The 118,481-nt window shown below is 40.1% G+C and overlaps 1 protein-coding gene and 1 long non-coding RNA gene across 4 annotated transcripts; one reads left to right on the top strand and one right to left on the bottom strand.

Annotated features, from left to right (window-relative positions):
* The first annotated feature begins 30,173 nt into the window (after positions 1-30,173).
* On the top strand, positions 30,174-105,424 carry LRRC8C (leucine rich repeat containing 8 VRAC subunit C). 3 transcript variants are annotated; one of them, XM_070592376.1, is made up of 3 exons: positions 30,174-30,443; positions 72,302-72,443; positions 98,780-105,424. In XM_070592376.1, exons 2-3 carry the CDS (start codon positions 72,306-72,308, stop codon positions 101,051-101,053), a joined length of 2,412 nt encoding a protein of 803 aa, XP_070448477.1. In that variant the 5' UTR covers positions 30,174-30,443; positions 72,302-72,305; the 3' UTR covers positions 101,054-105,424. The 3 variants fall into 3 exon arrangements, with proteins under 3 accessions (XP_070448477.1, XP_008514307.1, XP_070448478.1); XM_008516085.2 differs by lacking the exons at positions 30,174-30,443; positions 72,302-72,443 and adding an exon at positions 73,860-73,897; XM_070592377.1 differs by lacking the exons at positions 30,174-30,443; positions 72,302-72,443 and adding an exon at positions 96,113-96,352.
* LOC139079154 (uncharacterized) lies at positions 93,625-94,895 on the bottom strand. The gene is made up of 2 exons (XR_011532503.1): positions 94,539-94,895; positions 93,625-93,820 (listed from the first exon to the last, which is right to left on the bottom strand). It is a non-coding gene; the product is annotated as an uncharacterized lncRNA (long non-coding RNA).
* Positions 105,425-118,481: the final 13,057 nt, after the last annotated feature.

The raw sequence follows: 118,481 nt of genomic DNA, 5'->3' as shown, positions 1-118,481 counted from the left end.
GAGAGAAGCCAGGCCTTATAATTATGCCTAATTGAGTTGTTCTACCTTACCCATCCCTGCAATATGCAGAGCTGATCCAGTGATCCCTCAACCCTACCAAAAGCATGAGACTATAACTGTAAGTCCACTTTGTTTTCAGTAACTGTATATTGTATCAGAATCTATGTTTATTTCTTTCTGGAAACAAGAGGAAGGCTGGTGGGAGAGGGTAGGAGTTATTTTGCATCCTGGTTTGAATTATGAAGACATTATATACATGAAATGATATAAACTAATAACTGTTGCAAAATGCCCTGGATATAATTATTTCTTATCTTCAGTTGGCTATGAATGGCTGAAGCAGTAAAAAACAGTGCAGTCCTCTTTAATTGGTTTCTTCCTGTTTCTAGCCCATCACTTATATATCCCCTGGGAACTGTCTACTAAGTACCTTTGTTAATGGACTACATTCTCTACAACTTTTTTTTTTTATATGAACAGTTTCATCAACACTAAAGCATTAACATAGAATATATGAGCCAAAGCACTGAATTTGAGATGGCTTCCAGTTGAAGTTAATTCATATTTAAGTTTTACATTTGATTTGTATACTACACAACTGTTGAGAAAAACAGTGGTGAATGGCTCCAGCATGTTATATATTATCTCTAACAGAGGTGGTGGCATTTAAAAAATACAAAGGGGCAGAGAATTAGAATGGATGTGTTTGTGCATATATGTGTTGTGTATAAACCTAAACATTTATGTTTAAATACTTTTAAAACTCTTCAGATGTTTCACACTCAGTGAAATAATGGGCCAATCTTGAGTCGAGACATTTTCCTTTGTTTTAGCTTCAGCGAAGCTTACAGCGAAGGCTAGCATTTGTTATTCAATCTTTGTCACATATTTTGAAACATGTACATAATCAATTTTTGCTTCCGGTAAAGAATTATTAGAAAATGTAAGATTTTGTCATGAGTTGAACGTTTTTGGCTCTCAGGTTTACCATGTAAATCTGTATTTTGGTGGTAAATCCCTTTGCCTGAGATTCAGTAGTTTTTGATAAACTTTACTGTTTTTAAAGTAACTTTGGTATAAAATAAAGATTCAGCTTTTATAATAAATGGCAAATCAAAACAGGTAAATGTTGGAAGAAGTTGACTGTACTGTTTGTTATCTGTGTACACCTATCAGTTCCCAACAATGATTCCTCCCTTCGTTGTCCCGCGCTTCCCTGTGCAGGGTACGCTTATATTATTTCCCAAATGATAGAGTTTAGATTTATCCATGAACCTCATAACAGTACTATGAGTGTTCAAAATACGCTGCAATGGTCACAAAATAGCAAGCTCCTGAAAAGAACTGAATTGATCCTAGAATGCACTGGGGCGGAGACTGGGGGGTGAAATCTGTTACCTTCCTAGGGTGTCCATCTTTCTAGTCGTGTTCATCCTCGGGACCAATGTTCACAAACCAACCCATCTCTCTCCCTCTCTTCTTCTTGGCTCCCATTTCCCCATTTACTGTTAGTTTAGCACTAATGCTGAATAGTGGACCAGATAAATAAAATGTAAAGAACTGCAAGACAGGAAATTTTGAGGTTTAATAAAGAGAGAAAAAGTGGAATTATTGGGTAAAATAGGCACATGATAGTTTGTTCTTTCGGACAGAAGACTTTCTCTTGCTCTCTCTCAAACACACACACACAGAGTTTCAGGAACACATCAGAAAGCTGATACCCAGAACTTTCTTCTGCTGAAGGACAGAATTTGATATATACAGAACCAGATTATGGAGGAAAGCTCTGCTGAAACCAGATGGCCGTGTTTTTCCCTGGAAATGTGGTGCTTCAAGAAAGGCTTTCGCCCTCCTCTACGTGCCTTAGGAAGGTGAAGTTTATTGAGGAAAGGAAGCCAGAGCCTGACTTCAGGCCTTAGCAGCCTTTCAGGGTCTGCTAGGTGCTTTGGGATGCTGGTGTCCTGTGCCAGCGGCCTACAGGGTGATGACATGCCCCATGAGCATGGTAATAAGTGTCGCCTCATGTTCCTCAGCACTCACTTGCATGTCACAAAATGGCTTTTCAAACATGCAGTGAAGGGCCCTACTGCAGGAGAGAGGCGGCATGGGGCTGCTGAGGGCACGTTCCATCCTTCCGAGCTGTGGCTTTGGTTTGGGTTTCTGCCCTCTTCTCTGGATTCTCTGAAATCCAGGTTCCTAGCCTGTATTCTCTATCCCTCTCATCACTGGGATCTAGAGAAAAGTAGTTTTTCCAAAGACGCAAAGGCAGGCCTTGAACTCAAGCCCCGTATTTATGGAAGAATGTATATCAATATGCCAAAGAAGGATCAGAAAAGAGTTTTTAACATGCATAGTCTTTTTTAAAAATACAAGTCTCTCTTCAGCCTGTGTTGCCTCATCATCCTCTAGAGTCATAAGTCCTGCCTCCTAAATGCCGATGATTCTATAAAACTGCCTGTGTGTTACTGAGAAGCTTTTCAAATTATTTCTTGCAATAAATACCTTAAATTTTGTGTGCCATTTTACGCATGCCTAATGTGTGTTCCTTTGGGGCTTAGCGCACATTATTTTTTACTCTCTGCCTCCCTCTGCTGCTGAGAAGAGAATAAATCAAATACAAGCTTGCTCAGCCTCTATTTCCTCCCCTTTTATTCAGTTTCTCCTTGTAGGCCCCAAGGTAAGATCTTGAGAATTGTCACCCTCACTCAATCTCAGTGACTCTATCTCAAATGAGATGCATTTGGAAAGCCCTGTGCAGTGCCTGGCACCAGGACCAGCCCAAACATGTGGGTGCCCCGGGCAGGTAAGAATTCGGCACCCCTTTAAAAAAACATGCTTTGACTATTCAATATGCATTTGGTAGAGATGGGAGAACTGGTTTTCTATTAGTAAAAATAGGAACCTTTACATCAGCTGTCTAATTATTTCCTTCTCCAAAAACAAAACTCTCACAAGAGTGAGGTAGAGCTTACAGATGATTGACAGACGGGGGTAGTGGGAGCTGTGGGGCGAATGAGAGTTCTCACAGCTCACAGTGTTTCTGTCAAACATCCCCAGTAGACAACCTCTTTTCCCCAGCCTGTCAGCTGCTGGATCTCCCTTTTTTTTTTTTTTTTTTTAACCCCTTCCAAGTGCCCTACTCTCTTGGCCCACACCCTCTCCCTTCCCAGATCTCACTCCCACCCCCTCCAATCTCTCTCTGGCCGTGCTGTTGAGTGTCCTAACCGCATACTCCAAGCTTACGTATGCTCACCCAGCACTAAATCCCATCTTGGAGAGTATTAAATCCCCAGCATACCAAGGGCGATGTTTTAGTTTGCACTTGCCCAGATAAATATCTTTCAGTTATCAAGATTCTCCCTTCCTAGAAGGTGGTTTCCTATCACAATTTCAAATTCCAAATAAGAGACTTATTAAGTGTGCTGAATGGGAGTAGGACCAATTTGCATTTGTTAGGCTGGTAACCTAAGGAATTGCATGTGGAAAGCTGAGTTAACTGGTCCCCTATTCCCACTTATTCCAGGGACATTTGGTGTTTCTTGTAAATTAGTACCCCAGGCAAATGTTTAAACATAGGGGGAACCAGATGCCACCTGTGTGAAGGGATTTCCTTCTAGTCTTTCCTGAACTGGATTTGGATTCACATGCTTGTCGTATTGCCTCTGTAGTACTTCCTAGAGAAACTACTCAGATCATTATGGGGAGAAAAGAGCAGTTCTGTCACCCTTTTCCTAATAGACTGAGCCAGTCTCAGGGAATTGCTCTGTGAAAAGAGAAAGCCTGAGGAAGTAGGAAAGTGAAGGAGAATTGATTCTGTCTGCCTTTCATTGATTAAGAGGCCTGAGGAAAATTCGCTGGACTTGTAATTCCTAGCCAGAACAATACATCACAAACCTCGTTAATGGCTTCAAATTAATTTCATTTCACCTGTGCTCCTTCAGCTTGGAGTCCGTCACCACAGGGGAAATAACATAGTGGAGTACAGCAGTAATGTTATGTAGCATCTGCTACATGCCAGGTGCTCTGCTAGCTTCTTTCTGTGCTGTCTCAGTCCATCCAACAATCTTATCTGATGTGTTATTCCCATTTTACAGGTGAGAAAACAAACTTAAAATTATAACTTTCCCAGGGTCTCATGGCTGTTCAGAAGAGAAATCATATTCACCCTACAGATTTGCAAAGCCTGTTTCTACAGAGGTTTAGGAAAACAGCACTTAATGTGAGCACTTCCTCCTCTCTCTCACCCACCCTAGTGTTTGAAGACTCACAGATCACGCTGTAGCTTTTAGAACTCGCTGGTCTCTTCCTGTCCGCTTTAAGGCCCGTTCTTCCTCCTGCCCCATATCCGAGTTTGTCTTCTGAGCCAATGAGTCACTTCCTATCCATTGTATTTTCCCTCTCATCCCCTAATGTAATTCTGGAATTGCAGAACTTTCCAACTGGACAGAACCATAGAGACTTCTCTGAAGAGGAAAGTCTAAGTGGCTTGTTCAAGATCACAAACCCTCTGAGGGAGAAGGCACCTCAGTTTGTGCATTCTCCCATTGAGTGTTCTTTTCACTTTTCTGGGCTGGCGCTAGAAGCACATATTCTATTTAACCTAAGCCTAGTGGAAGGGCTAAGACTAGCACCCAGGCCTCCTCCCTGACTCCAGGTCCTGTGCATTCTCTAACAAGCTGCATTCATTTGGGTTACATCCTGCAGCTTAATAACAACCCCTTCCTGTGTGCAGTGCAGTACTGGGCCCAAAGCGCTTCAGGCTCCTGTCCCCATTTCACTGATAAAAAAAACTAGGCTCAGAAAGAGCCATCTTCAATAGTTACCATCACTGAGATTTACTAAAGCATCTGCCATAGACTTTATAAACGTCACAAATGCTTAAAACATGTTAAGGTCGGCATTATCTCCATTTTAGAGAAAAAGAAATAGGTCCAGACAGGTTAAATGACATACTAGGTTATGCATTAGATTATATAGCTAGTGTGTGGTTTTGAATGGGAGACTCTGTAGCACCAAATCTCTGCTTTTTGTATAGTGCACACTGCCAAGATCACATGGCAAGTAAGTGATGGGGTTGTGAGCCCAGCCTAGGATTTCAACATCTAATCCATTATTCTGTCCTTTATAATGTGCAGACTCTGAATATTCTGGAAAGGGGTTGATAGACATGCAGACACACATATACACAAACACACAGTTTTAAACACCCTTTAGTATAAATATAATGTTATCCAAAGGACTAACATATTTTTAAACTTTATGGTTGTTTTTGAAAATGCACAGTTTTTAATGTCCTGACCTAAACTATGAGCCCATTTGCTCTCATTAGAAGAATGGAATGCCATCCTGAATTCCGGACCCTATGGGAGATGTTGGATAAAGACCTCTTCCGATAAAAAAGAGTTGTTACCATTTTGGGTTTTGTTTCAAGGTGCAGACGAGGCTTGCAGCCGGTTTGGGTTTTACTACAGAATTGCAATTGCAGTTTAACTCCCTGAGAGTCCTGATTTATTATAAGGAAATGTTGGCAGATATTTTAGACTTGCAAAATGACTACCAATCACCGTTCAGGCTAAATTTGTGCTAAATTTGTTCTGCTGATTTAGATGTTTGGAGAGTGAGGAGGAGGAACGGGTTATGCTGTCCTTATTGAATTCATGCTGTGCTCCAGATAAGAAGCTATGTTCCTTACCCCAGGCTGATGGGGTGTCCCTCCCTGGCTTTGCCTTTTGGCTGAACACAATAAACTTGGAGAATGCCTTAACCCAAGCTCTAAGAACCCACTCCTGAAGCACTGGTTCACCTGGCATTTCCCCTTGGATTCTTCAAGATGCCTGCCCCTTAAGGCAAGTGGCACGTCAGGCCCACTGTGTGTCACCTAGATCAGCTATCTCTGAGGTCCATTCCCACAGTGGGACTGCAGCTTTCAGATGTCCTCCCACTCCCTCCACGGAGCTCTGCTAAGGAAGGGAAGATGACTTACCAGGTGACTTCGCACAATCATATTGGTGGCTTTTTATATTCTTCTAAAAGATGAAAGAAATTGTCCTTTCTCCCTTTTTCTTTCTTTTTCTTTTAAGGCAGATTAGCCCTGAGCCAACATCCGTGCCCATCTTCCTCTACCTTATATGTGGGATGCCGCCGCATCATGGCTTGATACGCAGTGCATGGGTCAGTGCCTGGGATCCAAACCTGCAAACCCCAGGCCACCAAAGCAGGGCACGTGAACTCAACCACTACACCACTGGGCTGGCCCCTCCCTTTTTCTTGCTGGTAGTCTAATTCCTCCAGTTCAGAAAACCCAGTTCAGTGCCCACAGAGAACTTTTTTCAAGGCTGGAAATGAGCCAAAAGGGTTGGGTGCTGCCTCAGTCAGCAGAGGATCTGGCTGACTCCATGACTAGATGGGCTGCCCAAGTTAACACGCTTCTCCGGGTAAGCTGTGGCTCAGCGAATTTGGTGGTGTTGAGGATGCCGGAGGCCGTGTGACTTCTGGGATTCGGCATCGGCCTTCATGCTGCTGCCATTTCCAGTGTGATCTGCATGTGTCACTGTGCTCAGGGTCCCAGCCTAACTGGGCCTAAGGAGAGAGTAGGCCTAGATGTTCCCTTGGGTGCCTTCCAACTCCGATATTCTGATGCACATAAAATGCTCAGTGAGGGAGAAGTGTTGGTCAGGGTTAATAAGTAATTTTCTTAAGAGCTTGAGCGTGTCATACATTTATTTTTCAGGCTTTGAAATGACTCACTTTTATGTCATATGAACAAGACTTTTATTCACTAAAGAACCTGAAGCGTAATCGCAAGTGAAGGAGGATGGCATTATTTTAAAGGGCCGTTCTGCCGTGCCTCCACATCAGGAGAGCCAGGTGTACAGTGAAGAGCGGCTATCTAGGGCAGGGCAGATAGGAACGCTCCCAGGAAGGCCTCCTTCATGCTCAGGTTGCAGTTTCCAGTAAGGAGAAATGTCCTGAGGTTGCTCAGGTAAAAAGGTGACCTGTGAGATCCTCAGCCCTCTCGGGCTTTAACACCAAAGCTTGAAATCTGAGGCTGATCCTTCACCGCTGATGTCCAGCCCAGAGTCTGACCCAGGGCCAGTGGAGTTGTCCCTCCAAGTTGTCAGTTCTCAGGTTTCTGTTCCATGGGGATCGAGGCCTAAGAGTCCAGTCAGCTAACAGGCTCCCAGTTGGAGAGACACACCTCCAGGCTTGGGTGCACTGAGAGATGTCAACTCCTCCCTGCATTTAGGGTGCAGTCTCAACTGGGTGCCAGCTCCAAGGGCAGACTGTGTGCCCCTCAGGCTCCCCTGACCCATGGAGGGCTGTCCTGGAGGTATGTGCTTTATACCTCTTCTCTACTCTGGTGCCCCGCTCAGGACTGCTGCAGGCCTAGACTTGGGCTCTGCTGTGTCTAGAAGAGAAAGCAAGATGGGTGTCCTAGACAGAGCCAAACTGCCAGCTGGCTGCCGGGAAGACCTCCGCTCCACTGTGGGTTGGAGTCCTAGCTCTACCAGTAACACTTGAGTAACTTCTCTCTGAGCCTCAGTTTCCTTTTCTATAAAATGTAAAGCCTATTCTATAAATATTGAGTGCCTGCTCCTACTCAGGTGCTGCCTTAGGTTTTGAGGATACATTGGGATCTGTGGGAACAAACCAGGCCTCTGCCCTCATGGAGACAAACCTCACACAGTCAGGAGCATTCCATGAGATTCTGTAAAATGCTTAGCATCCTGTCTGATGCTGTTGGGTGCTGGCTACCTGTTAACTGTAATGAGTTTTCCTCTAAAGATGGTAGAAAATCTTAAAACTTACCCTTTCCCACCTTAGTCTTTGCACATGTATTTCTCTCTGCCTAGAAGCCTCTTCCTTGCTCCCTTTGCCCAGTTAACTCCTGATCATCCAGTTCCTAGGTGAATGGTCACTTCCTCAGGGTAGCACCTCCCTGACCAGGTCCACATTTAGGTTCTCCTATTGTGCGTTCTCATGGCAACTGGCACTCTACTTTGAGGTGTCCATTGCTTTGGTAACTATTACTTGTTTAATGTCTGTGCTCCTAACTAGACTGTAAACGTGGTGTGGACAGCATCCATGTCTGCCTGAAGTCTTGGCTCCCGGCTTTGAGATTCTCCATAAATATCTGACCATGCAACTGGCTGACCATGTGAAGGGGATGTTCCCCTCCAAATGAGAAAAGCACAGTGGACCAGAAAAAGGAGAATCTGGCCCATCAGGAGTACATGGGCTCTTTATTTCCTCTCTCCTAACATGTAGAAGAGGGACAGCCAAGAGGTGGTTGAAAACACAGGCCAGGCCCTGGGCAGCACCCACACCTCCGTGGAAGAATCAAGTAGCCAAGTCACAGTGCAAAGGATGACATGTTGGGTTTCCCATTATTAACCAGCCTTTATCCATCACCACCAGGGCACTGCTGAGAACAGGGCAGTCAGTCTTCTTTGAGACCATATACCACAGTGACTCTCTTGTCTGTTCTCCTGCAGCCAGGCAAGTGTGACTTACAGAAAGAGGTCTTGTTTCTTGTAACTGTAGATAGAAGAAGCTTGAAAACATGAAATACAATGCTACATCACTGGTATGATGTCAGTGGCAAAAAGCTAACCATGTTGACTTTTCTCTCTGTCACCTGGTATGAAAGATGCCCCTAGCCTTAGTACCCTAAGAAAGAGACCTCGGCAAATGCAGTCATTTACATGCGACTCACTGGAAAGCTTAATGTTCTTGCCCTTTTGTGCCCTGTGGGATTTCACAAAGCAGCAATGTGACATGACCCCAGTGGTTTACTTTTGGCCAGAATCCAAATCCTCCGGGCAGTGCTGAACTTCCCACGTACATTCCTGCAAGCCCACCATATGGAACTGCATGGCCATCCTCTGTGCCAGACTTTCCAAACCTCCACGCCTTTGCCCATGCTTTTCTCTCAACAGAAGTCCCTTCCTTCCATATAAATAGATATCTATCCATCATCTCTCTAATATCAAACCTCAATTCATTCTTCAAGACTAAGATGAAGTATCATTTGTTTCTAGCACCTTCTCTGACCACCTTCCTTCCCCCAAGTCAGAGTTAGGTGCTTGTATTCCTAACCCTTATAACAATGTAGTGAGGTTATTTATAGATTTCCTCCTCACTAAATTGATGACAGAATCCAAATCTTGTTCATCTTCTTATCCCCTTCAACTGGTATAGTGCCTCTCATATTATAGGTACAGAATAAATCAAAGACAGAAAGCCAGGCATTGGCAAACTGTGTCCTGAAGCCAGTGGGTCAGCCAGAATACCACAGGGCAAGTGTATGTGCCAGAAACTACTAGCGGGTACTTTTGTGGACAGCCTGTTAAAACAATGAGAAGTCATTGAAGTTTTGTGGGCAAGGAAATGGCATGAGGAAGTAGAACTTTGGGTACATTATTCGAGGGTGTAATGGTGCGTATGATAAGGTTAAAAGATGAAACTCTTATGCCCATTCTACAGAAGAGAAAACTGAGGCTAGAGGAAGTTGAATGTTTTAACAAAACTCACAAAGCTAGTAAGCAAAGAACTCTGGTTTAGAATCCGGATCTGATTTCAGAGTTTGTGCTCTTGGATACTAGGCAACAACTCAACCAAATCTGCAAACATCACCTTGAACTAGGGTCCTTTAGGTCTTCAAGAAATGCTCTCCCAGCTGTGTTAAGTTTGACTCCAGAATCTCACTAACCCTCTCTGGGCCCACTTTGGTTTCCTCTTCAATAAAATGAGGAACATTTAGATAGCCAGTTTTAGGTTCTGAGATGCGATGATTCTCTGTAGGATACAAATGGACTTCCTAACCTGGCAATCAGCTCAACCAAAACACCCTAAAAACTTTTTCACAGGTTGCAGTCATGACTCCAAAACTCAACAAAAGCTGTGAAATCCTATCTTAGAGGTCTAATCATTCTTCCCAAATGGGCATTTAAAATATGCTCAGGCATATTTTAAGTATAACTGTTGAACTCACAGAAAATATCTGTTTATCTGGAGAGTCATTCTTAAGTCACAGCAGCTTCCATGGCCTTAGGGCCTTTATTCAACCTGTAATTCTGTATCATAAAGTTGAGCATTGTATTACCCAAACCTGTAGCACCCCACCCCATTGCATAAGTCTCAGTCAGACATACGTGCAATTCTCTGACTTCAGGCTCAATTTTAGGGTAGAACGCATCGGAAAATGTTTGTGTGGTTCAGAATGAACTCTGAAAAGTTCCCACCCAAACCACTGAATAACATCCTGTTGTTTTCATCAAATCTATGCAGTAAGTCCTTTGATTTTGCTTTCATTTGGAGTGCTCTGGCCGATGCCATTTTTCTGAAACATTCAGAACAAGATACAATCTTATTATGGTCAGCTACATAGAGTGGACCTTTCAGAGCATAAAGAAACATCTGTCCTCCATCTGTGGGGCCTAAAAAATAGGACTTTCAATAGAGTACATTGTAGGACACTAGGGCTTTTAGAGGACAAGAAATCCATTTTTGACTAAAATCTCAATAAATGTCTACCAGAATATTTTCATCTTACAAAGCCCACCAGAGCGGAGGGTTTAATAAGAACATAATCTCTAGGTTCAGCCAGACCTGGTTCAAATATTTGTTCTGTCACGTACTAGCTGTGTGATCTTGGAAAGTGACTTAGCCCTGGAAATTGTAGGCTTTCTCAGGGCTGTAAAATAGTGAGAATAATAGTACCTACTCTGGGAGATAATGTTTTCAAAAAGACTGGCACATAGTGGAGCACTAAATAGACATCGATTGTTCCTGCTTTGCTGTTGCTGTTGTTAATACCAGGAGCAGAATGGCCTGATTCCTGATGCAGCTGAAAGAACACAGGATTTGGGATTAGAAGATCTGAATTTGCCCTCCACCGCTGCCACTTGCTAGCTGTGTGACCTTGGGGAAATCGCTGACTCCTTCTCATCTCAGCTTCCTCATCTGTAAAATAGGGAAAATAAAAATAGCTAATGCACCGATAACAACAATGAGGTGCAAATGAGGTGATTCGTGTGAACTTACTTTGCCAACTGGTAAGCTCTGTATGCATGCGTTATTTTGTCATTGTTAGTGTGAAGGGCTGAATGTTTGTGTCCCCCTCGAAATGCATATGTTGAAAACCTAATCCCCAACATGATGGTATTAGGAAGTGAGTCCTTAGGTGAGGTCATGAGGATGGAGCACCCATGAGGGGATCTGTATCCTTATAAGAAGAGAAAGAGTCTACAGCTCTCCCTCTCTCTCTGTCTTGTGATGGCAAGAAGTCAGCCGTCTGTCTACAAGCCAGGAAGAAGGCCCTTACCAAGAATCGAATCAGCCGACACCTTGTTCTTGGACTTCCAGCCTCCAGAACTGTGAGAAATAAATCTCCGTTGTTTAAACCATCCAGTCTGTGGTGCTTTGTTATAGCAGCCCGAGCTGACTAAGACAATTATACCACCAGAACTGAAGAACGTGTCTAATTTTTTTATTCAAGAATTTTCATTTACAAAAATTTTAGTTATATGCTCAAGTGATTATAACTGATTTTCACTTAGCCACAGAGTGAGGATTCTCTGGATGGACTAAGATAGCACTGGGGTTAGACCGTCTGCCTTCCCCAACAAAGCATCGCCATCACTTTGTGCTTGTCTTAGAGCTGACCTCTGTGAACATGTAATGTGTCCTGGTCAAGAGTCCACACGTCTGAAGAGCTGCTGAGACAGAGGAGGGTTGTTGACTATGGTCTTTGCCTATTGGGTTTGTTTTTGATGTTGTCATTGTTAGTTTTTCAGATTTCACCTCCCACTCCTTCCTGGAGTATTTAAAACTACTGGCAATTCAGCCACTTTCCACCTTCCTGGGTACCTGATCCCCTTTGTCCTTCTCCTCTGGTGGAAGCCGTTGGGCTTGGGACTTTGATATCAGCCAGACTTAAGTTCGAATCCTGCCTCTTCAACTTTCTAGCTGTGTTACCTTGGACAAGTCACTTTACCTTTCTATACCTCAGTTTTCTCATTGCAAAATGGGAGAAAATAATAACTATCTCCCAGAGTGGTTGGGAAAATTATATAAGACAATACGTTTAAAATTCTTAGAGTCATTTCTGACACCCAGTAGGTACATAGCCTCACCTTCCTTTCCTTGAGCCCTCTTCTTACCCACTTCTTGCTTCTTGTATCTGACTATTGACACCTCCGTGGAGTCTTTGGTGAGACAATCACTAACAGTCAATAGCTATTGTGAGCCTGTAAGAAAGTGTCCCTGGGGAAACATTAATCAATACTCCTAAACTATTGACGTCTATTAAATATATTTGCTAATTGAGTATTTGCAAGTGTATGTGTGTGTAGGCTTGGATATTCGCAGAATCTCTCTGGTGGATGCACAAATCACTGGTAACGCTGTACACTCTTTTCTCTGTGTATCTTTTTGTATTTTCTTTTAATTTTGCATCATGTGCATGTATTACCTATTCAAAAATTACTTTAAAAATGTTAGTGATATTGAAATAAGTTCTGAATTTAGATATCTAGAAAGAGTTCTTCAATGCCTTGAAGGTTAGTATAGCCTCCAAAACTTTCTAATATATGAAGAAGGGAAATTGTGGCTCTTGAAGTTGAAAACCACTGTCTATTAATAGCCTGTTAATGGCCAGAAGAAGAGATTCTAGTCTTGCCATGGAATAGTCGTGCAATGCTCAACAATGAGGATAGTTCTGTGAAATACCTCCTTAGGCAATTTCATCGTTGTGGGAACATCATAGAGTGTCTTTACACAAACCTAAATGGTATAGCCTACTACACACCTAAGCTATATGGTACTAATCTTATGGGACCACCCCTGTGTACACGCCCATCATCAACTGAAACATTGTTATATGGCGCATGACTGTATTTGTAAACTCTTTCCTCAAGATATGTAACGTAACCATTTGTCACCAGTGTTAGTAGTAATGTTTATGGAGAGCTTACTATGTGTCAAGCACCGTTCTGGTGTATGTTTCACACATTGCCACAAGTTAATTTTCACAACAATCTTATGAGGTGAGTCATTATTATTCATATTAGAATTTTGAGTCTCAGAGAGTTTCCTAACTAGCAAGTGACAGAGCTGAGATTCAAACCAGTTTATTATAAGGGGCATAGGACGGTGGTAAGGATTAAATAAATGAATACATTTAAAGTGCTTAGAGCAGTATTGCTTGCAGTAGCCCTCCCCGTTAAGTGCCAACATTAACATTCTGGAGTCAGGGAGGAATTTTTGAAACATGATTGAGTCAGCAAAAGTATGTGAGGTCATTTTAATAAACTGAAATGGTAGCTAAAGTCCTATTTATTCTGTGACTAAGAGCTCTGTGTTTTTCAGGAGAGTTTTCCCTTTGTTTTTATTTCCTATGTTCGTCATTTCCTACAGGACCACCTGCCACCAATTCCAAGTTATTTGTATCCCACTTCCTGCTATTTTTATGCTTTTTCATCACAGAGATTTCTAACATAAAATATGAGAAAGGTGACATTTTTAAATGTAGCCATTAGGATGACCACCCACATAAGCAGAAGTTTTGTTGTTGGAGCTTTGATCCTTCATGCTTTTTATTGGATTGTGCTTCTACCTGTGGGAGGTGAGAACAGTTGGAGCAGGAGACCCACAGGGCAAGTTGCCTTTCCAGGTGGTTAGTGCACAAAGACAGTTTGAGAGCCTCGGGTTCCAGCATGTACGGGAATAGCATCCACATGACTGCCTGCTACATAAAGCAAAGGAGCGAGTAATGTGTGAGCCGGGCTGACTGAAAACAGACCATGTTTCTGCAGTCGAATGTCAGGCTCACAAAAATATAAAGCAAGAGAGACAAATCCCTCCCTATTGCTGCCAGAACTGCACTGTCCAATCTGATAGCCACCAGCCACGTGTGGCTATTAAGCTTTGGAGATGGAGCTCATTTGAACTGAGATGTTCTCTTAGGTGTAAAATACACACTGGATTTCAGAGAATTTATTAAAAAATAGAATAAAATATATGAATGTTTTTTATTGTTTACATGTTGAAAGGATAATACTTTGGCTATATTGGGTTAAATAATTTAATTAAAATCAATTTCATTGCTTTTTGTTTTTTTTACTTTTTAAAATATGGCTACTAGGGGCCGGCCCGGTGGCCGAGCGGTTAAGTTTGCGCGCTCCGCTTGCGCAGCCCAGGGTTTCACCGGTTCGGATCCTGGGTGCTGAGATGGCACCCCTCATCAGGCCATGCTGAGGCAATGTCCCACATGCCACAACTAGAAGGACCTACAATTAGAATATGCAACTGCGTACTGGGGGGCTTTGGGGATAATAAGGAACAAAAAAAAGAAGAAGATTCGCAACAGATGTTAGCTCAGGTGCCAATCTTTAAAAAAAAAAATTTTTAATAAAAATAAAACCTGTGGATACCAGAAAACTTAAAATTATATCACATATAATAATATGTGAACCACATATGAGTAATTATGTGAGCCACATAAAATTGGTGGCTCACATATTTCTACTTGGGAATGCTGCTCTAGATTAAAGTCTAAACTTTACCTTGACCTGATCGGTAAGTTTCCAGTATCTTAGAAACGTAAATATATAAAGTGACTAAATTCAAGTCTAGAATTAAGTACATTTATTATGTGCCTATTAAGAGTACCAAGACTAATAATGCAGAGTTCTTGTCCTTAAGAAAAAGAAAATCAACTAAGATTCATTGAGTCCTACTATGAGCCAGGCCCTGGGCATCCTTGCAAGCTTGGTGTTATTATTCGCACTACACAACTCGACTCCAGCATTCATAGCCTCCTCCATTCAGAGCCCAGAAAACTTCAGATTGATATGAGCAGAAGCATTCTCTTCCCCATGGTCTTCTCTAAACCCTTAGTCATAAATACACCCTTTCCAACTCCAGCCTATGTGTCTTAGTCCTTTCTGGCTGCCATAACAGAATACTGTAGACTGGGTGGCTTATAAACAACAAACATTTATTCCTCACAGTTCTGGAGGCTGGGAAGTCCAAGCTCGTGGCACCTACAGGGCTGGGTTCTGGTGAAAGCCCTTTTCTGGATTAGAGACTGCCAACTTCTTGCTGTGTCCTCACATGGTGGAAAGCACAAGGAACTCTCTGTGGTCTCTTTTATAAGAGCACTACTCCCGTTTATGAGGACTCCACCCTCATGATCTAATCACCCCAAAGACACACCTCCTAATACTATCAACATATGAATTTGGGGGGACACAAGCATTCAGACGGTAGTACCGTGTAACTTTCCCAAAAGGTCCAGCTAAATGGACCAATGGATGTGTGCTTTCTATATTGTATGCCCCAGTGACAAGACCTTCCTTTACCTTTAAATTTGTGAGCCTTTGAAATCTCATTAGATAATTAACTGCAAGGAGATAATAATGCCCATGCTAAGAAAGCATAGAAACTGAGTTACTTACTTCTCAATCACCTTGGCTTCTCGCCACATAGGATCAGCAGAGATTAGTCTTATTTTTCCTGAAGACAAAGGCAGTAGTTCTCTCAGATTTATTTCATTTGATAAGTTTTGTTGTTTGACAAATAAGATGTTTTTGTTTTACCCATTTGGATTTCTGATTGGCATCTCAAACTGAACATGTTCAAAACTGAATTCCAGATTTGCCATCCCACCCCACCAGTTCCTCTTATACTAGTGCCCATCTCAGAAAATGGACACTCCATTCTTCCTGGTAACCAGCCTAAAAGCCTTGGAGAAATCCTTCACTTCTCTCTCTCACAGCCCACATCCAGTCTGTCAGCAGATCCTGTCAGCTCTACCTTCAAAATAATCTCTTAGCTGGAATTCAACCACTCCTCACCACCAAATGCCAATTCCCCTGGTCCAAACCCCCCCCCCCCCCGGGGCCTCCCTTCGATCACTGCAATGGCATTCTAACTTTGTCCCTGTTCAGTCTACTCTCAGCACAGTTGCCGGAGCAACCCAAACACAACTTCAGTCATATCCTCTCTGCTCAAGACCCTCCAGTAAGAAAGTGACCCCAGCCACTTTGGTCACCCCTAAAGACCCACACTCATGGACGCTGGCCATATTGGACTTCTTGCTGTTCCTCAAAAACAGCAGGTAGTCTCCATCATCAGGGTCTACGCCCCACATGCTCTTCCGCCAATACCCTCAGGCTCACTTGCACACCTCCTTCAGGCCTCTCCCACTGCTGCCTCTTCAGTGAGCACTCCTTGACCAGCCTATTTTAAAGTTGTAATGGCCCTGCTCAAATACCCCCTCCCCTGCTTTATCTTTCTCCATAATCCTTATCACCAGCTAACACATCATGTCTTCTACTTTGTTTTATTAGTTTTATTATTCATTTCTCCCAAATAGAATCTAGACTCCACAAAGGTGAGGATCCTATTTTATTCACTGCTATCTTCCCAGTTCTTGGAACAGTACCTGCTACAAAATAGATGTTCAATAAGTATTTGTTAAATGACTGAAAGTTTCAGATGAGGAAAATGAGGCACAGAGAAGCTCAGTTTTAGCCCAAGGTCACAGGACTAACTAGTAAGTGCAGGAGTCCGGGTTAGAACTCAGCCAGAGCCTGCGGGTCCCACTCTCAGCCTGGTTCTGGAGATGAGAGGCTTCCTGTCCAACCACGAGAGCTGGCCAGCTGTCCTGTGCTGTGGGGGAAGCACACAGCAAGGCTCACATGTAAATCCTGCTAGAAGTCCTGAGCTGAAACAGAAACAACTCTTTTGGCAGCACTGTTGACAGTTTCTGAGATTAAGGAAAGTAATTTGAAGGCACATGCTGAAGCTTTCCAGTTTTAAGACTGGCTTTAACTATTTTTCTTTCAGCTGTAGCTTTCTGGGATAATGAATGTACCATATGTCTGTATCTCCAGGTTCCCATACAAATTAGGAAACTAAAAATGCCAGATGATTAAAACAGTTTTCTGCTTGTTTCCATGGAAAATCAACTGCTGCAAAGCCTTAGGAAACGGGAGGGAGAGTGTGTCGGCTTGAGGGGTTCTCTGGCGAGAGCTGCACTCTGCCTGCAGCCCAGGCTTCAGGCCACAGGCTGTTCAAAATTGTGGACAGGTGGGACGCAGTCCTAGGCTGCCCACTGCACTGGTGGCTAAGTGAGACTGTGAAGGTCAGCACGTCTTGTCCGGTTCCTTTGAGCGTCCACCACCAGGGGTGGGCACCATACTCCAGGGCCCCCAGTGTTAAGTCCCTGGCCAACCATGCTAGGAAGGTCCCCTTCCTAATGACAAATAGACACTTAATAATGCAGGGCTCCCAGCCTCATGTTCCCAGCGTGGTTTCAGCATGTTTTGAGCCTCCTAGAAGATTTTCCAGTGGACAGAGGGATGTACCATAAAGGATTCTCGCTAGAAGAGTCACTGCTGGCTACTTAGAACTAGACAGTTAATTCAGGGGAGTTGGGGCAGCATTCTGTAAACACAGAGGAGTGTGCCCTGGGCAGCTGGGCCAAGGATGTCTATGGAGGCTGTCACGATTTCTTGTTCCCACCTGCCCCAGAATTAGCACCAATTTGCCTAAAAGAGAAAATGCTGAGAGAAAAGGCTGCAAGAAGATTTCAGTGTGGTCTTGCCAGTGGCAATCTCTGACTCATCTGGGGAAAATTGGTTTAGGAGCTTACTCTAGCCTAAGTTGAGGGTTGATAAAACCATCCTTCCCCCAAAAAGATAACCTTTCTCTTCTTTTCTAACCCAGAGCATGACTCAAGCATGCCAGGGTGAGGCCCAAAGCTGGAAACTCGGCAGTCAAGTTGAGTGTAGAGTTTAAATTTGGAACCAGGCAGTCCTGAAAGTTAACACTTGCCCTCTAACGTACGAGCTCTGAGACCTCAGGGAACTCAGGGCCACATTTTGAGTATCTATAAAGTGGGGATGACAATACCTCCTCCTCAGGGAGGTTATGAGGATGAAATAAGCTAACTTAAGTAAAAGCATTCATACCTAGCCTGGTAGGCAACAGGTGCCCAGTGCCTTGTGGCTTCTCTTTTCTTTCCCTCTCTCGCTATGTTTCACTGCCAAAATTGGAAACAGATAGCTTGGTGAGCAATAGATAGACAATCCCCTCCCTCCTCCCATAACCACTATCACAGCAGCAGCAGCTTGATGCTTCTCAGAACTGCTACCGAGGATGCAGACAGTGCAGAGGATTCCAAACCTTCACACTGAAAATACCCATTTACTTGTAACTCATCAGCCAGGCTCGGTTGCCTTGCCTAGGTGGAATGTTTCTCAGAGAAATTAAGTGGAGAAGGACACTTATGTTGTCTTCTGCCAAAATAAAGCATTGCTAGGACCCCGTGGAATTAAGATCATAGATCATGATGCATTCCAAACCCCTTGCCCTAGGCTAGTCAAAATATTTTGGCTCCTCTTGTCTTCAAATGATTTACAGACATGATTCCTTAGTATGAGGCCATCCTAACAGGTTCTATGTAAGACAGATTAGAGAAAGCAGTATTCTCATTTTGTGGTCCTGGGGAGGCTTTTAGTAAATTAATCTTCCCATTACAGCTATGATATACAAAATCATCTCTGGTGACTTGATCTATTTCCGTAGATTCCAGTAATAGCTACTTAATACCGTCTCTGTTCTGTTTCCATCCCAGCCTGCTTCTGACACTGACAACCCAGGGTTAGCACAGACTTCACAGGTTAAGGGCAAAGTCCCCCACAGGACTGCCATCACTTCAGATGCTAGCCACAAGTCTTGAGAGGTACCCAGGCCACCCACACCTTTGCCCAACTGGCTACAAATCTGGGGGCACCATGACTCCCTCACGTTTTATAATTCACTGGAATGACTCACAGAACTCAAGAAAGTGCTGTAATTATGATTATGGCTTTACTATAATGGATACAACTCAAGAGTAGCCAGATGAGATGCCTAGGGTGAGGTCTAGGAGTGAACGCAAAGCTATGCCCTCTCCCCCATGGAGTCAGGGCATATTACTCTGTGGGCACATCTCTCTATGGGCACATCTATGAGTTTGCCAGCTGGAAGCTCCACTGAACCTCAGTGTCCAGAGTTTGTATTCATGTTTCATTATGTAGACATGCTTGATTAAATCAATGGCTGCATGATTGGACTCAATCTCCAGATCTTCCCCACCCTCCCCAGGTCAGGCTAGCCCCAAACTCCAACACTCTAATCATGTGGTTGGTCTTTCTGATGTCCCTCTCCCATCCTGAAGCTGTCTAGAGGCCCATGTGAGTTACCTCACTAACCTAACGAAGACACTCCCATTGCTCAGAAAATTTCAAAGATTCTAAGAACTCTGTACCAGGAACCAGGGACAAAGACGAAATATATTCTTTTCGTTTTTTAATGAGGTAATATTGGTGTATTATATAAATTTCAGGTGTACGTGATTATATTTCAACTTCTCTAGACTACATTGTGTTCCCCACCAAAAGTCTAGTTGCCATTTGTCACCATACAAAGGTGCCCCTTTACCTTTCACCTTCCTCCCACTCCCTTTCCCCTCAGCCCTAGTAACTGCCAATCTATTCTCTGTATCTATGTGTTCGTTCACTGTTGTTGTTTTATGTTCCACATATGAGTGAAATCACACAGTATTTGGCTTTCTCCATCTGACTTATTTCATTCAGCATAATACTGTCAAGGTCCATCCATGTTGTCACAAATGGCAAGATTTCATCTTTTTTTATGGCTCAGTAGTTTGAAAACGAAAACAGTGAATTGCTCATATCTGCAGAAGTTCTGCAATATGACAGATATTTTAGATAGGAATTTTTCAAACAAATAATTTCACGGGTTTAAATTTTGGGGGAGAAAAGAGAAATGATGATTATTTTAATGTCTCATGAGTGATATGTTAAAGTGAAATAGAAATGAAATAGTAGAAGTTATATATAGTTTATTCAGGCAGTAAGCACTCATTATGCGTAGTTTTAAAAATAATTTTATTATCTATCAAACTACAAGATGTTGACTTTTAAGAAAACTAGCAACTGGTGACTCTTCCTATTTGTCAATATACTTAAAAAATCTTGAAAGAAAAACTCCTCCTTTGACATTATGTTAAAATAATTAAGTCAAGAAATAATTTTTGAACCTCAGCAATGTAGGAAACAAGGAAAAAAGTGTTTAAAAAAAGAAAAGATGTAATTAGCTGTTGAATATTAATAAAACTTAACATTTATTGGATGTTACAATGTGTCAGATGCTGTGCTATGACACATGTATTAAATCACCTAGTCCTCACAACCACACTCTAAAGCAGGTACTATAATTATCCCCACTTACCGATGGAGAAACCAAGGCTCAGAGAGGTTAAGCAACTTATCCAAGTTCTCATAGCTTTGGAAGATAAAACATGATTAATTACTGTAAGAGTTTACAGAACAGAAAGTGTTAGAAAAATTTTGTGGAAATAGGATTTGAATAGGACATTTAAAGACTGACGGAATTTGGAGGAGAGTGAAGAGAAAAGGGAAGTGAGAGAAATTAGAGGGTAGTGTAAAGACATGTACAAAATCCAGGAGGTGGTAGAGAGCTATAAAGCCACCAAAGGCACGTGCAGATTTGATTAGAGCGTCCCCTCAGAATAACTGCTGCAACAATTAGGAAGGTAATTTTGCCAGAAAACGTTGGGTACATAGGCATTCAGTTAACACATAAGTTTTAAGAACATGCAATACAAGTTAAAATCCAGATAAATCCAAATCCCTTTAGTCAAGGAATCACCACTTCCATGCTGCTTCTTGAGGTCTCCCAAGGATCAGGAGATGGGTTCACACTTGCTTCTCTCAAACCTGTTGAGAAGCAGAAAGGGAGAAATTTCCGCTCAGTTCTTGGTTCTTCAAGGCCTTCACAGGAGGAAAGATAAATACCCACAACTCTCCACAAAGATTATTCGGCAAAGATCATGATGACTCCCTCATTTTCTTGTGAAAATAGTGGCAGAGGATGCAGATGTGCATGTGGCTCTTACATCTGAAATTTGGACCATACCATTTGTCTCCAGTGGCCAGAAGACAAAACAGGTCTAATGTTGTGCAGAGTTTTACATAAAACCTTCTTATTGATAGTTTTCAGAAATCATTTTGGAGTTTCCGAGGCTGGGCAGCAATCTATAAATGCTGTATATTAAATGATTTCTTCATCATTCTAAGAAATAGTCATCCAAGATTTTTAAAATTCCTTTCCCTTTGAAGCCCTCAAAAATGCCCCCACTATTTCCTGTCTCCATGCTCCTTGCGAGACTGGATGGGATGAGCTGTCAGTCTGACTTGAGGAAAAGCATTGTGATGTGATTTTAGTCTAGACAGGGTCACAATGTGCCCATCTGGGGACTGTGGCAATTGTAGGTGATTTAGGGGCTGGTAGTAACACCACTCCTGATCACGAAAAATTAAAGCTTGCCCAAGTAAAAAATTGATAAATTTAAAATATTGTTGCTTTTTCCTCCTTCTCTGGATACGGACTTAAACACTCAAGTCTATTTTGTATTTGTTTCAAATTATTCCAAGATTTTTCAAATGTATCTTACATTGGGAGCTTGACATGCATCAAAACCTTATGTGGAAGATTTCAAGGTGACTTGACAGGAGTGGCTCTCTACTCAAAGTGGCTGCACAATACCTCTCTTCTCAGTCAATATGGGCTGATGAGATGGACATAACTCACCCTTAATTGTCCTGAAATATATTGCTTATAGTGAAATGAAGAACAAAACATTATATCTGGGAAGATAATGATCTAGAAATAAAACTCCAAGGAAGCAAGAAAATTAATGTTTATTTCTCTTAAGCATTCCAGAAAAAAAATCACATTTTCCAGCTGTTTAAAAAAAAAGTCTGATGTTATAAGGCAGAAAAGAAGTGGTAAGGATGTGGGTTTTTGAGTCAGGTTGCCTGGATTCCATGCCTGGCTCTGCCACTTAATACCAGCATGATCTTGGACAAGTCACATTACCTATCCATGCCTCAGCCTTCCTATCTGTGAAATGGGGACAGTAATAGTAACTACTTCATAGTGTTGTTAGATGGATTAAATGAAATAATACACATAAAATGCTTTAAACCATATCTGGGATAGAGTGCTCAACAAATGTTAATTTACTACCCTATTTGTGACATCCAAATTCACTTGAATTTGAATTCACATCATTTGATGTGAATTCTCATCACTTGAATTCAAACTCAAATCACTTTAGCAAGTTATCAGTCTACCTCTTGAAATTTCCAGACTGGGTTGTTCCTAAACCAATTACTGTGATATTCTGAAGTCTTTGAAAACCTTTCAACCAGAAAATGTTTTTTTCAAAGAAACTGATTAGAAGCATTATTACAGAAAGCATAATTTTGAGTTCTGGTTTAGCCAATGAAATCAAGAGTCAATATGAAATGACATCAGATTAGATGTGAATAGATGGTTGTCAGCAGCATTTTACAAGCTGAAGAATATTGGGGACATTCAAGAAATCTGGATGTTTTCACTCTTAAATGAGACCACAGTTGTTTTCATGTTGTAGAAAAGGGATCCTCCCTTTGGTCACATGAAGGAATTTATCTTATCTGAATTCTAGTCTTTTCCTTTTTCTTCTTTGCTTTTGGAAGCAGTCAGTGTAGTTAACTACTATTGTCCACTCACCCCCAAGGCACACATCCACTCTTCACTGTAAGATGGTATTTCCTTTTCACTGAGGATTAATTTTTAAATTCCTTTTTAAAAACAAGATAGAATATAAAATATTTTCTAATAATTGTAATGAAATGTTATCATGCTGGACAGAAATTCAAAGTGCCTCTCTTTGAAATTCCAAAGTCAGAGTGTATCATAGCTAATAGCCCTCTCCTGAATGTTCCACAGAAACAAGGAGGGATGGCTATAATTGCTCAACAGGGGTAGAAAAGCATGCATGTGAGAGAATATTCACAAGACCGGGGATGATTCAGGAGGGAGAACATCCAAGGACATAAAGTTATTCTACCAATGTCTAATTCCTAGGGAGGAAAAAGTCAGTTATTATCAAGAACTGTGAAAGATCTGAGACTATTCTCCTTGCAAACTAAAAAATTAGCCTGCCTGTTTCTTGGATGCTGGTAGAAGACATGAAACTCCTAGATCAGAGATGAAAGAAAGTTTATTACTCATAGCAATAGCAGTAGCCAGAGTATCAGCATTTTTGTGTCAGTTCTTAGAGCCCCAATTCCCATAGAAAGATGCAAAGAGGGCCAGATAGCAGCTTCACACACAGTAGGTTGTGTTACAGGAGAAGAACCCTAAGCTTAGGGAATGTGAACCTTTTGTATGAGTGTAAGTATGCCTGCCCTTGGCTCTGGAGAGAAACATTATCTTTATGATACCGGACAGTAAATATGCTTACCATTTGCTCTAAAGGGAGATATTATCTCTATCTTCAAAGGCTATTGACTATACAAATATCCTTAAAAATTTAGTCTGGAAGAAAGGGCAGTCAGTGCCTTGCTCACAAGATCTACAGAAATATTAGAGACCATGGAGAATTATCGCCCAAAAGTCATCAACAAATAAACTATTCTATGCCTTCTCTTGAGTGTTCAGAATGTATCTTTGTCATCCACCAGTTTCAGCTATCTCTAAAAGTATGTCAAAGAACCCAGAGGCTAATAAGAAGATGTAAAAACAAGGGAACTATTCCTCAGTATAAAAAGGAATAAGGCTACACTATTACCACTGAGAATGGATGCTCTTTGACCTACTAAAGATGACAGACACTCTATTATGGCTGATGTTTGTAAGGAAAACACTTGCAAAAAACATCTACCGACAGGCTTATCTTGGTAGGCATTCATTAAATGAGTTAATAGGGCCTATAATTCCATTCTCTTTCCAAGGAGAAAAATCTTATAAAGGTTCTGCAGTCTTTAATTCTAGAATAACAATTCATATATTCTATTCTGAGAGATTTTATTCATCTTGGAATGTTGATAGATGTAACAACAGAAATAGTTCCATGGCCAAATGAAGTTAGAGAAATGCTAGATTCAGCAAAGTTAAACAAGTATTTTTAAGGCAGGACTTAGAGCCCTAAGCATGTTAATATGCACTGTGAATCTCCAAGAGAGATATAATATTCCCCAAGTGAATTTGACCTACAGACCCCTATTTCTCAGGATACTCAAAGGATAGAGTTCTACAGAAAGCTGCTTGGAGATGCCTCAGTAGAGGAATGGCTCTATCTCACTGGCAATGGGTGGTGGAAGACAAAGGTGCTTTGGGAAGATGTTGACTGACTGGTCTTCCCTATTCTAGACAGATTTCCCATAGACAGCAGCTGTGGATGCCTCCCTACTTCCTTGATTAAATGTTGGTGATTATATCCAGTACTGACTGAAATCTAGGGAGGATAAATATGTATCATTTTAAGATCTAGGTGAAAGGTTTTTGTTTTGTTTTGTTTTTTTAGGAAGATTAGCCCTGAGCTAACATCTGCTGCCAATCCTCCTCTTTTTGCTGAGGAAGACTGGCCCTGAGCTAACAACCGTGCTCATCTTCCTCTACTTTATATGTCGGACGCCTGCCATAGCATGGCTTGCCAAGCAGTGCCATGTCTGCACCCAGGATCCGAACCAGTGAACCCCGGGCCGGCGAAGCAGAGCATGAGAACTTAATCACTGTGCCACCAGGCCAGCCCCTATGTGAAAGTTTTAACACTGAAAAAATCCTAAGAAATTACCTATTCCAATTCCTTCATTTCAGATAAGGAGACTGAGGATGCAAAGATATTAAGAGACTTGCCCCAAGTCATAAAGTTATTCAATGGCAGAGTCATACCTGGAACCCAGGTCTCATTAGTCCTAGTTTATGCTGTTTTCACTAATAGCAGTGAAAGTGACCATTAATGATCATTTATACTGAGAGGGAAAATCGGGCTTTCTTTTTGTTTTTTTCCTAGAGAGGTAAACAAAGTGAATGAATTCAGGAAATACATAAATGAACTCCAAAAAGCCTCAAGAAAATGTATTGTGTGTCAGTATGGGTGGTGGCTTTAAGAAGAGAGAATCTGGGCAAGGTTATAGGATTTTCTAAGTATACAAAGCACCATCCATGATAATTTTCCAGAGAGTCATGTTTATGTGAGTAACAAGAGCGTCTTCAATTTCACTACCCTGATAAGGTTTCTTGAGTCATCGATCTTCACGCCTCAGAGGGAGCAGCTTCTTCCTCAAAAGAAAGAAGCAATTCCTTAGGCTTGAAATTAGGTGCTTTGTCAGGGCTAATGTCACTGAAATTTGAAGCAAGTCAACATTAAACTGTGATCTGAGATGTTCCATGGTACCTTCTATATGCATAATAAGATACGGTGTTAAGAAAAGATTGACAATTTTGAATCTTGGGAAAAATGAGTTACTTTCCTTAAAAGGTATATCTTAATGTATTTTTTTTAAATAAATAAGGAAGTTCTAAGCCCTTTAAGAAGGTTTCGTTATCTTTAGAATAATTCACTTCATGGATAGAGCCAGTCATTTGTAGGTTAATTAATGTTAATACACGCAAAGTTCTTAGATGAGTGGCTGTATGTGTTAACAAATAGTAGCAAGCAAATATTATTTAGTAATGCAGTTATAGCAGTGATATTTAGGTGCAAAAAAAAAAGTCACTCCTGAGAATGTCAAACTCATTTTTTACTTTAAACTTAGGCTACATATCTATCATGTGAAAGTTCCTTATTTATCATTGGCCCATATGAACAATAATTCTAAGAATGAGGCTGTCTCCCTCGTATATTTCATATTGCGTATACTCAGAGCTACAGACACTTGATGATCTCTCATTAAGAAGTTTGCTTTCAGTCATAAAATGCTTTTTAATTAAAGAGTAAGCTGTAAAATCACCTCATGAAGGCACATTTAGGATGTGAGTATGCTATTGGGAAAAGCACAAATGAGCCCAATTTCAAAAACTACTGCAAAAGTTCATCCTTATCCTTACTGAATATACTTGATGGATTCAGTTTAAAAATAACTATTCCTTTTCCATGTGATTGAGTAATGGTTAGGCATGAGAACTCTGAAATCAGACTTGCCCGAGTCCAAATCCTAATTCTTCCTCTCGTTGGTCATATGACCTTGGCTAGTTAGTTGATTATAATGTGCCTCAGTTTTCTCCTCTGTAGTGGGAGAAAATACCACTGCCTACCTAACAGATCGCTGGGGGGATGAAATGGGGCTGTACATATAAAGCCAGTACTTACTCAGCAACCTAGTATGCACCTAGTAAGTGCTTATTCGTTATTATTATTTCCAAAGAATATCTCACAAGTTGGGCAACCAAGCACTTCTATCTTGTGCATGTGTGTTTGTGTGTGTGTGTGGCGGGGGGGGGGGGGGGGGGGTGGGGGGGGTGGGGGGGGAGGGATGTTAAAATATACTGGGCTGATTTTAGAAGAATTTGACCATAGTTTTGTAGTATCCTATTTTTAGGTCCTCAGCACCACCACTCTCTCCCTTGGCACAAATTCAACTGCCATTTAGGGGTCAAGACCACATTTGACCACGTTACCTCCTGGGCAACTTCCTGCACACAGAACATTCTCTACGAGAGGTTTCATTCTCCCTGTCCTAGCCTTTTTAATGGCACAGAGTCAAGGATTTCAAAACTGTTGCTAAAGGTGGGTTTTATCTTGCAGCTACTAATTCGGAGAGTGCCAATGGTTACAACAATGTTAACAGCTGAAACTTAAAACAATAATGTTTCCTGTTAGCTCAGGACCTTCCTACAGAGCACAGAAATGGTCTGGGGAGCAGATCTGCACAGAGTGGGTAGAGAATGCTGGGTAAAATCCTGCTGGTGGTTTTGGTTTAGAATTTAGATCTTACTTTCGCTATTACTAGGCAGTATCAACTGACATCAAATACAAAACAAAACAAGCATAGCAGGTTGGTCTTAAAGCACAAGCCCAGCACTGAAAAAATCAAGATTTAAGCCGATACATATTCATAATACACAATTTTAGCATAAACTCTTCATGAGCTAAAGGATTCAGGTTCTACAGCCTGTAGTTTAATACAAATTATTCTGAAAGTTAGAACTAGTGCAAGCATTTGAAAGAGTTTAAAATTCCTTCTTTCAGGCTCTATGCTAGGTGTTGACGTAGAGATGAATAAAGATACGGTAGTGGAGCAAAAATGTAAAGAGAGAAATGGCAGAACATCAGAGGAAGTGCTGAAGTAGAAGTTCGAACAGAGTGCAGTGGGAGTGCAAGGAAGGGAGAATTACACTTGTCTGCAGCCTGCAGAGACTTCACAGAGAAGGTGACTTTTGAATTATGCCTTCAAGGAATGATACAGCCCAGCCTGCATTTTCTTGTAGCTAACAATAAAACAACAAGGTAATATAATTACCATTTCCATACAACCCACAAAGGGCTTGCAGATATTGTTTCTAAGTCTTACCAAAAGTCTAAAAAGTAGATATTGATGTTCCAATAGACTGCTGAGGAAACTGAGGTTCAGAGATTAAGAAGCACAGGGTCACATCATTCCATATGCCCCACCATAGTCCTGCACTGCCCAGAAAGATCTACTTCCACTCCCTATTGTCAACCAGTACTTGGTTAACTTGTAACTATGTGGAGTCTAAGAGTGCCAACTGGCTCTGGAAGACCATCAAGAATGTCAAGCTTTGGCCTAAAGAATTGAGTACTAAGTGAAAGGTCAGGATGATGGCTCTGTATACACAGTTCACCTAGTCCACCGTGCCCCCTCCCTTCTCTGAACTTCAACCACATGGAGTTTGAAATGGATTATTCTGATTCATGTGCATGCCTGATTCCCTCTCCCATGAACTGTGATAACCGTGAAGTTGGGGAATAAGCCTTATACTTCTTTGAGATCCTCGGGGTCCAGGATTCACAGAAGGGGCTGATTGATTGCTGATTCGCCTGGCGCTTTACTGAGGGCTTGAGAGGTATATATATTGATTTGAGTTAGGTTGACTGAGGTGAGGTGACTAGACTGAAGGTTTACATGTTATAAAGTAAGAAAAGGAGACCTAAGCAGTATAACACAGTGCCTCTCAGCCTTCAGTGTGCATGTGAATCGCCTGACTCCATGTAGAATTGTCCAATTCACCCCATTAGAGAAAAGGCACAGAGTAGACAAAAGTATTGCAATTAAGCAAGTGGGAGCAGGGGGAGGGGCAGAATTAACATTCAGGGATTCAAATCCCATTTCCAAACCCCATTGCAGTTCCTGGTCCTTTTGCTTTCACAGCATTGAAGAATAATACAACAACAGCTACCATTTGCTAAGTACTTATAAAGTGCATGGCGCTGTTCTTGGTGCTTTCAACATGTTAGTTAATTCTCACAGCACCCTATAGTACTATATGTATATGACTGATAATGGACAAAAAAAATAAAAAGGAGCAGTAATTTCCCTACATTTACACAGGAAGAGCACGGATTTATTCCTGGTTCACTTGAGTCTGAAGTCTAGCCTTGAAAGGTCCCTTGACACTGGGTAGATAGGGAGCATTTCAGGGATGCCTAAGCTGGAGGTCAGGATGCCAGCCATACAAGGAGGATAGAGGTGCACTCAGAAAGCACCTGCAGAATCAAGCCGTCCACAGGAGGTAGCTGTCCTTAGGACTTGCCTCACTGACTGTTTAAATCCAGTTAAGGTATTCAAAACCTGGAGTTACCTCAGACAGTACCCGGTAGCTTGCAAAGGACCCATACTTTTTAGCAAACTGCTAGAGTCAGCCTCTGCCTTTCCCCCAGGAACTCTACAGGAATTTTTCCACCTGCTGTCTAGGAGGAAGACCCCACCCTAGATTTTTGTCTTGATTTAGGGGTTGGTGTTAGGTCATCTTCTAAGGCCTCAAGAGGTTCCAAGGTTGTCTTCTGGGAAGGACCCAACAACAGTACTGGAATTGGCAAAGTGTAGTCATTTGCTGGACAAGCAGGGGAAACAGTTAAAAGCCCAAGAGAACAAATTTTGGACAAATTTTGTTTTCATTTTGGCTTGGAAACAGAAATGGGGTAAAAGGAGGTGGCTGCTTTCTTAAGGCTGGCTGTGTAAGAACCAACCATCCAGTGAAAGATGATTAGTTGTCTCTTAACTGCTCTATTCAGGTACACCTGTCTTTCCCTCACTGCCAGGACAGAGCACTAGTTTAAGTTTTGGTGCTCTTAGAAGAACTAGGATTGTAAGGCATCCCAGAGACTCTATATTACTTAGTAATCTTGTCTGAACATTTTTTCACTGAACAGAAGATTTTCCATACAGATAGCTGTCAGCTTTCAAGAAGGCAGAGTTCGCTTTTTCATCCTAAATTTGCATAGGACAATGTGGAGAAGAAAAGCGGGGTTTAGATCGACAAATGAGAAGCCCTCCCCCATCCTCTTTAAACAACAGGTGGCTTTGACGTGCACCGTCAACTCCTTCATGCATAGCACGAAATTGTAGGTGGAGCATTCAATTTCAGCGTCCCTGGAACCTGCTGCTGACAGATCAGGGAGCCCGGCTGTCAGTACCCAGGAACATGGGGGTTCCTGCGGAGAGCAGACTCGGGTGTCGAGGGGCTCACGGGCTTCACGGTCCAGGGAAATTAGTTTTTGCCTTTCTCCTTCTCGTCTCCCTCAATACATCCCACCACCCCCTTCCACCCTTCTGTTCTTCTGGGGAGAGGGAGATAAGGAGGAGGGACTATCCCTATCCTGACCCCAGGCCTTCAGAGGAGTTCCCAGAAGGGCTATTTTTAGTAGTAGCTGCTCCTCTCTAACTTACCCAGGGGAGGAGCTGCGGTAGTGGAGCGGATGCTGAGCGCAGAGAAGCCTCGGGTTTTCCGCGCATTGTTGGGGATGTGGGGGGGAGGTATTAGACGCAGCCGATTCCCCAGCCCGAGGCCGCCAGGTGGGCATCTCCGAGGCCGGAGCGGCCCCGCCGGACAGCGGCGGGAGGGTTTTTCCCTCGTCCTGAAGGAAGTCCCCGGCGGCCGGCGGCAGACCTCGCCGGCGGTCCCAGGCGCGGGGTGGTCTCTGCAGGGGAGGAAGTTCCCGGGCACGGCGGCCTGCGTCACAGCGGGGCTGGGACCGCCGAGCGGGCTGGCGGGCGGCGGCGGCGACCCCGGGGCCGGGCGCTGGGCGGCGCTGGCTGCCGCTGGCCGGGCGGCGCGCGGGGCGGCGCTGGAGGCGGCTCCGGCGGCGGCCGGGGAGGCGGAGGGGAGGAGGGCTGCGGGGCTGGGGCGTTAGCTGCGTCCCGGCTCGAAGCCCGCGAAGAGGACTAGGAGGAAGGCGCCGCCGTGGCCGCGGCCGCAGTGCTCCGGGCGCGACAAGCCATGAGCAGCGGCCCCGCGGGCGACCCTGCTGTCGCTGGCCGTCGCTGAGCCGGGTCGGGAGACAGCTCGCCGCTCCCCAGCACCCTCCCCAGCCGGCACCCTCGCGCCCAGAGGTAAGGGCGGGGACCGCGGAGGGATGGAGAGCGGCGGCCCGCAGAGGACCGCGGGCTCGGTCCGCTAGGTGCGCTGGAGCCGAGACTCGCCCCGCCTCGCTCGCGACCCTGCCTTCTCCCGGCTCTCGGGCGGGCAGAACGCGGTCGCCTGCCCAGTGTGTGGTCCTTGGAGCCATCCGCTGCTAGGGCTCAGGGACCCGCCAAGCCCTACCCCACCCATCCCATCCCGCCCAGCACCCGGGCGAGAGACCCCAGCCTGGCGCCAAGCACAGCGCGGCAGGTTCTGCGGACTTGGCTGGGGGGGAGGGGGCGAGGGGGACAGCGAGTGGAGGATGAGGAGAAAACGCGGCCACGGCTGGGGGCGATCGTCGTTCTTTCCTACCTTAAAAATCCCTGAGACCCCAGGGCCTGTCCCTTCTGATTTGCTCTCCCTTTGCTTCCCCTGAGCCCCTGAAGTTAGCACTTTGGGGAGGTAGGAAGGAATTGAAGGTCTCCGAAGGGAACGAGAGCACGATGTCAGCTCCTTTGCAGGACCAGAGGGGAGAGAGGGTTTAGTCGGCTCGGGTGGGCCCCAGAAGCCAGGTGTCTAGGCCGGCGGTTGAGGCCAGGACCGCTGCCTTCAACCAAACCCAGGCTGGCCGGTCTTTCCCTTTGCAGCTGGTTTCCAGCAACGAGGTGGTTAGGGATGGAGTTAGCAACTCCGGAACCTTAGGATGTGCTCTCTAGACGCTAATTCCTTTCTTTTCCCCCTCAGCCAATTCTTCCCTCCCCCACCCCGCGCCTGCCGGTGTACATCAGATTACACTTCCTTCAAAACCTTGCCCCGTACCAATCTTTGAACAACCACAGACACCTAGCCCACATCCCAGGACCGATATTTCAGATCGTAAAGCCCAAACTTCGCTTGGTTTCGAATTCTTTTTAAGCATTTTAAACTCCCAACAAACCTGTTAAGGAACACTTTCAAGTCCCCATCCTCCTAAAAGTAAAAAATAAGACCCAGTCAGTCTTTGTGGGAGTGCCGGCCTTGGGGAGAGGGAGGTTTGAATGACCCTATTTAACGCAGCCTTATGGGGGAGGAATAGATAAAGGAAATAGCAGTCCTATTTTAGTCACATACTTCTTACAAGCCCTCAGTAATGTAAGAAATGGAGCCTGAACCAGTGGGCACATTTCCGGACAGGTATGTGGTGGGTTCCGAAGGCATTCATACGCTTCGTCGTGGACACCTCATTAAAATGCCATCTCGATGGAGGAGGAGGAAAAGTGATGGGAACCCTCATGCTTGGCACAACACTGCAAAGTCGCCAGAGCCAATGAGCTTTATACATTCATACATTTCCTTTCTTTGTTTTTCAATGATTTGTGTAAAATATAAGCTTAACCTCGCCAAATTTGCTCAAGTCCATAAACCATATGTTGGATGTGTGGACACAGATAACAGATTAGATGTATACAGCTCTATGATATTTGCATTTCTTCTGACTCAAATAGCGAAGACCAAGGTACACGTGTAACCCTGATTTACTTTACTTTGGAGTGTTTAACTTAAATACTGTCTTGAGATCATTTTGTTTGCTTTTGAAGGAGAGGTAGGGAGCAGCTTTGCAAGGATGAAGAGTTTTCGTGGTTCTCGTAATAGATTGACCACAGATAGGGCCCACCAACCCAACAATGGTATCATAGGGAGCGTGATGTTTGAGAATTTTCTTATTAATAAAATTATCAAAGCCTTTGTTAATGATACCGATCTCTTCTCAGATTGACTAAGCACTTTGTTTAATGAAATTTTTTAGAAGGGAATGCTTTCAGTGAAAAAAATGTATTAAGGATTGTAAGAGAAAAGAACAAATAATTTTACATGTATATGAAGTTTATCTTTTAAAAACAGAACAAAGCAATATTTTTAACTCTTAAGGTGCCCAGTTTTTACCAAATTGTTATGATTTTTCCATTTAAGTTATAATAACCAATAACATTATAATAAAGTCCAAGTTTAAAAAGAAGTGGGTTGGAAACTTATTTTGCCAAGCATTGTGTTAATGGTTTAATATAATACCTTACTATAATATAGTCTGGCTGCTCTAGGTACCTAACATACATTTTCTCAGATTCTTACAAGAGACACTTAAGGGAGATGGTGTCACCCACATTTTACAGAAGAAGAAAGAGGCTCAGAGTTTGTGAATTGCCCAAGACCATACAGCTAGCAATGCCTGAATGAGGCCAAGCCTCTTTAGCCTTGATGATATGCTTTTCCATTATCCAAAGCTTCTTTTTTTCCTACTCAAATTTATTAACTTACCATCACGACTATTTGAGGAAACTGATATTGAGGAAGTAAAGTCACCTGCCCAGGGGTTTCCATGTAACTAGTATATAATGAATTCAAATTTGGAATCAGGGCCATCCGTTTTGAAAACCCATGTTCTTGCCACTGATCTCTATTGAATGACTGATTAAGAGATAACCTAATGGACGTTTCATGCCTACTGATCAGCTATTCTCATCCACATGGCAATGGTGGTCTTATGGGCTGCAACCCACTCCCAAGATTTTATACTCAATCCCTGGAGTGCTGGCTTTATCTCCAGCCCTGGATCACTGATGGAAGCATATTGCAACCAATGAGGGTGACATTACCTTGGAGGTATCCTTGAATCTACTTAATTTCTCTTAAAATATAAATCATCCCAGATTGGCATGGGGAAAAGAGCATGGCCTCAAGATAGGGAACGCTGGTATCAAATTGTGGCTGTACTGCATAGCAGGAGTGCAAACTAATTCCCCTTAACTTCTCTGAGCCCAGTTTCCTCATGTATAATGGGGTTAATAAAGCCAGTCTAGTTGGATTATTATGCAGATGAAATGTAACAATCCATGTGAAGGACAGCTCCTGTCACCTAGTAGGTGCTCAGTAAATGGTAGGGGTTAATACACCGGTATCCTAGCACTGACTGAAGTCTCTGCTGTATTTCACTCTCCATGTGCTTTACATGCATATAGGGATTAGTCATTGCTGTCAGTGATTCACTCTTCAGCTCTACAAAGATCTAATCTGGTTTTTAGCATCTTTAACTTTCGAATCACATCCTTTTTTTGTAGTCCTGACTTACAATCATTTACTCACCTTAGCCTTTGCTCCACTCTGCGTATTTATTATAACTTGATAAGCCATTTTTCAATGGATTGGAATTTGTATTTTTTGGCAAACACACTTTCCTGTTTTCTGCCTCTCTTGATTTCTCGGCCTTGCTTATCACTCAAGGCACCGTGACAATCCCAGTATCCCCACACAGCTCTGTCAGCTAAAATTCTGCATCTTCTTTCAGGCCCAGCTACCTCCTTCCTGAGCCCATATGCCTTCCACTTAAAAATTTAACTTTTTAAGTTATTTCCCCAGGTAATATCCTGAAGCCTATAAACTCTTTGAGGAGAGGGACATTTTTCTATTTCTTTATATTCTTAGCTTAGTATGAAACATAGATGCTTTCTATTTCTTGAATAAAAGATGAGTCAGATATTCTGAGAGAGAGCCTCACCCAAATTATTTGTCTCTGTTACATGATGGTTAGTGGCACCTTCCTCTCTATTTTGAGACTTGTTCAGCCCAGCCTTCTCCACCAATTTAACTGGAATTACATTTACTGGAAGCCCTTGTTCTTAAACAAAGCCTCGGCCATTAGGTACCATGTAAGATAGCCATGTTTCATTAATAAATTGCTCCCATGGTGATATAATAACCTCATTAGGTTGCAAATATATTGAGCATGCACGTCAACAGTATTTGAGTAGTTTGGCATTTTAGATGGGATAATGGTCCAGGTGGATTTCTTTAATTAGGAATAGGATTTACCTGAGGTGTCCCTTACCTTAGAGAGAAGGTTGAGATAATAAGCAAGGAGGATTTCAAACCCCTTTGGTTGGAAATAGGACTAATCGTGGCACAGTGTGGAGACTAACAACTAGAAGTGACCTTCATGAGAGAATTAGCACAGGAAAAAGACCCAGACAGTCTCACCACAAATGTGAGAGGTGGAAAAAGTAAAAAGAAAGAGGTAAAAGAAATAAAGCACGGCTGTAATACTGTATGACCAAGGCCTGCTCCATATTGGTCATTCCTGGACAACAGAAATAAGAAAGAGACTGTGGGGTCAAGGTGGGCAAGGGAGGAGAGAAACTAGTGTGGCCACAATCATCTAGTACATTAATGCACTCCCATTTGCTCCCAGGCTGGCACAGAAAGGCAAGAAGGTAATCTCAGAGCTTTGCTTAAAATAGTTTGGCAAGAATATGTTGAAAATTTCCTAATTATTAAAAGGTAGAGAATGACTAAATTCTTTTCCAATGTCAGGCATGAAACAAAAGAAAAGAACTTGGGCTATCTACTTAGAAGTATAACACGCTGTCACAAGTTCTGGGAGTGAAATTAGGATCATTTTCTGGTGTTAGATGGGTGTCCTTTTAATATGGTTCTGTAGTCCATGGTGTATCTAACTGTGAATGGCAGTTGGTAGAGAAATGGTAATATGGGTTCAGAAAATGAATAGTATTCAGAAAAGAAAAGAATTGGCAAAATTGAAAAATCAGTTTTAAGAAAGATGTTTTAAAGCTTAGGGAAGTAACTGAAAATGTTCCAGATGACTGAAGTATTTTGAGTCAAAGGAATCCAGAAATATATGTTGTTTGAGGAACCCTTCTAAGTACTTGGAAGAACCAAAGGTTTTCCCATGCTGGAAAAGGGTGGGAAGGCAGAGCAAAGAGGAACATTTGGCTAAGCCAAAAAACTGCCCAAGGACTTGAAACACTCGAGAGAACATAATGGAGCTCATAGAGAAGTGTTTCCAAACCTTTTTTTCATTATTCCCCTCCCTCCATAAGCCATTTTTAGATAAATTGTAATATAGTAGTCCTCCTTTTATCCTTGGGGGATGCATTCCAAGACCCCTAGTGGATGCGTGGAATCGAGGATTGCACCAAACCTTGTATCTACTGTGTTTTTTCCTATACATATATACATATGGTAAAGTTTAATTTATAAATTAGGCACAGTAAGAGATTAGCAACAATAACAAATAATAAAACAGAACAATTATAACAAATACTGTAAGAAAAGTTACCATAGATCTTAGCAAATTTTTTCTTTCATTGTCAAGTCATAAACTTTCACCTTTTCACTTAGAGGAGGCACTTTATCTTCTCCTTGGAATATCCAAATTGCCAGCATCACTACTCCTGTGCTTTGGGGCCATTATTAAGTAAAATAAGGGTTACTTGAACACAAACACTGCGATACCGTGACAGTGATCTGATAACATAGATGGCTACAAAGTCACTAAGGGGCAGTAGTGTATACAGCGTGGATATGCTGGACAAAGGGATGATTCATGTCTGGGGACGGGAGGGGGCCTAACAGCTTAAGATTTCATCATGCTACTCAGAACGATGTGCAATTTAAAATTTATGAATTGTTTATTTCTGGAATTTTCCGTTTAATATTTTTGGACCATGGTTGACCATGGGTAACTGAAACTGCGGAAATCAAAACTGCGGATAAGGGGGGACTGCTGTACCACAGATGCGCTATATATCTATTTATGTACTGTGGCCTTTAGCAGGCTAAACACCAATATTTAAGATTTTTTCTACCCCCCAGAACCAATTTTCGACAGGGACAAGATTGCCCGTCGATTGAGACCACATGGTGTAGCATGATTCTATATTATGTTCGAGAATCACAAAAGAGCCATATGGAAATAAAAGACATGAAGAAAAGTCAATACACATATATATTTCTATGAAGGCACATGATATATTAGCAAATTCTCTGGAATTAGCTTGCTTTCTTTTCTTTGCTTTTATAAAAAAGCGTACTTCATTGGCTCTTAAACTGAAATAAATATGTAAAAATATAAGGTTTCTAGTTGTCCCAGTTCCACCTTGGCAAAATTGTTAAATTCATAAAGTCATCTTCCAAAGCCTCCTCTAACTGCATCCTTTGGTTTCCTGGATGGGAAGCCCTGCCCAAACTTTAAATGCTCAGCATCCTTTATTTACTTCTGTTGTGCTGGGAAGGCTCTGCTATTAGCCATTCATTCTTGTGACTGGTCAATTATACGTGAGTATAAATTAGTTTGTCTTTAATAGAGCATTTGTACTTCAAGCCACTTGTTTATAATTATGAAACACTATGTTCCCTATCAATTTCAGTTCACAACAAATAGATATTTGGGGAGAGTGGGGCCTCTGAAGTCATTCTTAACTTTTTCATGCTACACCATCCAGCTTTTATTTTAACCATATTGCTCTTTTCCATTTCCTTTACCCTCAAACCCCCAGTAATGTATTTGTTTTTCAACATCTTTTCTCTTTGATTTTTGGAGCTGCACTGAAACTTCCCTGCGGGCAGAGGCCATAGCTGTGTTGTTCACTTCTGTACCCACAGCACCTGTGTGGTGCCTGGGACACAGCTGCTCAAGACATGGTCGTGGGATAAATATTTACTGATATATTTTACAGTAACGTTTCTAATCTTCCATCTTGGAGTATATGCATTTCCCTTTCTATTATTTTAAATTCTGGTAATGAAATCTGATAGTGTAATTAGAAGCTATCCTTCTTAATAGGGTCATGAAATATGTACACGGAAATATTTCTATATGTGATTGGAAATTAGGAACAAGTATTATATAAAATATGAAGTCAGGACATCAAAATAAATCCTAGGGAAAAGTTGCTAAATAAGCTAAATGTATGAAAACTCTTGGGTCCTGTGAGTTCTCCCTGTGTATTTGAAGAACTTGCTAAATCAATAGAAATTGCCAACTAGTCTTTCTCAAATATCTTTTGAAGTTTATGAAAATTAGAAACAGGCTTAAATAACTTTTTTTTTTTTTTAAGATTTTATTTTTCCTTTTTCTCCCCAAAGCCCCCTGGTACATAGTTGTGTATTTTTAGCTATGAGTTCTTCTAGTTGTGGCATGTGGGATGCCACCTCAGCATGGCCTGATGAGCAGTGCCATGTCCGTGCCCAGGATCCCAACCGGCAAAACCCTGGGCCACTGAAGTGGAGCGCGTGAACACTCGGCCACAGAGCCGGCCCCTAAATATCTTTTTTTTTAATGAGAAAAATATAACCCATAAATCCAACTCTGGGAAAAAATACTATGCAAGATTATTAAGCTAATAACACCTTGATTTTTAAAAATAACTGTGAGAATAGCTTCATTAGGAAAACATTGTTAGGCTAATTTGTATTATCTCCCTTAACATTAGCAAGGTCCGGGATAATGTTCTTATCAGCAAACTTAAGAAATGCTGTCTAGCACACACAACTTTCTACTTAATGCACAGCTCTGTGGGTGCTTGTAACCAGAAAGTAAGTAAAATTGAGGAGCTAGTAGCTGGAGGTGTGTCTAGGGTTTGGATCTGAGTTGAGTGTTTCAGCATTTTATCTAAGGATCTGGATGGCATAATAGAAAACAGGTATCTGATATTTCTATAAGCAGGTCCATGGTGGATAGAGCAACTTGATATTGAATCAAGGATTGGAAATGAGCTTGGCAAAATAAAAGAAAATGAAATAAAAATGAAAAGATGAGATTGAGTGCATTCATGGTGGTATGCATAGACAAAAAATGAAAACAATAGCCAAAACTAAGCAATGAAATTCATTTAAGGATTGTATAGGGCCATACCTTAAAGAAAAAGAAACAAACCAACTACACAAATAAACTAAATTTTTCTGTGGTTATGTTCATTTCTGTATCACCAGTATTTAGGACAGTGCCTAACATGTAACAAAGGATCAATAAATATTTGTTGAGTGAACAAATGAATGAAATGCAAGATGGAGAAAGGCGAACTATATGCCATTAGGGCAAAAGTAAAAGTATTCCCAAGATAACTAGCGGACTGAATAGCTGGTTAGAAAAACTTTTTGGACAAATCCTTTATGAGCATATGTTCAACTTGTATTTCAGTCTTAGATATAAGAGAAAAGTTTTCTGGTAGGTCACTTCAAAAATTCATTCTTACCAGGGACATTTTATAAGAGTAATAGATGGTTAGATATCATTGTTAGACTACATGAAAAATATGGGTTCAATGTCACTAGACTCTTGACTAGCAGTTGACAGTTAACTGGGTGGCTCAGTGGCCGGTTTCCAAGGACAAGTCTTATCCTCATTCAGTATCATACAAGAGGCTAGCCGGTGTCATAAGGAGGAAAAAAATTAAAGACAAAGATTGGAAAGGAAGTGAAAGTATCTCTCCTTACAGACTTTGTGATGAGAAGTTAGGATTCCATATCCTAAGGAATCTACGAAGCAGCCACTAAAACTAAGTGCCACACTCATCTCTAGTCAGTATGCAGGTATTTGAAATTCACAACAAAACCTTAGAAGTAAATCTGTTAACAGCCCCTGTTTCAGTCAGCCCTTGTACATGAATGTGAAGATGAGTTTACTTATCCTGAAAGGGTATCTAATAACAGAATAACTAATAACGTTTTACCTATCAACTTTTTTTTTTTACACTTCACAACTTTCCCCATAATGTGATTCAATAAACAGAACAGCCTACTGTTGACCTAATTGAGGAATTAAGGAGCAAATCAATGAAAACTAATGATTTCTAGCATCTCTTTTACTTGTGAATGCCACATCCTGGATTACAGGAGAGGGAGCAAACCTCTGGTGCTGTGTAGACGTTGTCTAGTGTGTATCAAACATGTTTTGGGGATAAAAAATCTGTTCCTTTTTTTATTGCTCCAAATTTGGAACGTAATCTTAAAGCAACATTATAAAATATTGTCAGGCAAGAATATAGATGCGTAATGCTAAGAGAAAGCCATATTGTTGGTTGGCTTATTAACTAGTAACAACTAAATCAGAAAGTATATAAGAAATGGCAGAATTTTAGTTTCTCTAGAGGCCAGGAATCGCTTATTATTCTGCTTGTTTGACTTCAGTTATTTATAATTTTGAAATACCAAAAAACAGCACAAAAACAAGAGAGCTAATTGCCCCTTCTGAAAGAACACATTTGGGTTGGGTGAGGAAAAAAATAGCTTTTGCCATCCAGGTAAAATGTACAGTAAGTGAATAATTTTACAGCCGCATATAGAGAAAAGATCATCTCAAAAATAATTTTTCTTTCTAGCTACCGGTTATCCTATTAAGCTACTTTAAAAAATAATTTTATTGCAATATGTGTTGTTTATCATATAAACACATAAGCTAAACAATGGTGGATGATGGTATTTAAAGTGTTAAACTTTACTTTTTAAGATAGGATTAATTTTATAAAGCAATCATTATAGTCTTATTATTTGAATATTATGAAGAACAAATTATGTTTTCATATAAATATTATACATAGGTTAAAATTGTCGTATGATAGTATTTTGTCAAAGATTACTCATTCATTACCTAATTTTAATATTAATCCCAGGCCTTAAAATTAATTATCTTGAATTAGAATTTCTACTGCCACTTAAAAATAATATAATTGCTATTCACATTAAAAACTTATCAGAGAAATATGACATTCTGTGGTTTCACATTACTACAGCATTGTCTGAAATTTACAACAACCATTAAAGAAACAGACACTAGTTATAATTCAATGTTGTTAAACATATCTGCAAACACTTAAAAGTTTTAGTGAAAATAATGATCTGACCTTTGAGATAAATATAAGGAATTTATTAACTTCCAATTGAATATGCATCCTATCAGAGAACAGATCAGTCATAGATGAACTAAAATACATTTTAAAAGCTTTATTGAGATATAATTTACCTACTATAGCATTTATTTGTTTAAAGTATACAATTCAGTGGTTTTTAGTATAATTAAAGAATTGTGTAATCATCACCACAACTTTAAAACATTTTCATCACCTGAAAAAGAAACCCATACCCATTTAGCTATCACTTCCCACAATACTCCCCACTTCTCCTCCTCCCAAGTTCTAGGCAGCCCCTAATCTATTTTCTGTGTCTATAGCTTTGTCTATTCTGGACATTTCATGTAAATGGTATCAGACAATCTGTGGTCTTCTGTGACTGGCGTCTTTCATTTAGCATATATTTGAGGTTCATCCATGTTGTAGCATGTATCAGTACTCCATGCCTTTTTATTGCCAAATAATATTCCATTGTGTGGCTATACCGTATTTTCTTTATTCATTCATCAGTTGATGGACATTTAGGTTGTTTCCACTTGGGGGCTATGAGGAAGATGCTCCTGGGAACATTCCTGTACAAGTTTTTATGTGGACGTACGTCCTCATTTCTCTTGGATGGATATGTGTAGCAGTAGAACTGCAGACTAATGCGTAAGTTTGTGTTTAAAATTTTGATGTAAATGAGGTGCAATTTTTGCATCATATCCCAAACTAGACTAAAATCAGGGCTAAGACATTTAACTGTCTTTTTAATGAAAATTAGCAAAATAGTTTAATTTGTCCAAGTATTCATCATCAGGGATATCAATTGAACTCTGAATTTTATATAATTCAATCAAACTTTGCAAAGTACTATTAAAGCACTACTAAATCTCTTTAAATTTTGGATTAAAGATTCTGGTTAGGAAATATAGACAGGCCTGCTAAAGGCTGTCTGGATAGCTCTTTGCGTATTTTTTGGTTCCTTATTCTTAGTAACCTGGACACCACCCATTAACTCCAAACTTCCCTTTTGTACAGGTTTTCCTCTTTTGTGTGGGGCGGTCGGAGGGGGGATATTTTTCACATTCCCTTAGTCTAGATGTCTGTAAGTGTTTATTAGCTTCTGCCTAGAAAACATCAGCTCCGTTCATTTGAAGGTCTGTACAGTCTCGTCAGTTTCCCTCTGGAAAGAGGTAAAGGCACTTTTTAAAGTAAAACGCCTTGCTTTGGTTAACATTTTTGCAGGCACTGTTCTTTCGCCTGGGGTGGTGATGGAGGGATCCTCTCGATAAATTGTAGATTTGATCTGTTTTGTCTATTTAGAACTGTTCTTTTAATTCACCGTCAGACCAAGACCTGGCAGAAATTTCCCTTAACCCTTTCTCTTCACACCCTCATAAACCAACCACGCAGGCAGGTTTTCCCTTTCCCTTCAATAGAGTGAAGGTATTTGATTAAGGAGGTGTTCTCCTGACACAAACGACAGACTCTGTGACCGTTTAACCTCCATTCTTAGCGAGGTCCTGAGCAAGTGGCAAGCAATTGGTCTAGTAGGTGCCCGAAGAACGACTGACCACAAAAACAAAATGCTGTGAGTAACCGCTTCCAGACACAGGCAAACGGACAGAAAACCTTTGAAGGAATTCCTGCATAAAATTCTAACTGCTGGACAAACGCAAATACAGATACAAATATATGCACAGTCCCACTGCAAGCAAAACACAAAATAACTTAAGATGTCTGTGAATGTTGGCAACGGATAATTTTCAAAAAGTTGAACATGACTCTTAAATGAATATAGAATGAACATGTCAAAGATCTAGTCAATTCCTTAAGAGCCAGCTGGTTCAAAGAGCATTCAAGGAACTATTTGAAAAAAGAATGTTAGAATAACATTGCTAGGTTAGATACAAAACTAGGCAATGTCCTTCAGGGCAATAAACAACATACTGTTTGGAGTTCTCTTTTCTACTGGACAAAAATCTACAAATCTGGAATTTAATCTGCCGTAATTAGCAAGTCAAAGAAAGGTGTATTTCCCTAACTAATCCTTGGGTGGGCCAGTTAAACACTTCTTCAATATTACGTTGAAAGGATATACTTCCCTCCCTTTCCATCATTTCCAAGTTTTGGAAACTTTTTTTTTTTTAACAATGCATACTTGCTCATCCTAAACTTTCTTCCTAAGGGCTTCGGTTGTTTCTTAGTAATATAATGGACATTTAGCCATGGTATGTATCAAATACAAAACGTTGGCCTTGGAAATCCTCAAACTTAAAACATGGGACAGAGACTTTGGTTCCTACTCTTGACTCCCCTTCTTGGAGATTCCTTATGTCCCTCACATATCAAAATACCTCTCTAATCTCATCCTGGGGAGGAGTTCTGTTTTAACTCCAACTCCAAGATCAACAAATTCTTAGGGCCCAAACTGCTCTCCAAGCTCTCAACTTAGATGGCAAGTCATCTTAAGCCCAGTAGAATGAGAATGCTTTCAGATGGTCATTAGACTTTGACATTCAAGTGCTGAAATTGCCATATCACAGTAAAAATATACAGAGCTCAGGAAGAGAAACACAAAGGATCTCAATAGCATACGTGCATGAAGTTCCTGATCCAGAGGCTGCCAACTGCTCTGCTTCTTTTGAGATGTGCATTCTGCATGGAACCTTCAAGAACGATTACAATAGGAATTGGTAAACTGTGGCCCAGTAGTTTGGTTCTGCAACTGTTTTTGTATGGCCCACTTGCTGAGGTTGGTTTTTACATTTTTGAAGGGTGGTTTCAAACTTTTTAAAAGAATATACAATGCAGACCATATGTGACCTGCAAGGCCTAAATATTCCCCATCTCTCCCTTTATAGAACAAATTTACTGATACCTGCATTAAAAAAATATATATCAAAGTTTTAAAACAAACTTCCTACAAGGGAAAAGCTCTCTAGTAGGCTAATTCAAAGATTTGCTCTTGGTAGGGACATTCCATAGGAAAAGAGAATGGTTAGAAAAGCATTAGATTTATCATCAGGAGAAAATAATATTTGGTTAAAGGCCACTAAACTTGGTTAACAGCTGGTCAACTGCGTGGGTGGTAACTAATTTCCCAGAGCAAGTCTTAATGTCATTAAAGTTCATGAGAATCAATTACTTAAGCATTGTATCAGGAACACATTTCTTTCTGGCAGGAGGTTAAATTGTATCATACAAACAGATTTGGAACAATTTTGCTTTTACAAGGCAATGTACTGTATATTTTAAAAGCATACACTGGGATGCAGTAAAAGAAAAGTGGACTCTAGGAATCTTCTGATGCCGCACTAACTCTTACAGTTTAATTTAGGACTATACAAATAGGAAGATGAAAAACTTGGAAGAGAGTCAGAAGACCATCACAGAGAGGATTAGAGCATTGAAAAACTGAATCTATGTGGAAAAAATGAAAAGAATTGGGATATTTCAGCCAAGATGAGGCGGACAAAGAGAAGTTTAAAAATTACGTCCAAGGAAATGAAGGGGTCTCCAACTGAATATGAAGAGCGATTGCACATCTCTTCTGAAAAGAGAGAAAAGTTTAACCTGCAGCATAAGGATGACATCAACTCATCAGTCTTTTCACAAATATTTATAGAGGCTGGTCCTTTAGGAGATTTTAAAAAGAGAATAGAATTGGGGCTCTCTGAATATACTCTTACCTGAAGGTTAGCCAGATAGCCCCTTGAGATCAGACATATATTTTTAATCTGAGACTGTACTGTGTGCAAACCACCAGATCTGCTATTCTTTGAGGAGATTAAAAACCAGCCACTGTCCCTGAAGACTTACTCTGTGACGAGAGGCTAGGGTAAACAAATATTCGAGTGGCAAAGATAAGGGGTAGCACTACCACAGGAGAATAGGGAAATATTTGCATGTATTTAGTATCTGGAAAGGGAAACAATTAAAAATATGGCTCAGAAGGCAAAGATCTGGAGGTGGGGAGGGAGCCATCCATATCTGAGGAAAGAGAGATCCAGTCAGAGGGAACAGCAAATATAAAGATGCATCCTGGCATGATGGAGGACCAGCAAGAAGGCCAGTGTGGGTGGAGGGCACTGAGCAAGGGAGAGAGTAGTAGTTATTGAAAGAGGGTGTTGTAGGCTTATGAAGTGTCTTGTCCACCTCTACGCAGAGTGAGATGAGGAGCCATTAGAGAGTTCTGAGCCAATGGGGGTCATAATCGGACTGGACTTTTAAAAGGATCATTCTGGCTACAGTGAAGAGAAGCCCCCAGCCTATGTTTTGGCCTCAGGGCCTTTGCACTCTTAAAATATTATTTAAGATCCCCAAAGAGCTTTATGTGAGTTATATGTGTAGGTATTTACCATATTAGAAATTTAAAACTAAGTATTTATTTTAAAATAATAATAAAGCCACTAAATGTTAACACAGATAACACATTTTTATGAAATTACCTATATTTTGTGAAAACACCTATATTTTCCCCCTAAAAAGAGAAGATAACATTGTTTCAAATTTTTACAAATTTGTTTAATTTCTGGCATTCAGTCTGTTCCCTATCACATGATGTGTTGCTTCTAGAAAACTCCATGGTATACTCACAAGAAAATGAGAATTAAGAAGGCGAATAATGTGTACTATTCTTAGGAAAATAGTTTTGACCTTACCGATTCCCTGAAAAGCACATTTTGAGAAACTGTGGTAGAGAAGAGACTAGACTGTAGGAGACAAAGATGGAAGCATGGGGACTAGGTTAGGAAGTTGTTGCAATAAATCACTTGAGACACGCTGGTGCCTTGGATTGTAGCAATAGGTGTAGTGAAAAATGGTCGGATTCTGGATGTATTTTAAAGGTTGACCCAATAGACTTTGCTGACAGAGTAGACCTGGATGTGAGAGAATGAAGTCAAAATTAACGCTAAGATTTTGAACCAGAGGAACCGAAACCTGGAAGATTGTGGGAATAGCAGATTTGGGAGTGAAATGAAGAGTTCTGTTTTGGATTTAGTCATTTTGAAATGCCTATTAAACATCCAATTGTAATCATCAAGTCAGCAGCTGGATATTTAAGTTTGGAATTTAGGGGAGAGACTTCTTTTTGCCTTTACATCCCTCAGTACTTTTTAAAGAAAGAATGTACAAGTTTTCTGCGTCCTTCAATGGCTGAAATACATCATTCATTCTACTCTCAGATTTGAAAGTTAGTTTGGCTGGGTATTGAACTCTAAATTGACAACTACTTTCACTAAGTATTTTAAAAGCTTTTTTCCCTGTTATCTTCTAGCATCTGGTATTGTCACTGAGAAGTCTAATGCTTTTCTGATTTTTGTTTCTTTGTATGTGTTCTCTTATGTGCTCTATCCCCCGGAAGCTTCTAGGATCTTCTCTTTGTCCCTGATGTTCTGAAACCTCATGATGTTGTGGGTCTTTATGCATTCATTGTGCTAGGCACTTTAGTCAGCTGTTTTAATATTGTCTCATATCCTGCAGTTTTGCAAAATTTTCTTGCAATATTTTTTTGTCTAATTTCTCCACTCATTTTCTGTTTATAATCTTTATGAAATTTCTTTTTTTCAGATGTTGGATATGGAATCTGTATATCTACTTTTTCTTCCTCCTTTGCCTTTTTTGTTCTACTTTATAGAACATTTCCTCAACATTATGATCTAACCCTTATGTTGATTTTTTATCTTATTTTTAATTTCTAAACTTTTTCTGATGAGTTTTTTATGGACCCAATATCTTCTGCTAGCTCTCTGAGAATAGTAATTATAGTTTGGAATTTTTTATTTTTATTTTTTTTTTATTTTAAAGATTTTATTTTTTTTCCTTTTTCTCCCCAAAGCCCTCCAGTACATAGTTGTACATTCTTCGTTGTGGGTCGTTCTAGTTGTGCCATGTGGGATGCTGCCTCAGCGTGGTTTGATGAGCAGTGCCATGTCCGAGCCCAGGATTCGAACCAACGAAACACCGGGCCGCCTGCAGCGGAGCGTGCGGACTTAACCACTCGGCCACGGGGCCAGCCCCTAGTTTGGAATTTTTTAAATGTGATCTGCTGCTCTGTGCTCTGCATGTTTCTCCTGCTTTTGCTTTTTCTGTGTGTTCATTTGCTCCTTTGATTTTGTGTTTGTCTTGTTTATGTCTTTCAGGCTGGAAGCATTCCCCAAATGGCTGATAATCTATAATTGTATCTTCATATTTAATAGTGAAGCATAGAAAGCTGTTTGGGATTTCTGTGTATAATTTTTCCAAGGAAGAGCTTCACAATAGGTTTTTCAGGTGGTGAGCAGCCTTTTTTTGAGAAGACTTCCACTTAGATGTCATTGTTCTAGGATTACGACTTTTAGCATCTCATTGCCTTCCAAGATCATGTGTAAATCATCTTATCCCACATGCAGCTCAAAAGTACACATATTTATGACAATGTATTGACTGGACACATAGAAGTGCGGCTGTTTTACTAATTGAAAAGCACCAGGGGGGCCAGCCCTGCGGCCGAGTTGTTAAGTTCACGCACTCCACTTCAGCAGCCCGGGGTTTCACCAGTTCCAGTCCTGGGCGCGGACATGGCACTGCTCATCAAGCCATGCTGAGGCAGCGTCCCCCATGCCACAACTAGAAGGACTCACAACTAAAAACGCACAACTATGTACCCAGGGGCTTTGGGGAGAAAAAGGAAAAATAAAAATCTTAAAGAAAAAATAGCACCAGGGAAGGAGGACTTGTCTAATATGTGACGTTCAAAAGTAGACGAGGGTCTAGAACCTTGACTTCCAGTCTAATGTTCCTTCTACAATTAAGGTGCCTCATGCTTTCCATCAGAGCCTCCCTCAGCATAGGAGAGATTTTCTACTTATTTCAGAAATCTGGAGTAGAACTAGAAGCAGTCTGTTTGAAGCACCAAATTTCATTTAATATCTTGTATTTTAACATTAAAAAACTCATGAAACTATATCCAAAACCTTTGAATAAAGTCAGTGTGCCTGGAAAATATGCCATGTGTGGCCTATGGCCTCTCATACTCCCCACCCAGCATGCATTCACCTACTCCAGTGTGAGCACTGCCCCATGTGCATGAAGTTATGAGTTGGAATGCTATCAGAGAGTCTCTTTGCCTCCTCCCTCCCTAATAGTGGCTTAAACAAGAAAGAACATTATTTCTTTCTCTCTCATACTAGTAGGAACATAATCATGTGAGTCTATCACGGTTCAGCCTCCTTATGTCTTGATATTCACCACTGCTGTCATGTATCCCTCACTGGTCTGATTGAAGATGATTAACACTAAGCCTACATCCCAGCTCAGAAGTGGGGAGGAGGTATGTTGAGGGCGAGCTCCCTTCCTTTAAGGACACAACTCAGAGCTGAATATATCTTTTCTGTTTATACTTCATTGGCTGGGACTAAGTCGCATGGTCACACCTGCCTGCAAAGGGCCTAAAGCATGTACTTATCTATTATCACATAGAAAGAACAGACTGGATATTGGGAGACAATAAGTGATCTCTCCCACCATGGTGTTGCCATCTTATAGCTCAGGGCACAAAGAGTACAGGGGCGTAGCAGTACCTCGCAAGGAAGAGTCAACATGAGGGCCTTTTCAGTGACTCCTGGAGATCACGACTCATTTTCCAGGAAATCTCTCTTAAGGGAACATGTCCGTCCCATAGATTGCAGCTGGTTTTCACAGCCATAGCTGCTGACCATCCCACAGACCCCAGAAATGCAGCTGTGTTCTTGGATGGCGGCGATCAGAGGAAGAGCCTTTCCATAGTGATGTCATCTTCATGCTAGCAGGTCTAACCACCTAAAGGTGTGGGGTGGGGATGGGCCTTTGCTTTTAAGGAACTGCTGAGTTAATCTTATCATTATTGGTTTTAGCTGTTGAGGTTTCTTTAAAACTTTGGGTCATGCTCCAGAGATGCTAGGTGCTGAGTAAGCTCCAGGAGCCACATAGTGCGTGGGGAGATTGAGCAGATTTGCACATCTTGGACCTCTAGATTTCCAGAAATCTAGTTCAAGAACTGGAGTAGTTTGGCATTTTCATGGGGTTTTGTTTCAACATATCCATGCCACAAGGACAGGTAACACATGGAATTAGAGATAGTTGATTTGAAGAAACTGGCTTATCGTGAGGCAAGGGAAAAATTACCAATGTTTTAAAGAGGACACCACAATTTGGGGGTACTTTTAGGCACTTTCCATAAATAGTAGATATAGAGGGACATACAGTAAATGGGATTTTTCAGAATCCAGAAGCTTCCCAGGAGAGAAGCCTACCTAATATTTTCTTAATTAAATAATGGGGCTGGTAATTGGCATATTTACTGCTAGGCACTCTAAGTGTGCATAATTTAAAGAGCTGGGCACAGAGCTAGATTTCAAACCTAGGTCTTTCTGGCTGTAAAATTTGCATTGTAACCACTGCCTTTTGAACAAAATGGTAAGTAGAGATGACTTAATTTATTTCTGTTTTTTAGATTAATGTGCCTGCTTATGACTAAACTTAGAGTTCTGGGAATGCAGATGTTCAGTGAAGTAATAGATACATATAAGGAATAACAGGAGTATTTTTATTAGTGTTACTGTTGGTGTATACTGTTTGGGACTAAGGACTTCACAACACCCTTAATGTACAAAACAGCTATAATCACCTCATAGAGAAGAGAATTTGCACAAATTACCGTTTATTTTGTATTAAAATGCTGTAACTATTATTATACGCTCTAAGTAGGAGCATATCCCATCTTTATGAAGGTCCTCCTAAGTGTGGTGGTGGGCTCAGTAAGTAGTGGCCATTGTGATTTAGAAGAAAGATGCTTAGTGTGATGACAGTCTGTTTCTGCAAAATTTTCAGCGGACCTATTCTTCAACAGAAGGGAAAAAATATTTAGACCTAAACTGGAGCCGCGCACAAAGGGCCATATCGGGTTAGAATATTTTATACACGAAACCAAAAATGTTTTAGGTCAGGCAATAAGGTGTGTTATTAATGTTAAGCAGCAGACGTGTTTATAGAGAATCTCAGGAATGTAAGTGTGTGACTGAGAGCATCTTTACATTTACTCAGCTGCATTAAGGATTTTTTTAAATCGAAATATACCATGCTTTCAAAAAGCCCACTTGTACCATATCCAAATAAGAGCAGAATAGGTCCCTTATTTGAGGAAACTGCAAATCTTGAAAACAGTGGTGTTCCTTGATTTTCTTTGGCCACACGATTGGTTTAACTAACATTTCTGGTAATGGAATTGCTTGAGTCTCAGAATTAGTTTGCTTAAAATTTTTATGCTTCTGCCAGACCTCTTCCTGTTGACATATTCAAACTGAATCAAAATTACTTGTGTGACATCATAAGCAGTGCAAGTTTAGCATTTGAAAACAGTCTAAGGCTCTGATAAATTAATTAATCTATTTGGGTGTGTTTGCTTAGAAACCTGGAATGAAGCCTGTTTTAAAATATATTTGTTTTTAGAATATAATCTGAAAAAGGGTTAGAGAAATTTTAACCTCTGTAACATTTTTAAATAGTCATTCCCCATCTCTCAACATCTCATACTCCAACTAAGACATTTCTTTAGTTGAAGAAGAGAATGTAGCAGAAACACTATATTTTAAAAATAGACAGGTATGTCCTCATTTTTAGAAAGATTATACCTAAGCACCATCACTATTTTTGTATTAGAATCACCTATGAACAAGATTAAGGAAATCCTCATTATCTTTCTAAAACTAAGATGTTGATATAAAAATTGAACCTGTGTGGCATCCCACATGCCACAACTAGAAGGACCCACAACTAAAATATACAACTATGTACTGGGGGGATGTGGGGAGAAAAAAGCAGGAGAAAAAAAAATTGGCAACAGTTATTAGCTCAGGTGCCAATCTTTAATAAATAAATAAATAAAAATTTTAAAAAATTGAACCTGTGTATCATCTTTCATCATCAAGTGATAAACTATAAAATATTTATTAAAAATATGAATGTACAGTGTGCTGAAAATGGACACTTTTCCAACAGGAAAATGGACTATCTGTATTCTCATTTAACTATTGTATGAAATAGATTCTACCCTTTAAATTCCTTAAAGTTATTAAGTGCTCGATCAAAAGACTGAAGAGCTAAGAGATTTAAAGCCAAAGAGAAGCCACTGCCAATGAAAAGCAAACAGAATTTTAAAAGAAAACATCTCTGAGTATATATTATGCACTGAGTAATAATATAAATTTAAAAGAAAGCATCTCTGATGTTATAATCTAAGTTAATAGGAAATTTTAAGTAGTAGCACTCCCAGTTTTAAAGAAACCCTCTGTAAAGGAAAACACCCTTTCTTGCTAATTCCTAAATTAAATCAAGAAGGAATTCAGTTTTAATTCTGTTTCTGTTGTCCATGGAATGTTAGGTTTAGTGACTTACAGTAATTGACTCTAAAAATAGATTACTTGAGTTGTGTTCGGGCTCCTCTGCTTACCCCTATGTAACCCCAGGCAGGATATTTGACCTTCTGAAGTCTCAGTTTCTTCTGTAATAGTACCTAGAGCCTAGGGATGTTTGGATACTAAACAATATGATACATGTGAAGTGCCTGACACCATCTAGGTACATGGTAAATCTTAGCTCATGTTGTGATGGAGGTGGGGTTTTCCTTTATGCATAAAGAGATCTTTACTAGGTAAGATGAATACTCACTGTTATTCTAAAATAAAATACCTGTCAAATAAAAATGGACTCCATCAGAACTACACATTTCTAATGTTCAAAACATCATCTACATTCAGAAAATGTTCTGGAGGGGTGAATCATTGCTCTACACGTGGAGCTCCGTGTCATGCAAAACCGTTGCTGCTCAGACAACTAGGGCAGAGGCTGGGAGTGCCAAAATGAGCAACTTGCAGTCTCTGCTCTTACAGAATTTACAGTGTGGGAGGGGAGATAAATGAGATTATAAATAACCCAGGGGAGGGAAGGAGTGAAGAGAGCAGGTAGGGAAAGTTGTTCTTGGACTGCATATGAAAATACTCAGCCACAGGCTTCCAAAAAAAGACAGTGCAGTTACGGTCTAAGACCCTTTCAAATGTTATCCTAGCAGCATGCAATTCCCACGGGAGGGTGAACCACATGGGGGATCCCGTCTGTCTGGATGTGGTGATCTGGGGAGAGATGGAGTCTGAGGTACACGTTAACTAAAGATACGATATTAAAATACAAAGTCATAGAGTACTGCCATCATTTTAAATAGGTAACTCTGCTTTGGTAGGCCCAGATAAAGCTCTGATTTTCCCTTAAGACCTCATCTGGTGTGTAGGTTTACTTTTTATCACAAGAAGAGGAAATAAGATGTTTCTAGGGGAATAGGTCTCAACGTCAGCTGTGTGTTAGAATCACCTGGGGGACCTTTAAAAAGGAACCTCATGCCTGGGTCCCAGCCCAGGCATTCTGATTTAACTGGACCCAGGCATTAGTATTTTTAAAGCTTTCCAGCTGATTCCAGTGTGCAGCCAACGTTGAGAGCCCCTACTCCACCTACTCTGGGTTTTATTTCCCCCAAGATAGTCTCATAAATTTCAGGTGAGCAGCTCAGCTCAGATTCTATCAACAGGTTTTCCATGGTGGTTCCTAATTTAATATCAGTTCTTGTTTTTCCCTTTTGGGAACACATGGCACTTTCTGCTGTTTCAGTAGGTGATGTTGCCTCCTAGAGAAATACTCATCTGAGGCTCCGAGTGGAGCAGCAAGGAGCTTTCTCGTCCAGCACGCTGCCTCCAGAGAGCAAGTCTCACTTATTTTTCACATCTCTATGGCATGACCAATCCACAGGTTTTGTTTTAGAACCTTCTAGTCAATCATTTAGCAAGAGATTCTTGCTGTTTACCCTAAATCTCTCATGCAGCATATTAAACCTGTTTTTATACATGAAGGTGAAGTATTTTGTATTTGGTACTTTAGTCTGTTTATACACTTCTAGGTTCTTGACCATCTGTTAGAATTACATATCCCTTTGCTTATCTCAATTTATGTCACATTTCTGTATAGGTTCTGTTTCTACTACTTTAACCTTTCATTCAACAAATATCTGTGGAATGACGAATATGGGTCAGGCACTCTCCTGGACCTTAGGGACAAAACAGTCTCCAAATCAGGCAAAAATTCCTGCCTTCGTGGGACTTATGTTCAAGCGGGAGAGAACAGAAGAGAAATACATAAGTGACTAAAATATGTAGTATGTTCAAAGATGCTAAGTGCTATGGAGAAAAGTAAGGCAGGGCAGGAGGGAAGGGAATGCTGGGGCTGGGCGCAGGGTTGCAATATTAAGTCAGCTTTGCAGTATTATCCAAGCAAGAGCTGGCGGGAAGGCTTGGACCAGAATGGTAGTAATAGAGATGCTGAAAACTGGTTGGAATCTGGATAAATTTCAGCAAACCCTGAAGAAAGAAAGAGATTAAGCCATGCGGATCTCGGGAAGAGGAGAATTCCAGGCAGAGGGGGCTGCCAATGCAAAGGCTCTGAGGCAGGAGTGAACCTGGGATATTCAAGAAACTGCAGGAAGGACCAGTGTGGCTGGATCAAAGAGGAGACGACTATGACCCTGGTGTTGGGGTAGGGGAGTGCAGATTATGTAGGGCCTTGTGGGATTTTTGTAAAGATGTTGACTTTTTCTCTGAGTGACATGGAGAGTTATTGGAGGGTTTTGAGCAGAGGAGAGACCTAATACTTTAATAGGATCATCTGGCGCTCAGTTGAGACTAAATCTGTATGGGTCAATGGTGTAGAAGCAGAGAGACCAGTTACGAGGCTGTTACAATACTCTAGTTGAGAAACGACGATGGCTAAGACCAAGTAATAGCAATAGAGATGAGTCAGAAATGGTTGAAATCTGGATATACAGTTGTCCTCTCCTTTCCAAAAGTAGAACGTACCTATGAAACCTTTCATAAGCCAAAATGGCCTAAAGTGAAGAAGCAATTACCATTAATTTATATGGGAAAAATTGTTGAGCATTCCCAGACCCCAAAAATAACCTACCAAATCATACCAAATAACACATAAACCTAAATAACACTAACATACAGTAAAAGCAGGAATGATACAAATACACAGCCTATATAAAGTAGAAACAATATATGCACAATGTGGTTGCGCTGGCCAGAATCGGGAAGACAGGAGCACACTGGAAGGCTGGGGTGGTGATGGTGGTAGTGGTGATGATGGGGTGTTGGGCTGAGTGGTGGGAGGTTGGGGTGCTGGGAGGTACAGGAGACTAGAGTGTAGGAGAGAGAGGAAGAGGGTCATCTATTAACGTCTCGTCGTTGTCTGAATCCATTAGGGCAGGCAGGTCACTAATGTCTACACCTTCTCTGCCTGCCTGCCTTGTTGTGGAAGATCGAGGTTCGTGGTCTGCTGTGGCTGATGTGGAAGGCTTGAGATACCACAGTATGTCTGACTGCTTAGCCTCTATAACAGCTTACTGCAAAACAAATGCTGAATGCTATTTTCCCTTTTTGCCTTTTTTAAAATAAAAGTGAAAGACCTTCAGATTTCTTTCAGTGAGCAAAAACAGTTACTAATATAGGTCTTTCATAAAAGTAAAAGTTCATAAAGCGAACTTTCAGATAGTGGGGAAAACCTGTGGTTTTGAATATAGAATTTGTTGCTCTTAAATGTGTCCATCTAATATTTTTCCATGTTAGTCATAAAAGATAGAGCCTCAAACTCCAGTAAGGGACCCAAATAATGCTAGTCATAGCAAAAAGTTAACTTTCTGGCTTTCGACCTCCACAAATTCAGTACAACGGCGTTTTTTAAAGAATGACATTACTGATTTGTTCTACTTCTGATCCACCATAACTGCCCACCCTCCTATTTTTCTGCACTTATGCCTTGCTAGTCATTTGCCACTGAGTATTTTGACCCAAACTATCAGCGATCACTATTGCCCCACTGTTCTTGCCGTCTTTGCCTTATTCAGTGGCAGGTCCCTGGAAGGGTGGCTTTTTTTCCCACTCCTCTCCCGTCTTTCTTCTCCCAACTCCCTAAACCAGGCAAAGAAAGATTTTCCTCTTCAACCCCCACATACACCTCCCAGGTGGCCTTTCACGCCATCTTTGCTTCCCCTCTGCCCCTAAGCAGAACACAGGCATCAGGAGAAAATGCAGTGTGTTGCAAAAGAAATCTGGTGGTTCTCTTCCTTAAAACTAGGTGCCCCTAACTCTAAATTCTGGTATTCACAGAAATATTTCTGTTATACATTTTTATCAACTGGGAGAATTTCAGAACAAGTACACACTCATTTTTCATTCATTCAGCAACTATTTATTGAGTACTTTTTATGTGTCAGGCTCTGTTCTGCACTCTGGGAGACAGGAGGGGAAAAAACCAAGTCCCTGTTTCCTGTGGAACTTAGCTTATAACGCAGCTGACAGACAAAAACACAGGTAAACAAGTAAACGCAAACAAAGTACATCTGATAAAGATAATGCTGTTGAGAAAAGTAACTTAGGTGAATGAAAAAGGGAATGCTGGGATGGTGGGGGGATGGCAAGTTAGTATTAATATTTTTAATAGAGTGACCAGGGAGGGCGTCTCTGATAATATGACGATTGCACAGAAACCTAAAGGAAGTGAGAGAGTATATCGATCCCACACGTGGTGGGAAACTGCTTCTTGCTGCAAGAAGTCCTTAGGTAGTTTTCTTCTCTCTGTATACTTCCTAAGTGATTGCGTCCTGTCTCATGGCTTTAACCACTTCCTATTCTCTGACAACTCCCAGATTTATATCTCTAGTCCAAGTCTTTCCTAACTCTAACCTAGGCGATCCAGTGTTTATGGTGCCCCTCTGTTTGGATGCCTAATGGACATCTCAGATTTAAACATGTCTCTAACCAAACTCCTCATCTCCCCTGCCCAAACCTGCTCTTCCCTCTCCCTTTAGTAAAGGGTAACTGCATCCTTTCTGTTTCTCACGTCAAAAATCTTGGTGTCATCTCCCTCTCTCTGAAATCCCACCTCAGATCCATCGGAAAGACCATGAGTTACTTATACTGGGGAAAACTTGAGAAGGAGGAAAGCAGAGCAGTAACAGAAACATCTGTAGAGCGGTATTTGATGATATGAAGAAAATTGCAGCTAAGGAAATGTGAGCCCTGGAAGTCAGGCTGATGTGAAAGCACCTTGTAAGTCAGATTCCCCTAGAAGAGCTGCAACGTCAGAGTGGTCCACTGTGTTTGGATCTATCTTACCACCAAGAAGTAGTTACTTGGCAGAACGAAGGCTGTAGCCCCATGGACTGGAAAGAGACTTTAGGTACCCATGGGAATCTTTTACATAAAGTTCACCTATTTTCTATTCCCTGCCTCTGGAAATACTGTGGGACCTGGATGGGGAAGCCAGAAAGGCAGAGTCCTAATTTTAAAATGACGGTAAACGTTTGAACAATTTTTTAGAAAAACTAATCTTCTTTGTGGGCCTATCTGCAATAAAGCAAAACACTCTGCTGAAACATCAGGGAAAAGAGATTCTGATAATTTTCTAGGGTCAAGAAATGGTTAATAGTTAGTGTCTTGACCAAATTAATTTGAACAAGAACAATAAAAAGGATGTAAGCAGTCACTGTCCTTCTATTTTAACTTGGTATATGTTTCCCGGTATTCAAATTCTCAGCACAGAAGGTTCTTGCTGTTTCACTGCACTGAGTTCCTGGAAATCTAAAGGAAATGGGAACAGTGTAAAACCTGGGATTGCCTTCTCCACTCGAGCGTTTAGCATCACACGGAAAATAGGTATAACCAAGAATATAAATAAAAGACCTTCTGTGGCCCTGGTAAAATTCTGTTTTGCTAGCTATTTACGATAGAAGAGTAAATCCCATACCAATTACTCCTTTATGGAGAGAAGCTGAGTCCTTTATAACCTTTAGAAAGATCTTTCCTCAGACTGGATTTCTCTCTCAGTGCCAGATTTTAGGCAAGAGTATGCAAATCGCAAATATGATTGCCCTGAATTCAGTCCTCAGATAGCCAACTCCCCACGTAGATGTTTTTGCCAATGGATGACAAGGCTGAATTTCCCATGACAGAGTTTGTCAGAGACTAAAAGAATTTCTCTCATGAAGTGGAATGAGCTGGGGCCTTGGAATCTGACAGACTTGAAAGGGAAGTTTTGCTGTGCCATTCACAGGCTTTGTAGCCTTGGAGAAATTATTTAATCTCTCTTCGCACATTTCCTCTTCAGCAGAGCAAAGGTAATACCTGCCTCATGGGTTTAATGTGGAAGCTCAACAGATAACATGTTTAATGCCTGGCATTTCGTAGGCACAATCACATTAAATGTTCATTGTAATATCTTTCCTCTCCCGTTTAACAAAAATGATTCTTTCAAAGTGTGTTTCCTCTGTTTTTATAAAGAATAATTTTTTAGTGTGATGCCTCAAGTTAGAACTGAAGCTCCAAACACCAAGGAATTCTTATTCTTAATGGTAAACTCCCTACCGCGCTTATCAAATGTGATTGCTAGCTCTATTGATAACTTGGTAGCTGCGTATATTGGTGCTAATTTCCTCCCCAGGACTGCAATTAGTGTTTACCACAATCATCTCACACACTTCCCAACAACCTTGTGAAGGAAGATACTATCCTTTTCCCCATTTTAAAGATGAGGAAACAGCAGGATTAAATAACCTGCTTCGGGTCACCCAGCTCAGCAGTGGCAGAGCCAGGATTCAGACTCCGGCACTCCGACTTCACTGCTAACCATTGTTAATACTACGGTAATACTTTCATGTTCTCGTACTACATGAAGAGGAATGTCTGCTCTTGCCTTAATCAGCAGGGACATAGCTCCTCCAAAAAAGTAGAGATTGGGCATAGAAATGGAACGTATTCCTTATGTTTGTTTACTTGTTTCCTTTGCCTTTTCCTATAATAAAACCAGAGCTCTAGAATGAGTGGAAGTTCTATACCATTTGGGGAAAATTGGGTGGAAGTAATATATAAAGCTGAACTTTGAAAATCATTTAAAATCATATCACTGAAGAAAGTCTCATTTAGTCCCTGCAGACCCTTACCCTCCCCCACTTAATTCTGTGAGTTAAAAAAAAGAACGGTAGAGAATGTTTATTAGATCAGCTTAGTCCTCAATGCTGTGCTTCCATTCCCTTGGAGATTTTTTATTTAATCTGTTTACATGTTTTTTGCCTGTTGCCATGGCAAAGCTCATTCCATGTTGTGAGAGACCTTAGTGCTGAAGAAGTTTTTCTTATTGTTAAATCCTGCATTTTCACTTCCACATTTCATCTTGGTGTTACTAGGGCAACCCAAGTAATTTCATTTTCTCTTTGAAGTTGATACCTTTAAAGCTGTTATACCCTCATGCTGCCTCATTCATGTTCTTACAATTTTTTTTCTAGTTTAATTCCTTCAGCTGCTTTCTTTAGACCGATGTTTTCTGCTTTTGTATAGTCATAATAGCCCATGTACTATTGGTGTAGTTGTTAAGTATCTGGGGGAATCACAAATCCCACTGCAGATTAGAAAAGAGCGATGGGCCGTCTCCCCAGAAAAAAATGCCCATTTAAGAAATAATGGATGAATATACAATGGGGACAGGATAGTCTCTTCAATAAATGGTGTTGGGAAAACTAGACAGCCACATGCAAAAGAATGAAACCGGACCGCTGTCTTACACCATACACAAAAATCAACTCAAAATGAATTAAAGGCAAACAAATAAGACCTGAAACCATAAAACCCCTACAGGAAAATATAGGGGGTAAGATCCTTGACATCAGTCTTAGCAATGATTATTTTTGGATTTGACTCCAAAAGCAAAGGCAACAAAAGCAAAAATAGGCAAGTGGGATTACATCAAACTAAAAAGCTTCTGTACAGCAAAGGAAACCATTAGCAAAATGAAAAGGCAACCTGTGGAATGGGCGAAAATATTTGCAAATCATATTTCTGATAGAGGTTAATACCCAAAATATATAAAGAATTCATGCAACTCAATAGAAAAAAAAAAAGCAATCTGACTAAAACATGGGCAGAGGATCTGAATAAATATTTTTCCAAAGAAGATATACAGATGTCCAAGTACATGAAAAGGTGCTCAGCATCACAAATTATTAGGGAAATGCAATTCAAAACCACAATGAAATATCACCTCACACTTGTTAGAATGGTTATTATCAAAAAAACAAGAAATAAATGTTGGAGATGATGTGGAGAAAAGGGGAACTCTTGTGTATACTTATGGTGGGAATGTAAATTGGTATAGCCACTATGGAAAACAGTATGGAGTTTCCTCAAAAAATTAAAATAGAACTACCATATGATCCAGCCATTTCACCTCTGGGTATTTACCCAAAGAAAATGAAAACACTAACTCAAAAAGATATCTGCACCTCCGTGTTCATTGCAGCATTATTCACAATAGCCAAAACATGTACACAACCTAAGTGTCCACTGATTGATGAATGGATAAAGCAAGCGTGGAGTACATATATATACAATGCCATATTATTCGGCCGTAAAAAAGAAGGAACTCCTGCTATTTGCAACAACATGAATGGACCTTGAGGGCATTATGCTAAGTGAAATAAGTGAGACATAGAAAGACAAATACTGTGTGATCTCACTTATGTGTGGAATCTAAAAAAAAAAAAAAAAACCAAACTCATAGATATGGAAAACACATTGGTGGTTACCAGAGGCAGGGGTAGGGAGTGGGTGAAATGGGTAAAGATGGTCAAAAGGTACAAACTTCCAGTTATAAGACAAATAAGTCCTGGGGATGTAGTGTACAGCGTGGTGACCAAAGTTAACAATACCGTATTGGATATTTGAAAGTTGCTAAGAGAGGCCTTAAAAGTTCTCATGACAAGAAAAAAATTTATAACTATATGTAATGATGGATATTAATTAAACTTATTCTGGCAATCATTTCACACATATACATATGTCAAATCATTATGTTGTACACCTAAAACTAATATCATGTTACATTTATACAATTATATATGCAATTGTGTCTTAATTAAAAAAAGAAAGAATGGATGGAAATATCGAATAAATAGTATCTCTTATTCAAATCTATTTGGTTCTTGGGTTTTGAAAAGTAAGTTGCAAGAGTTTGTATAGCAAGGGATTTATCAAAATATCTATCCCAATCTTTTCTGCTTCTAAGTTCAAATTGTGAAAGTTAAGATACCTATTTATTTCCATTTTCATTTTTACTTCATCCTGGAGCAACCTCGTGCTTGGTGTTCTATCTGTCCTTCTCTGGCAGGTCTCTTGGCAAACTACCTGCAGGGGTCATGTGGCCAGTTGTCTTGCATCTTTCCCAGTGCTGGTGTGGCTCACACAAACCCTTTGGGTTTGAACCCATGTAAACAGCTGAGAAGCAAAGAGCAGGGATACAACATTTTGAGTCTCCTTGTTTACAGATCTGTTACCATATATTCAACTGTAGCTTCTTATTTATCTTTTTTTCCTTAGTACTTGACACATAGTAGTTGAATAACAATTGCTGCAAGAGGGAGAGAGAGAGGAAGAAGGAAAAGGAAGGAAGAAGGATATATCTAAGAGAGGGAAGAAGAAAGGGAGAAAACAAAAAAACAGGCCAAAGGAGACTATCCTCTGACCAAAGGCTGAATTTCCTGTGTGTAACTCAGAAGTCAGTTTTTAAGGAAACTGCATTTTGAGGAAGGTCACTAGTGCAGGCTGGCACGTGTGGACAGATGCAGAGGAGAGGAGCAGACTGGCCCTCAGAGTTGCCACCTGTGTTCAGTCTCAGGAAATCACTAAACAGCCCCCTCACCAGTGGTGACTGGCCCACTGAAATTCTAGAACAACATTTACTACTTGTGATGAGAATTTTGTGAATTCAGTACCAAACATGGGCTACTCAGCCAGAACTTTGCAGCATCTTTACACTGAATTAACAAAAGGGTTGAGTGATCCTGTGGGGGTGATCCAGGAGTTCCAGTGGAGATTGGTCCACGTGTTTTAGAAGGGAGTTTAGCAGCAGGGCACAAGGTGAAGCTGCTAAGGTCTATGTGCTTCTACAAAAAGGTTGTTTTGGGTAAATTTTCACACATATCTTAGAAAAAGACTCTTGATGAGTCTAGGTGACTATTTGCCACTTCAGTCTAAGAACATGTAACTTGTTGCCCTCTTTTGTCTCAGAGAATCTGGACCCATTTAGGCTCCCCTACCCTTATGTCTCCAGAGACAGAAAATATCAGATCCAACCTTATTCAAAATGAACAGAAACAAAAAATTTATAAGGAGCAATGGAGGGCAAAATACATCTCAAAGGGGGAACAAAAAGCCATCACATAGCAGATCTTTCATTCTGCCTGGAATGTTCTCCTGGCCCTGGACACCACTTTCCCTAGATAACTATTCCTACCTATACTTCATATTTCCATGCAGACATCTCTTCCGAAAGCACTTCCTCAAGAGCTGCCCCCAGGAGCTCAAGTACCGAGTGTACTATGAGAGTTTCCTAAACTTCCACTTCATCATAACCTATCACAATTGTCATTAAATGGTTGTGTGTAATTATTTACTATCTGTCTTTCCACCATACTGTAAGGTTCATAAGGATAGGGATTATGTTTGTCTTACTCACTGGTATATCCACATTAGTGAGCTCACTACCTTCCAGAGAAAAGCTACTCTAGTACTTATAGAAAGAATGCATAAAGTTGCCAGGCACTGTACCAGGTGCTAGGAATATAAAGCTTTTCAAAGAGACTGCATCTATCCTTGAAAAACTGTGTGCTCTTGGGGTCGCTATCTCCAATAATAATTTATCCCTCTCTCGGTCTCTGGAAGAGAAAGACCAAGGGTAGATCAAGATCCTATGGCTTTCTCCACCTCATTTCCCCAAATCCTACTTCTTTCCCACAAGAATTCCAACACTGGCCCTCCTCATATCTAAGGACATTGAGTAGAAAGGAACCAACTTACCTTTCCACCAATTTCTGTTTCTCTGTTGGGTGGACATTTATTTTGTTTTTGCAGAAATAATTTATGTCTGTGTAACCATTTTCAGATCCCTAAAACATTGGCCTGTTAAGTTTTTAACATCGGTTATCTGAAAATAGGATCAAATATTACAGAACAAATTAAAAAAACAAGTCCCCCCAGTTGCTCCATGAACTTTTGTCTTTTCCCTTGGCCCTACACTACCCAAAAGATCATCCTCTCATTCCTAAAGCCCTTTTTACTTGAGAACTTCCTAAGATCGCTCAGCTTTGAAATATTTGACTTTTAAAAGTAAGTTTTTCCTTGTTTCTTCCTTGTTTTTCCTGGAATAGCTAAGTTTTTAAATAAATTCCTATGACCTTTCTACAGTTTTTCAGTATTTATGATTTATAGTTCAAACCTCCCAATTTAACAACTCTTGAACTAGTTTTGCTCCTTGCAAGTGTCCCCAGCTGACCTTTTCATCCTACTGATGAAGTTACTGAACAAAATGACTTCTGAAACCATCTTTAGATAACTAGATGCCCGTGCAAGTTGATACATTGTTGGGCTTCAGTATCTTGTTTTCTAAGTCTTTCAACCATCTTTAAAAATACACTTGGCAGGGATCTCAATATCTGTGGGGTAGTTTTCTAATGAAGACCTCATCTGGTCCCAAGCCATCTTTCTTGCTAATAATAGCAACTGCAAGTAAACAATTTCAAAATACTATACAGTTTGTCTATGAAGATGGCACTGCTTTGGGTCTTACTCCAAGTTGGCTAATGAGCCCTAAATTTTTTCCTCTATGTTCTTTTTGCTGACAAAGTATTCAAATGAATAAGTCTGCAATCTCACACTTAGACTATTCTTGTAACTTTGTTTTTAATTAATTATCCATTTATTTGGTGAATATATATTGAGCACCTATCATGTGCCAAAGACTATTAGGTGTGGGGAAAACAGTGGAGACCAACACTAATTCAAGAACTGTATAAATGAATGGAAAATGGTGACTGTGACAGGGCCATCCAGAGAGGTCCACAGTGCTATGAAAGCCTGCGGTGCTGGATTTGACCTAGTCAGGAGATCAAGGATGGCTTCCCTGAGCAAAGGTCAGGTGCTAGAGCCAAGGTCTGCAGGATGCTTAGGAGTCTGCAAAGCAAGGGGGATTGAAAGAACATTCCAGTTGTAGGATTAGCACCACAAGGCCCTGCCACTATTGCTTGTGTCTCCTTTGTAGTGACTTTTCAAGAGCCACACAGATCACTTGACCTTGGCAATCATGTAATGTGTATCACCTAGTTTCACTATTGCTTTTTGGTGATGAGGAGGGTAGTTTTTTTGGTTTTTTAACTAAAGAACAGATCATCTTCAGAAATAGATGTATTTGGATAAATTGATTCATATTTCTGAAGCATTTCTTTCATTTAGACTTTTGGCACAGTCTAGGTCTGAGAGGCAAGTGGCCTTTGACCATATTCTCCTAAAGCCTTCATATAAAGAAATCTTGTATGCCCTCCCTCGGCTTCTAGAATGCGAGACTCTAGGAGTATTGAATATCCTCACATTGGATTTTGTTTACCTTTGCATGAGAAAATAAGAGTTGGAAGAGGGAACTCATATAACGTCTAACTTGGAAAAGATTGCCATTAAATCAGTATGTTAAATTTAGAGCCAAACCCAAAAAATATTTTTCCTATAGGCGCAAAGCTTTACATTAAATATTTATTGGTTGGATGGACAAAAACCTAATATTCTAATTTGTAGGTGTATTCATGTCAGTTTTAATATTCTGACAATAAAAGTACGGTAGGTGTTGATTTCCTTCTGCAGAGTTGTTTTTTCCTGGAGAGTGGAGGACCTGAACTTCCTTCCATCATGGATTTCACTGAGCACATCCAACAGGAAGGACAAACCAAGAGCTGACTTGTTGAGAACAACCTTCTTGAAAAGCCCCAAAGAGAACTGCTCAGCAGTTAAATGTTTTTCTGCTATTATCAAACCTTGCCAATCTTTAAATGGAAATTTTAAATGGTATATTCCTATGAAGATGAGTTTAATAAGAGGGGCGATAAAAATGGTCAGACTATAAATCCATTAGTCTGTCAATCTCTCACGTTAAACACCAATCTCTTCCCTGAGTTGTGTTACTTTGTTTTCTAGTTATTGTATTTAACATAGTTCAATTTTTAAATTTTACCACATTAAGAAAAAAGCTTAGTGGGAAAGTGTTTGATACGTTGCCTTAGCTGTCCTGTCACAGTTTTGGTTGACTCTGCTTTTATAAGGACCAGTCTATCAATGTTTGTGAAAAGGTGTTTGTAAAACAAGCCAAATTTCCTGTTGGAACACAAAAGGCAACTTTCATCCCATAGAGTCATTGGATATTTAACTCGACAAACAATTGATTATTTTAGGCCCTGGAGATAGCAATGTGAAATAAAAGGTGACCCTTGCCTTTTCAGACTACTCAAAACTCCAGAAGTGACAAATAAACAAGAACCTTTAGTTTTACTGTTCTGTAGGGCAGGAGTCTTCCTGTCTTCTCCACCTTCTTCTCCTTGCTATCCTTTTCTCAGAAAGGAATCAGCCTTCCAGGTAGATGGCTCAGCTGGCACTTGTTTCGTCTGGATTTTCTGGCCTGCACTCTATGTTCACGCATGTCTGCTGCCTAGAACTATGGTGCTTTCTTTGCTCAAGGGGTAAAACTGAATTGGAGATCAACCTGTCTCTTTTTGTCCATTGAAGGAAGAGAGAAATAGTGTTCCAATCAATCATTACAAATTTACTGACTTGGATCCTAGGCTTAGTTTTTGGAGGTTGAGACTGGTAAGATGAACTGAAACCTTGTCTAAATCACATTTGAATAACATTGAGAGTTTGAGAGGAAACACACAGTCTTTTCGAGGGTTTAGAACCCTCTTGGGGGCAGTGGAGGTTTTAGTATACACTCTACCTCCTGGAAGACTGTTCCTGGTTTAGAGCAGATGGAAACAGAATGGAAGAAGAGACGACTAGGGAGACCAGTGGGATGTGGAGGGCTGAAGCCGTATTTCTCAGGGAGACTTTAGGTGTGTCCAGAGTAACAAAGACGAGGGACAGAATGAGTAACATTTGATGAAAATATTTTATCGTCAGTTTTTAAAAGACTATAGATCACAATTTAGCCTCATTTTAGAAATTTTTTTTTTTAAAGATTGGTACCTGAGTAACAACTGTTGCCAATCTTCTTTTTGTTTTCTTCTTCTTCTTCTTCTCCCTAGAGCCCCCCCAGTACGTGGTTGTGTATTCTGGTTGTGCTATGTGGGACACCGCCTCAGCATGGCCTGATGAGTGGTACCATGTCTGCACCCAGGATCCAAACCAGCAAAACCCTGGGCCACCAAAGCGGAGTGCGCAAGCTTAACCACTTGGCCATGGGGCTGGCCCCTAAAAAAGATTTCTGAGTTCACATTTACTTAAAATGTACAGAATAATCATTAAATAATTATTAGTGTCATATAAATGCAGATGAAAGTCTTTGACAAAAATCCCAAAGAAATCAAAGCCCTCTTTTAAGATCTCACCAAGATTTAGAAATGCAGTATTCCAAACCGTTATATTGTAAGCAAGACTTTCATGTTTGGATCTGTTTTCGGTCACTTGTTTCTTAATAAGGTAACGTTCTGATAAGGGAGTCACAAAATTTGGCCATCGAGTACAAGCTGAAACCTAAGAAGTCATTATCGATCGACATCCTCTTTTGCACTAGTGACAGAACAATGTGCATTAAAATTTCAGTGATCCTTAACTTTGAAATTATAAATTATTCCTGACCTTTTTCCTCTTCTCAAACACTCTCTTCAGTAGTGGATGTTCTTTGAATAATCATTATTTATAATGTGAAGCTGTGTGATAATAGTCTTTTGTTTATTGCAGTGTCAAACTATAACAGAGGACAATAACATAAAAGAAGAGTTTAGTCTTTACTACAAAATGTGCAATTGAGTGTGTGAATCTGTGTGTGAGTGTGTGTATGTTTAGGCCTAGTTTAATGTAACAAATATTCATTGAGAGTCTCTTCTAAGGCATTTTGTTGTTTCCTAGAAGATGAGGAGATAAACAAGATATAAACCCTGTCTTCAGTGAAATAGAAATAACAACCTCTTTACATGCACCCTTGGCATAGGCAGCAATAGTCCATCACATATACAAAGCAGATCAGTTACAATTCATGCTTTTATAGAAATTTCTTTAACACACGTTCTCCCATGAGACTGCATGTGAGCGAGGGGAGGCACCTGGTCTGTTTTGTTCACTTCCATTTCCCCAGCACCTAGCACAGGGCCTGACATATCTTACACTCTCATAATTATGTAATAGCAAGTGCATGAGTAAATGAAAGTAATCTATGCTTGTGAGAGAGAAAAATCACTACTGATCATAATATGTAACAAAGTTTTAGTGGACTCGAAAGCTTATGACTAGCATAAAGATAACTGTTGAAACTAGCACGCAAAGTAAGACCTTGAGAGGTACAGCCTGAAGCAGAGTTATTAAAGGGACTTTTCTTTAAATATGTGAAAGGTGTAATGAGGAAGAGGTATAATATCTTCTTTGGTTAAGAGAGAATGAGAATTGCTAGGTAGGAGTAATTTTGCTCCCCACCACCACCACCTTTAGAAAAACAGGCTAAGCTCAATTTGAATATTTTTGAAATAATGTGATTGGGCCATTAATTTAACATATGACATCATGGAAATATCCAAGGAGATGATAGTACAGAAGTACCCATTATGTTGTAAGTTCAACTTGCCTCAGGATTCCTTCTGAGTTTAAAGTTCTTGTTTATGGGGCTATAAGAACACTATGGCTTAAGAATCATTTACATGTATTAATAACAGTTTATTTTTTATTTTATATCATCAAATAGGGCCATGAAAAGAGAAATTGAGTATAAGAGAAATTCTATTTAAACTATTTGCTTCTTAGTATATTTTAGATTCTTTACATTGGAATCAGCATGATGTAGCATTAACTAAGAGCTGCAGAGGAAGGGGTAAGATTTGGTTAAAAGTCCTGGCTTGCCATTAGCTGTATTCCTTGGGCATCTCACCCAATCTCTCCTGGCTCAAGTTTTTCACTCATAAAATGAGAGTTATGGACTGGATGACCTCTGGAGTGCCTTTCAGGTTCTGACATTTTACAACCCATTTTATGATTTTCTTTTAATTAAATGTATTTCTATAGAACCATATAATTATGGTTTTCTTCAGTGGATTTTTCTAGAAATATTTTGTCATGTCTACCACAACTACAGAGTAAAACACAATCTAGAGTCATGCCCTCCCAAGACAGAAAGATATCATTTTTATGTAACTGGAAAATTCGGCATTTTCTCCTGCTTTTTATTTCCATCTTTGCACAGCTAGAGGAAAATCAGTTTGTTTTAAAGTTGATGTTTTGAGCACATCCTGATGACTTTATTTCGATTTATAGAGCCTTTGGGTACAGCTGAGAAGAACCCACACATAAATCAGGGCTTTTCCTCCTCGCACTCCTTCTCTATCCCAGCCTCAGCTTTGCTAATGTCCTGGCCCAGCACTGTGGGATCTTCCTCTCAGGACGTTACTCAGACACACACTTTGCCTTTACAATTATTATTTCTAAAATGGAAGACAATTGTCCCCGCCTTTCTTCATTGAAGTTACTATATATTCACTAATTTATTCAGCAAATATTGAGTGCCTACTATATGCCAAGCATTGTTTTCTAAGTAGTTGGGTTACATCAATATACAAAATAGAACTGAAAGGAAAGTCCCTGCCTTCATGAAACTTACATTCTTGTAGAAGGAGACCGACAATACATTAAGGAATGCAATAAGTATTTTTTGACAGATTGGGTGTGGGATGTAAGAGACAAAGAATCAAGGATGACTCCAAGATTTTTGGCGTAAGCAACTGGAAAGATGGAGTTGCCATCAACTGAGATAGGCAAGTTGCAAAAAGAACAGGGCTTTGCTGGCAATGAGGAAGGTAGGGATAAAGGGATGGAGCTGGCGTTGGTGTGGGACATACTGAGTTTAACGTGTCTATTGGATATCCAAATGGAAATGTCAAGTAGGCATTTGGGTCCGTGAGTCTGGATGCAGATATGAATTTGTGTTTAATAAAGATGCTATTTAAAGCATTGCAACTGGATGTGATCACCAAGGGATGAATGACAGAGAAGAGAGGAGGACCAAAGACTAAGCACTGGGCACACTGAAGTCAAAGGTCAGGGAGAAGAGTAGGAAACAGCAAAGGAGTTAAAGAAAGAACAGCCAGGGAAGTAGGAGAAAAACTTAAAAGCTGTGGTGTCCTGAAAGTCAAATGAAGGATGATCAAATTATACCAGTGCTTCTGATAGAGCAAATAAAGTGAGGGTGAGAATTGACCTTTAGATTTAGCAACATAGATGAACAACATATGTGGGTTTCTCTTCTGTAGAATTGATATTTCATGTGCTCAGGAATTATTGAATTTTTAAATTCATTTTTGCAAGGGCTCACTCACCATGTTACTGACATGATACCTGTTATCATTTGGAATTGGGCCTTGTTCCCTTGAATGGTGTATGCTGTTCTGTCTAAAGGTGACGCCATTTTAGGACTGCCAGAAAAATGTGGAACAAAGCAGATGTTAGCCTGATAGCCATTGGAGAACAGTGTTAACAATCAGGTTTGAATCAAAGTAGAATAAATTTGATATTCGTAAAGTCATAGGTTAATAGAGTAGAATTTGTTCTTTATAATTAATTCTGAAGAAGAAGATATTAAAATTCCTGAGAGAGGAAGACAGATTGATTAAAGAGCCAAATGAATGAAAGAAATAAGAAACTCTGGGTTTGCAACTAATTCTATAATGTTCTTTACCAAAGGATTACATGATATGATATTTTTGAGAGGTAAAGTTTTGTAGATAATGGAGCCATTAAAATGACTTTTGGAAATGTCTTTTTAATAAAGGAAATGCACATGGATTTCTGCAAAAGGACACAGAGACAAAGATATAACAAATTGTAAAAGTATATATATTTTTAATTAGGATGCCAGACTCTCTTGATTGAATTTGAAATGCCATATTTCCAAAGACATCATTTAATTAGGTAAACTAAAGTCTTACATAATAAGTTGGAAATTAGAGTTTGAAGAAATATAATCATTTACATTTTTAAAATAGAAAAAAATTTAAATATAAATATAATTATCCTGATTGATATTTAGGGCAAAAAACTATTCAAACCTGGCAGTTTATTATTCAGCTTGAAACAATAACTCTTGAAATGGTCACAAATCACTTGGAAACTACAATGATAAAGAAAGAGAAGTCAAGTGTAGTCACCGTAATGCATGACTTTCAGAGGTGCTGAAATTTGTGAAAGAAGAATGCAAAAACTTTTTTCAATTAAGCAAGCATCTAAATCTCTTAGTCAACTTCTCCTTTACCTACCCCCTCCTCCTTTTTGCTATATCAAAAATAATTCCTAGGATTAATGCTGTACTGGATATTGGCTTTGAGCCTCGTGATATGTTAAAACATTAAAGTTTGTGTGTATGTGTGTGTGTGTAGTATACATCTGTGTGTATATTATACATCTGTCGAAGAGGTTAAGTGTAGTAGGCATTGAGTTATAACTCTAAAAAGCTGTGTCATCTTGACCAGCTGTTTCTCTAACAAACCATCTTAACTAGGCTGTGCCAGTGTTAGGAAGCAGTAAATGATACTTAAGTTCCTTAGTTTGTCTTTATTTTCCATAGTAAGAGAATGAAGCCTATGAAGGCAACTGAGCCAAGCCTTTGGAAAACCTCACCCATTATGAGTGTGCACGCCTTTGCTTTTTCAAGGCGAGAGCCTCTACCTCAGTGGTTCTCAAAGTGTGGTTCATGGAAACCTGGTAGCCTAAACCTTTTTAGGGGGTCCACAAGGTCAAAACTATTTTTTAATGCTAAGATGTTTTTTGCCTTTTTCACTGATGGTGCTAAACCAGTGGTGTGTAAGGCACCTTAGTGTGAATCAAGATAGAGGCGCCAGACTGTTCTGTAGAGATTGTATTCTTCATTGGCATAAACTTACATCTTTAAAAAAAAATGCCAGTTTCATTTAATGTCCTCATTGAAGCAGTAAAAATTATTATTTTAGTAACTCTCAACACTTGACTACCTATTGTATTAACACACTGTGTGGTGAAGGGAAGAACACGCTGAGCTCTTCTGCTCCATTCCCGAGTACCATGGGCGTCTCAAAGGAGAGTTCTTATTGAGTTGAAAGTTGAGTAGCTACTTTATCATATTACATAATTTTTACTTGAATAAAGCAGCTGATTATTCAGACTTGAGTATGTGGAAAGTATTTTCTCAAAATGAATGAAGTAAGCCTGAGACTTCAAGGAAAACAACTGATATTTGATGCCAGAAATAAAATTCAAACTTTCAAGTGATGATTAAAATTTTGGAAAACTGGATTCCACCACCATGAGTTTGATAGTTTCCCATTACTTAAAAACGTTGCTGATGAAAGCAGTGGTGATAGTAATGAATGTGATTTATTGGTATAATTTGTCAACATTTGGAAGATCTGGATAATTCCGTGAAAAAATTCAACATCTGATGTTTTCCAGATGACCAGTGCTTAATGTTACAAAGTCATGTGTGGGTAAAAGATCCATTCAAAGTGCGAGATGGACAAATGAGTTTTAATATCATGGAGTTTGAAAAGTTCATTGATACAGTTTTTCAATTCCATATTGCAACTAACCAAATCAGTTTGATACATTATCAAAAACTAATATCCACAGTTATATGAAAAAGCTATTAAGATACTCCTTTTCCAGCTACATATCTGATTCATAAATTTCAGTCAAAACAACGTATTGCAACAGATTAATGCAGAAGCAGATATGAGAATCCAGCTACCTTCTATTAAACTAGATGTTAAAGAGATATGCAAAAATGTACAACAATGCCATTATTCTCATAATTTTTTTTTGTTTTGGAGAACATAGTTATTTTTCATAATAATCTAATTGATGTTAACATGGAATGAGTTTACTATTTTTAAGTGTTATTACATATTTTTTAAATCTCTTGGTTTTAACTTCTAATATGGTAAATATTGATAGGTATAACCCACATAGAAATGTTCTTTGAAGTCCTTACTCCATTTTAGAGGATGAAGAGATCCTGAGATCAAAAAGTTAGAGAAGCACTGCCCTACATTGGTGCATTTTATTCCTGAAATTGTTCCTCGCTTCAAAGAACAAGCCCAGTTCCCTCCAGGGTGTCCAGGAACTTATCATGAAGGAGACACCAACCAAATCTGTCGAAGAATGCAGAAGAGAGCACAGGCGCTGTACTTAGTGCTGTCACTGTAGCTGGTTAGGGTCACCCCACATCTGATTTGGGTAAGCAGCGCTCCATGAATGAGGATCTGAATTCACTCATTCATTTATTCAGTAAACAGTTGTTCAGGACCTCTTATTTGCCAGACACTGTGGTAAGTGATGGGGATGCAAAACGGAATAAGACAATAGTTTCTGCAGAAGTTGGAGGTTAAGACGAGCTGGTGCCTGTCTGTGACTGTGATTGGAACAACCATGATGAGAAAACATTTAAGGCAGTGAGATTGTTGTAATGATTCGTTGAGAAGAAAAGAGGTTTTGAAGTGTAAGGAAAATCAAACTTTGAACTAGTCTGAAACGTTAATGATACTAGGAATATGCAAAGTTATTTACTTAGCTTGTGTGGCTTGCCTGCAACATGTTTTAAGAACACGCATAAGCATAACATATAGGTTCTGCCTTCAAGAAGCTTGCAGCCTAGTGGTAGTAACAGAATGGATTTAAGAAAGTTGTGTTTTGGTACAATAAGAAAATTGTATCAAATGCTGCATAGATGTCAAATAGGAAGGTCACAGGTGAGAGCAGCACCAAGCAGTTGAATTTTCAACATTGTGTTAAGGAAAAAATCCAAAAGGAAGACAAATTACTGCTTAAGAAGAAGTCAGGTAAAGCAGCAAATCCGAATGGAAAGCATTGTAATCATTTCCACAGGTACCCACCAGTGGACTCAGAGAAGAGGCTTTACTTTTCCTTGGGCTGTTTATTGTACAGCCCTTAATTCAGTACCAGGAAGGCAGGCCAGGAAAGAAACACGCCTTGCAAGAATAAGCAGCAAAGGTAGCCTTTCCTTTGCTCTTTAAGTAGGACTCAATAATCAGGACAGATGTGGAGAGGTTAGTTATTTGATCCAAAAATGGCAGAAGGAAGCGAAATTTCTTTTTGGCCCTCATTGGCCACCCTTATTTGTTGCCGTAAAATAAGGAAAGTATATTCCTTCTCGCAGCGGCAGGATGGTTAACTTGGAGTCCTGGATCATAATAAAGGCAGTGGGACTGAGCGGTGAGAAAGGAGAATGCAGACTAAGAAAAGGAGGCGCCTCTTTCCCCAGAGCCTGAGGTGCACACTCTTCATTTATCTCCTGTCGTCTAGATAGAGGTAGGAGTTTCCAGGGCAAACTGATTTCTCAGAGGAGAAAATCAGGATAATTTGAGGTTCACAGTGAAATATGAGGAGTACAGGAAATAAAGAAATCAAGTTACAGAAATCAAGGGAATAAGAAAAGGGAGGAGGGCAAGAAAAAATGAAGCCCCACCACCAGTGAGATTGTCTCCCTTACAGGACAAGGGCCATATGGCAAAGTCACTTACCTTCCCCAGAGAACAAGGAAAATGCTTTATAAATAGGGCTCAGTAAATAATTAACACAAACCAATGCTGAGAATACACTTTAAAGAGCAGTTTAAAGCAACAACCCAAGATGGTAAGATAAACAGCAAAAACATTTCAAAGGATGGGCTCTGGTCTTCCTGGCGTCTTTGTGTACTGTTTAGGGGAAGGGAAAGTCTAGAAAATAAGGCACTGTTCTGGTCACGGTCTCCTGGTCCATGCAGAACACAAAGGGAAGCTGCTTAATGGACAATGGTTCAGTAAAGATACTCGCCTTTTACATGTGGAGCTTCTTATTTCCTCAACTGGTGGAAAAAATTCAATGGCTTATTAAAACACCGATGAGCTGTGACAGCTCCTGGACTAATTCAGAACAGTGTTTCTGGTGGGTTGAAGCAGCATTTCAATGCTGTTAACAATGCAGTAGGTTGTGCATGAAGATAAATTAATTCCCCAGTGATCTCTCCTTTTTCAGAAACATGATTCCGGTGACAGAATTCCGGCAGTTCTCTGAGCAGCAGCCTGCCTTCCGGGTGCTGAAACCGTGGTGGGACGTGTTCACCGATTACCTTTCGGTGGCCATGCTGATGATCGGTGTGTTTGGATGTACTTTACAGGTAGGTGCCTAGACTCCTGTCCCAATGGGAGCCAGAGCAAGACACTATGCGAAACCTCTTCAGAGAGCTGACTGTGACTTATAACCATATAAATATTGGTTGTTCTTCTCTACTTGTGTATGGTGTTTACAATCATGGCAGGGAGCACAAAAACACATTTTTACTGAACTTTCCTAGTAAGTTAAATACTGTACTTGTAAGATTTCACTGAGCCCAAACAGCAGTTGACTGTAGTCAAATAACATTTGATGTCACTAACATCAGAGCGAGTCCATTATCTTTCAAAGTTAGCTTTACATAAAATACATATCCACAGTGCCATTTATATTGGCAAAATGAAACTTTTTCTTATTTGCTTATACTTACCCCGATAAGATTTTCTGGAAGAGCTAACATTTTGATGAGATATCATTATTTTATCCAATGTTTAGTTCTGAATTAAAATGTATCCCTATCAAAATTTATTCGCTATAGATGCTATATATTCATATATTGAATCCAGATTTTTTTTTGCATACCTGCTGTGTGCCAGGCACCATACTTTGAGGACATATATACCTATAAGCAGTTCATTTCTAGGGGAAAACTAAACAAACAAGCAACTAGAAAAGGTTGTGTTGTGTTGTGATAGAGACATCCATAACACACTAAGGGAGTGCAGAGGAGCACTTGGCTTGGGAACAGAGAAAAGGCGATGGTTGTATTAAAACTTGGAGAACCAACTGAAGTTAGTCAAGGAGAGGGAGCTGGGGATGGAAGTTCATGCCAGGAAGAGGAGAGAAAGCTCTAAGTTATGGATGACAAAGAACACGACATCTTTGGGAAACTGCCAATTGGGTGTGATGACTATGACACTCATTGGGTGTCAGAGGGTGGGAGTTGAAGCCATGCCTGTGAACAGAATCACCCAAGGAGAATGTGGCCAGTGAGATGACGTCTGGAAGAACGTTAGAGGGTGAATGAAGGAAAAAGGGGTGCCTCTGAAGAAGACTGAGAAGGGGCAGCTTATAAGGCAGGTGGAAACCAGGCGAGATGAGGGGCTCAGAAGTCAAAGGCAGGTGGCATCAGTGATGGCAGGCTATACAACTAACTCACAGACTAATGAGAGAAAAATAGCAACTAGGTCATTAGAAATCTTTGTTTCGGTGAATGGAGATTAAAGCAAAGGCTGTGGAGTAGATGTGACTTTCAAGTAGATTAGCTGAGAGGAAGAAGAGCTAGGAAGAGAGAGAAATAGCTAGAAATGGTGCAGAGTGGAAAGACAGCCCTTTGTAAAGTTGATTGTAATAATAGTTAACACATAGTGCTTCCTATGTGTCAGGCACTCTTCTGAATACTTTTCACATATTTAACTCATTTCATCCTCATGGCAACCCTAACATGTAGGTACTATAATTCTCCCCATTTACAGATGCAACAACGAAGGCACAGAGAGGTTAGGAAAATCTCCCAAGGTGAGTGGCAGACCCTTATTGAAACCCAGACAGTTTGTCCCCAGAGTCCCTGTTCTTGATCTTTAATACCATGTTGAAGGCTGAAAATATTTTGCCCTTCCCCACCCCACCAAAAAAAGGATGCCAATGAAAAACTAGAGTTTGAAAGAGAAGGCATAAATTCATTCATAAATAAAACAAATAGTTGTTGAAGAACATACTGTGTGCCGGGCACTGTTCTGGGTGCCAAGAATCTCAATACAGGAGGAAAAAATAAAAGATAAATATCACAGCCTTATGGAGCATAAATTCTATTGTAAAAACAAGCAAAATGAGCAAAATCAACTAGTAAATTACATATGTTAGAAGGTAATAAGCACAATCAGAAAGAAAATAAAGCATACGAGGATGGTCGGAGGTCCCAGCAGCTGAGATTAGGAGTTGCAGTTCTCAAATAGGGTGGCCTGGGAAGGCCTTGTTGGGAAGGTGACTTTTGACTAAGGAACTGAAGGAGGTGCAGGAGCCAGCTGTGCAGATGTCTGGGAGGAGCCTTCCAGCCAGAGGGAACAGCAACAGCCAGGGACACATAGACAAAGGTTCATAGGGCCCTTCTCCTTCTGCAGGAGAATTTGACATTTGGCTTTCCAAACTTTTTAGCTCTGTTTCCCTAGAGACCAGATAAAGGTAGAACGTTACTGTGTTGCTAGGCGACATTGCTTATGGTATAAAATGACTGCTGATTGGCCAACTGCATCTGGGCTGGGAGAATGATGATAAACGCCTGGTGGGAAGCCCTACCATGGGACTTCTGTCATTGTGGTGACACTTGTGGACATGTCCCTTGACACATGGAAGATATATGTATTGAATTATAAGAGATATTGGCTCCTTTGGAGCATAAGATGTTTAAGCCAGGGGAAGTCCAGAACCCACCTGGATCTCCACTCCTTATACCTGAGATGATCCAGGGAGGAGAGGCTCAGGGAGAGACTAGCTCCTGGGCAGCAGTGTGGACCACTGCACACACAGTTGTGAAGATTTCCCCAAAGGGAGAAAGCCTGATGCTTCCTTGTTGGCACGCTGTAACTCCAATCCTCTATCTTTCTAAGTGATTCTGGTGCAAATGAGGTTATGATAATCTTCTAAGTCTGAATGTTGAGTTGGACCTAGAAAGAACCCTGGTGATGTTACAGGCCTCAAGGAGGGGTATCCTGGGCATGTTGAAGGAAGAGCAAGGAGGCAGATGGGCCAGAGCAGAGTGAGTGAGGGGAAGGAGAGCAAAAGAATGAGGCCTGAGAGGCAACAGCCACCGGATCATGTAGGGCCTTGGAGGCCACTGTAAAGGTTTTGGCTTTGCTCTGAGTAAGATGGGACATGTTTGGAAGATTTTGAGCAGAGGGTTGTCATTATCTGGCTTAGGTTTTACTAAGACCACTCTAGCCAGCTGTTGAGAATACAGTGTAGGCACAAGGATGGGAGCAGGCTAGTGCAATAATCCAGACACTAATCAGATGGCTTGACCAGGGTTGAAGCAGTGGTTCTAGATATATTTTGAAGGAAAAACACTACAATTTGCTGAAAGATTGAATGTATGAGAGAGAAAGAGAAATCAAGAATGACAAAGATTTTTAGGCCTGAACAAGTGGAAAAAATTTGTCTTTGAGCATCTTAGGTTTGAGATATATGTTAGATATCCAAGTAGAGGTGTTAGGTAAGCAGTTGGATGTAAGACCCAGGAGTTCAGGGTAAGTGAAGAATGGTCACATTCAGTAAGAAGGAGGTGATGCACCCAGGATCCAAGTAGAAGAATTATCCTTGATTGGGGTGGAGGGAGCATCTTCCACCTGAGTGGAAACAATGGCTACGGATGCATGGGAGTTTACGCCTTGTGGCTTCTGTGAAGTAGAAAGTGACACATCTGCTGAGAGATCGAGAGGGTGAGGGAGGTAGCAGGATGTGGCAATGAGGAAAAGTAGTGGAATAGGGTCCTTGAGGAGAAAGGCAAAGATTTAGAATGGCCAGTTTGGGAAATAGTAGAGGGAGGTGATGTAGACCAGCAGGAGGACAAAGCTTCTGTCTCACTTTATTACTATACCGCGGCACCCAGCACTGCTGTAGGATCCACTTAACAAGCACAGGGAAACTTTCTCTTGTGTATATATTGCATAGCAGGAAGAAACACAGAAAGCAGAGAAAATCTGTACAAACTAGTAGTTAACTTGGGACAAAATGAATGAAAACGAGAGCGTGTACCTATGAAAACGTCTATAATGAACATCATTTAGGAGATGTGTCCACAGTGAGTGCAGGAGGGGATTCAAGCATAACTTAGGCATGTTTTCCTGTACCGTGGGCAGAATCATCTTCCTGGAACACAACCTGGTTGTGTCTCTATGTTGTTCTGAAGTTCTTGGCTCCTCCCACTTAGCACCCTGCCCAGCACCACCACTGCTATCTCCCGTTTTCGGTGCCCACTCCTCAGATAACCTGGGCCCTTCACACAGAGATCTCTTTCATCCTTACAGCCTTAAAAAGAAAACGGATGATAGTTGACTGGGTACACGAAGTATAGTCTGAGACGTCAAGGTTCTAAAAAGTGGGAAATTCCCCAAAGGAAGATTGCATCAGAATACGAAGGCTACCAGGCTCAGAATTCATATGGGGTGGACCATTCGATACACAGACATCCCTGAGCACCAGCAATATGTCAGGAATTGTGTGGGGTGCCAGACACTGAAAGGGAATATAATACACCCCCTGCCCTCAGATTGTAATAGTCTAAAGACAGTAGAAATACATATGTAAGCCATTCAGTGTGTAAGCACCTTAATGGTTGACGACTTCAAGAGCGTTAAATATGATGTTGTCAGCACAGCTACTGGAAGTTAGGGACTTGAGGAGGTGAAAATTGAGCTAAGTCTCAAAGATTGGATATACAAAACCAAAATATATATTTTAAAGAGAAGAATGGAAGAAAAAATCAGCATAAACAAAAGAGTGAATATGATCACTTTACAAAGCCTTCATTGATGGGTACTAATGGCATTTTAGGGGGGATCCGGCAATGGGTGGGACATTCCCGCACAACAGAAGAATTGTCCTATCCAGAATGCTAATAGCACTTCCAGTGAGTGACACTGGTAAGGGAACCTGTGCTAGAATCTGTAGGTACTTTATATAGCTCCTAGAAAGAACCTGTGGAGGTACATTAGTCACACATTTTTCAAGAGAAAAGTCTCATCTGAAAGGTTAGGTAACTTGTCCCAAAGCCAAGAGGGATGCAGCCAGGGTTCAAATCTCAGGCTGATTCTCTAGCGTGTCTTTCACTCCTGTGTATAGTGCTATGGAACATCATGTAGTCATTACAATTACACAGATAGGCCAAATTTTGGCTTGTAAAACAGGATTTTAAGTATAAAAACAGGTGCAAAATGACTAAAAGGGAAAATAGAAAGTTACTAAATGAATTTTCTGAATTACGGCTTAGATTTTCTAAAAGATTATTCACTATATAGCTGCTACAGAAAGAATAATTTCCAACCTATAGTAAACATTAAAGAAAAAAGCAATAAAATATGATATAAATTACTAAAGAAAGTAAAACCACCCAGTATCCGTACTACAGATGAAAGTAATGTCCCTTAGAGGGAGAATTTAAGCTCTTATTTTAGCTCTGCTATGATAATCCTCTGAAATTGGCTTAATGACTGATGACTTCAAAAACAAAAGGTTCTCTGTGAAGCTGGATTTCCCTTCCGATTTCTAAAGTTATATTACAATAATTAAAATATATTTTTATGCCTTCATTTTCCCTTTGTAAAATGAAGTGCAATCATTCTTTCTGATCTTATTTACAAAACAAGTCAACTCTTAGCGATCGAAACAGGATGAAGGAAAATCTAAGGTAAGATTAGAGAGCAGTGTTTGGCAATAAAATAGTAATCCAGTATCTTTTTGACTATTTTATAAATGGCTTCTTCCAGTGCCAAATAATAGTTGATTATCTGTTTATCCCTAAAAGATTGTATTTATATAGCTCTAACACTATACAGCTTTGAAAATGCTGGGGGGAAAAGGAAATTATCTATCAATGGGGGTTGTTGAGACTTTCTTGCCCTGATGTAGAAGGATTAGAATCAACACTAACACTCTTGTCTTACTCATCTGACAAATATTTATGCGTTTCTGAACGAGTAGCTATTTTCAAGGCTGCCACGGAATAAAAGTACGTATAAAGAGCATTCCTTAGATTACATCAGTCCACATAAGAAACAAATATAAACTCATTGTAAACAAGGAGAGCGTACATATCCTATTCCTGTACAGTCATACACCCTCAAGGACCAATAGTGTAAACACCCAACCTTCTGCTATAAACATCTCTATTCAAAAACTCAACACACTCAGTAAAATAGACCAAATCTTGAAAGGTCAACATGTTGCTTCCTGGAAAAATAAGATTGCTTTAGATCTCTGCTCAGTGACTCCAGGTTATCTTATTATGACCAAATCCAAAACAGCCCACAGGCAGGCCGTTACCAAATATAGAGTTCACAGCTAGAAACCAGAAACAGGAACTGGAAGATACAAGCCCCCTGTAAGCCCTGGGGGACTGCTCTGTGACTGCTGCACAGGAAAGACATTTCCTGCTTTCTGAAAAAAAAATCCAAGAGAATGATTTCAATTACTTGAAACCACCTACAAAAAATATTTGCAGACTTAACCCAATCACCAGGAGCAAACTGGCCAGGGGGATGACACTGGAGAAGAGTTTGGGAAATCTGAGCTTGTTGGTTGGAGTGGAACCCCATTTTCATTTTTGGTACATACTGAAGCTAACTTCTGCTTCTCTGATTTAGGACCATCAATGTCTCCTCCATGGTAAATGGCCTTCAGGTGAAAATGCTCACAGGCAGTTCACTGGAAAGTACAGGTGGTAAAAATTATAGACTCCAGGGTGATTTCAGAGGAGTTCATTTTGATAATATGCCTTGAATTCCACTTCTATCTCCATCCTCCATCTTCTGTCGCCTACTATCTGAGATTTACAGTAAATCTTTTCTTTTGCCAAATCTGAATTTCTAGGTAGAGGCTCAGAGATTCTTACTTAGATTAGCCTATTGTTTAAGGTAAAATTCAGAATCATGATGAAATAACAGCACTAATGGGTAGGCTTAAAATGAAGACTCATCTAAGATATGTTTTATAAAGTTTCTATGTACCCACGACATGTCACCATTCTACTGTGTCTGGGGAATATGAAACAAAAATCATTTGATGGTGAAAATAATTTTAAAGAGCAGCCTTTCTCCTCTCTGGAGGGACGGTGGTAGAGGCCGTGAGAGAAACACTATTTCAAAATCCCTGTTACATCTAGTAAAAACACATGCCTTAGTTAGGACTTGCTTGTTACGGTGGTTTATTCGAACTGATATTTTTGATCTCTCTAGCACTTTATGTATTGTCATCTGTCACTTTGACAGTTTAATGTGCAGTGAATTTCTGGCCACACGAATAATATTGAGTGCCTTTCACCTCACCCTTTTGGGTTAACACAAGGCATGAATCTAAATGCTTTTCTTAGATCATCTGATGCCGTCCGATGCCGGGCAGTAAAAAGGGAGTATTTCCTTCTTTCTCACTATAATGGATTGTTATGATCATGTTGCCTATTGATTGTTTAATAATACATCTTTTCCCTCAAATAATAAAGCACTGACAGAGTATTTGTTATTTTTCTATTTGAAGCAAAAGAGATTTACCATATATTTAGTCTCTGTTGTTGATCTTGGGTTTTTAAATCACCAAAATCTGTGTTTAAAGGTCTGTATTAACTAGGTTTCCTATGATATGGAGGGGACGATCTCGTATTTCTTTAATCAGGGCCCTGGGTGGGGATCCTCCCCAATCCTCTAATCCTATCAGGCAAACAGATCCACTTGTCCTCTTCCTCCATCACTGGGTTCCTCTCAAAGTTTCTACTTTCCCATTTCACTGAGAACAGTGACAACATCTGGAGACTCTCAGCCACGTAGGGGCCCTGTGGTGAGGAGTGGGGTGACAGTTGGACTATGTTTTAATTCCAAGGCTAGTAAGTTTGCAGGTTATATCTGGAGTCTTCTGTTTAATCTGAATAATGACCACTGCTCCTTCTTCCCCTATGCTACTGTCTTCCTTTATAAAATCCTGCATTTTTTTATGTGTATTTGATAATTCCTATTGTTTTGGAATATCTGGTCTTCATATAGTAAAAAAAAATTAATTAATTCAGTATTATTGTTTTGTATCCACTTTTTAAAATAGGAAACAAAATGCTCCCAACTAGAAAGATACATTACCAACTAAAAGATTTAACAAAAAATAAGATACCATTCAAAATAGCAACAAATACTCTTAAGTATCTAGGAATTAAGCTCACCAAGAATATACAAGACCTTCATAGAAAACTTTAAATGTCTAATAAATGACATATAAGACAATCCGAATAAATAAAAAGACATTGTATGTCCTTGGATGGCACAAACTTGATATTACAAAGGTGAGCAATCTTCACAAATTATTTTATGATTTCAAAGTAATATTAATAAAATTACAGTTAAATTTTTTTGAGAAACTTGGTTAACATACCAAAATTTATATGAAGAGGCCTCATTTATGGTGGCAGAGGGGGAAAAATGGCATAAGGGGATAAAAGGAAAGAAAGAAAGAGAAAGAGCAGGAGGAAGGGAGGGGCTTTGCAGGAACTGAGAATATACCACACATTGAGGAAAACGGATAATTCAGCCCTCTGCCCCTGAGGTCCCCCTCTCCCCACCACACCCACACAAATCACCCTGGCTATTTGAGCTAATTTCTTCAAATTTCCTTTATAGAATATAAGTCAGAAGCTCCATCTAAATCTCATTTTTTTCAATCGTAAACTTCTAAATCTCTGTGCCAATATTTCTATTATATTTCACAAGCAGGATATTTCTTAACTCTTTCACAAGTGAGAAAATCATTAGCTCTAAGATCTATCATCCCTTTGTTCCAAAACAAAAAAATAGTTGGAAGAATTGCCTCTAATTGTTAGGAACATAGATTTCATAAGGCCACATCTGTCAGGTTCACTCCTGTATCCCCAGAATGAAAAACAGTAGTAGGCACAGGTAAGTGCTCACCAGAATTCATTCTGCAGAATGAAGGGATGAGTGAGTGAGGATGAGCAGGTGAGACAGTGTTGCCAGGTGCTAATGTACAGTGAACATCTAACAGCCTTGGGAAGGGGCTGAGACTTCTGAGTAACAGAGACACCACATTCATATCTGGGTCCTTTGCACCATAACTTAAGAGATTGTGACTAGTAGATGAGAGAGACCAAAAACCCTTGTCTGCGGCCTGGTTGAAGGTACACTTAGCCTAAAGTTGAGAAGATTGAAGGAAGCAAGAGAACAGACAGAAGACAATTTGAAGGGCTGCCATGTAGAAAGTTTAAATGGCCCTAAACTTATTCCGTGTGTCCTAGAACACCAAATAGAACCAAGAGTAGACATCTTAGGAAGGAAGATTTCGTCTCAATACAAACCCAAACTTTTGAAAAGTCAAGAACTTTCTGAAATTGTCGTGTCAGGTAGTGAGTTTCCTGCTGTTGGAGATGCCCTTCCAGAAAGTGACTGGCCTGGTGAAGAGGAGGCTACAAGGAGAAGCCGTGTGTCAGGAAAACCATGCTCATTTGTTCTTTAGAAATAGTAAATAGTTCTAGGCGGTGGGGTTAGGCAGTGATAAAAATGACAAGTCCCTGCCAAAGAATAAACAAATACGCTTAAAACACTTTGTCAGGCGTAACTGCTTTGAGAAAAATAAAGCAGTGTAAGGAGAAAGAGTGACAGCATCTTGTTTTAAATAGAGTGTTCAAGGAAGTCCTCTCTGAAAAGGTGACATTTGACAGAACTAAAGGAACTGAGAGAGGGAGGTATATGGGTATCTGGCAGAAGAACATTCCAGGCAAAGGAAACAGAAGAGGCCAGTGTGGCAGGTGCAGAGGGAGCACAGGGGAGAATGGCCCCTTGCAGCTTTTTCTTGCTTGGATCCCTTTTGTAAGGCTTGATGTCAGTATTGGCCTCACCACTAGTGAACTGAGCATCACCACTAGTGCCCTGGAGCGTTTGTGCTCTCACAAATGTTAGGTGCCTTAGAGTGAAGCTTCCAGCTTTAAATCTGACTTGTCTGAGTTAGGACAAAGAATTTAATCCTACAGTGTTTGGAACCTAGGACCTTATGAACTGCCAAAGCAATTAGTATACCTCTTTGTTGACACTTAACTAGTCATGGTGTAGCAGAAAATGTTACAAGCATATCTTATTGCAGCTATAAGACTTCAAGTTGCTAAGTTAGGCAGGATTCGTATCTGATTCATCTTTGTACCCACCTGCGTGTCTTAGACCTAACACGCACTCAACAAATGTGTTGAGTGAATGCATCAGTGTGCTTCAGCGGCTCTAAGAATGCATTGATTGTCTTAATAATAAAGAAAAATTATATGAACATGCAGTTTAAAACCGCATCATAAACCAATGGAGAAAAGCTTTAGTGTGGGGTAATTAATGAGGAGGCGATAAAAATCAGATCGCTCCTCCCTCCCCCGAAAGTAGAAAAACAGCCAGTAGCAAATAATCTTCTTTTAGTATCAGAGATTAACCACAGCCCTCTGCAGAGCTAGAAAGGAATTTGGGGAACATCATGCTTAGAATAATTAGCACAAACCTAGCGCCAAAGAAATGAGACAGGCCTTAAGTTTGAGCAACAAACTTGAAAAAAAAGTCCTCTGAGGATGTATTGCCATAATGTGCTAATAAGAGATCAACAAATCCTGACTTATGTATGTGGTTATGTGCCTTGTGTTAGAAAGCTACAGCCTACAGCCAAAACTGTGTACAAAAAAAAAAAAAACATGCTGTTATGGCAAAGAAATTTAAGAAACTATAGAAACTGAGGCTCCTCAGTAGAGCAAGTTACAGAGTCGTTTCAGTGAGACCAATGGAGTATATTTTACAGAACTGAGAATTTGCGATGTTTTGGCCATGTGTGGTTGTTTTATAATAAAATTTTAGTTGACTGCCATGGTGAAAAGCAGAATTTTCTTATGTGGATGATTGCCTATTCATACAGATGTCGTGTGAAGTATATTGCCAGCATCCCAAAGCAAACCACATTATGAGCGGTGATTAAGTTATATACAGTATTAGTACTTGACCCTGTACCCATGGATCGGATTTTATGGGCTGCCCTGAAAGTCTAAAAACCTCCATTTTTTTTGTGGGAAAATGGTTTCTTCATTCTAAACAACTAATTTTGAAATGAACTTTTGAGAGCTTGCTTGTGTTTTTAACTGTTTAGTATAGTTTAGTCTTTCAAGGATTTTAAAAAATTCATTTAAAATTTAGTGGTTCTTGAGTAATGGTAAGATTTTCATGATATTGGTTTATTCTAATCTATGATGATTGTAGTCCTGCACTAGTTAAATTTCTTTAATAAAATAAAAATAACAGAATTTCAGAAGCGGAAAAAAATTTAGAGGTGATTTAGTATAAGTTCCCATCCAATACAGAAACCTCTTTTATAACATCCTCGATGGCTTACTATTTAGTTCCTATTTGATTATATCTGGTGATAGAGAGAAGTGTTCTGGTTAATGAAACATTTGCTATGAAACTGCAAATAAATATGTGCATATTCATTGAATGTTGACTACGTTCCCAGCACTGCCTTAGATACTATGAGGAATATAAAATAATTGAAGGCTCCATCTCTGCCCCAAAGGAGCTTAAGGAATAGCTGGAGAGGCAAATTGACACGTTCGTTCATTGTACCAATTTATTCTGTATGCTATGTTACAGACGCTATGCTAAGTTCTGACAACACAAAACTTGGTCTTGGCCCTGAAGATGTTTAAACTGTTGCAAAGATGGACATTCACATACACCCTTCTAAAACACAGGATAATTGCTGCAGTGTGTGTGTGTGTGTGTGTGTGTGTGTGTGTGTGTGTATGGTCATATTGCAATGACCATATATTGCAATGGCTGCAAAGGAGGAAGAATAGTTAAGTCTATCTGGAGAAATCAAGTTTCTTGGTATTCTATATAGGATGGTTTAAGTTATATTCCTGAAAAAAAAAGTGTTATGGTGTGTTACGAAGAAGGAGACTTGTGAGACAAAGTAAAATTTAATAAATGTCCACTTGGAAGTTTCTAGCAAATAAGGACTTTCAGCTTTTTTGATATAAAAGCACTTCTTTCTAAGAATAAAGGACAAAATCCTTTTAAATATACATATTGACTTTTCATCATGTAATAGCAAGTTCAAAACATTAGCATTCCTAAGAACTAGACCAGGCTAACTGGCAATATTAGGGTCAGCTATTTTAAAATTGAACTGACATCTCCCTACTCAAGATATATTAGTGCTTCAGAACTGATGAGATTCTTTGCACTGATACCTAAAGCTAAGGCTATGTAATCTTAAGTTCAAATATGTTAGCTTATGTTTTGAGATGTTGATATTAACTTTTAAAATGTAGGTGCTAGATACTGGATGCAGAAAATGCTTAATGAGTCATGAGAAAATGCTGTAGAGAGATCCCCTTCTGGATCACTTTTGTGCATGACTGTATTGGTTAGTCACTTCATTTTATGTTTTTAGAAATTCTGCACTATCAGCCACAAATCTTTTGTCTAAGAAATAGGGCATCGACTATACCATCATTTTACATTGTAAGAAACTTCATGTGCTCAGTGGAAGTACAAAACCTGGGTTGATTTTTATAATTTCAGCTAGGTCAAGTAAATTGAAAGAGAAGAGTTAAATCTCTCCCCAAAACTTCAGACAGAAAACATAGACTCTCCCATATAATTTTAGGTAAAACACATGGCTTTTCTGAGCCTCAGTTTTATTAAATAAGCAAGATAGACATCATTTCCATTTCACAGGTTTATTGTGAAAAAAATGATGATAAAATAGAAATTTACTATTTTTAGTCTCTCTAACTATAGATTTCAAATGCCTTTTCTTCATCTGGGGCATTTTCTTATTGTTATAAGTGTGATTAGTTGGGTCTCTGGCAAGTAGGTTGAGAGAGGTCTAAGATCAAGGACCAAACACCCAATTCTTCCCTTCTGTAGCTACCCGCCTTCCTCTCCCAGCAGACTCTGCAGGAGCTGTATAGACAGAGGACAAGACCAGGCAAAAGAATATTTCACAAAAGCTAAGCTCTGGCCCGAAACCTCATCATCGGTCTCCTGGTGAGCTAGGCCGTACCTCAGATAAGTCACAAGGATTCCCTTTGCCTAAGTGCCAAAGGCCTACGTGACCTGGACCAGAATGGGGTGGGGGAACAGCGCAAGAAGCTTCCTTGTCCTCTCTCCCTGCACTTTAATCTCTGCCTGCCCAGAGAAAGAAAAGGGGAACCTAGGCAAGGAAGAGATGCTGGCGGGGGGCGGCGGGGGGGAGCGTGGATTGGGGAGGAGAAGATTGATTTTTGATTCTCCCTAAAGCCAAGAGGAGAGCTTGCCTGAGCTGTCCTCCTCAGGCTCTCCTAGGGCAGGGTCCACTTCCATGAGAGGCAGCTCCAGAACCGTCGTATCATACCAGCTTCAAGGAAGCAGAGAGACTTCAAAGTGATGACTCCCAAGAGAAGCTCTAAAGGGATAGTTCAAATGGACTAATCCCAAGGCAGAGGCCCTGCCACTTGAACTCAGAGCCTGGATCCCTTATAAGCACCAAGATTCAGTACTTTTCCTTTAACATTACCATCTCTACTAGCCGTCTTTCTCCTAGAAAGGAGGAGGAACAAAGAAGAGTCTTGAGTTCTGCCCAGAGATCAGCTGTCTAGATGAATCAGAAAACAGAAAAAAACTCCATAACTAAATTTACCCTATATGGTAAAAGATCTATTTGCCTGGAATGTGTGGAAACTTTCTTATCCAAATTGATAGTATTTCTAGAATCCAGATAGCTTAACTTCTAAAAAACATAATAACTGAAAACAATTTTTTTCTTACCATCCAACACATCTGAATGACTAAGAATTGCCATAACTCTTGCCTTACCTGCAAGCCTTCTGTGATGTCACATCAAGGTACAGCTGTTCTCTCTCATAAATGATACCATCAGTTCCTTCACATAGATTGGACCACGGAGTGGCAGTTGACATCATTCACTTGCTGAGCACTTTAGCAAATTATTCTTCAATTATAGTAAATTTTAAAATAAATGATCACTTTTGAAAAAATCCTTTCAGTATAGTTTTTTGTTCATTTGGATGCTTCCAGTGTTTGGAATTCTGTTTCTTTGTCCTATTTGTGCATTGTATGTGGGTAGTCCTGAGGATATATATTTCTCTCTGGGCTCCCCCAGTTTCTTTTGTCTCACTCCTGCTCACAGATTTATCAGTGAACTGCAGAGTGCCCAGAGATAAGTCACTCGAGTACAGAATTAAGATTTCAGTCCCTGGGGATTGCTTTAAAAGAGCTTTTCATTTATTATTTCAAGAGCATAATTATAAACACTTTAAATTTTTCAAACAACTGAAACAAATTGTCTCTGTTATGAACCATAAACTGTACATTCCTAATGTTTATCCATAGTTTGATACATTTATTGAATTTCCTCACATGGTTTTGACTTTGAAGTGGATGCTCTCCACTTAAATCTTAAATTGCCACAGGTCGATAATTCACTAGTCCACTTGGCTTATGGAAAAATGCTATGAAACAAAATGAAAACAGTTTTGAATCTCATTCATTCCCTCATTTTTGAAAATTTTTTTTCATACTCGTTTTGTGTCCTAGAGCAGCTTTCCTCAGAAGAAGAAAACACAATGTAAATTTAACTAAGATACAGGAAATGAAAGCATTCCTGATGGCTGGAAGTCTCGGGCTAACCAAGAGTTAAAAAAATTAACATTCATGGTATGGATGTATAGACATCCTTACCCTCAGAGAACCAGTGTATCTATATATAATGTGGTAGGAGAATTACCTTTATGAAGTGAAATATCAAAGTGTAGACATGATCCTAATGTAGATGTGATGGTTTCTTTTTACTTAGGAATAAATGGATAGTGCCTCTCAAATCTGGCACCTTCTTTGTGTATCTTAAATGAGTCAGCACTTAGCTCCAGCTAGTGATGTCACTAAGCTGACATCACTTGGCAATTTGGAGAATGTGTGAAATGAATTGTTTCATCTCAGAGGAAGGTAGCTAGAAGCCAAATATTTCCAGATGTTCAGTGGCAGCTGATTTTATCAATGTGTGTACTTGCCCTGGTTGTAGTTTATCTTCTTTGCCGGGGGGGGGGGGGGGCACTGTTTAATCACCTCAAATTTACTGCATACCTCCTTTGTGCCAGGCAGTGTCTACAAGGATGGAGACTACCTTTAAGGAACTTATCAGTCTAGGAGGGGAAATGATAAGTAAATAGACAATTACATTATGTGTTCTCGGGTGCTAAGATAGAGGGAAAATCAGGACTTAAACTGCTCTAGTTCTGTTTAACTGTGTATTCTTGTTCTGTATAATAATGGCTCAAGAAACTATGCTTTAACTTTTTCAATGTTTAATTCTTCCACCAGACTAGAGGCATTTAATGTTCGCCAAGCATAGAAATTTCTGATGATGCTTAGCTCAGGAAGATTTGCTTGATTTCTGGTTTTTAACTGCATACAGATGAACCCTATAGCAAGTATACTGTTGTTATACCTTACCACCAAGAGAATTCATAAATTCATAAATTCAAAAATCCAAGTTTTAATCAGCTCAGCCCTCCAATCCCTTGGATTTTTTCTAAGGACAGTGACTTCCTGCCTGAGAGGTGCCAGAGTATCATTATTTTCTTCTCTTTTTCCTGGTGTGGTTGGGAAAATGAGCAACCACTAAAAATAGACTTTTTATTCAACCTTTGTATTTATTAATAAACACCTTAAAATTTGACAATTTGCTTTAGACTGGGTTTTTTTCTCTCTACTATCTGGGTCTAAACTTCCTCCATACACAGTGTGTTATTTCCTGTCCATCATCTAAGTCTTAAACATCATCATTAGAAAGAAGGAGGGTACCATGTGCACAGCAGGCAGGAAATGATGCCACACCCTTGCAGTTAGACTTCTCCACATCCCCTGGAGACAAGGACCTGGTTTGTGCTGCAAGAGTGCTGCAGTGTGTGTGGTCCTCGTGGATGCCTGTTTTTCTGCTCCAGTGGTGATTGCCCCAAATACACATGTACTGGACTTGCAGAATAGCAAGACTTGTGAATAAGACATTTGCTAAGAATGAAAGCATTTAGACGTTCACCCCTTTAGAACCATCTTTCCTGCTGTCGCTATGCTTTCTCTTTGTTACCAAGATTTTTTTGTACTTAAAATATTTTCGGTAGTTAGCCTTGAAACAAAATCTGCATTTTTCAGAGTTAATCCTGTCACTGATGAGGGTGAATCTCATGTCTCTTGAGGAAAGATGCTTTCTTTGTCTCCTGGCACCTTGTTTCTGGGAGAACATGATTAAGTTTGTACATTAACTGATAACTTAGGGACAAGAAAGCTAATTCTCTTCTCTTGTATCTTCATCTCTTTTCCCAGGAGAAATGAGTCTACCTCAGAAAGGAAGAGTGACAGTCCATCTTTTTAATCTTTTCCCTTGCTCTTCCCAACCCTTTGCTCCTGTCTTTGGGACTCACTAGGTTTTGACCTTACCCTTCCCTAATAACCTATCCAAGCCCAATAGCTTCGAAGCCCAGATGAAGTTGCTCCTCCTCCCTGAGGCCTTCCCTGCTCACTCTAACCTGAGTTCTAATTGTACTTACCACACCATTCCCTTGGTGTATTTACTGCCTGTTTGCACTCCTGCTTGACTTTTCATATGCCTACAAGATTGTCAGTGCTTTTAGAGCAGCAAACATTGGTTACGTCTCCTTGATTTTCCTATGATGCTTAGCATATAGTACATATTCAATAAGTTTTAGTTGATAAAGGATAGTCTGTCCTTAGTATCTCTGAACAAGCCCTGGGGAGTAGATCTTTGAGATCTATTTCTTGCTACGTCATTCTTAGGTCAACAGAGATAACTTGTTTTGTTCTATCACATTGGAGGCAAATCTCAATGATCAGCTTCAGGATAGAACGCTTTGGGACCAGCTGTATTTAAATCTATGGAGCGAAGGGAGGGTAAAGCATAAAGTTAATTACCTTTATATTGGCCCAGCTGCCATTTTTCTAGCTCCAGTTTACTGTTTGTATCAAACTTGCCGTAAAAATTTACAGTACTGTCTTTTTAAAGAATAAGCCACACTAAAGAATATACCTTGATCACAAGTTAACATATTGGAACGATGCTGTTGTTTTATCATATGCAGCAAATTTTCTCACTTCTTTCCATTATAAAATAGTCATAACTATGATTTAAAGTCTAAACTGGAGAAATAATTATGGGGCTATAGTTCATAGAGAAAGAGTAATGGACTTAATTGTTGAGGTTGTAGGAAAATAACTATTTTCATATGCTGTTAGTGGGAGATGTGTAAAGAAATTCAGCCTTTTTTAGTGGGGAGAGGAATTTGGCACTACAGGTGTAACTTGTTTAGCACTATCCAAGCAATGCTGACTCTTCATAATGTTAGTCTTGAGACTAATTTTTATATTAAAACACACACACACTCTCTCTTCTGGAAAAGATAGTCGAGCAAGTGTTACATTTCAAAACACTCCCTCTGTTCAACGTATATAGCCATTGTAGATAAAGTATAAAAAGAGATAACAAAAATGCATACATGGACTCAAAAACAAGATAAACATTTCTGTGGAGCCCAAATGGAATATACTAAGTGGGCTGAAGTGACCACTGGGCTCTCATCCAAAGTAGGCAGCAGCAGCCAGGAGCACGGCTCCTGCCAGTAAAGGGAACTGTAAATGCACCGAGCAAGATAAGAGACTGGAGCCTGGTCACTGTTTGAAGCCCAAGGCCCCCAAATCCCAAAAGGAAGCTGAAAAGAATGGCGATTAACTAGATGCTGGAGCTGGTGCTTCAAAGGAAACTGTGCATCTGGGGTGCCTCCCAACCAGGAACTGAGTCAGCCTACCCACTGTCTCCCTGACTGGAGCTGTGAGATCCTGATATCACAGAGGAACATCAAAATACCATGATAAGACCTAATGGTGGACCAGGGGACTGGGGGTTGGGTGCAGGAAACCACAAAAGAGCACCACAAGAGATGGTGGAAACAATCTCCTTCTCAGAATGAGCCTACCACCCAGAACACATGAAGAAAACTATGATAAGAAAATTTCTCAACAAAATTAGCAGTTGGAACATTGATTCACTTGAGGTGAAACCAAGTTTTGAAACAATGAAGTTAAACATATTTAAAGTGGTCAAAGAGATAAAGATATAACATAACACAAAAAAGGAGGTAGATATAACACAAGCAAATGGATATAAAAAATTGAGAAATCTTGGAAATAAAGAAGTCACTGAATTTAAAAATATCAACAGTAGAGTAAGTAGACGGTACTCAGTTGTAGAAATAAGTAATGAATTAGATAAGAGACCTGAGTTTACCCAGAGCTCAGCACAGAGAGACAGGGAATAAAAAGCACACACCCGCCCAAGGAAGGTTGCCTGAGAGGCTCTAACACACATGTAATAGGAATTGCAGAAAAAAATGGAAGAAATGATGGAGCAATTTTTGAAGTAATATTTAAAGAGATTTTGCTAAAATTTTCCAAAATTGAAGAAAGTTGAGTCCTTAGTTACAGATATTGAGCAGAATTAATCCACGTACATTAAAAATTAAGTGAAACTGTAGAAGATCTGGGATTAAAGGAAAAATCTTAAAAACTACCATAGAGAAAGATAGATTGCCCATTAAAGAAGAAACTCAAGCCAACAGCAGGCTTCTCATCAGTGAAAATATAGGCCAGAAGAAAATGGAATAGTATTTTAAAGTGCTGAAGGGAAATTACTGTCAACATAGGATTTTATAACTTACTAAACTATTATTCAAGAATGAAAACAATATAGACATCTTCAGACATATGAGGTCTATGAGTTTTCTATCCATAGACCCTTATAAAAGGTTTATTAAGGGATATCCTTCAACCGAAGAGAAAATTAACCCAAGGAAGAGATCTAGGATCTAAGAAAAATGGTGAGCACATGATTTAATAATTATATAATCACAATCAACTATAGATTATTACTTTTTTAACTATGTGTTTTAAGAGAAAGCTAAAACAAACTCCGGGAACAACAACAACAAAATGAGGTAGTTCAGTGGTAGTTAAAACACGCTTGAAAGGGAGGTAGGGTATGGAAAAACTTTGTGTGTTTGTTTTAAGAAATTATAGACAACCTCTATTATAGAAATACAGTCTACACCTTCCTAACCAGCTGCAGTGGGATGGGAAATAGGAGCTATGGAAAATGTTAGCAATGCAACAAAAGACAGGAAGAAGGAAGGAAGGTTATATATAAAAATTAAAAATCTAGAAATGAATCCAAATACCAGTAAGTATCCAAATATGAGTGAGCAAAATAATGTAATGGATTAAATTCACTTGTAAAAAAACAGAAGTGATTAGTTTGGATTTTTGAAAAATCCATAAAGCAGACACCTAAAAAATAAAACAAAATCACAGACAAAGGTGCAAAATACAGATTAAAGAACAGTATAAAACAAAAAACAAAAAAAACTGGTGGAGCACGGTTAATGTTAGACAGCATCTAGCCTTCCCATCTTCAAGAATGCACTCTATCAAAACAAGATATATGTTTGAGTTTTAAAACATGCATAATTGCTTGTAAGCACTACCACTACCAGGATACAGAAGAATCTCAACCGCCCAAGGAATGCCCTGGTGTGGAGCTTCTGCAGTGAGCCTCTGGCCACTGCCCAGCTGTTCTCTGTCCTGTTGTACAGAATGCCATGCAAAATCAGCATGTAATTTTTTGAGACTGGCACTGGTTTTAATAGGAAAATTAACTAAATGCACATCGTCATTGGAATGTTTTTGATAAATTATAGCACATCCACACTGAGTGATTCTGTGATCCTTAAGACTGAAGTAGATCTCTATGTGCAATGTGTTAAGGTTTCCAAGACATACTATGAAAGTGAAAAGCTCAAGCTGCAGGAACAGTACTTATAGTAAGCACCCACATGTTTAAGTGTCATATATGTAAAGACCCTGGTATAGATCTGGAAGAGTATACACCAGACTTGTCAGGGCTTACTAAGGAATGGCATGGGGGTAGGGCAAGGTGAAGGGAGGACTCTACCTGTGTTAAAAATAACTGGTTTTAAGAAAAGATTTATCATAGTGTAGGGGATGAAGACATTTCCTCTACCCACTCTGGGTTCTTCTGGCTGGAGAATGAATTAAACTCACATGAGACAGAATAACAGGAGAAAATTAAACAAAGCTTTATAACATGTATACATGGGAGAGGCTCAGGCAACCTGAGCAACTCACCAAAATGGCTGAAGACACCACCTTAAATATCATCTTCAGCTAAAGACAAAGGAGGATGTTGGCGGTTGGGGGAGTCAGTTACAGGAGATCACCAGACAAGTACAGTAAACAAGGATCAGGTTATTATGCAGATTTAAGTCCTTGCCTTCCACATTGATAAGAGTTTCTAGAGATAAGGTCATCCCTCCTTCCTGGTACAGAGAGGGAGACACCTTTACAGATGGAGATTTCCTTTACAATGTAAATGTTTCTTAACAAAGGGTAAGTAAACTCTGCTTTTCAGAGTTTCTTTCCTGTCTGCAGTTTTTTTTAAAAGTAACCAGCCCAAAATATTCCTCATGCCAAAGAGACATATCTTGGGGTGGCCAATTCCAGTCCCCCACAATAGCAAAAAATAAAACATTTAGACATAACAATAAATGTCCAAAATCTTTCTGAGGAAAACTATAAAGCACTCTTGAAAGACACAAAATTAGATGTGAATAAGTGGAAACACACACCATGGAGAGAAAGAATCAAACCATAAAGATGTCAGTTCTTCTTAAACTAATTTATAAGTGTGATGTAATCCCAAGAAAAATACCACCAAGGTTTTTTTTTTTCCTTAGATCTAGACAAGTTGATAATAAAATTCATTGTGAAAGGCAAGCATGAAAGACAAGACAAGCAGTTATCACATTAATTACTGATTTGGTTGTCTTTCTACTATGCTTGACCTTGACAGGCTTACTGTTCTCGGTGTCCCTAACATAATCTCTTACATGTAGTAGATTGTCCACAATGGTTGACTTTTCCTGAGAGCACACTCAGAACTACTCAGCACTGGTGTTCTACATGTCCTACACCACCCCCAGCCATGTCATTTATATCTCTGGCATGTAATAGATAAGCTAGCCCTTATTTATGTTGCTCTATCTTTGTTATTTCAAGCAGTTTCTCTGAAGCTAAGTGGTTTAGTTTGGTTTTGTTCTGTTATGTTTTAACCTCAGCCCTTTGGTGTCTCAGTCTTGCAAATGTGATACTTTTTCAACTTGTTACCATAGGTGGGTTCTGCTTTTCATGGCAATGCTTTTCTGAAAACTGCCTAAATTAAGCAGATCTTATTTTTACATGATAATAATGGGCGTTATGATTCTAACAAAGGAGTGATAATCAAATAACCATCGTCAAAGATATATCATAAATCAGAGATGTAGGCATGAGCATTAATGATTTAAAATAGTGCAGATTACTATTAAAAGGCCCTAATTTTGCAATGACCATGCAAGATATTTTAATGTGTGATAAAGGATGCCCATACTCTATATAAATTTGACAATTACAATTTTAAATATTTGATTTCTTTTCCTAGATCCGAGCAGCATTCCACGGCGTAGTTTGAATGGGTTGTTTCATTTTTTAAGGAAGCTTGAATTTTCACTTTGTTTCTCTTGAAAACACCTCCCTGTACAAAGCAAAAACAAGAAATTCCGTTTATTTCATTAACCTTAGAATTACGGATTACGGAGCTGAATGCCTTTATTTTTCCTACAAGCAGCCATTATGTTATCTCAAAATAATTTGCAAATGAGAATTCATGAACCCAAATTTTAGTGAGTTCAATTCTCCAATTGCCACAACCTTTGGGTTTCTTTTCCAGAAATATTACCTAGATATTATCACAGTCGTGGAACAATTTTACATGTATATTTTTATTCCTCCAAGGACTTTGATGGTAAAGGCCTGAGGAGCATTTTATACATTTTTATCACCTAGGTGTCAGCTGCTCCTTGGGATCTAGAGGATATGGGGTCAAATTCCAGTCTGTCCCTCTCCAAGTTCTGGCAGACTCCTGGACGGTTTAGTCCTCACATCCCGGTTCCTGCTTCCAAGGAAACAGATTAGACTATAGATTTTTACCATCCCAGCAAACTCTCCCTGTCTGTACAGTTTTGGTCCAAGCATGAAATTTCGTCCCTTTTTGCTGTGATTTCTACAAAATTCATTCATAAAAGATCTGTGTGTTTGTGTGTGTTTGCTTAGCAGATTTTACCAAAGATTTGGGGAAGATTGAAAGTCATTTACATCTCAAAACAGAAATAATGAGCGTAATACTCCAGCCTCCTACCGTGTAGCTTGACCTACTTCCTTCCATCTAGCCCCTCTCTGCTCTTCTGACTCACCTCCTCTGAAGTCCAAGCCTGTTCCTCCCAAAACAGAGAAAGTAGTTTAGCCATCTTTGTTGCTTTGGCTTCATCTGTCCTTTCTCTCAGTGACTCATCGTCTGTGTCTCTCTCCTCCTCATTCTCAAACTTAGATATTTTCCTTAACGTAGATGATTTCATTCAAGAATTATTCTCATATCCGGTTTTAGGATATCCGATTTCGGATTTAATATCATATCCGATTATTCTCGTATCTGATCTTTCTCACCTTGCTATATTTTGGATCGGATTCTCACGTTCATCTTGCTTTTTGAATCCCCGCCCCCAGCCATAGCCCACCCCCGCCCTTCTCTACACCAACACACCATATAGTTCTAGTCTCAAGCCTTTTTCCTCCAAAGGCGGTCTGAGGATTGCCCCTGGAAGAAAAAGGTAGAATTCCTCCGCATTGTGACGTGTGTATGAGTGACGGTGACGGTCTGAGGTTCAGGGTGCTGTAGAATAGGACGGCGGTGGGGCCTTTCTCTCTGCTCATACCCCAAGCACTCTCCCTTAGTCCTGCACCAGCAGCCTGGAACCCTACAATTATTCCTTTGAAATTTGTTTTGCAGCCTTTATTTAAGGCTTGTTTTCCACTCTAATCTTTAAATTACTGGGTAAAGAGAAGTGAGTTATATGGTTAATTAAGCAAACTTCTCAAAAGAGCAGAAAAGGTGACAAAAACTTTCGAGTTCTTACAAGTTGCTGTTATTTACAAAGATACCACAAAAATACACCCCCCTTTTTTCAGGAAGCTGCCTGCCTTATTTTTTTCTGTCTTCTTTCTCTTTTTTACTATACCTTTGAAAACACCGATCCTTGTCTGAGTTCTCGGTGTTGTAATGTTCAGAAATATTGTTTCTGTTAAACATGGAGGGTAACTTCCTTTCTCTCTCCTCTGGCTGTTTCACTGTTTCAATCTTCACACTGTTTCCTGTTGGGCTCCATAACGAAAACTGTTCATTTCATACTTCTGGTTTAGACAACCTGCCTCACATTCTTTGGGAGTTCTACTGTGAGCTGCGTCTCTGCTGGAGTCTTATGTTCTCTCTGCAGCATGAGCAGCTACTGTTGTTAGTGATTAACTTCCAGTACTTTTTCTACCCCGTGCTCATTTCTGAGTAGTTAACAGCTTCTGGAAAATAGATCACTGTCTTTAGCCTCCTGGGATTTAAGTAGGCACATTTTAAAAATTAGACCTTTGTGAAGATTGAAAGAGAAATGTGACATCAGAAGGCTGACAAGTACTTCAAGATCATCTATGTATTACTCTCCTATGTTGGGCTGTTGTCTGTACCGCCATCCTAGCAGAAGCTTGGTGAAATGAGTGGACGGTGTGGAGAGGTGGAGGAACCCTAGGCACTAAACAGAAGACACGTTTAAATTCCTGCTCTGCCATTTCCTAGCTCTGTGAACTTGGGCAATGTACGTAAGTTCTCTGAGCCTTAGGTGCTTTCTTCTTCTGTAGAATGGGGAGAATATGACCTACCTCCCTAGCGTGACGGATGCTAGCCAATCAGGTGCCTTTGGACAGAATATAAAAAGGCATCCCCACTGTGTGGTCATAGCCCCAAGGGCAAACAGCTGAGCCAGAGGAGCACAAACGGAATGTCAGCCCATACTTGCCCCTTAGCTGGACACCCTCGTGCAGTGCCTAACCTGAAGCCCTGTACAGCCAAGTTCCAGAGGTCTAGCGTCTTCCTCCATTAGGAGAATGCCTGCGGAAGAGCTGGCAGGGGGACAACATATGGGGCCTGCCTGGTGGCTTGGCAAGGATTTAGCACTTTAAGAAAGTAGGCACCTTTTTACCTTCTAACTGATCTTGCTTTTCCGCTGACTCTTCCGTATTTTCATCACACCACTAATAATGCCATATGAACATACTAACTCAAAAGTGGCTCTCTTCACGATGGTGCTCAGGGAAGCACTCCTTTTCCATGCGGTCTCTAGCCCCCACCTTCTGCCTCCTTCACAGATTGTTGGAGCATTAAATTAAGCCATGAATGGGAAAACATCCAGAACATGATCCCAAAAACTGAATTTCTTACTTGTTTCTCTTTTGTATTCCTTCAAGATAATCTGGCATTTGTTTAGGCTTCTTCCTACTATTTCCTATTCCTGAGGTTTCCAAGGTAGAATGCTTGACCCCCAAGAAATATTAAGGATGCTCCATTGAGATGTGAGATAAAAATGAAAACTTTTATTTTATTTATTTTAAACTTAAAGGGAAAGGAATTTATAATATTTGACAGTACTTTATAGATATAAGTATGAATAGAGATATATATACTGAGTGGGCATGCTCAACATTTTTTCTCTGATACAGGTAAGTGATAAAAATATTTGAAGACCATTACTCATTCTCACAGCTCTGTAGCCACCGCACCCTCTGAATGCAGTCACATTTGTTATTCTTCCCTGCCGCCTTTTGATTTACAGAGGAACTGGTAGCCCCTGCATTATCTTCCAGGACAGAGCTTTTATAATTCTTATAATGAAATTTCCTCTCTTCCCCTAACCTCATTGTTTCATTGTTATCTGCACAGGATATGGGAAGAAGTAAGTTTTTTCCCTAAAACATGAATAAGTTGTGTAAGATAATTTGTTACTTAGGATAAAGTCAGACTGGGATCTTTTTGGTTTAATCCTGGAAATTCAGTAAAATAAAATAAGAATGTCGGTTCTGGGTCCCAGTGGCCTGCATTGGATTACGTTAAGCAAGGTAGTTACTTAACCTTTCTGTGCCTTGATCTCTGCATCTGTGAAATGGGAATAATAAGAGTACCTGCCTCATCTCATTAAGGTGACAATTAAAAGAACTAATACCCACGACATTATTGGACTAGGGTCAGGTGCATATTAAACACTACAGAAGTTTGCTGCTGTCAGCACTATAATCACCTCCTTATATTCACCCCTAGGAGAGATGTGGTCCACACCTATGCAACCCTGAACTGGAAGGACTAGTGTCAGTTCTGGATTCATTCACTTTCTCAGCAAACACATACTGGTGGTCTTCTAGGTACCAGCCACTCTACTAAGTGTTGGATACTCCACTCCATTGTCCAACCTTGTACTTCTGTCTAGTGGACTGTGTCTCCCATCACCAACTTTTGGTCACATTATTATGTCATTGCAGTCTACTTTGTAATGGATTCAGTTTCTACTTCTATAGTCAATATAAAGGGCTTTGCTGTTGCAAAATCACTAAAGACTTTGCTGTTGCAGAATCACTAAACACTATGGACGTCTAGCCATTGGACATTTTAAGGTACAAACAGACTTTCGATGCATTATTAATTCCACATTATTACTGTCATTTCCTTAGTTATTATTCCTCCTCTGGATTATTTCCTTATTGTTCAAATAGTTCCACTTACATGAACTTCTTCCTGGGGATGATCCCTCTAGATTGATTCAAGGTGTATTCTGCCTCATACTACCTAATTTTCAAAAAGGATATATTCTCTCTTACCCAAATTGCAATCTTATGAGACTGCCAGAAACTCTTAGGGCTTAATATTCTCTTTAACAAATTGAAGTGTTGGTAGAGGGATAGAAGTTCTGATTGTAGTATTTTGTGTGAAAAGCCAGCAAGTTTAAACATAATTATTTTACTCATGAACACTGCTGTAGTCTTTCTTCTCTCTAGAAAAATAGTTTTTTTAAAAGCTTAGTAAATTCCCATTATATTAAAGCCATTCACATTGATCTATGCATGTAGTCCAGGATATGGGTAGAAAGAAAAGGAAAAATGATAAAGACAGGAATTTCTTCCATATTTCCTCCTTCCAGGTCTTTTACTTCTCACACACAAGCTGAGATAATCTTGGGAGCCAGCCAATTCAAAATTGAGTCTGATAAAGGGATGCACTTCCCAGACCGATGACTGACTCTCCCAGGCTCTAGTGACAGAAAAAATGCAAAGTTTCTTAAATACTTGAATGTTCTTTAAATATTTATTTTGTTGCGAATTGTTCTATGTCCTAACAAAACTGCCGTGTGTTATGTCGTACACTAGACATGATGAACAAAGTCATATATTTCGTTTTTCCAGCATGTGGGCTAAGAATAAAATCTTGGTGCTGGAATTGAACGTTGTATTCTCCAGGCAAAGGAAATGGACATTTATTGGATGTTATTGCTGCTTTCTTCACCCTAATGACATTATGAAAGTTCTTTGACTAATTTAATTTGAAAATATTGTTTCTGTGTTTCAGGTCATGCAAGACAAGATAATTTGCCTTCCGAAAAGAGTTCAGCCTTCTCAGAACCACTCGTCCGTCTCGAATGTCTCTCAAGCAGTTGCCAGTACCACCCCACTGCCTCCTCCTAAACCATCTCCTACCAACCCCGTCACCGTGGAAATGAAAGGACTAAAGACGGATTTGGACCTTCAGCAGTACAGTTTTATAAACCAGATGTGTTACGAGCGAGCCCTCCACTGGTATGCCAAGTATTTCCCTTACCTTGTCCTCATCCATACCCTGGTCTTCATGCTCTGCAGCAACTTCTGGTTCAAATTCCCTGGCTCCAGCTCCAAAATAGAACATTTCATCTCAATCCTGGGGAAGTGTTTTGACTCTCCCTGGACCACGAGGGCTTTATCTGAAGTGTCTGGGGAGGACTCGGAAGACAAGGACAACAGGAAGAACAACATGAGCAGGTCCAACACCATCCAGTCTGGGCCAGAAGGCAGTCTGGTCAACTCTCAGTCATTAAAGTCAATTCCTGAGAAGTTTGTGGTTGACAAATCCACTGCAGGTGCTCTGGATAAGAAGGAAGGTGAGCAAGCAAAGGCCTTATTTGAGAAGGTGAAGAAGTTCAGGCTTCATGTAGAAGAAGGTGATATACTCTATGCTATGTATGTGCGCCAGACTGTACTTAAGGTTATAAAATTCTTAATCATCATTGCATATAACAGCGCGCTGGTTTCCAAAGTCCAATTTACGGTGGACTGTAATGTTGACATTCAGGACATGACTGGATATAAAAACTTTTCTTGCAATCATACCATGGCACACTTGTTCTCAAAACTCTCTTTTTGCTACCTGTGCTTTGTAAGTATCTACGGATTGACATGCCTTTATACCTTATACTGGCTCTTCTACCGTTCTCTAAGGGAATACTCTTTTGAGTACGTCCGCCAGGAGACTGGAATTGATGATATTCCAGATGTGAAGAATGACTTTGCTTTTATGCTTCATATGATAGATCAGTATGACCCTCTGTATTCCAAGAGATTTGCAGTGTTCCTGTCGGAAGTAAGCGAAAACAAATTAAAGCAGCTGAACTTAAACAATGAGTGGACTCCTGATAAACTGAGGCAGAAGCTACAGACAAATGCCCATAACAGGCTGGAATTGCCTCTTATCATGCTCTCTGGCCTTCCGGACACTGTTTTTGAAATCACAGAGCTGCAATCTCTGAAACTTGAAATCATTAAAAATGTAATGATACCAGCCACCATTGCACAGCTAGATAACCTCCAAGAGCTCTCCCTGCACCAGTGCTCAGTCAAAATCCACAGCGCGGCACTGTCTTTCCTGAAGGAAAACCTCAAGGTCTTGAGCGTCAAGTTTGATGATATGAGGGAGCTGCCCCCCTGGATGTATGGACTCCGGAATCTGGAAGAGCTGTACCTGGTTGGCTCTTTAAGTCACGATATTCCCAAAAATGTCACCCTTGAGTCTCTGCGGGATCTTAAAAGCCTTAAAATCCTCTCTATCAAAAGCAATGTTTCTAAAATCCCTCAGGCAGTGGTTGATGTTTCCAGCCATCTCCAGAAGATGTGCATACATAATGATGGCACCAAGCTGGTGATGCTCAACAATTTAAAGAAGATGACCAACCTGACAGAGCTGGAGCTGGTCCACTGTGACCTGGAGCGCATTCCTCACGCTGTGTTTAGCCTGCTCAGCCTCCAGGAATTGGACCTCAAAGAAAATAATCTGAAATCCATAGAAGAAATTGTTAGCTTTCAGCACTTGCGAAAGTTGACAGTGCTAAAACTGTGGCATAATAGCATCACTTATATCCCAGAGCATATAAAGAAACTCACCAGCCTGGAGCGTCTGTCCTTTAGTCACAATAAAATAGAGGTGCTGCCTTCCCACCTCTTCCTATGCAACAAAATCCGATACTTGGACTTATCTTACAATGACATTCGCTTTATCCCACCGGAAGTCGGAGTTCTACAAAGTTTACAGTATTTTTCCATCACTTGTAACAAAGTGGAGAGCCTTCCAGATGAACTTTACTTCTGCAAGAAACTTAAAACTCTGAAGATTGGGAAAAACAGCCTATCAGTACTTTCACCGAAAATTGGAAATTTACTGTTTCTTTCCTACTTAGATGTTAAAGGCAATCACTTTGAAATCCTCCCTCCCGAACTGGGTGACTGTCGGGCTCTGAAACGAGCTGGCTTAGTAGTGGAAGACGCTCTGTTTGAAACTCTGCCTTCTGATGTCCGGGAGCAAATGAAAACAGAATAACTTATTTTTGTTTAAAGTTTGGCTGACATGCTTCTACCAAATACAGTATAAATAATTAGGTAGTCTTAATGCCTTTCCTATTTTATTTTTATTTTTTTTCTTTTTCACACAAAACAAAATGTACACAAAGATTGAGTAAGGAGTATGTATTTTTTAATAAAAATTTAATTGTATTTTTTCAACATTATTATTTGAAAGTTTTATTTGTCCTGAAAGCTAATGTATCTATTATTGTTTTCTACTGAAAGAAACAGTTCCATCTGATCTGTTTTTTGCGGTTTTGTGTTTTTTTCTGTTCATTCTTGTGAAAGAGAGGGAATTTTAAGTTGCATGCTTTTTGGTATTTTTTAAACAGATGAAGATATTTTGCCAAGGTCATTTTTAGCTTGTTTGCACCTGTACAGGGTCCTCGTTTTTGTTTTCATTGTGTCTATACCAAGGAATCTGTGCTAATTATTTTAATACCAGCTGCCTTCTCCATTGGCCAAGTCCATCATTCTACAGAAAATTCTTATCTGGAGTTTAAATTCACATAAGTGCATTGTCACAGTCTATTATTTTTAAATTCCCCCCTCCCCCCACCTCCAACAGAACCCTGACTTACGTTATTCCATATACCTGACGGTTAAAGTCATCCTTCAGCAAAGATTTTCTAAGTGGATGAAGACAATAATCTTCCATAGTTGGCATGCTTGAATTGGTCATTTATAATTTAACTGATTTGCATTCTTACCAACATTTTAGAAATATTTAAAAACTAAATCCAGAGGCTCCCCCCCACTGCTTTAATCTCAATATGGCTATGTAGTACTGGTGAACAACCTTAGAAAAGCCAGATTTATTTTAATTAAAATAGGTAATTAAATTTAAAAATCAGAATTAGAAGCCTGTTTTTTGAGTAATTTAATCATCTTTGATATCTTGATGTGTGGGTACATCAGATGGAAAAAATTTCACTACTAAATCACTCTGTTAAAGAGCTGGTGCCCTCTGGTCAGGCCCACAGAGGCCTCTGGGCAATGTGGTCATTATTCAAATTCTGCCTGTTACACAAAATAATTCACTTATATATATATATATATACACACACACACACACACACACACACACACACACACACACACACATATTAATCAGTTTCCCTCAAGTCTGCCCTTGCTGTGAATGCCAGTGATGCAAGCACAGAACTCTATCTGGTCTCTTTGGCTTAAGATAAGTATCTCATCTAAAATGGTTCTGTTACTTTTTTTTTAAGTGTGAATAAATTGCTAAGTGGATGTCACTTAGCAATAATTTTTCCTGATGGTCAGCAGAACTTTTATTTATCTTTGTACTTAAAAATCCAACATAGTATGGGTCTTGGGCAAAATTTTTCACTGATGATTAAGCTGTGTAGAACAGGAAAATGAAAACACTAGTTGTGCCCTCAATCCAGGACCAATACTACTGATCATGGGAATTTTGTTTTAGGTACCAAATCACATCAACCGTTTTCCGAGCCCTAGTCTGATCTAAGAAGGTTTTGTGACTTAACAATGAAAGAAAATAGGAAGATGATTTGGGGTTTCAAAATGCTGCTTTTAAATTTGCCCCTTGATCCTGGTGACTTTGCTCAACAATGCTATCTTGTCATGTATGGAATAGAACTATAGGAATTACTCTGCAGATATACGTACCTCAGTCGTGTTTTAAATGTTATGATACATTGTGGGTGAAGGGTTTGAAAGAGAGATACTTTTCATTTATCTAATAATCTAATCATGCAAACCAAAATGCTTCACTGTTTCTGCTCTGTGTTAAAGTGTTGGAATGGTGATTTTGTATAGCTGATTTATTTTGACCTGGAATTGAAACATGTTTAAAATAGTAACATGGATCTATTTCTTATAGGATAAAATATTCAATTCCAGAATATTGTCAGGATCCCAATTATGAACAATATGTTGTATTTAGAAACATGGCCCTGTCTGTTTTAAACAAACAAACATAAAACCTGGAAGATTGTCCATGGCTGAGCATGACAAAAACACCCTGTTGAAAGGTGAGCTTAGATAACTACTGGTAAAACTGGGTGCACTATTTTTCTGCACGAAATTTATAGTTATTTTCTATGTCACCCTTCAAAAGGGATCTATTCAGGTTAAAAATCGTATTTATGCTGAAGTCTTTATCTGGTGTTAACTCAATCTCATATGTGTTTATAACTGAAGTCACTAATAATTAGTTTTTATGACTCATAATGATTTGCTCGAAATTCCAAAAGAAGTTGATTCACTTTCTTAATGATTTCACAGGCTGACCCTTCATTTAATAACCTAATAAATAAATTCTAAATGACATCCAATAAATCAGTATAGTTCTATGACTTTATGTTTTAACTAAAAAGGAAAATTCATAGATATTTCTATTCGATTTTATAAAAGTTCATCTCTCAAACTTCATCTTGAATTTTCTGACTCTGGCCCTTTTTAATATTGTGGATTTTTGTTCGCATTCTTAAATAAAAAACATTCAATTACTATTTAGCCTTTAAGTGGGAAACTCAGGTAAATGAACTGCTGACTTTTCTAAAGTCCTTTCACAGATCAACTCAGCAAAACAGGGGTTTAACCTAACCCCTTTCCGTATTTTATAAGTGCTCTTGCTAAAAAACAACAATTGGCTCTGTTTCTCCAGCCTCAGGAGGATACGTGAGAAACTGCTTATGTCAATATAAAAGCGCCATGCGAATTCATAACTCCTGTGGCTGCTTGAAGCCCATAATGGGTACACTTTCTGGTCAGTTTTAGTTGTTAAGTGTAGAACAGACAATCGTCTGGTGATGGTCAGGTTGAAACAGAGCATATAAGTACATCCCAACGGAACTCTCCTAAAAAGACCACAACTCAGAAAACTAGCTACCTGTTGGGTTTTGTTTTTAACACAACACTTTTAATATAAAGGTTCTTAATGCAGTGAAACCTGTTATTTACAATTATGAATGTTTCTTCTTGTTCACCCACCCTTTTCCCTGCCCTTGCATTTCCCATGTAGCTATTGTAATGAGTTCTAACAGTTTACACGGCATCCTCTGTGGCAGGCTCTGCTTCTTCAGAAAGGCTTAGAAGGTATGCCTGCTGTGGGTTTTTTGTTCACGTCGAGGTGGCTCCTCACCTGCCTCTCAAGCCATCGTTGTAGAGAGGGGCTTAAACGACCCGGAATGTTCCTAGTGTTACTTGGGATGAGGAAAGTCCAAGTTCTTGCAATATGCTACCTTAAGATTTCTGATATTAAGAAAGAGAAAACAAAACCTTTGCTTGTATCTCTTGTCACCATTTCCCCCAAGAGAAGTTTTTCTGTTTATTTTCCTAATTCTAATATAAGAAAAGTCCATTTTTAAGTAGTTTGTTTTACTCTCTAATCTGATTTCATACCAAATACGTGCTCAAAAGTAATGATATATTTACTTAAACAGTGAACATTCATGATCTATCTTTATGAAAACTGTCAGCAGTACTTACTAAACAGATAAGATACATTTCAATATAATTTCAATTTGTGTTCAGAGACTAAATTAAGATTCAATTAACATTGCCCTATTAATCCTGAATGTGATAATTCTATTCAAGCAGTTCACATTTGTGGTAGGATCTCAATAACTCGAAATAGGTTTCCACACTAACCCTTAGTTAGCAACACAAATTAACACAGTACAGTTATGAGTAGGGGGAATGCCTCAAGGGTCTGTAAGATTTTTTCCTCTTTTCCTGTCTATTCAGAGACACTATAAGAAAGCTTGGACATTTTCGACCAGACCTGCACTGACTTTTCAGCTTTAGACCTCAGTGACATGCTTCCAATAGAACTTCATACCAGCCTTCCAAACTAGGGATGCACTCTCGCTCCATTTTCCAAGAACCGTCAACGGATAAAGGCAACATCCTAAAGTTCATTTTGGGGAAAGGGAAGAGGGTCTCCTTCCACCCCAAGGAATTTTTTTTAATCAGAAGACCTTGAAAAGGGGGATATAACTTTGAACAATTTAATTTCTTGGCCGTGTTTAGTAACAGTTCCTATGCATGGTTTTTAACGTATAAATTTGCTTTCTTCCCTCTCCCACCTGATTCTGCCTCTTTAATGAATATTTTTACTGGGGTTGAAACTCAATGCCTTATGTGCTCACTCAGTTTCCCTTCTGCAGCTTGTTTTTTCTCACTATCTGTATGTGTTCAGATTGTGTCAAATGCTGGCAAAACCTCTAAGACTGTCAAGAAAGGCTTGAAAGTTGATTTGTCCTAGTGCAAATTCAAGATAAATGTCTTAATGTTTTTTGGCTATGTAGTACATAGGAACAGAAAATAACTTAAATAAAGTCATTTTTGTAATTTAAAACTGAGACTTGTGCCTTTCTTACTCGTTTTTTAGAAATCATGTTTATCTTTTGCGTTTCTCTTGTATTTTTGCATAAACTGTTACTCAGGCTCCCTGTACTCTGCAGGAAATAGGCCACATGCATTCTTTCACTTGTGTTCAGCTAGTTTCTGCGATGGTGACTAATTATTTCCTTCCTTAATTCACTGTCCTGCATCTACCTCAGGTGCCTCTGGAGTTTCATTTGGGTAATTAGTGCCTTAATATGTAATCTGGACTGCAATCTCTGTGCATTTGCCAGATCAGATTATACTGTTGCTGTCCAGCCCAGCTTTCAGTAAGTACTTTTATGGTAATGATTGTGGTTACTTAAAGGAATCAGAATGGTTCTACACAGCTGGGAGGCCTCCCATAGGGAACTACACACATTCCAGGCTTAGGAAAGCGCTTTGTAAGGAAACCTTATATACCACTTATACATAAGAAAATTGTGATGGGTTACTTTTGAAGCCAAGTTGTCACTTTAAATATTTTTCTACAGTCATTTGTAACTCATTTATTTTACCGATAATCAACTGATAGTGCTTTGGAGAAGGTCTAGTGACATGAGGAAGGATTATGAGTGTGGTGAGAGAGGCCAGGTAAATGTGTGCATCAGAAGCTTAGACCGGCTTGTGTGAGAGATCTGGGGAAATTTTGGAGACCAGAGCTGGGGAATCCAAATCTGGTGATTTCAGTGCAATTTGCACATAAGAAAAGACTGTCCACTGCCGCCTTCCACTGTCCCCATCTTCCAGTCCTCTCTTTTATACAGAATAATGAGATAAATACTGAAATTAAATAAATTGCTTCTGTTGTTCATTAGTGTTGGCTAGCAAGATGAAAGAAAAGCATCTTGGTTTGGGTGGAGAAGCACATGAAGAGGGAAGTCACTAAAGCCAGGCTGAGACTCAGTAGGGTACTTCCATAGCCATAGCACAAGGTGAGTTTGCATGTCATCCTGAATATTAAGGTAGGAAAAAAGTGAAAATCTGTTCACAAACTGCATTTTTCTGTGTGCAAATCTTTGAATACAGGTTATACTTTAGATTTCATATTTAAACATATTTGAACAAAGCAAGGTGCAAATAAACATTTTTGTCATCATACATACCATAAGTGATAGAATATTTTCAGAGTTTGAATATTTTCATAAAGGACACAGCATTAGGCAGTTGTTACTACCAAACATCTGAACCAAACTGTCCATTCTGATTATTTTGATTCAGGGATTCTTCTGTTATAAAGTTTGGGAAAAGTAGAAGATGGAATTTCTCTTTAGTTTATTTTTTTAATCCTTTAAGGAATTAATTTTATTTCAACTCAAGTTACATCTAGACGTTGCCATTAAAACAGAGGTTAGTTCAATTCTTATTAGTAGTCTCAAGTAATGTAGATCTTGGGGAAAGAGACACAACAGAGGCAACAAGTAAGTTTTACATTTTATATCTCCTCCACAGTTCTTCTAAGAAAAAAAATCAATTTCCCAGCAGTGATGTTGATACAGAAAAAAATTATAACATTTCTTCAATCTAAATTGCAAGGGTTTTTGGGATTCCTTTACAATTTCACATAGACTATGTACTTTTGTTAAAATTATACTCTAAATAGTATTTGGACAGCTTTGAATGTCTCAGGCTGATTTAGTCCAAGAATAATTAAAGCCAATGAAAAAACATGAAGATATATTGATTGTAAGTTTGAGGAATAAATGCCCACAAATTTATGAAGTAGTTAATGAGTTCCATTTGTGCATATTGAGTTGTAAGTATAAATTATATTTCTTAGAGATTTAAATTGCTTGATGAAAAATACTTTGTGGGGTAGTCAATCTCAACAAAAACCTGAAAGGCTGTGTACATCCATGACTTGTAAGTCGTGTTAAAGAAAAACTTATTCTGACGCTTGTTAAAATGGTAAGGAAGACTTTATTCATGGCTTGGTATTTATTCAGAATTTTTTCTTGACTCTCCCCAGGTTCTAGCTTCTGGCGGTGTGACCCATTGACTTTCTTGGTCGTCATATTCTGAGCCTTAACGATATCAGCATGCTAACAGATTTAGTTGTTCTATGCATCCAGAAACAAAGACAGGATGTTGATAGCCTCTACTTTAGTGAGGAAGTATTTAAAATGAATTCAGGCTTGTGAAATTAAAAACTAGAGATTCAGCTTCAATCAAAACTTCTCAACGTAAACACTGGGCTACGAGAATATTTTGTTAAGTCCAGATAAGCTCTCAAAGAAACTGAACTGGTGTCAAATGGGGAAAATGAAGAATGCCAGAGGGATTAAATATCTGATTTATGTTATATAAGACTTTTGTTTGTGGGGGGTGGGGTGTGTGGAGGGCATGGAGGTGTTGCTTGCTTGCCAGGGGCCTGCGGATAAAGGATGCTCAATGCACTTTCTGAAATTCAGGCGGATGTGTTGTCCTTCAAATTTTACCAACAACAGTGTTAAAATAATCAAACCTCAAGTACAGCAAACCAGCTGGACTACTATTTTCAGATAGTCTCCCTAACTCAGAAATTGCTAGTGACCATTGTATGCTTTAATGTAAATCTGATCAAGAACTTGCATCAAAAATACCTGAAACTTGACTCCAAAATCTTATGGTAAGTGGTGAGAATGGCATTCTTAATAGCAGTGCCTACACCATAGTAAACAATTATATGACAGAAGTTGCATTCTGGGTTGTCTTTAAATGCTTAGAATCATAAACATTTCTTTGTGTGTACAAGGAAGAAAAAAAATTATGCAAAAATTTATCTCGAACTCTATGAAGACTTTAAATAGGCCTGACAATAAAGGGGTTATACTTTATCCCTGTACAGTCATGCACTACGTAAGGATGTTTCCATCAATGACAATCAGAGATACAAGGGTGGTCCCATAAGATTAGTACCATATAGCCTAGGGGTGTAGTAGGCTATACCGTCTAGGTTTGTATAAGTACACTCTATGATGTTTGCACAACAACAAAATCACCTAACAGCTCATTTCTCAAAACGTATCCCCGTTGTTAAGCGATGCGTGACTATAGTTGAATTGATTAGACAGGAACCTATAGCGTGTTAGATATTCATAGAAATGCCCCTTCTGTCTTCAGTTCTGTCCATCCAAACCTAATTTTGGCTCTGAGACTTTTTTAAAAGAGTTTTAAGGCTTATTTAGAATTTCTCTAACACTTTCTACCTGCCTGATTATTTAAGGCACTTATCACTTGTACCACGGTTATTTTAGGACCTATCTTATCTCTCCTTCAAGAATTGGAAGCCTAATGTGTATAGAAACCAAAATTTATTTGTCTTTGTATTTCCCTAAAGTGCTTCCCATTGCAACTTATACAAGATGGGCTCTGAAAAAAATATTGCGAATCAACCAAGAGGCCCAACTCTATGAACCAAGGGCCTAGGAACTGTGAAGGGCCATCATCCCTCTTCAAACTGGTTCCTGGATGTATTCTTTTCCTAGGGCTGCTATAACAAAGAACACACACTACGTGACTTAAATAATCAGAAATTTATTGTCTGAAAGTTTGAGATCAAGGCGTCAGCAGGGTTGGCTCCTTCTGAGGGCTGTGAGGGAGAATCTATTCCAGGCCTCTCTCCTACCTTTTGGTGGTTTGTCAGCAATCTTTGGTAATCCTTGGCTTGTAGATGCATCACCCCAGATCTCTGCCTTCATCTTCACAGGGCTTTCTCCCTGTGTGTCTATCTCTATGTCCAAACTTCCCCTTTTCCTAAGGACACAGTCACATTGGATTACGGCCCACTCTAATGACCTCATCTTAACTTGATAATCTGCAAAGACCCTATTTCCAAATAAGGTCACATTTACAGGTACTGGAGTTTAAGACTTCAACATCTTTTGTGGGGCCAGTCAATCCATAACACTGGGCAAGATATTTCTCTTTCTTGATGAAGCTATTACATTCCAGATTTATTAGAAACGTAGAATTTGGAGCCCTTGTAGATTGGCTAGTCTAGACTCTAGGTTTGCAAATGGTGTTCCAAGGAGTTCTAACTCTCCAACAAAGTATCTCAGGAGGACTCAGGGACTGGATTGGACCCCTGGTTTCATATCTGTTCCAATTACTATTGCCATGTAACAAACCACCCCAAGCTCAATAGGGTAAAAACCATTGTATTACCTTCCATGTTCTGTGGATAAGGAATATGGGCAGGACACAGCAAAGACAGCTTTTCATCTCTGCTCCACAATGTCTGGGACCTCGGTTGGGAAGACTTGATGGCTGGGACCTAGAATCATCTGGAGGCATCTTTACTCCCACAACTGGCATTTGATTCTGGCTGTCAGCTGAAACCTCACCTGGGCTTCTCCATACAGCCTGGGCTTCCTCACAGCATGGCAGCTCCAGGGTAATCAGAGATCACACATGGTAGCCTAGGGCTCCAAAGTGACTATCCAACAGACAGAAAGGATACTGAATCACTTTTTGTGACCTAGCCTCGAAAGTCATATACATCATTTCTGCCATGCTCTATTAGTTGAAACATCTGTTAGTCATAAATCTTGCCCGATTTAGGGGTAGCGGAGAGGGGACACAGACCCTACCTTTCAATGGGAGCAGTGCCACTGGTACATTGTAAGAAAAATGTATGGAACAGGAGATATTGTGGCTATCTGTGAAAAATACAATCTGTCACACTACCCAACCAACCTCTTCAATCATTGGGCAGCACCTCTCCCTGACTCTTTTTTTTTTTTTTATATATTTTACTTTTTTCCTTTTTCTCCCCAAAGCCCCCCGGTACATAGTTGAATATTCTTAGTTGTGGGTCCTTCTAGTTGTGGCATGTGGGATGCCGCCTCAGCGTGGCTCACTGAGCAGTGCTGTGTCGGCACCCAGGATTTGAACCGACGAAACACTGGGCCACCTGCAGTGGAGTGCACGAACTTAACCACTCGGCCACAGGGCCAGCCCCTCCCTAACTCTTTTATGTTTCCTAACAATTACGTAGATAAGAAATACAGCATCCATAGAGGCTACGTAACACTCATAAAGATTGTGTGAACACAACCTTTCAGCATATCCAGTGATTATTGTAGAAAATCAGAAAATTGAGAAAGCAAGTATTTTCTTCATCCCTTTTCTTTGTTTCTTATTTTTTTGGGCAAGCTGCCAGGGAGAGTCTGGCAGAATTTCTATTATGAAATAACTGGAAGAAAGTCATCATTTCATTTTACTGAATCATATTTTTAAAATCATCAACTTTCTGACACGGTTTAAACTAAGTGCTTTCACAAATTTTATTTATCATATGCTTCTCCCAATTCAGCCAAAATTTCCTAAGTTGCTCGGAGACGCATGTGTACACACACATGCACACACCCCTAGTCTGTAACTTACACAAATTAATGAGAGGAAAAGTTTCATCAGTGTCTGCGGTGAAAAGTGGAGACCTGGGGTGGCGCCTTAGCCAAGTCCCTCAGCTTCCGTTCTGTCCAAGCACGGGAGTCTGCCCAGTGCCCTCACTCCCTTCCCCAGCCTGACAAAGCCTCACAGAGACTCAAGAACAGGTCTCTGAAGCCTCCAACCCCTTGCTTTGCAGGAGCCTTCTCTGGTAGGTCCCATCCTTCTAGCTCAGAAGGAACATCTGGGCGTTGGGAAAAGTTTTCTAGGAAACAATTACTCATGAGCGAAGGGACCAGGAAAATCCCAGAGATGTTCCCCAGCAGACAATTTAAACCAATGACTCGCAGCTGGGCAGCCTGCCCTGTTACAGCTGATGTGAACTGAGGCAATGCAACGCTGCATTAAGATCTGTGTTCTCCCTCCAGCCTACCAAATCTCCAAGCCAATTCACTGAGGGCTCCCTTCACTCATGTTCACTCTTATCAAATCCACCAACATATTTAGCTCATTCAGAAAGAATAACTATTTAATAGCACGTCTTCCATCATAAGAGGGCACCACAGACATCAGCTGGAGTCTGAATGTCTCTTACGATTTAGATGACATTGGCTATACTCCCCGTTCCATGCCCTTTGGCAGTCCAGTGCCCTCCCCCAAATTTTACATATTTCTGATGTGTTTATGGTTTCAGGCCACTGGCTCTGAACCTCTGTTTCTATGGAATGTCTTCCATTCATCAACTCTTCATTCCACATGTTTGATCCCTGTTCTATACCTGAAAACGAGTCTGCCCTGTTCCTTGGTTACCCGCCCCCCCCTTCACACTAGGCTTTCGTGCACTTTAGAGACTTGAATGAAGGTTTGGAGAGACGGCAGAGCATTCGCGAGGCCATGTGAGCCACTTTAAAGCCCCATATTTGTGAAAACCCTTCAGCCCGTCCACGGAGTTGTTCCGCTATCCCCCAAAACCCCCACCCACCCCTCATCTTCCCTCTCCCCAGCCCTCTCGTCTCTTCGCTGCTCCACAGCCCCAGTCTCAAATTCCTCACTTCTAGCACAGGGCTGTTTAACTTTCTCTCTTGTTTCGTGGCCTCCTGTTATCTATCTCCTCACTCTCACACCCCTCACCAGTCCCCCACAGCTTATCAAAATTTTTCTCAACACACTTCCATCGTGTAAGAGGAATACTGGTGTCTGCGGCTAAATTTCTTTATCAGCCTGTTTGTTACAAGTTGTTGCTCTGACTGGCAGCTCTCTGACCATTACTCCTGTCTTCTTCAAAATTCCCTGCCTTTCTCCTTCCCTTTTAATATGCCAAATCTCCGTCTTTGTCCTCTTTGTCCTTACCAGACCTCGGGGACCTCACTTACTTTCAGGACTGTGTCTTCAGCCTTTCTATAGCAACACCCAGATCTCTGCCTTTTGTTACCTCTTCTCTTCTACCTCTCACCTCCAACTGTCTTCTGGACATTTCCACTTGTCCTGTCATCTCAATGTGCCTGAGAGCAAACTTCATCTAAGCATAACTGTTGTAATGGCAACAACCTCCTAAATGGTCTCCCCACAAACCTCTTGCCCCTCCATCCTGGCTTTCTCCTCTTCTCCATTGCTAGACTAGTTTTCCAAAGTGTAATTCTGATCTTATTGCTCTTCTGCTCAAAAACCTTCCCACTATCTCTTAACACAGTCTTGTAGACCTTAGCCTGGCTTTCAAGATGTACCACAATCTAGGCCTGACCTGCGTTTCCAACACAGGCCTGGAATCCAAAGTGAATTCAAATCCTTACTATCCATTCACCTAATATATGACTCGGGAAAATTAATGTAAACTCTCTGGCCTCTGTTTATATTAAAGGTATCCATATTTTGGCCCTTCCCAGGAAGTTCTGAAATGTTATGTATCCTAATGCTGGCACCACCCCCAATTCTGTCCTTAGGAAATTATAAATTTCTTCTCATAGTTGATCACCAGTCCTGGTTCTAATCAAGGTAAAAGCCATCCATACTCTTGAATTCTACCTATATCCTCAGCCCCAAGTCATGGCTATTTTCAAGGTCTATATGATATAACCTAAGGTTTGATAGCAAGAAAGTAAAATAAAGTGACAATGTAATAATCTATGCAGTCAGCCAAGAGGACGGTTAGTTGTATCGTGGAGTGGTTAGTGGGGGCTGTGAGGAGGAGTGGGTGGAGTTAGGGAAGGATGGCTCGTTCCTTTTTCTCCAAAGTTCAAATGCTGACAGGTAACTGGAGATATAGGGGGTAAGACTAGAACGAAAACTCCGGCTGTCTCATAGCATCTGCATTTGAACCAGAGTTTACATCCCATCTCTGCCACTGTCTGACTGTCTTACAGCAAATCACTTAGCTGCTTAAGTCACAGTCTCCTCATCTGTAAACTGAGTGGGGGAGTCCTTATCTACAGGGCTATTTTGACGAGTAGCGGTGTGAAGTATGCAAGGGGCCCAGCTCATGCTTGCACTCAAGAAATTTGCTAGTATCATGATGACTATGGACCGAGGTCAGGATAAGGTAAAAGGTAGCCTATAATATTGCACACTTTCCTAAAGTCAACACTTACTTAACACTTAGAATGTGCTAGTCATTGTCTTAAAGGCAGTAAGTTTGTACCTTTACCCTCAAGGAGCTGGAGCATCCCAGGGGAATCACAGGTAAGTAGTGACCGTTGGGCAGCGAGATGAGGGGTGTGGTAAGTGTGTAAATGCAGTGCTCTGGAAACACAAGCACTTTCTCAACCAACCAGCACCTTCTGAGCACTTTCCAGGTACCATGCACTGTTCCAGGTGCTGAAGAATCAAACATGAATGATATGATCCCTGTTTGTCAACAGTTCATAATCTAATAGGCAAAGACAGCTATGTACTCAGTAGCTACAATACGTTACAAGAGCTCACCTAGAAGTCTGTTCACGCTGCACAGGAGCACAGGGGAGGCTGTGGTCAGACTCACCTGGCAGACAGGAATGGTTTCAGGTGACCCTGAGCTGAGTCTTGTTGAGGAAATAAGAAGACTGTGGAGAAAGAGCTTTTTGGGCAGGCACGGAGGCCTGAAAGACTCGTGATGTCATTGGAGGGCCTGGGGGCAGGAGAGGACCAGGAGCCACTGGAATTGAGGGGAAGTGAAAAAGGAAGAAACAGCAGATCAGCTTGAGGGTGCCTGTCCTTTGTGTGCCACCCACCAGAGAGCTCCTTAAGTTTGTCCTTCAGACAGTGGGAAACGGGAGGGAATTTAAGCCCATCCTCTGTTACATTCAAAGCCTGGATAATCTTACACGGTCTCTCTGAAACCTTCCTCTCTGTTTTCAAGTCCTTGTAAAAAGGAAAAACTACCATCCCATCTTTCAGAAAACCGCTGCAGAAAGAAGCCAAGCCTCAGACTGACAATGCCCAGAGCAAACTTGGCAGTGCATAACGAGGCTCATAAACATTAATGTGTTGCTTTAACTTGTCCTTGGCATCACTGGACCTCAGGGAAACCACCCAGCAGACTCATTCTGCTTTGTCCCTGCCTCTTCCTCTTCTTTCACACCCCAGTTTCTTCTTTTGCTTTGCTGCCGTTTTTTTAAATAGTCCCGCTGATGCAGGAAATTTGCCCTGGTTAGAGTCTAGAAAGTCCTAAAGGAAACCACTCAATTAAACTCTGAGTGTCATTCTCAGGGCAACACTCTCTTCCTCCCTCTGCCCCTGCGCAAGTAGTATTGGGGTGCTCATTTGGAGGTGCCATTGATCTCAGGGCACACAAGGGTGTCCACAGTGTGTATGTACCCACCCTTTCTGAACCGCCCTCCTGGGCGAGCCCAGGCTGCCTGCTTGAGTCACGTGGGCTGGATGGTCCAGACCAGGAGATGTGGAGGAGGATGTGACTGGGCTCAGCCAAGTGTCCCCATCTGACCTCTTGCTCTTTTTCTGTCCCCAGAGAAAAGGTGGAGCTTTCCTGCCCACAGAACTTAAGGTCCTTTTCCCATTTTTTGCACCACATTCCTGCCGTACATCCTGGGGAGAATGGGACTTGGCGTTTGGTGTTTCTTATGGACGCACTCTGCAGAATCACTTTGTTCTAAAAATCAAGGGCTTTGATGGGCCTGCTGGGAAAACTGTGTGTTGAAAAGCTAGAGGGCATCCTCTTCCTCTGATGGTACCATTTCTTAGTGTACTTTGCACTCCCTGCCTCCCCCAGGGTGAGGCTCAGGCTCCGGCAGGACCCTGGCGAGCCCACATCTACAGTGGACTGTAGTGGGCATCTATGCCCAGGGCCCTAATGGGCCACAGAAGGGCACGCAATCCAGGCTGGGGGACAGGAGTGGTAAGGAGACGCTTCCCCAGAGTAGGTGACGTCTGAGCTGTATGTTGAAGGACATGTGGGAATTGCTCAAGGAAAATTAACCAAAGAAGAAGGACACTCTAAACAGAGGCTAAGAGTTGTAGAAGGGAGCAGATCCAGGAATAGGAAAAAGTTAAATCTGCTAATCAGTCCTGCCCAGAACTATCTGTGATGATGGAAAAGTTGTATACTTGCGATGTCTGTAATGGTAGCCACAAGATACATGTGGCTATTGAGCAAGTGAGGAACTGAAATTTTAATTTTGTTCTTTTTTTAATTTAAATTTAAATAGCCGCATGTGGCTAGTGACTACTATATTTTTTAAACACTTTATTGAGGTATGATTGACATACAAAAAGCTGTACATAATTGATGTTTAGAACTTGATGAGTTTGGAGATCAGTATCCACGCGTAAAATCACCACCACAATCTATGCCATTAACATCTCATTGCCTCCAAAAATGTCCTCCTGCCCTCTTTATTTGTTATTATTATTTGTGTGATAAGAACACTTAGATCTACTGTGGCTCCTGTATTGAACAGCTGAGATCTGCTGCTGGATCATGTACACGGTTTTTTCCTAGTAAGTTTCATTTTCATTCTAAAAGTGAAAAGGAGTCATTGCAAAATTTCAAAACAGAGTAAATTACATAAGTAGACTTAGAAGAAAGATTACTTGCAAATTTAGAAGCAGAGTAATTTGGCTAGGTTTTCACATGCATTCACTTTCCATGACCTTCTTAGAAAGGTGACAAAAAGAAAACATATAAAACAAACATTGCCATAAAATTCATCTTTGGAAATGACCTGGCAGTGGAAACTACCAGACAATTAGCTCACCTACAAACCAAGAAGTAAAAGACAGACATCACAGTAGCAAATTGAGTAGATGGCATTAACGGACCATTCACTAGGGCTTGCATACAAATGGCCAATTAAATGTGGAAACCAGCGTTCAACCCCACTAGTATTCAAAGACGTTTCAATGAAAATTAATTCCCGTTTTTCAACAACCAAATTAGTAAAGTTTTCTTTTGAAGACTGTGTGTTGTTGAGGATGTAGGTAAACCGTTGCTCTCTCAAATGTCTTTGGGAGAATAAGTAGATACATTCTTTCAGGAGGCCAGTTTGGCAGAATTTTAGCAAAAGACTTGAAACTATTTAAGCGCTATCAGCTATTCCATTTCTGGGAATTTGCCATAAGGAAGTAATTAGGGATTCTTGCAAAGGTTTATGCACAAGGCTGCCATGTCTGTATTACAAACAACAGTGAAAAAAACGACAACAACCTAATTGTGGCTCCCAATAGATGTATTAGATAAATTATGATACATCTACACAACTGAACTCTACACAGCCATTAAATGTCATCTTGTGTATGAATACGTAACTGCATGGGGAAAATGTGTGTGATATATTTTTTAGTGGAAAAAAATCAAATCCCTATTAGAATGTAAGATTTCAGTTGAGTATAAAAAAACTGGCTGAATAGAAAAAATACTTGAGGGATATTCACCAGAATGTTGATGGTGTTTATCACTTCGTAGTGTGATCATGGGTGATCTTTATTTTCTTCTTTATGTTTCTCTGCATCTTATGACTTTCTCCAATGAAAATCTGTGACATTTAAAATAGAAAAGCATTTTTTTTAAAGCTGAGGTTGTTAATTATGTCTGTAGTGTTCATTTGTAACAGAAGTAATTGAAAGTAGGTAATTGCCACACTTCTGCCACACTTCTGCTACAGTAGATAAAATAAAGTGGTGGCAGACATTTGCTAGTCTGGCCTTGTGGACAGAAGAGCTTTTAAAGAGGCTAAGTGACTTTGGAGCCCTTTCCAGAAACTCTCCCCTGCTGTTGGTAGCAACAGAAGTGCTTTAATTAATCAAGGTAAAATGCTGTCAACCAGAAAGAATTACGTATACGACGATAATCTCACAGCCAGAGAGATGGATGGTTTATATAAATAGAAGGGATTTTTCCCCTTGTTAGGTTCTTTCTAAGATTTTAACCCAGATTTATCTGGAAAAGAAGAGAGGAGAGTAGCAAGGAAAGCTTATCCAGAGACCGAACAACCAGAAACTTCAACTAATCAGAAATTCTTCTGCCTTTGACTTTTAGGAGAGAATGGGAAATCTCAAGAAAGTGACTCTAAATTGAGAATTGCTCATAACCAACTTTCAGGGTATTTCTCAAGGCTTTACCAATCCAGACTAGTCTCCAGACTTTCTACATCAGTATTTGTCATTCTATCCAATAAAAATAATTCCTAATGGTGAATCTCAAATTTTGGAAGATTTTCATTATCGACTAAAACAGATTAAATTATGTTCTATATACTCTACTTACTACATAGAAGGAAAGGAGGAAGGAAGGAAGGGAGGGAAGGAGGGAGGGAGGGAGGGGAAGGAAAGGAGGGAGGGAGAGAGAATTATATAGACTGGGAAGACTGGATCCACCCAAGGACTCACACGTCAGCATAGAGCTCTGGCTTCCAAGAGCCTGGAACGTCTCTTTGTAGTCTGGCCAAATGTCCGGTATCATGCTCTGTCCGCTATTTCCCTGAGGGAGTGAGAGCCCCGCTATCTCACAGCCTGCCTCCTCCTCTTGCTGGCTTGGGGGCTCACAGACATTCCAAGGCATTCATCCCATTCCTCCTCCCCTGTCAGTCACTTCCTCCACCTTAGCATCACAGCAGGAGACTCTCTCTGTTCCTGAATCTCCCTTGTCGCTCTTCTGGGATTAGCTGATGAACTCTCTAGGCAATTCTGCACATGCGTTTTACTTCCAGTTGTGTTTGGTGACGGGAATCATTTCTGTTTCGGCATTTGGAAACTTTACTAATTAACAATGACTTTCCGTTCTTCTCCTGGTTCTGATGGATACTTAAGAGGGGAGAGAAGAAAAAGTAATCTTCTATTTCTAAAGTGACTTGAGTCGTTAATGGGGTTTGGGCACAGAAGCAGAGATAGAGGTTAGTCAATGGACAGGAGATGGCAATTATGGGTCTCAGCAGATTGTCCTGTTAGAGTTGCTACTATGTGACCAAGCCTGCTGGGGCAGGACTGGGTTGTATGTGGGTCTCAGCATATAAGGAAAAACAAGGACAGCATAAGAGGCCTGTGAAGAAACAAATCCTTTTACATTATTTGTAAACACCTTTAAATATTTGCTAGCAGCAGATGCTGAGGCAGAGGCAGTGTAAAATGGATGAGCAATTTCACATTTTTGAGAGGTCAACACAGTAGGTCTGACCCTGCCTTAGTGGGCCCCAGTGTTCCTCAAGAGACTGCTAGATTCCTGGCTCTTATGAATA

The sequence above is a fragment of the Equus przewalskii genome, chromosome 24, assembly GCF_037783145.1.
Source record: "Equus przewalskii isolate Varuska chromosome 24, EquPr2, whole genome shotgun sequence".
NCBI classification, from domain to species: domain Eukaryota; kingdom Metazoa; phylum Chordata; class Mammalia; order Perissodactyla; family Equidae; genus Equus; species Equus przewalskii.
This window is presented reverse-complemented; position numbering and strand designations above follow the sequence as displayed.

Bases quoted from the DNA above. Each gene is read 5' to 3' on its own strand.
- LRRC8C (XM_070592376.1), top strand. From the start codon at position 72,306: ATGATTCCGGTGACAGAATTCCGGCAGTTCTCTGAGCAGCAGCCTGCC. The intron at 72,444-98,779 runs GTAGGTGCCTAG...TCTGTGTTTCAG, and splicing joins TGTTTGGATGTACTTTACAG to GTCATGCAAGACAAGATAAT.